Source organism: Myxocyprinus asiaticus, chromosome 33 (genome assembly GCF_019703515.2).
Source record: "Myxocyprinus asiaticus isolate MX2 ecotype Aquarium Trade chromosome 33, UBuf_Myxa_2, whole genome shotgun sequence".
Lineage (NCBI taxonomy): Eukaryota > Metazoa > Chordata > Actinopteri > Cypriniformes > Catostomidae > Myxocyprinus > Myxocyprinus asiaticus.
This window is the reverse complement of record NC_059376.1, coordinates 9,297,180-9,419,591: the sequence shown is the minus strand read 5'-3', so window position 1 is coordinate 9,419,591 and position 122,412 is coordinate 9,297,180. Positions and strand designations below refer to the sequence as shown.

Genomic DNA, 122,412 nt, shown 5'->3' with positions numbered 1-122,412 from the left:
AAAGGCTTTGCAATGGCGAAATAGGGGCAAGAACTTCCTGTTCAATATAGAACCAGGGAGGGGCTCTCTCAGGTGGGAGCAACCAATGGGCCAAATGTCTGAGACCGAATGCATAATAATAAAACAAAATCTTGGGTAGGCCTAGCCCACCTTTGTCAATCGGCCTATGTAACTTATTGAAATGTAACCTGGGATGCTTACCATTCCAAATGAAGGACTTCACTATGCTATCAAATTGTTTGAAATAAGAGAGGGGAACATCTACAGGGAGAGACTGCAGCAGGTAGTTACATTTTGGAATGCAGTTCATTTTAATATCATTAACCTTCCCAATCATCGATAAATTTAATGAAGCCCACCTGCCCACATCACTCGAAAACCTTTTTATTAAAGGCTCAAAATTAACTCTAACTAAATCACATAAATTTGCTGGGAATAAAATGCCCAAATACTTAATGCCCTATTTAGGCCACTGGAAGGCACCCGGCTGAAAAGCCGTTACCTGGCAGTAAGCAGTCAGAGATAAAGCTTCGGATTTAGACCAATTAACTCTGTATCCCGAAAATTTAGAAAAGGAATTGATAATTCTGTGGAGGCAAGGCATAGATCTAGTGGGGTCGGAGACGAATAATAAAATATCATCTGCGTAAAGCAAAAGCTTATGCGCCACTCCTCCCGCCATCACCCCTGGAAAATCATCCTCTTTGTACCGCCGCTACCGGGTGTCTATAAAGTAACTTAATCCATCCAATAAAAGTATTCCCAAACTCGTATATTTCCAAAATCTTAAAAAGATAATCCCATTCTACCATATCAAACGCCTTTTCGGTGTCAAGTGAGATGGCAGCGATCGGAGTCTCATCATTCGCCACTGACCACATGATATTGATTAGACACCTGATGTTATCAGAAGAGCTGTGGCCCTGAATAAACCCCACCTGATCTATATGTATATGAGATGTCATAACTTTACTTAATCAGTTAGCCAAAATTTTTACATCTAGCTGGATCAGGGAAATTGGACGGTAACTCTTACACTCGCTTGGATCTTTGTCCTTTTAAGAATCAGACTGACCTAATGTCATGGTTGGGGGAAGCTTTCTATTCTTTAATGATTCTGTATAAACTTCTAACAAAAGTGGAGCCAGTTCTGTAGCATAAGATTTCAAAAATTCAGCAGCAAAGCCGTCTGGCTCAGGAGCCTTGCCTTAATTACCTAGTCAAGCTCCTCCAAGGTTATCTCAGAATCAAGACAATTTTTTTGCTCAGTCGTCAATTTAGGGAGTTCTAATGGTTCCACAAAGTTTCTAATATCTTCATAAGTAGACGAAGACGTGGATCTATAGAGATCAAGATAGAATTCTTTAAAAGCATTATTAATATCAATGGCCGAGGTAAAAATTTCACCACCAGAAGGGTGGGAAGGGAGGGAATGGTAGAAAAAGACTCTCACTGCTTTATATATCTAGCCAAAAGCTTCCCTGCTTTGTCCCCAAAATATGTCTTGCCCTGAATAACCAAAACTCCACCTTCCGCGACAAAATTGTATTTATATATATCTATATTTCAGTCGGGTCAATTCTGACAACATTCAGGTCATCAGACAACATTTGGCACTTCAGCTCTGCTTCGGCACTTTTAATATTCCCCTCCAACTCCACAAGTTCTCGTGCTTTAGATTTTTTGATGAATGAGGCATACTGTATGATCCGACCCCTAAGAACAGCCTTAATTGCCTCCCAAGCCACACCCACAGAGGATACTGAGGACCAGTTTGTCTCCATATAAACATTGATTTCAGTCATTAACATTTGTTGGAAATCAGGATTTTGCAAAAGGGATACATTAAAGTGCCAACTATATGATTTATTTTTCTCTGTGTGTGACAACATCTCTAAACTCACCAGGGTGTGATCTGACACTAAAATGTTTCAGATTCAAAACAGATAAAATAAGTGACTTAGATATATATATATATATATATATATATATATAAAAAATCTATTCTAGAATAAATCTTATGGACTGATGAAAAAAATGTATAGTCCCTACCAGATGGGTTCAAAAGTCGCCAGATATCTACAAGATCAAGATTTTTACACATCCTGTGAAGCATCAGTGTTGCTCTAGGGGGCTTACACACTTTTGCTTCATTATGATCAAGGACTGAGTCCATCAATAAATTAAAGTCTCCTCCCAATATTATATCACGAGGGGTGCCAGCGGCTTGCAACATCCCTTCAAGATCTCTAAAAAAGCCCTGATCATCAGCGTTAGGTGCGTAAATATTACCCAAAATCAACCTTTGCCCCTGAATGTCTGCTAAAACAATAATGACTCTTCCTAATTTATCATTAATCTATTTGAGAAATTTGAATTGTAGATGTAATGACTCCCCTACTCCTACTCGAGCCAGCACTAAAGAAAACATGCCCACCCCATATCTTCCCAAATTTTTCAACTTCCTGCTGGGAAAGATGTATTTCTTGAAGAAAGACTATATCATATTTCTTACGCTTAAGAAAAGAGATAACCTTCCTTCTTTTTATGGGGTGCCCCAACCTATTCACATTCCATGTGGAGAGAGATAATCCATTCACATTAACATTTGACATATTGATATAATAAAAAAATATTGTGTGTCAAAAGCAAGATTATACAGACCACATTCCCCATTAATGCAACAATCAAACCCCGAACTTCCCCCTGAACAAAACAAACAGAAAAAGAAAAACGTGCGCATTAACCCCGCGCACGACAGCGCCAACCGGCGTCGAGCCCTCTAAACTCAGAAGGTCCATGCACGCATATGAGAACCCCCACGACAACTTTGCCATCGGATTGCTCAAGCCTGGTGTTTCTATACAAATTTTGTGAGGCAAAATTACATAACAGAAAATACATTGAAAAACAGGCCCCAGCCAACAGGCAGAATAAACACAAAGAAGGTGTAGATTCATTCACAGAACTGTCTTGAAGGTGTGTTCCTCCACAAAACAAATTTCAGCCGATATAAAGCCGTTCAGTTTACTTGGACAGGCAAGCAATTGTTCAGTGAGCCAGCTGTTATGAGTGCAGCAGATGAAGTAATCATTCTAATGTCCCTTAAAAATACTCCACAAAAACAAACTCCAGCCAACAGGAGGCATAAGCACAAAGAACGAACAGATTCATCCACAACACTGTCCTGAAGCAGTGTTATTCCACAAAACAAACTCCAGCCGCTAGGCAGAACAAGTATGAAAAGAAACAAAACAGGCATCCCGTTTCCTCGGATGATCAAGTGTGTATTGAGCGAGTCAAATTCACTCGGAGGCCGCGTAAAAAAAATACACCATTATTTACTCAGTCCGTCAACTTTATAAAAGACATCCTTTATGTGAGCATGTAGATATTTTTGCGGTCATCCATAGTGTCCATTCTCAATCTGTCCAGGAACTTCAGTGTAAAAATGATCTTCCATCAATGCAAAAGTTTCTTGGAATGTCATGCCACAAAAACAAACTCCAGCCGCTATGCAGAGCCAACGCAAAAAGAAACAAAAAATGGCACCCAGCTTCCTTAGACAGTTGAGTCACTGAACAGTGAGTCAGTCCACTCACATAAGAAACGGCAGATGGTTTACTCACCCATAGTTTGTATGAAGGCCAGTGCCTTTTTGGGGCATAAAAATACTTTGCTGTAATCCTTGGTGTCTATTCTCAGTTTGGCCAGAAACATCAGTGCAAAAGCGATCTTCCGTTGATGTAAGAGTTTTTTACATTCCTTGAACCGATCACGTTTCTCTCTTGTCGAATTCGCAAAATCCCGGAACAAGAAAATATTGTGATTCTTCCAAGAATGTTTTCCTTTGCTACTCGCCTGGCGCAACACGAAATCTTTATCTGATGATCTCAGAAATTTGGCCAGAATTGATCGGGGACTGTCTCCCTCAGCAGATCTGCTAGCCGGGACTCTGTGAGCTCGCTCGATTTCCAGTTTATGGCCTGTTATGTTGAGCAGACTCGGGAAGAGCTCGTCCAGGAATTTCACCATAACTCTGCCCTCTTCATGCTCAGGAATTCCAACAATCCGTATATTGTTCCTTCGGCTCATATTTTCAAGATATTCCAGTTTTTCCAAAATGCATTCCAAGTCTGTTTTGGACGTGGGCGGATTAGCGGATAATTCCCTTTCCGATGACTCCAAATAATTGATTCTTTTCTCAACATCTGTCACTCTTGTGACTAACTCAGAGAACTTTGCTTCCATCGCTGTAATCGATCGACGTATTACAGCGAGATCCTCCAAGTCAGCGACAACCTTCGTCAGCATCACCGAGATGTTGGACAGCTGACGCTGGATTTCTTCTCCCTACGCGCTTTCCAACTCGAGTCCCCGGCTCGCAGGCCCGTCAGAGGCCTCAGCTTGAACATGTAAGTGTCTTTTAATGTCTCCAGAGTCTGAGGATTTTGACTTCTTTGCCATGATTGCCTCAAAGAGCAAATATGTAACTGGGTGTATCGAATCTCACCGGTTATAACATGAAAATAATTAAAAAACTAGCAAAGTGCACAGAGCTCATGATTCAAACGTCTGCTTCTCGCATGGCGTCACGTGACCCCTCCCCAGCAGTGTTACATTTAATGTTGTCTGGGTAATTATTAATTTCATTAGAAAAATAGAACTGCATGTTAGACTGTTCTTGCAACACTGCTGTTACATATCCAACCTTACAATAAATGTACCTCTGAGCCATAACATATGTCTCTTTTTGTACTGAAGCAGTTTAGTAATGTGCTTTTAGATTTATAAAGTTGGCAGTTTTCCAGCTTTTTTTTCTTTTCTTAAAGTAGTCATACAAGGTGATCCATTGGTTGTTTATTCTATTGTAATTATTAACTAGTTAATTGTTTTGACCGCTGCTAAAGCTGTGCATAAATGGAGTTGTGACACGATACCTGTCACTTTTCTCAGCCCTGGTCTGGATGGATCATTTGTGATTACTGGATTAGGAGATTTCAATGATTATTTATAGAGGTTACAGGGACGGACTCCATTCGAATTTCAAGTACAAATCATTTTAATTCATATATTTCAACAGAAATATTGTCTAAGAGTACAATTGTCTTCAGCAACTTACAAACGTCCTTAGAAACAGCCAATGGAGGATTCCGCTTTTAAGGTCAGTAAGCATCCACTTGAGGAACACATCATTTAGCGTCAAATGAACGGAAGGCGGTTCAGATCAGCTTGCTCTTATTTGTGAATCATGTCCGCGGAACAAGAGTCTCCAAACAATCCACAAATGCCAAAGCACTTTCATGGACATCCTAGAGGCAGAATACCAATGGTAAAGGTCTCAGTATTTGTGTGTACATTTGAGGACTGTAAAGATGAGCAAAGACATCATTGTATAGCTTATATTTGTGCATTCTGATGCGTGCATTTGTGAATTGAGCCGATGTGCAGATCTGCTGTGTGCACTTGTAGATTGCCTTGTGCGTGTGCTGATCTGTTATGTGTATGTGTGGATAGCTGTGTGTGTGTGGACCAGTTGCTTGCATTTGTGGATTGCCTTGTGCCTCTGTGGATCTGTTACGTGTATTTGTTGATTGCCTCGTGCATGTATGAATCTGTTGCATGATTGTTGTGTGCATTTGTGAAATATTTTGACACTGTTTTATCTCCATACACATGGCGTAAGAGAAGCCAGGGTGTGAAAGTGTGAGCAAGAGGTGATCGTCTGTGTTCCAGGACTGCTAGTGGTCCTTCAATAACGTATAACGTACGAGTAAGGTGCCCCCTTATGGTAAGATGGTGCCCTCCTAGGGAGTTGGTGCCCTACGCACACTGCGTAATATGCATATAGGGAGCAGCGGTACGGCAAACGTCTTTATGCATTTTTAAGATACAGTATGAGCAATCAAATATAGTGGCCCTGTTTTTGTATCTCATCTGGACACTTTTGACAACTACCTTTTTATACCATAAAAGCACAAATTTAATCTTAAAGGCATAGCTATTCTATATCAAATATACTGTACATATACATATACATATAGATACATATACATACACTGCGTGCCCAATTATTAGGTAAATTGTATTCCTCAGGATTAATTTTATTGTTGAACAAACACAATGCTCTCAGTCAATCCAAAATGTCATTGAACCTCAAACCTGAATGTTTAACAAAGGAAAAGTGAGTTTTGTCTTTCTCAGGGGAATATATAAGTGTGCACAATTATTAGGCATCTAAATTACAAAAATAATTTCTTCCAACTCAATTGTTTATTCTCAATTTTTAGAGTAGGTGCAACAAATAAGTAACACAAAATGACAATTAAATAAACATTTTGGCCTTTCAAAAATATTCAATGACCAATAACCACCCTTCTTTTCAGTAACTGCCATGAGCCTTCCATCCATGGAGTCTGTCAGTTTCTTGATCTGTTCACGATCAGCTTTCGCTGAAGCAGCAACCACAGCCACCCAAATGCTGTTCAAAGAGGTGTATTGTCTTCCCTCACTGTAAATCTCATGTTTGAGAAGGGCCCACAAGTTCTCAGTAGGATTTAAGTCAGGTGAGGAAGGGGGCCAAGTCATATTTTGGGCATCTTTGAGGCCCTTGCTGGCTAGCCAAGCAGTGGTGTACTTGGATGCATGTGATGGAGCATTGTCCTGCATAAAGATCACTGCCTTCTTGAATGCTGAGGACTTCTTCCTGTACCACTGCTTGAAGAAAGTACTTTCCAGAAACTGGCAGTAGGTTTGAGAGTTGAGTTTCAGTCCATCTTCAACTTGAAAAGGTCCAACTACCTCATCCTTAATGATAGCAGCCCATACCAGTACCCCTCCTCCACCTTGCTGGCACCTGACTCGAAGTGGTGCCCTGTGTCCATTAGTGATCCAGCCACGGGCCCATCCATCTGGTCCATCAAGAGTTACTCTCATTTCATCTGTCCATAAAACCTTTGAAAAATCTGTCTTCATGTATTTCTTTGCCCAATCTTGATGCTACAACTTGTGAATATATTCAGTGGTGGTCGTGTTTCAGCCTTCTTGACCTTGGCCATGTCTCTGAGCACTTGGCACCTTGTACTTCTGGACACTCCAGGTAGGTTGCAGTTCTGGAATATGGTAGCATTGGAGGATAATGGGTTCCTGGTAGCTTCACGTTTAATTCTTCTCAAGTCTTTTGCAGTTAATTTGCACCTTTTCTTCTCCATGCATGTTTTGCACCCCAGTTGACTATTCGCAACAAAATGTTTGATTGTCCGGTGGTCACGCCTCAATCGTTTAGCTATTTCAATCTCTTTTTTGGCCCATTTTACTTGAGGTAATGAAGCTGCCTAATAACTATGCACACCTTGATATAAGGTGTTAGTCACTTTCGCCACACCCTCCCTCATTACATAAATACATACCACCTGAAAATGACTGACTCCAATAAGCATTCAAGTTTATATTGTTTGGAGTTGGAAAATGTGCATGGAAATAATGATAAGATCAGAATACTCACTTGCCTAATAATTGGGCATGCAGTGTATACTGTACATACATATACATGCATATACATACATATACTTATTGTACATAAACATACATATAAATGCATACTGTACATATATAAATATACATCATCATCCTTACTAAAATGTTTTGGTATTTAGTAATGTTTTACTAAAAAAAAAATTCTTCTGCACTAACTGGTAACTCATATTTAACTGATTACAGTGAATCTATTAGACTTTATTTTTATTACAACTGTAAAAGTTGTTTCTAAAAAGGTTTCTAAATGCACTCGAAAAATGTATTTTTGCAGGTTGTTCAGTTTACTTAATTAAAATGAAATAAAGTAACACAATTCTAGAACATTTTGTCTCAACTTGATTTCATTGCCATCAAATTCAATTTGTAAAATTTAAGTTTACTTAATCCAGGGGGCCTGGGTAGCTCAGCGAGTATCCAGGGTGTGCTGAGTGACTCTAGCCAGGTCTCCTAAGCAACCAAATTGGCCCGGTTGCTAGGGAGGGTAGAGTCACATGGGGTAACCTCCTCGTGGTCGCTATAATGTGTGGTTTTCGCTCTCGGTGGAGTGCGTGGTGAGTTGTGCATGGATGCTATGGAGAATAGCGTGAAGCCTCCACACGCGCTACATCTCCACGGTAACGCGCTCAACAAGCCACGTGATAAGATGCGTGGATTGATGGTCTCAGACTCGGAGGCAACTGAGATTTGTCCTCCACCACCCGGATTGAGGCGAGTCACTACACCACCACGAGGACTTAGAGCGCATTGGGAATTGGGCATTCCAAATTGGGGAGAAAAAAAAGAAAAAAGTTTACTTAATCCATTTGAGTTGGGACTACATGAATACTTGTTGTAGCATTAATGAAACTGGGCAGTAGATTTCCATTTCCCAGCATACTTCCCATGGACTGGATGGAGTGAACAAATGTTGACATTAAGTGTTATTTTATGCATGTTTGAGCAAGGTGAGAAAAGGAGGAGATTTGTTAATGTTTAAAGTTCTATTGGTATTTAAAAAAGATTTTCTGTTAGGCTGGAGTTTTGGGGGTTACCATTGTGGTGAAGATATCAAATTGGCAGTGCAACCATTTCACAGTCCTTACACTTGCTCACCTGGCATGTACTAATGATTAATAAAAAAAATTAAGTTGGACCAACATAAGAATTTTTTTTTTAATTATTAAATTGAGTTTGACAACCCTAACTTAGTTGAGTTAAAACTGCTAAAGAATTGACCTAATTTAACTTAATTTGAATTAACTAAATTAAACTGTGTGTAAAAACCTTCTCAAATTCAATTAAGTAAGGGTAATGGCTTAACTTTTTGAGTGTGTGTTTAGGCTATTAGTGTGTTTGAGTGGCTATTAGTGTTTTTTTTATATCAAATTCTATAGTTTATTTTTTTTAGAAAAGACTATCAACATTAACCTTACCACAGTACTGAGAAGCCATCCATGGTCTTACCTAATGGCCTTATCATTACAATTTCCACTGTTAAGCAAGGGTAGAACAATGGTAAACTTTTGTGTAGGCAAGTACAATTTAGATTGAAGGGATTCAAATTTCCAGGAATTATGGAGAAATTATTGACAGATTTTCCTCCTGTTCTAACTGTCCATGACATAGATATTCGAAAGGTGACTTAAATCATAGGCCTATTTCCTGCTAAACTAATATAATTCTCATTCAAATAATGTCCATACAAATGCATGCAGTTACAGTCTCCAGTTTACTTTATCACTTTTTGTGAGGCAGGGGATTTTGGATAGTGAAAATGTTGTGTGGCTATTGAGACCTTGGAAACCATTAGCCACAGTGGCTGGTGAGCCAGAAAGTTAATTTCAGTCCCTGTGTATATATATATATATATATATATATATATATATATATATATATATATATATATATATATATATATATATACACTTCCGGTCAAAAGTTTTGAAACACTTACTCATTCTTTATTATAACTTTTTTTCCTTCACATTTTAGAATAATAGTAAAGTCATCAAAACTATGGAATAACATAAATGGAACTATGGGAATTATGTTGTGACTAAACAAAATCCAAAATAAATCAAAACTGTGTTATATTTTAGCATCTTCAAAGTAGTCACCCTTTGCCTAGAATTTGCAGACATGTACTCTTGACATTTTCTCAACCAACTTCTTGAGGTATCACCCTGGGATGCTTTTAAACAGTATTGAAGGAGTTCCCATCTATGTTGGGCACTTATTGGCTGCTTTTCTTTATTATTTGGTCCATGTCATCAATTTCAAAAACTTTTTTTTTTTTCAATTAAATTTTTGTTTTATAATGAAATAAATTAATATGTTGGCACAATTATATTTTTGTCTACAAAATTAATTTCAAACATTTAAGCATACGCCTTCAAATCAAAAGATTTTTAAGAACATGAGAAACATTTCAGTCAAATGTTTCAAAACTTATGAAATATATATAATGTGTGTGTGTGTGTGTGCTTGTGTGTGTGTGTGTGTAGACATAGTTGCATGTTGCTGGCATGTTGGCCTTCTTAAACTGCACTCCATTGTCATAGCAATTCACTCTTTATGTGGCAAACACACTGGCTTTGTGCCAATTGTTAAAAATAGATCATCAACTAGTCAACTTTGGAAAGCTCAGAGGCCACAAAACAGGATCCCTTTAGCCTCAAGGGTCATACTCCTAATTTTTATTTATATAGTATCAGCAGAATAAGTCATAGAGAATAAATTAACTATTTTAAAGAAAATAATTGTGGAAACTGGCTACTCCTTTCATGTAGTTTTCAGTGTGTTCAGAACTGTCATTGAAATAGCAGGACTGGACTGATACCTGCGGCACAGAACAAAAATAAAATCTATTTTATTTCCATGCATATCTTTTTGTAAAATGATTAGTGTTAGAGTGGTTTGACCAATATTTTTTAAAGAAAATTCCTAAAAATCCCTAAAAATCAATTACTTGTTTATTTTGAATTAAAAAATGTAATTGTAATTTTGAATTCAAAATGAATTGAATTAGACAGCTGTAACAAACCAGACTGACATGGAGGCTGAGGATTATAAAAAAACAGTAAAGTCAAAAAAGTTTTTTGATTATCCTTGGGTAGTAAAAAAAAAATACTTTTGGAAATAAATTCATACTGTACACAGGCACAATTTATTTTTGTCTGCAAAACTACATTAAATACAGTATAGTACTGTGTATGCCCTACTTGGTAATGCTGCAGATATGTAGAGTAATAAAATATATTGACTATAGAATATTGTTAACCACTGAATTTACAATGGACTGACATAATACTGTACATATTACTTCAGTATTATTTTCATTTTAATTTCTATAGAATGTGGACTGTTAATTATACTCAAAAGTGCACAGCTGTATGTGTTTGATGATTGTCACCATCATTGTGATTTGCGTATAAAGTGTTAAGGCCCACGCATGTCTCCTTGACAAGATTTAGTCTGAAAATGATCAGATGTTGGTCATTGATCATCAACTAGCCATTTAGAATCAAATGGTAGCTTATTTTACCTGTGACAATGGAATATCCCTAACTACTTCTATGGTTAACAATAATACTAAATGATAATACAAGTATTTGAACTTCTATATTCAGTTTGACTGGAATTAGAATTAAGTTGATTAAAAAACAAAAAGTTTACCTAAATAGATATTAAGCTTATTTAGCAAGTTATATTGATTTAAGTCAGCTTAATGTTCTATTTAAACAACTTTCACTCTTTAATTTGACACATCTTAAAATTAAAAAAGGCAGCATGAACACTTTATTTTTTAAGTTGATACAACAAGATTTTTCTTTTTTATATTGGGTCTGTATGATAAAACTTAATAAAAATGTATGGTTATTGTGAGAAAACCTGAAGTTTACTTCATAGTTCGAATAGTTCGCCAAAAAATGAAAATTCTCTTTTCATTGCCATCCCAGATGTGTGTGAATTTCTTAGTTCTGTTGAACATAAATAAAGATTTTTAGAAGAATATCTCAGCTCTATAGGTCCATTCAGATCAAGTGAATGGTGACAAAAATGTTGAAACTGCAAAAGCACATAAAGGCAGCATAAAAGTAATCCAAACGACTCCAGTTGTTTAATCCATGTCTTCAGAAGCGATATGATAGGTGTGGGTGAGAAACAGATAAATATTTAAGTTCTGTTTTTACTATAAATCTCCACTTTTACTGCACATTCTTATTTAGTTTTTTGCGATTCACATTCTTGTGCATATCACCACCTACTGGGCAGGGAGGAGAATTTATAGTAAAAAAGGACTTATATTTGATCTGTTTCTCACCCACTTTTATCATATTGCATCTGAAGACATGGATTTAAACACTGGAGTCGTATGAATTAATTTTATGCTGCCTTTATGTGCTTAAAAGTTTTGGTACTCTTTCGCTTGCATTGTATGGACCTACAGAGCTGAGATATTCTTCTAAAAATCTTTGCGTTCAGCAGAAGAAAGTAAGTCATGCACATCTGGGATGGCATGAGGATGAGTAAATGATGAGAGAATTTTCATTTTTGGGTGAACTATCCCTTTAAGTAAGACTTAAGTTTTATCATGACATTTCTTTGACTCACGATGTCATACCCGAACTCATAATGGCAGGAATCTGCTGGTTAATATAGTTATTGTGACGCTACCAAGGAACACTTACATCTTCTACCACTAGATGGCAAAATAACAACCTTTATCACTGCCTTGAGTTTATTCTTTGCTTTAAAAAAAAAAGAAAAAAAAAAGAGGATGGAAAGTTGTTTTGGAGTCAAGGGTCTGAGAGAGACAACGACTCTGCACTGTCTGGCAAAGAAAGACACACACACACACACACACACACACATTCTCAAACCACACTCCCTCCCACTCTCCATCAATCTAACAGCAACTGGGGCAGTGTGGAGAAGTGTGTCATTCTTTTTGGGTGCATGTGCACATTTACATGTGTGCATTTTGTTCCTAGAAACTTCTTTCTGATCAGAAAAACAACTGGGAAATCTTTCTTAGACTAGATGAAAGACATTTTCATCTGTTTATCTAAAACATTCACTCTGCAGCCACAGGCATCAGGACACTAGAAGTTCATTTTGTTTTTTGTTTTTGGGAATGGTTTCTTCAAATCAACTCCAAAGGAACACTGTACAGATTACGGATTGTTAAGGAGGCCGTGCAACATTATTTTTCTTCTATGGTCACTTTTTTATTTTTATATTAGTCCTGATTTTTGCTTTATTCAAGCAGTGCTTTACAACATGTGCAGACTTTGGAGGATAGCAGTACTGCTCTGTGTCAAATTGGTGGACAGTGTGAATGGAAATACAGGACTTATGCCAGACAGAGGGGCAGCAGCTTCCTCTTGCTATGGAGGTTTTGACCTCTATTTTGTACTAGACAAGTAAGTTATCCTCTTGTAACTCTTTGCTTACCAATTTACAGTTATACATAGGATAAAAGGGAGGTTGGTTAGTACTATCAAAGACAGATGGTTGGCAAAAGTTACCAAGACTGAGAGCTTTAACCCATTAACCTGATTTAAAATGGGTTTGTAGTCATAGAAATGTATAATACACACAGAGTTAGGATTGATAACCATTTAAAAACAATACAACTTCATTTTGGTGGTATTTTGGGCAAGGTTCTGTTGAAAAAGTTAGAAAAGGTTTAGATTAAATGATACTTTGTGTATTAAATGTCTTCACCTTGAAGTTTTGGATAAAAAAAACTGACCCAGAGATTCACTTTTTTCCCTGATTGATACATTCAAGATCATTTATAAATAAATGTTGTCATTGCTTGCAACTGTACAGTGGCCACAAAATGATTTGGACACTTAAAAATGTCTAGATGGCATTAAATTAAATAACAAAATGTAAACAAAATGGCATGTGCAATCAAATATTGTCTCAGAACTAATTTCCCTAGTTTAGGCCAGTTTTAGCTAACGGGTATCAAGGTGATTTTTAGTAGATTTATTAAGTCAGTTTCTCTCAAATTCATACAGGTGTCCTAACAGCGTAAACACAGGTATAGTTCATCACATTAACATTTGATAACCAGAAAGTGTTTTCAGTTTTGTACAGTAAATATGTTTGTTTTATCACTTAAAAATGAACTAGCGTCTTTTTTGTACATTTCTTTCCTTGAAAAGTGTGCTTGTGCTATGATATATTAAAATTATATCATTTAGTTTGATATTTTTTTATCTAAGTGTGTTCAAAAGCTTTTTGGGTCCATTGTATGTGTGTGTGCAAAAGAGCAATAGAAGAAATCTTTCTTGTGTAACATATGTCCCATCCAACAATAATGCATGAGGGAGGAAAACTTCATGTGAGGGGTCAATGCGGACATGCTGGCTGGGGGTGAGTGGCGCCCTCTGAGGTTAGATGACAAATATGCAGCGCTGAGCCAAAGGATTGTAAGGGAAAGATATATGAAACAGCTGTTTTTTTGGAGACTGATTGTCATATTAGTCCCACACAGATAGTTTAAGAAGAAAGGAAATTATTTTTGACATTCTGACTACAAATTTATGTTGTTTAAGTCGTGCTTAGTTTGGTTGAAAACTCACAGGCTGATTTGCACAGTGGTGCCAAAGTTGAAAATGTAGACCAAGTACGCATGGAAAATCGATTAAACACACTTCTTTTGAACTCATCATTACACTGTGTTTACCTGGGCGCTGGAATCTTTGTACAGACAGTATGAATGCACAGACACACATTGGATGTGGGTCATAATTTCCGTTTAGTTTCTACCAGTCTGAACTTTGGTTTTACTTGGCAGCATTTCCTGAGAGTATAACCTTACAGGGTTATGTTCATGTTCAGTGAACATGTTTTCAAGAGATAGTTCACTCAAAAATGAAAATTCTGTCATCGTTTACTTAGTTGTTCCAAACCTGAATTTTCATTTTTGGGTGAACTATCCCTTTAAGTGAAACACACACACACACACACACACACACACACACACACACACACACACACACACACACACACAGACAGCTGTGTTTTCCAGTATGTGTAAATCATTCCTTATGGGTAACACGCAGTCCAGCTGTGATGTTATTGTTGGACAGATTCATACTGTTAAACTGTACAGTGAGATACATACTGCTACATCAATTCATTTCCCCTTTACACAATTTTTGTTAAAGCTTTGCATAGTGCAAGTACAGTATATCAAAAGCTATTGGTTCTGATCTTTAATATTTTCTTTGTCAATAAGAGCCTTTCCTGAATGAGACAATGCTGAATGTTGGTTGTTATTGCATAATTGTGCCACTACTGATACAACAATTTTTGGAAACTAGGGTTTTACAGAGCAGAGTTACAAGATGAGTCATCAATATTTTGGTTAGTTTTCACAGAAGTGAGAGGCTGTGCATTTGAAATGTATGTATATATCTTCTGAAAGTTAATATTGTTTTAGGAGTACAACAGCATACAGATGACCTCAAAGCTAATAAATATGGACTAAAAGACACAAAGATTCAAGTAGACGAAGCTCTGCCTGTTTGTCATTAACCTCATTATCAGCTACTTGTGTCTATTTTGCATTACATTTCTTTATGGTGTTCATTGAAATAAAAAAGCAGCTGGATTTATTTCTCAATCTCAGACAAAAGAATAAACTAAAATCTGACTAAACTTTACAATGATGATAGTGATACAGATGCATATGAATAGGGTTTCATAAATACACCTGAAATAATAATGTTACAGCATTGTGGGATAAGGTCATTATATTCAGATGTTGCATTTTCGCTCTAAAATGACATTTTTACTCTACTGATGGCAGGTTTAGTGTTGGGGTTTCGATTGGGGGTAGGGTTAATAAAATATCCATTGCTGTTGACTGTAATACATCATTTAAAACTCATATATCTTTTGGTGCCACTCTGTGGATATTTCACCCAAGAACTGGAACTCACATGTGCCCAAACGTTCAACAACACTTCCAGCTTCAGCCACTGGGGGACAGTAGTTTGAATTTCAGTAAGCACAGACTGATTTTAGTCACGGAACTTTCAACCTACTGTACAGTTTTACTGTACTGAATTACTGAATCAGTGTGCTCAGTCTGGCAAAAGCTTCATTACACTCATAATAAAAAAAAAAATGTGTGGGTTTCCTTTGGGGTTGTTATGCCTAAAGCCTGGTTTATACTGTACTTGATGTGTCTGCTTGTTTGCAAGGGTTAACATGTAGAAAGTGACGTCATCGCAGCTGTCACCTAACCTTCGCAAAGGCTCGATCGTGGATCACGGTCATGCACATGCCAGTTTTTGTAACTTTGTGCACTGTGTGCACAGTGCTTTAATACCACTTGACAAATTTGAGGAAAGGGGTGGGGCAGATGTGCCTGCACTTTTGAGCAATTGAAAATCTACTGCTAATTATGTTAAAAGGACAATGCTTCACTGTAAAATTACCTGTTTCACTTCCTCAGGTGTTCTTCTTCAGAAAGAAAAGTGAGCCTTTTTATCCACTCCCTTTTGTACCCTGAATAAAAAGATCTAAACAATACACTAAAGTTTGGTTCCATTAATATATACCATCAATCCTATATAGCCGCTTGTCCTATGCAGGGTCGTGGGTAGTGCTGGAGCCTATCCCAGCTGTCTCATGCCGAATGCAGGGAAACACCCTGGACAGGTGGCCAGTCCATCACAGGGTAACAAACACAGACACACACATTCTCTCTCACTCACACCTACAGGCAACTTAGGGTCTCCAATTAACTTAACCTGCATGTCTTGGAATGCAGGGGAAACCAGAGCACCCAGAGGAAACCCACGCAAACACGGGGAGAACATACAAACTCCACAGAGAAAGGTCCAGGACTTGAACCTGGGACCTTCTTGCTGTGAGGCGACAGTGCCACTGCCCTTAATAGATACCCAATATAATAAAATAGAACCCCAATTCTGAAAAAGTTGGGGACAGTATGGAACATGCTAATGAAAACAAAAAGGAGTGATTTGCTAATTCTTTTCACCCTGTGCTATATTGAAAGCACTAAAACAATGCATTATTAGATGTTTTACCTTTTGAATTTTTGAATTTTATATACACTATATTGCCAAAAGTATTCGCTCACCCATCCAAAAATTGAATTCAGGTGTTCCAATCACTTCCATGGCCACAGGTGTATAAAATGAAGCACCTAGGCATGCAGACTGCTTCTACAAACATTTGTGAAAGAATGGGCCGCTCTCAGGAGCTCAGTGAATTCCAGTGTGGTACTGTGATAGGATGCCACCTGTGCAACAAGTCCAGTCATGAAATTTCCTCGCTACTAAATATTCCACAGTCAACTGTCAGTGGTATTATAACAAAGTGGAAGCGATTGGGAATGACAGCAACTCAGCCACGAAGTGGTAGTCCACGTAAAATGACAGAGCGGGGTCAGCGGATGCTGAGGCGCATAGTGCGCAGAGGTCGCCAACTTTCTGCAGAGTCAATCGCTAAAGACCTCCAAAGTTCATGTGGCCTTCAGATTAGCTCAAGAACAGTGCGTAGAGAGCTTCATGGAATGGGTTTCCATGGCCGAGCAGCTGCATCCAAGCCATACATCACCAAGTGCAATGCAAAGCGTCGGATGCAGTGGTGTAAAGCACGCCGCCACTGGACTCTAGAGCAGTGGAGACGCGTTCTCTGGAGTGACGAATCACGCTTCTCCATCTGGCAATCTGATGGACGAGACTGGGTTTGGCGGTTGCCAGGAGCACGGTACTTGTCTGACTGCATTGTGCCAACTGTGAAATTTGGTGGAGGGGGATTATGGTGTGGGGTTGTTTTTCTGGAGCTGGGCTTGGCCCCTTAGTTCCAGTGAAAGGAACTCTGAATGCTTCAGCATACCAAGAGATTTTGGACAATTCCATGCTCCCAACTTTGTGGGAACAGTTTGGGGATGGCCCCTTCCTGTTCCAACATGACTGCGCACCAGTGCACAAAGCAAGGTCCATAAAGACATGGATGAGCGAGTTTGGTGTGGAAGAACTTGACTGGCCTGCACAGAGTCCTGACCTCAACCCGACAGAGCACCTTTGGGATGAATTAGAGCGAAGACTGCGAGCCAGGCCTTCTTGTCCAAAATCAGTGTCTGACCTCACAAATGCGCTTCTGGAAGAATGGTCAAAAATTCCCATAAACACACTCCTAAACCTTGTGGAAAGCCTTCCCAGAAGAGTTGAAGCTTTTATAGCTGCAAAGAGTGGGCCGATGTCATATTAAACCCTATGGATTAAGAATAGGATGTCACTTAAATTCATATGCGTCTAAAGGCAGATGAGCGAATACTTTTGGCAATATAGTGTATATACACACTCATTTCATATCGGATGATTTCAATACGCTCCAAAAAAGTTGGGACAGTCAAGTGTTTACCACTGTGTAACATCACTATTTCTTCTAATAACACATATTAAGTGTTTGGGCACTGAAGACACAAGTTTGTTAAGTTTAGATTGTGGAATTTTCCCCCATTCATCCATTATGCGGGTCTTCAGCTGCAGAATTGTATGGGTTCTTCGTTGCCTATTTTGCACTTTATAATGCACTACACATTCTTAATTGGAGACAGGGCAGGACTGCAGGCTTACGCAGCCATGCACTTGTATTCCGTGCAGTATGTGGTTTGGCGTTGTCTTGCTGGAAAATGCAGAGACATCCCTGGAAAAGATAGCATCTGGATGGCAGCATATGTTGCTCCAAAATTTTTACATATATTTCTGCATTAATGGTGCCCTCACATATGTGCAAGTTGCCCATGCCATGGGCACTGATACACCCCCATACCATGACAGACACTAACTTTTGGCCAAACCACATACTGCCCAGATTACAAGTGCATAGCTGGGTAAACAGAGTGTGGGTGCTAGATTGGCCTGCCTGCAGTCCTGATCTCAGAATCAGAATCAGAATTAGCTTTATTGCCAAGTATGCTTACACACACAAGGAATTTGTCTTGGTGACAGAAGCTTCCAGTGCATAAACAATACAACAACATGACAGAGATAATTATAAAAAAATATTTGAATAAAAATAAAAATTGAATAGAAAAAAACGTATTTATAGACTACACAATATATATATATATATATATATATATATATATATATATATATATATATATATATATATATATATATGTAAAATATACAAATACAAATACAAATCTGTTATATACAGAAGAGGTATGGTGTGTTGGATAAATATAATAGATTAATCTGTGTATTGCACATAAGTTTTGCTCAATGGGGCAGTTTTATCTGTTCATGAGATGAATAGCCTGAGGGAAAAAACTGTTCGTGTGCCTGATGGTTCTGGTGCTCAGTGCTCTGTAGCGCCTGCCAGAAGGCAATAGTTCAAAAGGGTAGTGGGCTGGGTCAGTGGGGTCCAAAGTGATTTTTCCAGCCCTTTTCCTCACTCTGGAAGTGTATAGTTCTTGAAGGGAGGGCAGGGGGCAACCAATAATCCTCTCAGCAATCCGAACTGTCCTTTGTAGTCTTCTGATATCCGATTTCATAGCTGCACCATACCAGAAAGTTACTGAAGTGCAAAGGACAGACTCAGTGACTGCTGACTATAACTGTATCAGCAGCACCTGTGGCAGGTTGAACTTCCTCAACTGGTGAAGGAAGTACAACCTCTGCTGGGCCTTTTTCACAATGGAGTCAATGTGGGTCTCCCACTTCAGGTCCTGTGAGATGGTAGTGCCCAGGAACCTGTATGACTCCACTGCTGCCACAGTGCTGTTTAGAATGATGAGGGGGGTCAGTGTTGGTGTGTTCCTCCTAAAGTCCACAATCATCTCCACCATTTTGAGCATGTTCAGCTCCAGTTTTTTTCTCCCCTTTTCTCCCCAATTTGGCATGCCCAATTCCCAATGCACTCTAGGTCCTCGTGGTGGCGTAGTGACTCACCTCAATCCGGGTGGCGAAGGACAAATCTCAGTTGCCTCCGCGTCTGAGACAGTCAGTATTATCATGTGGCTTGTTGAGCACATTACCGGGGAGACCTAGTGTGTGTAGAGGCTCATGCTATTCTCCATGGCATCCAGGCACAATTCACCACGCGCCCCACCGAGAGCGAGAACCACATTATAGCGACCACGAGGAGGTTAACCCAACATGACTCTACCCACCCTAGCAGCTGGGCCAATTGGTTGCTTAGGAAGCCTGACTGGAGTCACTCAGCATGCCCTGGATTCAAACTTGCGACTCCAGGTGTGGTAGTCAGCGTCTTTACTTGCTGAGCTATCCAGAACCCAGCTCCAGGTTGTTTTGACTACACCAGTGAGCCAGCCGTTCAACCTCCCTTCTGTATACAGACTCATCGTCATCTTGGATGAGGCCGATGACAGTAGTGTCGTCTGCAAACTTCAGTAGCTTGACAGAGGGATCCTTGGTGGTGCAGTCATTGGTATACAGGGAGAAGAGTAGTGGGGAGAGCACACATCCCTGGGGGGCACCAGTGCTGATTGTACATGTGCTGGAAGTCTCACTAGCTGTTGCCTGTCCGTCAGAAAGCTGGTGATCCACTGACAGATAGACGTGGGAACAGAGAGTTGGTGTAATTTAGTCGGGAGAATAGCTGGGATGATGGTGTTGAAAGCCAAACTGAAGTACACAAAAAGGATCCTTGCATATGTCCCTGGTCTGTCCAGATGTTGCAGGATATGATGCAGTCCCATGTTGACTGCATCATCCACAGACCTGTTTGCTCAATAAGCAAATTGAAGGGGATCTAGAAAGGGTCCAGTTATGTCCTTCAGGTGGGCCAACACCAGTCTCTCAAATGAATTCATAACCACAGATGTCAGAGTGACGGGTCTGTAGTCATTAAGTCCTTTTATTTTGGGTTTAATTTAGGACAGGAATGATGATTGAGCATTTTAAGCAGCATGGGACTTCACACTGCTCGAGTGGTCTATTGAAGATCAGTGTGAAGATGGGGGCCAGCTGGTTAGCACAGGATTTTAGACAAGTGGGTGAAACACCATCTGGGCCCTGTACTTTCATTGTCTTTTGTTTTCGGAAGACACGGCACACCTCCTCTTCACAGATCTTAAGTGCAGGTTGAGTAGAAGGAGGGGGAAGAGGGGGGTTGCAGGAGGTGTTGGTATTTGTGTGAAGTGAAGGTCAGAGTAGGTGTGGGGTGTGAGATTGGGCCTTTCAAATCTACAGGCGAAAACATTCAGGTCATCAGCCAGTTGTTGGTCCACTACAGTATTGGGGGTAGGAGTCCTGTAGTTAATAAATTGTTTCAGGCAAAATGTTTTTCAGCTTATCAGAATAGCTTCTTTTAGCCACTCTGATATCCGTATTCAGTGTGTTCCTGGCCTGATTGTCCAAGATTTTATCCCCACTTCTATAAGCATCCTCTTTTACCTGATGAAGCTGTCTGAATTCTGCTGTAAACCATGGTTTGCCATTGTTGTATGTTAAATAAGTACTAATAGAAATGCACATATCCTCACAGAAACTGATATATGATGTCACAATATCTGTGAGCTCATCCAGATTGGTGTCTGCAGCCTCAAAAACACTCCAATCAGTGCAATCAAAGCAGGCTTGTAGTTCCAGCTCTGCTTCATTGGTCCATCTCTTTACAGTCTTTGCTACAGATTTAGCTGATTTTAGTTTCTGCCTGTAGGTTGGAAAAAGATGAACCAGACAGATCAGAGAGTCCCAAAGCTGCTCTAGGGACAGAGCAATGTGCATCCTTTATTGTTGTGTAGCAATGATCCAGTATATTTCTGTCTCTGGTTGGGCATGTAATGTGCTGTTTGTATTTGGGCAGTTCACGTGTGAGGTTTGCTTTGTTAAAATCCCCAAGAATAATAATAACTGAGTCCGGGTATTGTTGTTCTGAATCTGTGATTTGATCAGCCAGCTGTTGCAGTGCTGCGTTCACGCACGCGTGTGGCGGGTTATAAGCACTCACCAGAATAAACGAGGAAAACTCCCGCGGCGAGTAGAAAGGCTTCTGGACAGCGCGTTACATCAGCCGGGCTTTCAGAGCAGATCGCATCGTGGAGTTAACGGGGAAAACAAGAGGCGGTGGAGCATGCTTTTACATCTATGAAAGTTGGTGTACAGATGTAACAACGTTAAAGGAGATGTGTTGTCCTACTTTGGAAGCGCTCTTTATTAATCTGTCTCCAATATACTGTATATATACAGTATATATATATATATATATATATATATATTATCATCATGATGGCGCCACGGATGGCAGCCTCGGTGTGGAGCGCTCCTATTGTTTTGTAGTTTTTGTTTGTTTGTCCTGTGTTTAGTAATCTTTTTCCAGTCAATTTTACCAGAGATGAACTGCCGAACATTCGACAGCTTATACCAGACAATCTTTTCCCGGTTTTTAAATATTCAGATGTTTTGTTAGACATTTTAGTTGGAGGCGCAGCTTTGTTGTTCAGGAGACGCAGGCGAGGAAGACGAGCCGTTGCGCTGGTCAAACTTCGTCGGCAGGGCTTTCAAACAATGCTGGAGAGCATTCTTCTTGTGAATCTCCGCTCTCTTCCTAACAAAACAAACGAACTACATCTCCTCACTCACACAAACAAGGACTTTTCAACCTATGCTGCCTTGTGCTTCACAGAAACCTGGCTGAGTGAAGCCATTCCGGACAGCACGTTACATCTGCCGGGCTTCCAGCTGTTCAGAGTGGATCGCATCACGGAGTTAATGGGGAAAACGAGAGGCGGTGGAACATGCTTTTACATCAATGAAAGTTGGTGTACAGATGTAACAACGTTAAAGAGGATGTGCTGTCCTAATTTGGAAGCGCTCTTTATTAACTGTAAGCCTTTCGCTGCGGAAGTTTTCCTTGTTTATTCTGGTGAGTGTGTATATCACAGCAAATACATGTTTTAATGCAGCGCTGCAACAGCTGGCTGATCAAATCACAGACACAGAACAACAATACCCAGACTCAGTTATTATTATTCATGGGGATTTTAACAAAGCAAATCTCACACGTGAACTGCCCAAATACAAACAGCACATTACATGCCCCACCAGAGACAGGAACATACTGGATCATTGCTACACAACAATAAAGGATGCATATCGCTCTGTCCCCAGAGCAGCTTTGGAACTCTCTGATCACTGTCTGGTTCATCTTCTTCCAACCTACAGGCAGAATTTAAAATCAGCCAAGCCAGTAGTAAGGACTGTAAAGAGATGGATTAGAGTTCTTTTGAGGCTGCAGCCACAGACCTGGACAAGCTCACAGATACTGTTACATCATATATCAGTTTCTGTGAGGATATGTGCATTCCTACAAGGACTTATTTAAAGTTCAACAATGACAAACCATGGTTTACAGCAGAGCTCAGGCAGCTTCGTCAGGCCAAAGAGGATGCTTACAGGAGTGGGGATAAAGTCTTGTATAATCAGGCCAGGGACACACTGAACAAGGAAATCAGAGTGGCTCAAGATGGCGCAGAGTATGGCTGCTGCGTTGCGAGCTCCGACACAACATAGTAATGTTTTGTTTGTTTTGTTCACAATTCTTATGTTTTTTGTCTTGGATGTTGTCTGCCTTATTGTCTACGACAGACAAACACTTTTGGACGTTGGTTCAGCAATCTCACACCGTAAACCGGACTTCACATTCCTCAATGCCGACCCGCTGTTTACAAACACGCAAGCGGAGCCCTTTGTCTGGGCGGCATGGCCGCGGAAACGCAAAAGGAAAAGGGGAAACAGAGCCAGCGTTCTCATCAGAGTAAGACGCCGCGCAAATCGACCCCCGCTACCCACTATTCTACTGGCAAATGTTCAGTCTCTGGATAACAAGCTCTGTGAGCTGAAAGCGTGGATCTCTTTCCAACGAGATACAAGGGACTGCTGCATTATCTGCCTTACAGAAACTTGGATGTCTGCGGAGATTCCAGACTCAGCCATTGAACCCGCGGGGTTCTCCGTGCACCGAGTGGACAGAACGAAAGACCTCTCTGGTAAAAGTAGAGGTGGTGGAGTATGTTTTATGATCAACAAATCCTGGTGTGATCAGAGGAACGTACATTCTATCAAGTCTTCCTGCTCTCCTGATCTGGAATTTCTCATGCTTCTGTGTCGACCATTCTGGCTACCGAGGGAATTCACAGCGGTCATTATCACAGCTGTGTACATTCCCCCACAAGCCGACACAGACCGGGCACTCAAGGAACTGTATGGGATTATAATTGAGCAGGAAACTGCGCACCCTGAGGCCGTGTTCATTGTGACCGGGGACTTTAATAAAGCCAGTTTAAAATCAGTCGCACCAAAATATCACCAGCACATTAGTTTCAACACACGAGGGGACCGGGTTTTGGACCATTGCTACTCTCCGTTCCGGGATGGCTACAAATCCCTCCCCCGCACACCATTTGGCAAATCAGACCGCTATTCCATTTTGCTTCTGCCCGCTTACAGGCAGAAATTGAAACAGGAAGCACCCACCCTCAGAACGATCCAGTGCTGGTCGGACCAATCAGACTCTACGCTACAAAACTGTTTTGATCACACGGACGGGGAGATGTTCCGGTCTGCCTCTGATGATGACATCGAGCTTTATGCTGATAGCATAATGTGTTTCATCAGAACGTGCGTAGAGGACGTGGTTCCGACCAGAACAATACGGATCTATCCGAATCAGAAGCCATGGATTAATAGCGATGTTCGCGCGGCACTTAATGTGCGGACCTCCGCTTTTAATTCCGGGAAAGCGGAGGAGCATAAACAAGCCAGTTATGCCCTCCGAAAAACTATCAGAACAGCAAAACGCCAGTACAGGAGCAAGGTTGAAGGACAGTTGAACACCACCAACTCTAGAAGCATGTGGCAGGGAATTAACATCATCACGGACTTCAAAGGGAATAAAAACTCCGCCATGAACACCGCTGCCTCTCTCCCGGATGAGCTAAATACTTTTTATGCTCGTTTCGAGGGAAATAACACCGCCCTTGCGGAGAGAGCTCTCGCGGCTGAAGCTACAGAGGTTAGTTCACTCTCCGTCTCTGTAGCGGATGTAACCCGATCCTTCCGACGGGTGAATATCCACAAAGCCGCGGGCCCAGATGGCATTCCGGGCTGCGTCATCAGAGCGTGCGCGAACCAGCTGGCTGGTGTTTTTACAGACATTTTCAACCTTTCCCTCTCTTTGTCTGTAGTCCCCACATGCTTTAAAACATCCACCATTGTGCCTGTTCCAAAACAATCAAAAATAACATGCTTAATTGACTGGCGTCCTGTTGCTCTGACCCCCATCATCAGCAAATGCTTTGAGAGACTAATGAGAGATTACATCTGCTCTGTATTGCCTCTCTCTCTTGACCCACTGCAGTTTGTTTACCGAAACAACCACTCCACTGATGATGCCATTGCATCTACAATACACACTGCTCTCTCCCACCTGGAAAAAAAGAACACTTATGTGAGAATACGTTTGTAGACTACAGCTCAGCATTCAACACCATAGTGTCCTCCAAGCTTGATGAGAAACTCCGGGCTCTGGGCTTAAACAGCTCGCTGTGCAGCTGGATCCTGGACTTCCTGTCAAGCAGACGCCAGGTGGTTAGAATAGGCAGCAACATCTCCTCCTCACTGACCCTCAACACTGGAGCCCCACAGGGCTGTGTTCTCAGCCCACTCCTGTATTCCCTGTACACTCATGACTGTGTGGCAACACATAGCTCCAATGCCATCATTAAGTTTGCTGATAACACGACGGTGGTAGGTCTGATCACTAACAATGATGAAACAGCCTACAGAGAGGAGGTGCACACTCTGACACACTGGTGTCAGGAGCACAACCTCTCCCTCAACGTCAGTAAGACAAAGGAGCTTGTGGTGGACTTCAGAAGAAAAGACAGAGAACACAGTCCCATCACCATCAATGGAGCACCAGTGGAGAGAGTCAGCAGCTTCAAGTTCCTGGGTGTCCACATCTCTGAGGAACTCACATGGTCCATCCATATTGAAGTCGTTGTGAAGAAGGCTCATCAGCGCCTCTTCTTCCTGAGACGGCTGAGGAAGTTTGGAATGAACCGCCACATCCTCACACGGTTCTACACCTGCACTGTGGAGAGCATCCTGACTGGCTGCATCTCCACCTGGTACGGCAATAGCACCGCCCACAACCGCAAAGCACTGCAAAGGGCGGTGCGAACTGTCAGACACATCATCGGAGGTGAGCTTCCCTCCCTCCAGGAAATATATACAAGGCGGTGTGTGAAAAAAGCTTGGAGGATCATCAGAGACTCCAGCCACCCGAGCCATGGGCTGTTCTCACTGCTACCATCAGGTAGGCGGTATCGCAGCATCAGGACCCGCACCAGCCGACTCCATGATAGCTTCTTCCCCCAAGCAATCAGACTTCTGAACTCTTGATCTCCCACGATCAAATACATCAGCAATGCACTTTATTACCTTTAATCTTATATCTCACACCGGACTGTCATAAATTATATTATTATTATATTATATTCTCTCTTAACAATTGACTATCAACCGACAGCCTGAATGTCAATACAGTACAATACTGTACATTCTACCTATATATATACTTTTTTTTATTTTTTTAATACATTTTTTATTTTTATTTTTCTTGAATAATGTGTATCTATATAGTGCGTATTGTATACTGTACAGTGTATGTTATTATTTGTATATTGTTGAGTGTAATTATGTGTATAACCTATATGTTTAATTGTGCTGTTAATTTGATGTTATTGTAAATTGGTATATGTCTCACCTATGTCTCATCACTGTCACGACTTCTATGTTGATCGGAACTGCACCCAAGAATTTCACACAACATTGCACTTGTGTATATGGCTGTGTGACAATAAAGTGATTTGATTTGATTTGATTTGATTTGAGAAGATACTCTGTTTTCAGCTAACGACCCTGCATCATTGTGGAGTGGCATGAAACAACTCACAAATTACAGGACTCCTACCCCCAATCCTGTGGTGGACCAACAACTGGCTGACGACCTGAATGTGTTCTACTGCAGATTTGAAAGGCCCAATCTCACACCCACTCTGACATTCACTTCACACAAATACCAACACCTCCTGCAATCCTTCTCCTCCCCCCTCCTGCTACTCAACCTGCACTTAAGATCTGTGAAGATGATGTGAGCCGCGTCTTTCAGAAGCAAAAGACGAGGAAAGCTTCAGGCCCAGATGGCGTCTCACTAGCGTGTCTTCAATCCTGTGCTAACCAGCTGGCCCCCATCTTCACACAGTTCTTCAATAGATCACTGGAGCAGTGTGAAGTCCCATGCTGCTTCAAATGCTCAGTCATTATTCCTGTCCCAAAGAGACCAAAAATCACAGGACTTAATGACTACAGACCTGTCGCCCTGATGTCTGTGGTCATGAAATCATTTGAGAGACTGGTGTTGAGACACCTGAGGAACATCACTGGACCCTTTCTAGATCCCCTTCAATTTGCTTATCGAGCAAACAGGTCTGTGGATGATGCAGTCAACATGGGATTGCATCATATCCTGCAACATCTGGACAGACCAGGGACATATGCAAGGATCCTTTTTGTGGACTTCAGTTCAGCTTTCAACACCATCATCCCAGCTATACTCCAGAATAAATTACACCAACTCTCTGTTCCCATGTCTATCTGTCAGTGGATTACCAGCTTTCTGACGGATAGGCAGCAGCTTGTGAGACAGGGGGAACTCACTTCCAGCACCTGTACAATCAGCACTGGTGTCCCCCAGGGATGTGTGCTCTCCCCACTACTCTTCTCCCTCTACACCAATGACTGCATTGCCAAGGACCCCTCTGTCAAGCTCCCGAAGTTTGCAGATGACACCATTGTCATCGGCCTCATCCGAGATGACGATGAGTCTGCATACAGAAGGGAGGTTGAACAGCTGGCTGTCTGGTGCAGTCAAAACAACCTTGAGCTGAATACGCTCAAAACGGTGGAGATGATTGTGGACTAGGAGGAACACCCCAGCACGGACCCCCCTCACCATTCTAAACAGCACTGTGGCAGCAGTGGGGTCATTCAGGTTCCTGGGCACTACCATCTTACAGGACCTGAAGTGGGAGACACACATTGACTCCATTGTGAAAAAGGCCCAGCAGAGGTTATACTTCCTTCGCCAGTTGAGGAAGTTCAACCTGCCACAGGCGCTGCTGATACAGTTCTACTCAGTGTTCATTGAGTCTGTCCTCTGCACTTCAATAACTGTCTTGTTTGGTTCAGCTACGAAATCAGACATCAGAAGACTACAAAGGACAATTCGGACTGCTGAGAGGATTATTGGTTGCCCCCTGCCCCCCTTCAAGAACTATACACTTCAAGAGTGAGGAAAAAGGCTGGAAAATTCACTCTGGACCCCACTCACCCTGCCCACTACCTTTTTGAACTGTTGCCTTCTGGCCGACGCTTCAGAGCTCTGAGCACCAGAACTGTCAGTCACAGGAACAGTTTTTTTCCCTCAGGCTATCCATCTCATCAACAGTTAAATTGCCCCATTGAGCAATAACTATGTGCAATACACAGTTTAGTCTTTCTTTATATTTAACCAACACATCCAGCCTCTTCTGCCATTTCATTCCTTTGGGGAAAAAAAACAAAAAACAAAAAACATTTGCACTGCACATAACAGATTTTTCTTTGCACTGTACATAACAGACAACAGATTTGTATTAGATTGCATTACGTATGTGTATTTGTGTATGTATGTATGTGTGTGTCTATGTGTGTGTGTGTGTGTATGTACGTATGTGTATAACTATTTTTTATTTTTTATTATTATCTATGTCTTGCTGCTGTTTTTGTATTGTTTTTGTATTGTTGTACACTGGAAGCTCCTGTCACCAAGACAAATTCCTTGTATGAGTAAGCATACTTGGCAATAAAGCTGATTCTGATTCTGATATGTAAACTGATGGCCAAAAGATTGGAATAATGTACATATTTTACTGTTTCAGAAGGAAATTGGTACTTTAATTCACCAAAGTGGCATTCAGCTCATCACAAAGTATAGTCAGGACATTACTGATGTAAAAAACAGCACCATCACTATTTGAAAAAAGTAATTTTTGATCAAATCTAGACAGGCCCCATTTTCAGCAGCCATCACTCCAACACCTTATCCTTGAGTAATCATGCTAAATTGCTAATTTGGTACTAGAAAATCACTTACCATTATAACAAACACAGCTGAAAGCTATTTGGTTCGTTAAATGAAGCTTAACATTGTCTTGGTGTTTGTTTTTGAGATGCCACAGTATGCAATAGACTGACATGTCTTAAGGTCAATATTAGGTCAAAAATGGCAAAAAAGAAACAGCTTTCTCTAGAAACTCGTCAGTCAATCATTGTTTTGAGCAGTGAAGGCTATACAGTGCTTGAAATTGCCAAAAAACTGAAGATTTCATACAAAGGTATACACTACAGTCTTCAAAGACAAAGGACAACCGGCTCTAACAAGGACAGAAAGAGATGTGGAAGGCCCAGATACAACTAAACAAGAGGATAAGTACATCAGAGTCTCTAGTTTGAGAAATAGACACCTCACATGTCCTCAGCTGACAGCTTCATTGAATTCTACCCGCTCAACACCAGTTTCATGTACAACAGTAAAGAGAAGACTCAGGTGTGCAGGCCTTATGGGAAGAATTGCAAAGAAAAAGCCACTTTTGAAACAGAAAAACAAAAAGAAAAGGTTAGAGTGGGCAAAGAAACACAGACATTGGACAACAGATAATTGGAAAAGAGTGTTATGGATCTTAAACCCATTGAGCTTTTGTGGGATCAGCCGGACTGTGTAAGGTGCATGAGAAGTGCCCAACAAAACAGCCACATCTATGGCAAGTGCTACAGGAAGCGCGGGGTGAAATGTCACCTGAGTATCTGGACAAACTGACAGCTAGAATGCCAAGGATCTGCAAAGCTGTCTTTGCTGCACGTGGAAGATTTTTTGATGAGAACACTTTGAAGTAGTTTTTTCTCAAATTGTAATAGTAATTTTTCATGTTATTAATGTCCTGTCTATACATTGTGATCAGTCGAATGCCACTTTGGTGAATAAAAGTACCAATTTCTTTCCATAAGAGCAAAATCTGGACATTATTCCAAACTTTTGGCCGTCAAATATATATATATATATATATATATATATATATATATATATATATATATATATATATATATATATATATATATATATATATTCACAAGGTAACACATCAAATAATGTGTTGTTGTAGTGCTTTCAAAACAGCACAGGGTGAATAGAATTTACAAATCACTCCTTTTTGTTTTTGTTAGCATTTCCCATTCTGTTCCAACTTTTTTGAAAATTAGGTTGCATGTTGTACTTCACCTAGTACAATACCGAAATACAATGGTTCTATGGGAAATTGATAATCCATGTTATTCCAGCATGATTTAAGAATGTTCCAAAGAGTATTTTCAATGGAAGCAAGGCAGTCTGATCTTTTGAAACATCTTAAATGTTTTACTTTTACTACACTTTATACTTTCTTAAATTTGTCAAAATTATAAAACTTTCTCTTTATTTCCAGGTTTATATAAAAATATCCCTGATTTTCTATGTGACCTTCGGAGCTCACTATTCAAGACAAAGTGCAAAAAAATAAAAAATAAATAAATTAAAAAATTCACATTTTGTTGATCTGATCTGTCTGATGCAATGCAATTTAAGCTCTAGAGTAGATATGAAAGCGGTTTATCTAGAATCCCTGGACATTACAATTGAATTCTTTTGCAAATGGGTAGCTAGTTCTGATCTAAAACATTCCATTTAACAAAAGCAATCATGGGGCAATGCCCACAATGAAGTTTGGGTGATATTTAACATGCACAGTTTGTGAACACAAATCAATCAAGAATGCCAGATCACTTGATTCTAAGTTGTGGGAAAGTCAGCGTTTGGTTGTTTTACTTACTGGCCATTTCAGTGGCTCCACTTTATAGCTGTGGGTTTGATGGTTTGGCTTTTGTGGTCAGAAGGGTCTGTGAAGGCCATCCACTGGTTCCCTCTGTTCATTCAACTCAAGCTCTTTTGCAGAGAGTGCAAAAAAAAAAAAAAAAAAAAAAAACAGTTAAGAAAATGTGAGTTAAAAAGGTGTGTTATGAAACTAATTATATAATTTACAACACTGTGTTGTTGTTTTTTTTGCCCATTTTACAATAGATTGTTGTTTTATTACTGTATTATAGATGTGCAATAACATGGTAATAATCCTCACCTATACAGAAACAAACTACTGCTTCAGGAATTTAGATTTTGTGATATATTGTGTGTTTTGGACTAAAAGAGCATTTATTTAATTTTATTGTTTATTGTGGATTATTGCACAGCTCTCTGGAATACTTAAGTGTGATTGGTTAATCTCAACAGTCTGCAGTCAGATATTTTACTGTAATTACTGATAAACTCATTTTGACCATTGTCTCAACTCATTGATGAAAGGTTGTCAGAGGTGATAAAAATAAGAAACTTTTAAAAATCTATTTCAAAACACATGAGTCTTGTTTATAGAAATGTAATCTTTGTGTCCGTGTTAGTTTCATACATTTCTGAAAAACATTTAATAAAGTTTCTACAAAACAATAATAATTAATAATAATTATAATAATAATAAATAATAATAATAAAAAGAATGACTTTAAAATGTAATGTGGTGTAACCATCAAGTAAAAGGTCTTAAAATGTTCATATAAATTTTTTTATAACATTTTGATAAAATTTTGATAATTATTTTTTTTAAATGTTCATAATTTTTTTTTTATTTTCATTAAAATGTCAAAATATTGATATTTAATGATATGACAAAATAACTTTTAACTAATGTTTTTTTTTAAGAAATACAAATAAAATATTATTCTGCACTACTTATGCCAACATTTCTTTTTATCAAAAATTTCAGCTTTTAATAAGACTTTAGAATTGTTTACATTTTAAAAATATCAAAATGACTTGGAACTAAACAATTGAAAGCATGTTAATCATAAAACTAATGTATTCAAGCAATTATTTGTGTGAATTGCATTTTTAATGTATTTTTTTAGTAATTTAATAGACCTGGACAAAAATTGAGCCAGTCACTCACCCTAATAGCTAATTGGTGCTATCTTGCAACTCAAAACGGTTAATCGACTGTGCTAAAAATGGGCTTGGATCATGACATCAGTATTAGTTTTAAAATATAGGGTGAGCATACAACTTTTGATAGATGTCTAGATCATAGGAGCACAGGAAATTATTGCCTGGAAAAAACATGGAACGGCTAGGAGACACAAAGAACTAGTTAAGAGAGAACTTCAAATAGAGCAAGACTTTAATACATTATTATGTAACACTATAGGTAAATAAGTTTGCTAATTATGGTCCATGGAAAATGTCACTTGGATTGCAGATAAAAAATAATAATATGTAAATTAATAGTGTAATGTTGTTTCTGTGTTCATCCGATTGTTTTCTATGTTGTAGTGACTTTTTAATTTTTTATTTAGTAGACACTTTAAGTCAATCTAGCACAATAACAAAATAGTTTAAAATCAAATCAACACATTAAGTCCACATATTAATTAATTTGGTAAGTAGCCATGTACATGGCACATTAAAAATATAAAACATTTCCCATCGGGGTCTTGAACACCCAGTCAAGGTTTATTTTGGAATGACTGGCTGACTGTTCATTATCCTCTACTTAATTGTACAGTAATGGTTTAAAAACGTCGACAGTTTATGATCAAGCCATTGTATAATGATATCCGTGTGTCAATACTGCCTTTAAAATAATGTTTGATTTTGTTAGTCATGGCTCTGAACACCAAACCATTCTTGAAGTTTAAATGTAATGTGTCATTTGCCAATCTACGAATGTTAGCAAACGCTAAGCTAACAATTGTTAGAGTCTAATGTCCTCGTTGAACTGTTCCAGTCCTGAAATAAAACCTTTACGATGTGGTTGGGGGTGAGTTTTGTGCTTCTCATCCATTCCCAAGAATTATCTAAACCTTTCTATTTGGTTGGAGGAACCTAATAATGTGATGATCCAGTCTAAATTTCAGTGAAAATTAATAGGCAACCCTCAGCAGCTATGCTAGTTCATTAAGAGTAGCTGCATAAATAAATCCTTCTCTTTTATACACTCTCAAACACACACATACCATTTGCCTCTTGTTAAACCATTTCACCATCAACTCCAGATGTTGCAAACACTCTGCTTTGCTTTGGCTGCAGCAGGATATGCAGAGAACCCTGGATCTCACTAACAATGCAAAAACAGTGTGTGGAAGTGAAAGACAGGGATGGTGGGAGAGGAGAGAGGAGGACAGAAACAGTGCCTTAGCAATGAAAATACTTTTGCCCATTAACTCTAAAATTATTTCATTGCAATTAATAATTCTGAAATCACAATGAGGTTGGAGTCGCACTTTCAATTGTCTTAGCTACAGTGGCTTCAAAAAGTATTTGGACACTTAAAGTCAAATGAAGAGTTATTTATAACGTTAAGCAAATGTTTTTAAGCAAACATTCCACAAAAAGATTTGTTAGGTTTTTGGTTTTAAATGATAAATCTAGAAACTGTTCAAAATTAAGACAAAATTACTTGGATAATTTTTGGATGTCAGACATTAGTGGAATACGTTATTATCATCATCATCTAAGATAGATTTTGTGCAACTTCATTTAATGTACAAGTCCACAAAAATATAGAGATCTGTACATCCCATCCATCTGTTAAGTCTGTTAGAAACAGCCTAAGCCATTGTTTGTTTGTTTTGTTTTGTTTTTTTCTCCCCTTTTTCTCCCCAATTTGGAATGCCCAATTCCCAGTGTGCTCTAAGTCCTCGTGGTGGCATAGTGACTTGCCTCAATCCGGGTGGTGGAGGACGAATCTCAGTTGCCTCTGCGTCTGAGACCATCAATCCGTGCATCTTATCACGTGGCTTGTTGAGCGCATTACCGCGGAGACATAGTGCGTGTGGAGGCTTCTCACTATTCTCGCAGCATCCACGCACAACTCACCACGTGCCCCACTGAGAGCGAACCACATTATAGCGACCATGAGGAGGTTACCCCATGTGACTCTACCCTCCCTAGCAACTGGGCCAATTTGGTTGCTTAGGAGACCTGGCTGGAGTCATTCAGCACGCCCTTATTTTTTGTTATTTTACGTTTATTTTAAATCAGTCAAATATGGGAACAATGACACTCCAGTCTCCTGATTTGATGCTGTCCACCAACTGGCAAGTAAGCAACATGATCACACAGAAAGTCAATTGTTCTGAGTCACTGACAAGCGCCATCTCTCATCAGACATCTTTGCATAAATTCAAATATGCTTAAGTTTTCCTGTGGCACGACTGATAGCGCATTGTGTTAGCAGCCTGCAACCCTTACAAAAATGTAGAGTTCTGGCACACTTGCTGCAAACTTGTTGCAAATTCGCCGCAAATTTACCACTCATTATTTTCACATGCAAATGAGCTTTGTGTCAAACTCTTCATTGTTGCCAAAAGTTTGCTGCAGGTTCACCACTACCATTGAAGAGCTGCAAACTTCTGTCAAACATTTGCAGCAAATCGCAAGATCATTTGAATGTGAAAATAATGAGTGGGAAGTTTGCGGCAAGTTTGCAGCAAAATTTCGGCAAGTTTGTCAAAACTTTTTTGTATGGGGAGACACGAGTTCTGCTCCCAAGTTGAACCCAAGAAGGAATCACGTTCACACAATCAATGACAAGCGTGATTTGGAGGTTCAGTTCTCCCTCTAAAATTACATTTTTACTCCACTGATGGTTAGGTTTAGGGTTGGGGTTTCAGTTAGGGGGTAAAGCTAATAAAGTATGCATTCCTGTTGACTGTATTACATCATTTACAACAAAAATACAACTCGCTTTGTGGACATTTCACCTGGAAAATGGAGCTTACAAGTTCCCTCAAATTCAACAAAACTTCCCACATCACTTCGGGAGTGGATTGAATTTCAGTAAGCACAGATCGATTTCAGCTGAAGAACTTTCAACCTACTTTCGCCAAATTCATAGTGAGATCAGTTTGAGTAGAACTTGTCTGATGTCTTATTGATTTGTTATATTATGTATAGATTACAGGTAAATGTTGCTTTTGATCATTGTGCACTAGAAAATAGCAATAAATGCTGGACTTTATCTTTATAACAATTAATTTAAAACACATTTATCAAATCAACTAGCACTTTAAGATGGTTTTTATGATGGTAATAACAGGGCATGGCTGTTTTACACTTTCAGACCCAGAGACAGAATCTTGATTAGATATTTATATTGTGATGAACTATATAAATCAAATTAAATTAAAATCTGCATGGGTTCGAATTCTTTAGGCTTGGGGTTTGTATAAAAGCTCTGTCAGTTCATTCTTTCAACTCAATCATTTTTGGTGAAAACAGGGCCCAACTTGGTTTGGTTGGTGAGCGTGTTATTTTTTCACACTGTAAATCGACATGTTGCTTCCAAATGTTCATGTACCCTGAAATCAACCCTATTCTACCGAATTGCTGACAAACGCCATCCCCCATCAAAAAATGTTGCACCAATTCGAATACCTTACCCTGTGGTGCTACTGATGTATTGAGAAAGCAACCTCTGAGACATGGTCTCATGGAAACCAGGAAGTAATTGAGTTCACATAATCAATGGTGAGCAAATTCAGAGGCTGCAATTTTTTACTCCAATAAAGGTTAGGTTTAGGGTTGAGGTTTGGGATATGAGGCCCTATTTGAAGAGAGTTAGCGTAATGCGCAAATGGGCTGGATCAAGTGCATTTTAATTATCTGGTTATTCCACTGTTTGCGTCCTATCGTATAGTCCATTCCCTCAAGCACCAACGATATAAACTAATACAGCACATTTATAAGAAGTTGGAAGTGTAAATGGACTTTATGCAATGAATAAAAATTTTGTGTATTAACTGTGTCCTTGATGATTGTCAAGCATATTTCTATGATAGTGACATGCTCCATTTATGCGCATGGAAAATGTAGTTCTCATCAGTAACTGAATGCACGCACCATTAAATTACAGAGAATGTAAGTATTATTAATCATTTTCATCTACTGACACACAAATCATGGCTTGTATTAACAGTAATTGTATTGGCATGCACTTCACTTCTATCGGTCGATTTTGCAGCAAAAATGTAATTTGTGTATTAAAACATGAAAAAAATGTAACCAAAACATTTTCTACATTGAAATTACACTTCAAACGAAGTGAAAATATAATCAAAATAACGAAGTAGTCAAATAATCATACCAATTCAAAAACATTTTACCCACTCCAACTTCTTCCACCGGCCCATTTCGTAGTGACTTAAAAATCACTCTATGAAAACAGGTGGAGAAATACCAATACAAATTAGATCATAAATACAATTGAAAATTTAAGCATAATAATAATAATAATAATAATAATAATAATAATAATTAATAATAATTGAAAAATAAACCATGACCTATAGATAGTTTAACACAAATCTCATACATTTTTGTTTCATATAAGATGGCTACAAATCATCAGGGACATGATTTCATGTATCACTATATTTTCAGAGTTTGGACATGAACTTCAAACTTTGTGCTGAGTTAAGAGGTGGTATTCAAACGTCTTACCGCAATGACATATTTCTCAGGAAAATAGCAAATTGCGCTTTGCTGCACTTCATTAACATACAATACACCCACAGTTTGCGTGCATACTCCCACAATCATACAAACAGTCCCACCCATGCTCACTTGTGCTTTGTGCTGGCACAAACATTGTGATTAGAATTCGAACTCTCACAAAAATTGGATAAGATATTGCGCATGGTCATAGCGTAGCCCATGGAGTAGGGTTAATAAAATAACACTTTCCCATTGGCTGTATTACTTCATTTACAAATAAACATAAAACTCACTTGCACCTCATCAACACTTCCAGATTCGGCCACTGGGAATAGTGATTTGAATTTCAGAATGCAAAATGAGAGGTGTGAAAAACAGTTGGTAGTTTCTCCCAGTGACTACTGTGCTTAAAAGGGTATTACCACGAAAAGGCATGATCATCTGGATGTAATTTTATTCAGAGTATAGTTGCATTGTAACAACTACGTAACAACATAATTTTAACCACATCATTTTGATTTCATGTTGTAGCTCTGCACTAGATATGGCATCATAGAAATAACATCTGGCACAGACATAACTAATCAGAATGGATTCATGAGGTAGTGATTAGTGGCACTAGAAATCATTAAACACCATAAGGGGATAATGATATCATGGCTGCTCATGTGTTTGATTTTCTCTGAAACTGAAACCTTACAAAATTCATGCAATGGATCAATAAACAGAGCTTATGGAGTTGTGGCTAAAAAGTAACCTTATAGTATAAGGGAATGTTGGTTATAAAATATGGGTAGAAAATACAAAATCAAGCCATCAGGAAAGTCTTCTGAGAGGATGGGGAGATTCATTCTCCCCTATTTGGAATGCCCAATTCCCAATGCGCTCTAAGTCCTTGTGGTGGCGTAGTGACTCGCCTCAATCCGGGTGGTGGAGGACGAATCTCAGTTGCCTCCATGTCTGAGACAGTCAATCCACGCATCTTATCAGATGGCTTGTTGAGCGCGTTACCACGGAGACATAGCGCACGTGGAGGCTTCACGCTATTCTCCGCGGCATCCACACACAACTTACCACGCACCCCACCGAGAGCGAACCACATTATAGCGACCATGAGGAGGTTACCCCATGTGACTCTACCCTCCCTAGCAACCGGGCCAATTTGGTTACTTAGGAGACCTGGCTGTAGTCACTCAGCATGCCCTGGATTCGAACTCATGACTTCAGGGGTGGTAGTCAGCATCTTTATTTGATGAGCTACCCAGGCCCCCCTGTATTGGTTCTTTTAATGATTTCGTCAAAGTGTCTGTAAATCACTTGAGTGTATTACAGCAGTAAGTAAAACTGCCAGGTGGGTGACATGTTGGAACGACAAACAACACAAAATGTTTTGTAATTATGTAATTAAAAAACTGTTGAGAACAGCTGCATCTATAACTTTATATATTGTTGTGGTGGTGGGGGCGTGGTTGAGCACCAGTTTGTGAATGGAGAGTGAGATCAGGAGATGAGAACAGTAAGGATCATCACCTGGCAATGATTGTCTCTAACAGCTGTTTGTCATTGCAGTGAGAGTGGAGATGGGTTTTAAGAGCGAGCCGGATGCCAGTGAGGAGAGAGAGTTGCACACACACACACCCAGAGACTGTTTTGTTTTGATTCTGCTGAAAAGCGGGTTTTTTGTGTTTGAGAAAATAAATGACCTTTTTGTGTTGGATCTCACCGTCTCCCGCTTCCTCCTTTCCATTAAAGTAGAGACTCATTACAATTGTTTAATCAATTTGTCCAAGTGACCTGTTAATTTGAATTGGACCTCCGAGTGTTAATTAACTAATAGATTCAAATGTGGTGTTTCAAATGTGTTACATAGAGGTACCACTGTAATATTTGCATAAAAAATTTTGACTTTTGGGAAATCAATGGGAAATTTACAGTTGGTATCACACACACAGACAGCTATTCTGGGGGATGCTGGATCCTTCAATTCCCCCTAAGGAGGATGAAAATGTGTCAAAGGTATAATTTTGGAACAGCTGCTTCTAGAAAAGAAAAACTTTTTCACACAGCTGTAATTCTTACTTCCTCTCAGCTTGTGAATGTTTATTGCCCCCTTGATGTGCGACTGTAAGTGTCTGTTACATGTCTCTTTCATCATACAGATCTGGAAGTGTGCAGCATCACTGGAATGAAATATATAACTTTGTGGAACATCTGGCTCATAAGTTCATAAGGTAAGAAAAGAAGAGTCCCCCTTATGGATTTCACACAAATGTGTGAGTGTGTGCAGATTTTTCTACTGTAAATGGGCATGAAAAATACTGAAAATTTCCTTTAAAGGCCCTATGAAATTGCTTGATAAATGTTTTTTATTTATTTAAGTTTAAGAATTTGACGTATTTGCTACTGAAACAGTAAGTTAGGGCAGGATATATCAAAGGGATGATTGGGATTGTAAATATTTTAAATAGCCAGTTATGTCACAGCTGTTTATCATGACAACTTGCTAATCATTTGCAGGTGGTATTAGGGGAAGGTACATTCTCATTCTAGAGTGCGTGATTGGACAAAATTCTGTCTAGTGTAAGATGAGTCATCAATATTTTTGGTCTGTTTTTCCAGAAGAGAAAGATTATGAACTGCTAAATGTTCATCTTATCAACTTTTAGGAGTGAACTAGCATATAGCTGTCACTGAAGCTATAACAGACATGGAAAAATCTATGCATTATGACATTATGGGGTCTTTAAAGGGGTCATGAAATGCTCTTTTTTTAAATAGTTTTATTATATTCCCTGAGGTCAACTGATAATGTTAATTTATTTATTTTTTTGCACCAAAACAATCATAATTTATTAACATATGATAATTTTCCACCCTGTCTCTGGCCCTCTGTCTGAAACGCTTGGTTTTGGCCTTAGCGTCTCCTTTAAACTTCAACGTAAACGCCCACTGTTATGATTGGCTAACATTGTGCAGCCCTTCCAATACAGCCATATCTGAAACCCAGTTGGAAGAAAATGAACAAGCTCCACAACATTATAAAAATAAATTTAAGGGTTTACACATAACGCACATCCAACACCAGTACCATTTCAGACCACTCTGGCACCCTAGGCGATATTCCTATCGGCGCCCCCATCAGGGGGTGGGGGGGGGGGGGTGTTGTGGTATGGCAGAGGCCTCCTCTTTGGCACCCTCCCAGCAGGCGGCACCCTAGGTGACCGCCTACTTCGCCTATGCCTAGAAATGGCCCTGTCCAACACATTGCATCTGAATATATTAAACTGTTCATCTCAAGCACAACTATAAACACCATAAACTATCAAACAATCTTGACATTTTAAATATTCATGAACAAACTGTTTACATATGGTTTTGTGATCGGGTCTAAGTGTTTTTAACTGCCCCATCTTTCAAAAACAGTTCCTTTGCAAAGCAATCTTATTATGACTGGTTCACAAGCAATTCACGCTGATATGAGCAACCCCCCGATGTCAAAGAGGTTTGTGTAGAGCATGTTTAAATACAAAAATAATTCTAAATAGTCCAGATAGGTCCCCTTTGGTGTTCAGAAATAGTTAGGCCACACTAGGCCAGTCTGTCCTGCTATCTCTCTGTATCTGAGTATGAACGGAGCAGCAGTGGGCAGGGCCAAGGATGCGATGATTTTAATTAGGCGTTGATGTTGTTGCTGTAGAGGCGGTAATGAATTAATGGTACCCCTAGTGACTGGCAGAGAACGAGCCGTTTTTGCAACTTGGTTTCAATAAATGCTTTTATTGGATTGGGGATTAAGTTTTGAGTTCTTAAATTTACATTATCTTTAGTAGAATGACCTCTTATTTGTCAAAATATCAAGGAAAATTTGATTCCTCATGACATGACCCCTTTAACAAATTAAAGTTTTAGTGTCCTTCTTTTAAAATAATAATACCAAATTTCAATCATTTCTAAAGTGCAATTCAATCTGAAATAACTTCACTGCATCTGACATGCAATGTGAAATAATAATTAATGTCAGTCTAATATACTGTACATGTTTGTAATTCTAGCCCTCAGTTGCGGATGTCCTTCATTGTATTCTCTGATCAGGGCAAGATTCTAATGCAGCTTACAGAGGACAGGTCAGTAAATTAATGTTATTTTCATTATTTTCTGATTTGTGTTTTAACATGCATATGGTGTAGCTCATTATTAAACTTGAAACTCAGTGAAACTCAATATTGTGAATATTGCGACACTGTTTAGATAGCAACAAGATCACACAGGATGTCAGCATGTAGTTTCCGAGAGATCTGGTTCCCTAGGATCGGCCAAATTATGCTGACTCACTGACAAGCGCCATCTCCAATCAGACCTTTTTTGCATCGGCTCCAGTATATTTACCTTCCCTTGTGGCTTGATTAGAAGCACATTGCATCAGCAGTGTGGGAGACCTGGGTTCAGATCTTGCACTGCAACCTGGAAGTAATTGCTTTTGCATAATCAGTGACGAGCGCAATTCAGAAGTTGCATTTTTACCCTAACATTAAATTTTTTACTCCACTGATGGTTAGGTTTACATTTAGGGTTTGGGTTTGGGGGTACAGTTTATAAAATATACATTCCTCCTTACTTTATTACTGCCTGTACAACTGAAAACAACTTGTTTTGGTGCCCCTTCTTGGATGTTACACCTGGAAAATGGAGCTCACACGTGCCCATACACCCAACAACACTTACCGCTTTGGCCACTGGGGGCAGTGTTTCTAATTTCTGTAAGCACAGACTGATTTCAGCTAAAGAAAAGTCAACCTACTGTTTCTGATTTCACTGTGTGATCAGTCTGGATATACAGTTGTGCTCAAAAGTTTGCATACCCTTGGAGAATTGGTAATATATGTACCATTTTTAAAGAAAACATGAGTGAGTAGGCAAAATACATTTCTTTTTTTTTTTCTTATGGGATTCATATTCAACTGTAGGTTACAACAGAATGGCACAATCATCAAACAAAACATGGCAACAAAGAAAAAAATGAAATTACCCCTGTTCAAAAGTCTGCATACCCTTAGTTCTTAATACTGTGTATTGCCCCCTTTTGCATCAATGACAGCATGCAGTCTTTTGTAATAGATGTCTATGAGGCCCCAAATTCTTGCAGGTGGTATAGCTGCCCATTCGTCTTGGCAAAATGCCTCCAGGTCATGCAAAGTCTTTGGCCGTCTTGCATGAACCGCACGTTTGAGATCTCCCCAGAGTGGCTCAATGATATTAAGGTCAGGAGACTGTGATGGCCACTCCAGAACCTTCACCTTTTTCTGCTGTAACCACTGGAGGGTCAACTTGGCCTTGTGCTTAGGGTTATTGTCATGCTGGAAAGTCCAAGTGCGCCCATGCACAGCTTTCGTGCAGAAGAATGCAAATTGTCTGCCAGTATTTTCTGATAACATGCTGCATTCATCTTGCCATAAATTTTCACAAGATTCCCTGTGCCTTTAGAGCTCACACACCCCCAAAACATCAGTGAGCCACCACCATGCTTCACAGTGGGGATGGTATTCTTTTCACTATAGGCCTTGTTGACCCCTCTCCAAACATAACGCTTATGGTTGTGACCATAAAGCTCTATTTTGGTCTCGTCACTCCAAATTACAGTGTGCCAGAAGCTGTGAGGCATGTCAATGTGTTGTCGGGCATATTGTAACCGGGCTTTTTTGTGGCATTGGCGCAGTAAAGGCTTCTTTCTGGCAACTCGACCATGCTCCTTGAAACAACCACACCGTCTTTTTCCAGAGCAGCCTGTATTTCTCCTGAGATTACCTGTGGGTTTTTCTTTGTATCCCAAACAATTCTTCTGGCAGTTGTGGCTGAAATCTTTCTTGGTCTACCTGACCTTGGCTTGGTATCAAGAGATCCCCGAATTTTCCACTTCTTAATAAGTGATTGAACAGTACTGACTGGCATTTTCAAGGCTTTGGATATCTTTTTATATCCTTTTCCATATTTATAAAGTTCCATTACCTTGTTACACAGGTCTTTTGACAGTTCTTTTCTGCTCCCCATGGCTCAGTAACTAGCCTGCTCAGTGCATCCACGTGAGAGCTAACAAACTCATTGACTATTTATACAAAGACACTACTTGCAATTTAAAAAGCCACAGGTGTGGGAAATTAACCTTTAATTGCCATTTAAATCTGTGTGTGTCACCTTGTGTGTCTGTAACAAGGCCAATCATTCAAGGGTATGTAAACTTTTGATCTGGGCCATTTCGGTGATTTCTGTTATCATTATGATTTAAAAAGGAGCCAAACAACTATGTGATAATAAATGGCTTCATATGATCACAATCCTTAAATAGACAGTTTTTTTGCATGATCAGTCATATTTTCAAAATCAATGCCAAAATTTCACAATTTCTGCCAGGGTATGCAAACTTTTGAGCACAACTGTACAAGGGAGCCTCGTATGCACTCTCTGTTGCTTTTTCTTGTGAAACTATGCGCCATTTGCTCCTTTTGCCTCCGAATTCCCTAGAAATAATACAGTTTCTCTAAAGATTAAATAATTGTCTCACAGCAGGTTTTATAAAAACTAACCTTCATCATGTAGAAAAGTGTACCAAAAGCGAGACTTGGCCTTGAAGACTTGAGACATGACTTGGAGTCATGACAAAAGACTTGAGACTTGCGAACATCTCTAGCTCAACCCATAAACCCAAATGACTGCATTGTGCTACTATCACAGTTACTATCTGGACGAGTTTTGACTCATATGGATTTGTGGCAACAAATTGTTGCAGGTTCACTCTTCTGTTACCTAACAAAGAGGGCCAAATCTGTAAGAACTGATTATGTGCACATCTGCCATGAGCATTCCCTTGTCTTCACAATCATCTTCAATCCCCCAAAAGAGAACTTCCAAGAGTTCAAAATCTGCTTAATAATTTGTTAAGAAATGTCACTTATGTGAGCTGCCTGTGCCAATAATCTGGAAGCCTTTTCCATGTGTCAGGTGTTTATTTCCTTCCTTCTATTTCAGTTTAACAAATGCATTATTTCCAGTGTTTCCTTTGCAAGTTTTAGTCTTTTCTAATAGCAAGAGGAATGCTTTGTTTGAATTAGTTTGAAGGGAATACTAATTGTGAAAAAGGGACCTAGTTAATATCCCTTGTTTTGGAAAGATCACTGCAACCTAGTCTCATAAATTGAACTGTACTTTAACTACATTTTTGCAAACTGACTTTTACTTGCCATGTTCTATGTTTCATGGTGAAATTAACACTTGAGGCGCAGTGTTGGGAGGGTTACTATTAAAATGTAATCAGTTACAAATACATATTACTTAGTAAAAAATGTATTCAGTAAATTAATCCAGTTACCTAAATAAGAAAGTAATATAATCAGGTTACTTTTAGTTTACTTTTTGATTACCTCAAGATCGCATATGTGAATAAAGTCGAGAAAAGCAATATTTTCTCAAAGTCTTTTAATCATGCCTTCTGAATGCAAACAAACTGTATTTGAATAATGTTATGAGTGATGTATCTATTATTATGAACAAAATAAAAAAATAAAAAAACAGGGACACTGCCTCCTTAATAGGAAAACAGGATATGTTTAAATGTAGAACAACTTTAACCAAATCAGGTGATCTGTTACAGAAAATAGTTTATTTTCTCATCAAGCAAATACAGTTAGAACAGATGCACTGAATTATGTCTTGGTTAACATTAAACAAAATATGACAGGATATACCTCAGATTCAAAAACACTACAAAGTTGAATTTTGTCATGTATTGCAGTTAGCATGTAGACTAATTGGCACTGACCATTCATTAACTTCCGGCTGCAATAGGTAGATCACAGGCTATTTTCTTTATCATAATCATCATTATTATTAATGCAGTGCCTCCAGTGCCTGTCCTCTGCTTGCTCATGATCCACAGTCAAACATCACCACCTAACATTCATGGGTGAGTCTATGTTTATGTTTAAGGAGGATTTTAATGTAAAATAATAAAATAAAATAAAAATAAAATATTTAAAAAGTTTTAAAGAATAGATCAAAATAGATGTAAAACCTTTTAGTGTGTCTTGCTTTACGTATTCCTAATTTCTATGAGTTTTCAAATGATACATTTACCAGTATTTCTCCCTCATCCATACTTTTGAACTTCTTAACAGTACATTTATAATAAGTATCAAAATCAGATAAATTATCCATTGCAATTTCCTCTAAGAACTTAATGACATTTTCAATTCATTTGGTATTCATGTGTCACATATTCCCTGTTTTTTGTATTGACTTTTATGTTGAAATTCTTGTTTAGGTCCCATGTTCCTGTTTCCTGTTAGTTTGTAGTCCTTTTGTAGTTTCATTTTATGATTGAGTTTCCCCTGATTGTTTCCACAGGTGTTCCTCGTTCCCTTGTTTGCCCTTGTGTATTTAAGCCCTTGTTTTCCCTGTTTCCTTTGTCAGTCTTCACATGTTTTGTCGTGTTCTGTACCTGGTTCCCTGTGTTTTGTTTTCATTTTTATTCTGAGTTATTTTGTTCATCTTTTGTTTCCATTAAAAGCTGCACTTAGATCCTCCATCCTCGCCTGCCTCGTTACAGAAAGACTGACCCTACTAAATGGATCTAGCAGCTATGTTCACTCTATTGAGCCGGGCGAATTTACCCATTAGGGAATACTCCCTTGGCTTCAGCGCCATTGCCAGCCTCACAGGTTTTGAGGACTTCCATCTCAAGGCAATATACCGAATAGGTTTATTACCGGTGGAGGGAATTGCCTGAGATGGGAGACTACACATGGAGGGAATATGTGAGGTTAAACCTGGACAATCTTGAATCAGAGGATCCTCCTCTCCCTACTCTGACCTCGGCTTCAGTGGTCTCAGAGATCCCTTCCACAGTGAACGCCCTTTGCTCGAAGCCTTCCACGGCCCCTGTCTCCAAGTTGTATGATCTGCCACTAATGTCGGTGCGTAGGTCCATGAAGACCCTACCTCAAAAATTGTCTGCGCCCCCGCCTGCCACGGCCAATGAGCCGACGCCAATGAGTCGACGCCCATACCTGCCATGGCCAATGAGCTGGAAGCCTCGTCCGTCCCAGAGCCAGCGTGTTGCCAGCCTCGTCCGTCCCAGAGCCAGCGTGTTGCCAGCCTCGTCCGTCCCAGAGCCAGCGCGTTGCCAGCCTCGTCCGTCCCAGAGCCAGCGCGTTGCCAGCCTCGTCCGTCCCAGAGCCAGCGCGTTGCCAGCCTCGTCCGTCCCAGAGCCAGCCACGGAGGTTGTTTCCAAGTCTCAGCCCATGTACACAACCACGGAGGTCGTTTCCAAGTCTTTGCCCATGCCCACGACTACAGAGGTTGTTCCCAAGTCCCTTCCCATGTTCGTGACCACGGAGGTCATTTCCCATTCATCCAGGACTCTTTGTCTCGAGCCTTCCACGGCTTCGCCCCTCAAGCCTGCCACGGCTCTGCCTTCCAGGGCTCTGCCCCCCAGAGTCTTCACCCTCAGCGGCTCTGCCCGCTCCCCCAGAGACACCTCCTACAGCGGCTCCGCCGTCTGACCCTGTCTCGGCCCTGCGGCCCCCTCCCAGGCCTCCTGACCCTGTCTCAGTCCTGCGGCTTCCTCCCAGGCCTCCTGACCCAGTCCCCACCTTGAGGTCATCTCCTTGGTCTCCTGGCCGTCCGCCTGATCTGCTCTGGTCTCCCTGGTCTCCTGGCCGTCCGCCTGATCTGCTCTGGTCTACTTGGTCCTCCGAGCCTGCAGCGTTGCCCTGGCTCTCCATCCCTCCGGCTCCGCCTTGGTTTCAAGCCTCCCTGACTTTGCCTTGTTCCTCTGCTCCCCTTGAACTGCCTGTTTACCCCTTGTGCCCCCCTGAACTACCTGTTTTTCCCCACCCCATGGAATTTATTTTATTTTTTTATTTTTTTTGGAACGTCTGGAATCCGCTCCTTAAAAAGGGACACCGTCACATATCCCCTGTTTTTTGTATTGACTTATGTTGAAGTTCTTGTTTAGTTCCTGTTTCCTGTTAGTTTGTAGTTTCATTTTATGATTGGTTTTCCCCTGATTGTTTCCACAGATGTTCCTCGTTCCCTTGTGTATTTAAGCCCTTGTTTTCCCTGTTTCCTTTGTCAGTCTTCACATGTTTTGTCATGTTCTGTACCTGGTTCCCTGTGTTTTGTTTTCATTTTTATTCTGAGTTACTTTGTACTTTGAAGTTACGATGGAAATGAGAAGTTACACTAAAGTTTCGACAATAGGTGTCCAGTGTACCAGAAATACTGGCCATTCGCTGTGGGGAGTGGTTATTTCTCCACTTCTATTCCTGCTCCCATGAAAACAATCGAAAGATGGTCTGATGGCGAAATTAGGGAACACTTATGACTAATTTTGCCTATCCTAGCTAACATGATTTTCTTATGGGTCTTACCTTTAAATGTTTCTTTAAATTATGTATCGGGGATGGGGGGGAGGTAACCCCCCCAATATTCAAAACAAGCAAGTACACACTGCTATATTATGCTTGTATTACAGACTCACCTACATTTACACACTTATTCTAACATGATCAGCTTGTGCAGTAGATCACCTGATAGAGTGTTGGGCTTTGGACTCGGAAGACCGTGGTTTAAGCCCAGCCAAACACTCAAGCATAATGACGTGATTGCTTCAGAAAATGCGCTTTTCATGTCGCATTTGTTTTTGGACACTATCAGTTAGGTTTTGGTGTTGGTTAAGGGTAAGGATGTCTGTTTTGTTTACCTCTCATTTGCTTTTAGGACACTATTAGTTAGGTTTAGGTTGAAGTTTTAGGTTAAGGAGGTATGTTTTACTCATTACAGTCTCCATCTAATGAAAAATAAAACTTAAAAATCTCTGATTACATCTGATTATTTCACTTGCTTTTGGCGCCCCCTGCTGGACATTTCACTAGGAAACTGCAGAGGAATGTGCAGTGAAGCGCGTAATTTCGTTTTGCAAAAATGTTGCCACGGTGATGTAAATTTCATGAAATCAGGCTGGAAACATCAGCCTGCCTTCAACCAAACAGATGGGTAACATAATTTTACAATACACATCAAAATGTTCTTTTTTCATAAACTGATTTAAGAAAAATAAATACAAGGCCCTCCACACTCTCATGGCATTCAGACATCATTGATGTCTGTAAATGGAGTTTCCAATTAAATAGTAGAAGTGAATATATTGTCAATATATTATCTTTCCATGTCTATTGGTTTATTCTTACACCGTTTCTGACCTTACACCGATTAAGGAACACCGTTTATTGCGTTTGCGTGACCACACGCTTTGTCAGCTTATTAAGTATAATCAGTGTTAGAATGTACATGTAAACATGCTCAATGTCTCAAACTGTTATTATCAGATTTGCCAAGATACCAAAATCTACAATTAAATTCTAACCTAAACTAGCTTTTTTTCCCCAGTAAATTCTTCCAAGGCCAAATTTTCAGATTTATGCCATCCACATCAATTTTACAACTCTGTACTCTTATTTACTGATATATGTATGACTTTGGACAATAATTTTTCATTATTTTCTCTCTGTTTGTATGCATTTGTCAGGGACCTAATTCGTAAAGGTCTGGAGGAACTCCAGAAAGTGCGGCCAGGTGGAGATACTTTCATGCATGAGGGCATTCAGAGGGTGAGTGAGCCAGAAGGAACCATTTTGGCACAGCAATACTGCCTACCCACATTAACATCCATGACTAAATAGCTTTTATAAAGTTCAGGTTGTGTTTGGCCAGTACTTGGACAAATGGTACTCAGAAATTAAACTGTTAAGCTTTCAAATGACTTTCCACAGCTGTGCTACTTTATTTTTTATCTGTCACTGAAATAACCAATCACTGTGATCTACAGGAGATATTTGGAGCACACTTTCAAAAGATTTCTTTTTTATTTCTTCTAGGCAAGCGAACAGATTTACTATGGTAACACTGAGGGTATGTAAATGTAATAAAATGTTTTACAATTTTCGGCCAGTTTGGATCAGCTTAAATTCCAAGATAGTCTTAACTGGTTTTTGGTGGGCAATGTGGTACTAGTCTTTTGTTGGTCCTGGGACGACATTCTTGTCAAATAAACATTGTCCTAACTCTAACCCCAACCCTAACCTAAACCATAATCTACCCTTTAAGGAATGTTCCGGGTTCAATACAGTTTAAGCTCAATCGACAGCATTTTGGCATAATGATGATTACCACAAAAATAAACTTAGTCTCATCCCTTTTTTTCTTAAAAAAAAATAAATAAAAAAAATTTAAAAAAAAAGGAAAAATCGAGGTTACAGTGAGGCACTTACACTGGAAGTGAATGGGGTCAATTTTTGAAGGATTTACATGCGGAAATGTGAAGCTTATAATTTTATAAAAACACTAACATTAACTTTTCTGTTAAAACTCATGAATTATTTGAGCTGTAAAGTTGATTAAACCATAATTTTTACAGTTGTTTTAGGGTTTTGTGATTGTTGTCATTGGCAACAAAGTTGTAACTTCACACAGAAAAGTTTAGTAAGTGATTTTATCACACTAAAATCATGTTTACACGCATATTGTTAATGTCTTGTGGTTAAACTTTTGAAATAGTGAGTATTTTAATGTTTACAGATTGGCCCCATTCACATGCATTGTAAGTGCCTCACTGTAACCAAGATTTGTGCTTTTATTTTTTTTTTTTAAGAAAAGGAGGGGCAAGTCACAAATAATTTTTGTGCATCAATATTATTCCACAACTGCTGTCGATTGATCTTAATTTGTATTGAACAAGGAATATTCCTTTTTAAAATCAGTGGAAAATGATAAGTTGATAAGAATGTAGAAGAGCTAACCCCATGATTAACTCTTTCTAGATGCCTATAATCTGATCGGGTGATAGGAATGTTCTTCAGTAACAATAATGACTTGACTTCAGATGATTTGCTTGCTAGCTTCATGTTGCATGTTTGTCTTGTAAAAAAGTTTTAAAATGTATAATTGCATGACATTAAAACTTTGCATGAAGTTTTATGACAGAAACTTTGTTTCTCTGTAAAGGATACCGCACAGCCAGTGTCATCATTGCTCTCACAGATGGTGAACTGCATGAAGATCTCTTCTATTATGCTGAAAGAGAGGTAAGAATGAAATGATAAAGTAAACTTCCACTCTCAGTGTGGATGGAGTTTCAAGGGGTCAAATCACAAGGAATCAAAATGTTCTTGATATTTTGAGATAAAAGATTCATACAGAATCACAGATTCTGGACTTTTGGTAGACTATTCTTTGCTGTGCTACTGACAAATAGTTGAAAATATTTTGTATTGTTAGGGATTACCCATTTAGTCACTTTCTAATGTGCCACATATGTTTTGTCTCTTTGTAATTAAAAATTTAAAAGACCATAAAACATATTTTTTTTTTGACTAGGTAACCTAAAAATGTGCTTAAATTGACTTGTTTAATTCAAATTAAAAATATTATATAAATAACACATATAAATCAACCTGACTACATTAGGTTACACAAACAAAATAGAATTTTAAGTAGAAATAAAGTAGAAACAGATCCTGAAGGTAGCAGTTACATGCTACAACTTTTTGCCATATAAGCTATGCTTTTTTAGTTTTTATTTTATTTTATTTATTTATTTAGTTAGTTAATTGGTAAAAAAAAAAAAACTTTTTCCCATCTGTTATGACCCAATTTTGCTTCAACCAAAAAAAAGAAGACATTTCTCGGCACCACTAATGATCAAAATGACCTTAGTTTCCTCTTAATACTGATGTTCACCTTTGCCAGCAAGTGCCAAAAACTTGAGGTGTGATGAAGAAGCAGTTAAGTAAGGGATAATGTTCAGTTTGACAAAATAAACCCCAACAGGGTGATCAGGAGGTCTTGTATTACCCTGAAGGAGTTTATTTTGTGATAACAACCAGCTGACTGTGCATTATCCCGCTTATTACACGGCTAGTAACCAGATAAATAAATACATGGACATTTTATATTGATTTGAGTTGAAATTATGTACTGTGATTATTTGAGAAGAAAGAAATCACTGAACGGCTGAAATCCACCTCCGGTTTTCTGTTGGTGTTTATTTTGTAATTAATGAATGTCTGTCTACTCATTATGCATTTAATTACAAAACCACTTACTAAATAAATAAATAAATGAACATGAAACATTGATTTGAGTTATTGAATATTTTATTAGCTTACTTGTAGAGATCGCACAGTGACCCGTGAAACAGGAATTATGTCTCCCAGTACCTGGATAAGTGGTCTGATATGAGATTGTGCGGTTGTTACTCAGAAATATCAGACCGCTAGATGGCGCCATTGACCAATCAGAATTGAGTATTCCAGAGATGTAATAATGGCTAATAGATTGCATGTGTAAATATTATTTGTTTGTATCCCTCAGGCCAATCGCTCCCGCAGTCTGGGCGCCTCTGTGTACTGTGTGGGGGTGAAGGACTTCAATGAAACTCAGGTGTGTGTGTGTTGTATTGCAGTCACACTTGTCTTTGTCAGCAAAAGACAAAACGTCTGTGCATGTGATTGTTTTGCAGCTGTTGCATATTTGTACAAATGTGAATGGAACACAAAAGTCTAGTCTAGTGACCACACCTTAAGAGTAGATCTTGGCACCTATGTCCAAAATGTTACAAGTTTTCTGTAAGTTATGCTTAGGAAAATACTTGAACATGCCACTTAAGGGATAGTTCACCCAAAAATAAAAATTCTCTCATCATTTACTCACCCTCATGCCATCCCAATGTGTATTCATTTTTTTATTTTTGTTTTGCAGAACACAAACGAAGATTTTTAAAAGAATATTTCAGCTCTGTAGGTTCTCACAATGCAAGTGAATGGTGACCAGAACCTTGAAGGTCCAAAAGGTATACAGTACATAAAGGCAAAATTAAAGTAATCCAGTGGTTAAATCAATGTCTTCTGAAGCAATATGATAGGGAGTGGGTGAGAAGCAGATCAATTTTTAAGCCTTTTTCTTTTTTTTTTTCTTTTTTTTACTGAAAATCTACACCTTCACTTTCACATTCTGGTGTGGAAATGACTTTCACTTTCAGCTACCTTACTGGCTGGGGTTGGTAAAAGGTGGAGATTGATAATACTCGTCGTATGGATTACTTTTGATGTGATATTTTGAACTTCAGAGTTCTGGTCACCATTCACTTGCATTGTATGGACCGAGCTGAAATATCCTTCTAAAAAATTTTCATTTGTGTTCTGCAGATGACAGAAAGTCATACACATCTAGCATGGTATGAGGGTGAGTAAATGATGAGAGAATTTTCATTTTTGGGTGAACTATTTAAGTTCATACTTTAGATAGATGTGTGCTGAAGAACAAAATCTACCAAAAACTATCAAAAAGTACCATGGTAATTATAGGACATTGTACCATACGTGTCCATAAAACATTGCATTATTTTGGGAAAATTGTATTCTTTGACATACTTTTGGGACCATGTAAATGCCATGGCACATGAATATGGTTATCAGTCAGCGCCAGTGTCAAAAATGTACTTTTGTAAGGGGCAATATTTTAAAAAACAAATGTTATACCATAAAATATATTACTTCAGTAAGACTATAATAGAAGACCTACATCAGATGAGCCCCTTTTAATTTCCAATTTATATTTTATATAATAGTAATGTAATAATATTACTACTAGTACCAAATAGGCTAGGACAATAGGGTAATATACTACCCTTCTGATGCCATTGTTGTGCCATGGTACCCCCACAGTATTTAATTGTACTGTGCAAATAATTTTGAAATCATATTCATGTTAATCATGTTATTTTTTGTGTTGATTTCTAACATTTGTCTTGTTTTCACCTTCCCCAGCTGGCCAAAATTGCTGACAGCAAAGATCATGTCTTCCCAGTAAATGATGGATTCGAAGCTCTCCAAGGTGTCATTGATTCGGTAAGATCCGATAAAGAGGCAGTTTAATACCATTTAGAGTTGTATTGTAATATCGGTTTCATTTAATATTTTATTGTAAATTAAATGCTGGATTGTATTCCTTATGAGAAAATGTTATTACTGTGTAAAGAATCATTATACATGATCATTAATCAAACACCTTGCTTATATTCCATTCATATTGTGGAAATCAGCCAATGCTCAAAGTTAATCTTGTGGAACTGTGGAACAGTGAATGTTTAGCCATTCAGAGGCTTCTTATTAGTCTCACTTGATTTAGGTAAGGACATCTTAATAATAAAAGAAATAAAGAAAAGAGTAAGTAAAGGAAAAACATGAAACCGAAGAAAAACAAACAAGAATATTAATTCAGTCCAGTCTGAAGACTTTGGACTCTTTCCAGTATCAGTATACTTAGCCCTGCCATGCCTTGACTCAATTGCTTTGATCATACAGATCGACTGGTGTCTGCCCAAACAGGATCAAAGCCTGCTCACTATATATCCTTTCTTTTTGCAATGAAAGGTATTGATTTTTATTTTTTTAGCTTCGAAGTTAATGTGGAAGAAGAGATATTTGGGTGAAGACTGGTGTTGTCCAGGGGTGGACTGTTTTATGAACTAAGACTGGGTTCTGTCCAGCTGGCCTCCATCTGTTGGCAATTAGCTGCATGCTGAAAGCTCTTGGCTGATACTCAGGAGAAGGCGGCAAATGGTTGTAAATCAGCAGGGTCCTTGGCATCTGAAAGCATACTTCCAGAGATGACAGGCGAAGGCGATAGACATGTAGATCAAAACAACCTCACCACACATAGGTGGTGGTATGGGCTGATGAAGGCTATTTCCAGGACAACAAGAGGAAAAGGATGAATTAAACAGATGTTGAAAATAAAAAAGCAACACTTTACATGAATGTTCTCTTTGTTAAGTGTTTATAAATATGTTAATTACTGACTAATAATTAATTTTCAAATGCATTTTAAATAATTGATATTTGGCTACAGTAACATGAATAAAAAGATGACTTTCATGCAATACTTGGCAAATAGTGAGCCATTTTACCTAACATGCTATAAATGCTTAATAACATGTATTAATCATTAGTAACCTATGAAAATGTACCTAGATGTAAAGTGGACATATTTGAAGCATTTATTGAGAAGTTGCCAACATTAGAAACCTATGTAGATAAGGTTCAGTATCTGGTTAAATGGGCTTTATTATATGATATATAATGTAAATGAGCATTAAGACCTGAAAAGTGTTTTTGCAAAATAACTAGGAATAGGGACACTTACTTGGGACACCACATTACAAGACATTACAAACAAGACAGTAATTAATGTAATCATAAAGCGGACTGTAACAAAATGATATAATCCCACCTTTTAATATCACTATAATAATCTAATTTTGCTGCATTGTGACATATCATAAATTATTTTATGTTTTTGATCAAGTGTGAATAAGCGTATTTATTAAGCATTTATAACATGTAAGTTAAAATGCTCACTATTTGGCAAGTATTGCATGAAAGTCGCCCTTCTTATTCATGTTGTATAACCACATAAAATGCACTATAATGCATTTGTAATTTACTTATTAGTCATAAATTAACCCCTTTATAAACACTTAACAAAGGAAACATTAATGAAATGTGTTTTATCAAAAATGTCAGTGGAACTACTTCTTCATTAATTGTTCCCAACCATACTGTGGTGAGACTATTTTATGAATGGGTAAGGGCTTTGGAAATATAGGACTTGTTGTTAGATGAAGCATGAAACTGAACAATCATCCACTGATTTTTACTTTCTGTGTCCTTCAGATCTTGAAAAAATCATGCATTGAGATCCTTGCTGCAGAACCTTCCAGTATCTGTGCTGGAGGTGAGTAAAACTTTATGGAGCTCTGAAGGATCTCATTAGATCAACCTTGGCTAGGCTCCACAGCTCCGCTTCAGACAAACTCTGTTCTAGCGGGGCAAAGAGCCAAGGAACTGGTGAGCTAGTTAATAACCAACAGTTACAAACAATCAGTTACAACATAATATGTATGTAAGGCTTTAACAATGGCTACAATAACAGAGGATAAAATTCGCCATCTGGACAATAGATCATATCAAGTGCTGAATTGAGTTTTCGAAATGAGCAAAGTGCGTTTAAACTTTGGCTCTTCAAGGATTCCGTCTTTTAAAGAGTGGCCCCTGAGATGTTGTTAGTTATCTCACAATCGATTGCCTTAACTCAGGGCATTATAAACAAATTGATAAGGTAAAATTTTGGCTCATTAAAAGTTTCTTCATGCCAGCCTATCAATGTTTCAATTAAAACCAGGCTTTTAAGCAAAAAAGGTTAACAAAAAGCACATTTGTACATCTTAAAAGGCACTTAAAATTTAATATAAAACTAAATGTGAGTTTTGACTTCAACCACTGACTGAAGAACTGTTTTGTCAGTACTGTGCAAGGCTCCTTTATGGCATGACCATTCAGTCTTATTGTAACTACAATGTTAGATATTTGTGATCTGTGGCTTTCAGCTGTTTATTCAGACAAATAAACTTCATTTATTCATCTTTAAATAAAGAAATTGATTTTGAATTGATCAGCGAAGCATTTCCCAAAAGCATTGTAAGCCTGAGAAGATAGTAGAAACCATTGGCACCAATGGTCTCTACGATCGACTTAAGCTTGCGATGCTTTTGGGAAAAGCAGCCCAGTTTGTTGCAATATTCAAAATATTCAATACTTTCAAAATTTCCCTCAGTTTAACATGGTTTTGCATTAACTTCCTGTCTTGTAGAGGCATTCCAAGTCGTTGTGAGGGGAAATGGATTCCATCATGCTAGAAACGTGGACAAGGTTCTTTGCAGCTTCAGAATTAACGACACCCTTACCAGAAGTAAGTACAATGAAACACTTACAATAATACACATTCAAAATAGGCAATTGTTACCAATTTTACAGTTTGCAATAGCTACACTAGCTCAGTTGCTATAGTTAAGTCAGGACCACTCTTGTTAGATTGGAATTTATTGTTCAAGCTCTTGACAATAGTTTGGCGGGAAGGCTTCGCTCTGGGGGTTCAGCTCCCATGCTGTACACATAGTGTACCTCGCTGAGGCTTGAACCTACAAAAAACATAACGACGTAGAACATTTGGTTCTAAGATTGGTTGGGGAGCGTGGCTCCCTGATGGAACAAGGCAAATGGAAGCGTGGCATGATACTCAAAGGGGCGCGGCTCCTTTAACCAAAGCAGAGGTAGCGTTCCTCTGTTACGACAGGCAGGGGAGTGCGGCTTCTGGATGAATGATATTGGGGCAGTAGCTTGCCTCAAGCAATCTGGCAAAGGAAGCAGTTTCTTTTAAAATGTCCTTGTTCCTGGGCAGATATAGCGCTGATAGGCAGAAGACGACCATTGCCCCATGGCCTTTAGCATGGAAGCAGGAATGGTTGAAGCTGCTGTGGTAGCGGCTCTGATGTGGAATTAGTTAGCTGTACAGAGCAGGGACTAAAAATGTTTCAAGGAACAAAAACGAAAACTGAAAACGACCAACATTTTTTGCAGAACGTAGCCGAAAACGGGAATGAAAACCCATTCAATTGTTCTGGAGTGAAAATTTTATTTATAAATGCTGTTAACCGGTTAATAACCAGTTAATTCCAGTTCCAATAATTTTTTAATAAAACCAAATACCAAGAGGTTTATAACAGTACATTTTTGGAACTATCGGAACTTTTGGAACATCTTTGTTGCCCGAAAAAATTAGGTTTTTTTATTAGCTTTTCTTTTTTTAGAAGAACATAAGCATGTGCTTTGATCCTGAAGGAAACCGCTGCATCACACATTTCTTTGCCTAATTGCACGTTGTGGATGTAGCCTTCCGTGACATGCTGAAAACCTTTATAACAACTTTATATAATTACTACATATACATGCACGGTTAAACCAGATACAAAGATCAGTATTATAGGTAAAAAGTAAATTTCTCTGTTATTTAATTGCCTTTTAAGATGTACAAATGTGCTTTTTGTTTACCTTTTTTGCTTAAAAACCTGGTTTTAATTGAAACTTTGATAGGCTGGCATGAAGAAACTTTTAATGAGCCAAAAATATTGCCTTTATTTGTTTATAATGCCCCGAGTTAAGGCAATCGATTGTGAGGTAACTATCAACATCTCAGGGGCAACTTTTTACAAGACAGAATCCTTCAAGAGCCAAACTTTAAACGCACTTTGCTAATTTTGGAAGCTCAGTTCAGCACTTGATATGATCTATTGTCCAGATGGCAACTTTTATGAAGTAAAAAGTAAATTTCTCAATGAAAAATCTTCAATGAATAATTGTGAGATATGATGCATTAACATAGATTTGATGATGCCGGGTTTTGATGGAAATGCAGATCTGTATTAAAATTATATTATCCATAGATTTCTTTTTTTTTTTTTATGTAGGCCTTACTTTGTGAAAATGTTAGGTTTTATGTGGCTTGTTACAGCTAAAGAACTAAGAACAATGAGAGTGTGCTCCCTTCTGTTGGTTATTGAATCAGTATTAAGTTGTTTCAGGACCTTATTAGCAATAGAAGAAAATGGTCTGTGCATGTGCTTTCTGTGGGTACACGAAGGTTTAAAAAAATAAATAATTCGGTCTGCACATGGTGACATTTTTTCCATACATGCCTTCACAGGGTATGTGAGCAGGAGACAGAGATTTTGGCTATTAATTGATTTTAGATCTATTAGAAATATTCTATATGTTTTTGGGGGTAAATTTAATATTAAGAACATGTTATTTTATATACTGTAGGCTTCTGTTTTGCTTGTTATGATTTCTATGCTGATAATTCCATTCCATATAATGCCAATATTCGTTTTTTATGTGTAGTGCACGTCATGGTTTTAAATTTGTAAACTAAGTATTAAGGGCCAGTGTTTAAACAACAAGATTTTGTACCAACTGTAGGATTAATGACTAGTGTCTTTGAAGTCCATCCTGGATTAACTGCAGAAGTTCACATATGCATTGTCCTTTGTTATTTGTCTGATATAGGCTTTTGTTGACAGTTAATTGATAGTCTATGTATTCCATTTTAAGAGTGTCGTCCATAATTAGACCAAGGTGATACAGGTCATTGTGGTGAGATTCGGTGAGGTTCATCCTAAATCCAAGGTTCAAGCAATGGTACATGAAGTATCCAATGTCTCACGGTTGGAATTGTCATCCTCTGTGAAGTCCATCGTTGTAGACTGAATTGATATCTGGCTGGCACAGGCTGCAGTTAGTTGTCATCACTCAGCGACACGTAGCAGTGGAGTCCGACACCAAGCAGGAATGGAGCTGGATCTGGCAGACTCTGGGAACCTCGGGATATGCATCCTGAGGTTGGGACAGGAAAACAAATAGAATAATATTAGCGTAGATGCCATTCAATTTATTGCAGAGTTATAGAATATGAGAAGTGTTTCCGGTTCCGGCAGACCTAACTAAAGCAGCATAACTCCAGAGCGAGGAAACGTGCTGGTAGAATCACTCTGGACCCCACACATCCTGCCCACTACCTCTTTGAACTGTTGCCCTCTGGCCGGCGCTACAGAGCACTGAGCGCCAGGACATCCAGGCACAAGAACATTTTTTACCCTCAGGACATTTTCCTCATGAACAATTAACTCCCCCATAGTGCAGTAATGTAAATACATATCTCATGTACATATGTAAATTCACATATTTAAATCAATAACTGTACATACCCCTACCTTGCACATACATTACCACTTTGTGACGAGGAGGAGTGTGGGGCCGGGCCATGAGTGCACACGGCTGACCCCCAATTGTGCTACTCAGCCTAGGAGAGTGATAAAACCAAGCTGGATGTGGCAGTTCGGGAGAGAGAGAGAGCCACACGCAGCTGCCGTGTGTGTTTATGTTTGTGTCTTTTTAAGTTTTCATTAAACATTATTTTGATGGTTCGTCTGGTTCCTGCCTCCTCCTTGCCCTTCCTAACCCTCTTACTTTGGTGCCAAAACCCAGGAAAGAGGAAGGATGCACTGTCGTGGAGTCCACGCCACTGCCGTTCCCCGAAAGGAGCAGCCGGCCGCCTGGACACGGACAAACGGCCGCTGTCCGCGAGGGGAGGCGGGGCTCACTTCCAGCCACCTGGATTGGTGGAGCTGCTTCCAGGGGCGGAGGGGCTCGTTACCAGCCGCCAGAACGTGGAGGGGCGTGCCATCTGTCCACCTGGGGAGGAGCGGCTGTCGTCCGCCAGAAGGTGGAGGAGTGGTCGAGGACTATGTCTATTAATACTCTTACCTTGTTTTATATTCTGTCTCACTGTAATGTTCTGTGTGCACTTGTTTCTCCTATCACCCAAAAAAAATTCCTTTTGGACATGAGAACACTTGGCAAAAAAATCTCATTCTGATAACTATGAGTTGATAGATAAATTAGGTGTATGCCTGGCTGAATAGATGAGTCTTTAGTCTAGACTTAAACTGAGAGAGTGTGAGTCCCGAACAGTGTTAGGAAAACTATTCCATAGTTTAGGAGCCAAACAGGAAAAGGTACTATTAACAGGCCAGAATTTTGCTATGGTAATGAATGTGACGGTATATAGCTTTCATAAAATAACAATCATTTTTACATTATACATGTACAGTATGTGTGCAAATGAAATACCAGACTTGACCCTTTAAATAGTTAATTTTTTAGAGAAAATTTGGAATTAGTTTCTCAGATACAACTGTGCTACACATATCACTGAATCTTTTAAAACTATTACAAAGGAGGTACATGTTCAATTGAAAGACAGCAGTGTTATGTAAAAAATGTCTGTTGTGACTTCTTTGAGCAATAACAAATGGTCGGCCTTATTCGAGTCGGAATCTATAAACTCTTCTGATTAACTATCATTGTTTCACCAAGCATCCCAGAGGACTAGTTTACACAGAAACGTTGGAACGACTGACCGTAATCAGACAAATGCCAGTCCCATTTATTATTTTCAGTGATTGTTTTAAAAGGTACATTTGGTATTATTCCTGTCTGATGACAGAGATATAGGGTAGAAACAGTGCCACACAAGAGGCTAACAGATTTGGCAAAGCCACTCAGGCTAATGTCAGTTCTACCCCTTGCGATTTTTACTGTATGTCTGATGTTTAAACAGGATCCATGTTTCTTTCTAGTACACTACATTATTGCAGAGCAGATGAGTCACAATTACTCACTCTCATGTCATTCCAAACCCGTATAACTTTCTTTCTTATGCAGAACACAAAAGGACAATTTTAATGAGTATCTGGGTTTGTCTTTTCAAGACAATGGCAGTTGATTGTGACTCACTTTGAAGCTTGGAAAAGGACCCAAACGTATCATAAAAGTAGAAAATACAGCTTGTGCATCATATTCCAAGTCTTCCAAGGCATACAAATTTGCCTTTTATTTTTAAGTAATTTTTCAATGAAAATCTTGACATCACTGGCACATTTAAGAGCGCCATGAGAGAGGCTCTTTCACAGTGGCACGAGTGTTCATGTTAGAATTTGTGTTGTGTTTAATGACTTTCAGCAAATCAGAGTGCCAGCATTCACATATGTCCCATGATGGCTCCAACAAATGAATTGTATTAATTTAACAAAAGAGTAATACTAATGAAATGCAAGTGAATCTGGGTTGTATTTCACATGCAGTGATACTGTAAGGGTATTCAGCCTTCAGGAAGGGTATCAAATGCTCTGAACAATAATAATTTCATTAAAATCGGAGCTAGTTTTAAGATCAAAGCCCAGTCATCTGCCTTTAATCCTATTTTTCAGTATCAGTAATAGGCACCAGCTTTTCGGCCGGCCAGCTTGGCGTTTCACAAATCGTTACTTCTCTTTGTCTTGATTAAAGTAGGTAATTTCAAACAAGGCACCATGCTAATTGTTTGTTGAGTGTAACAGGGCTGTGGCACGAAAGCAATTTGTAAAAAATTAGAAAAAATAAAAATGTTTGTCCACCCCTTAGCAAACCAGTCCCACATTCCTAGCCTCAAGACATATTTCCAGACCCACAGAAATGTAATCTGTCTTTGTGTAGGCCTGCAGTTTATTTACTCTTGACCCCTGTAAACACAAGAGAGGACATCCTGTAAATGAAAGATAATGACTATCATGCACAAACCGTGTGCTCCCTCTACTATGAGCCCAAGGTAACTTTGCTTGATTGAAATGCAGAGACTGCTCCGGTCGAAACACCCCTTCTGTTCTCAAGATTGTCGGCCATCAGAAAAACACCATGTGTTGTCAGCATAGCATGAATAGAAGCCTCTTGAAGTAGCCTAATTCGCATACTATCTATCTTAAATGGAATGCATTAGGATAAGTCCATCCAAAATCATAGTATTTAGGGGTCCATTGTATTTAGGGGTTTAAGTAAGGGGTCCGTGCAATGTCTGCACTACGGGGGGGCTCGACTTTGATCACAGTTCGATGTTTTAGCACAGTGGGTGTACTTTTTAGATGGTCCCTAATGCTCCAAAGGCAAATATAGAATCAAGTTTAAACCAAAAACTACAATCAAATTTAAACCAAAAACTACCCCGCTTAGAATTAACGGTCTGCCCATAAAAACGTATATTTAATAGAGGCCAAAAAAGGAGAATGTATGGTAATAGTGCTGTACAGTACAGGTCAAGATAATAATTTTCACAATTCACAAAATGTTGCCACCTCAGAAATTCAAATGTATTTTATACTGTTACCGACTCTGAGTCCGTCATTTCAAGACACTGACGTTGTAGTATGTCTCCATACTGTCTTATCACATAGTAGAAGGCAAAATATGGCACACCACTATCCCTCTGTGAATGCATATTCATCAGAATATAGCTGCTAATGATTCTGTTATTATAAATGGCATGTCATACTAATGATACAACCTTATTTGAATGATTCTATGCTGATCCCAAGTTTTGAAGAGTCAGACTTTTGACATTCAGAGTAGGCTGGTCAACTCTGCAGCTTCCTTAGGTGAAGAACTACCCACTTTGATAGGAAAAGACCCCCTGAATGGCATGTTAAGTGACCACAGTTTGTTTGTTTTTACGTGTCATTTAGCAGCAGATAAATATGAAATACATGCCACTACAATAATAAGCCAGCAGATAATGCCGCAAACAATTGTTGAGAACATTAAACTTTATAATAGCAGAAAATGTGAGTAGTCTTTTTTCTTTTTTTTTCGCTTTGCAAAAGTAATAAGTACAGATTATTTCTTAGAAAAACAAAAACAAAACAGAATACACAAGCTGTGTCCCAAATGACGCACTATACACTATGAACTCGGCCATCTTGTGTACACATTTTCAAAGTGTATAATCGCAAATGGAACACTAACGGTTTTTATGTTTGACATTTCATATACATGTATTGCTGCTAGCTTTAGCATGTTAGCCAAACTGAGTTCAACACATAAATCTCAAATAATGTACATATTCACACAGTGTGGGGTGATGGTAAAACATTCAACTCACATTTTCAAGGTGCTGTCTTTACAGAAGTTTCGCTAGTTGCCACATTCCTTATTAATAAGGATCGTTTTTTCAGGTCAGCATCACGGATTCACGGCCGGGTAAACCCGCCCCTTCTGCTACGCAGGGCGAGCCGCAAACGCTGATTGCATGAAGTGTTCAACATTCCAAACTCAGTTAGAAGTACATCATCTGGTAACCCACTGTACTCTTCTTTTCCTTGCATTTTCAGTGTGAACACACTACTTACACTACTTGAATGGCGAAGAATAGTGCAGAATTATATGATTTGGGACGCACCTACAGTCTGCTTCTTGGATTTTCAAGTTGCTCCTGAATATCTGGTTTACTTGCTTCTAAGTGCCAAACTTGAACGTCATTCCATGGTTTGATTCCACATATCTTGCAAACCTTGCCAAATCCAGTGACTTCCTAAAAAGCACTCATGTCTTGCAAGTTAGATAATAGCTTCCACTTTTCACAAGAGCTTGCCAGTTTTATTTTCAAAAGAGTATGTATCAGACGGTCAGTAAATGTACTGTGGGTGGTCTTTGATGTCTAGGCCTTTACTTTAACAGATCCCTTCAGCAATTATATTGCATAATAAACACAAGGACTGATAGTTGCATTTATCCTTCTGCTTTGGCCCACTGCAGTGTCTCCCTCTTGAAAGGCTCAGATGTAATTTGGCATGGAGTGCAATTCTCATTGATTTATCACGCAAGTCCAAACCATGTGCACACCTTTACTTAGTATTAAAACATGACCTGCCCTCATGCGCTTTGGGTAAACAGCCCAATAAAACACAGTGACAACTGGTCCTTCTGTCAGAATTCTAATTTTTTGGGATTTTAGCCAACAGCCTACACAAACAAACAGCTTTAAATGGGATGAGGCTGAAGCGTCATTTTTTGTAGAATGGCTTCTGGGAATTTAATTGCTTATATTCCTCTTAACCCTTCTAGTTAACATCCCCCAGTGTCAGGTGCTGATGAACCAATATGTCTGAGTACTGTAAATGACATTACAATCCTCGATTTTTGCTTCTTTTTTAAAAAATAAAAAGGTGGGACAAGTCGAAACACATTTTTGTGGTCATCAGTATAATGCCACAAATGCTGTCAATTGAGTTTAACTTGTACTGAACCCAGAATATTCCTTTAATGGATATGTTTTTCAACAAGTAAAAGATCTCTTCAAGTCTTTTTAAAAACTGCAACTGTTTTTAGTTCAACTAGGTGTTTATACAACATGGCATAAATCCAAAAGGATATAACATAATTTCACCCAAAGGTTTTCAACCATCTTGAACTCTTGGGTGCAGTATGTTCCAGATTTGGAGTTTGAACTGAAATCATACAACCTTTTTTTGTCTTTTAGTGGTGAAGCCATTAATAGTAGAGGACACATACCTGCTATGTCCAGCTCCTGTTCTTCGAGAGGAGGGAACGTAAGTCTGCTTGAAACCTAGTGATGATCAGGAGATATTCATTGTGGTTGAACTCAGTAAGGCACTTCAAGTAATGTTTTTTCATCATGTGTATTGTAGGGCTGCCTCTCTTTATGTCAGCATGAATGAAGGCCTGAGTTTTATCTCCAGTTCTGTTACCATCACCACCGTGAGCTGTGTAAGCAATATTTTAAGTAATCTTTCATTCTTTGTTCCTTGTGTTTTGGCATATGACATGTTTGATTAAAAGACCAGTTTAGACCAACATTCAAGATGATTTTTGCTGGTTAATACTGGTTAAGTGCCAGTTTACCAGCATGGCCATGCTGTTCACTAACAAAACTTAATTGGTGAGGCTGTTCGACAAGCATGATCTTCCTGGTGAAGCCAGCTTACACAACATTTACATCAACTTACAGTATAGAACATTAACTTGCATTACATATACATTAATTACATTACTTAAACACAATATTTTATTTATTTATTTATTTATTTATTTTTGTGGAGTTTCTCCCCTTTTCTCCCCAATTTGTCAAGCCCAATTCCAAATGTGCTCTAGGTCCTTGTGGTGGCGTAGTGACCTCAATCCATGTGGCGGAGGACGAATCTCAGTTGCCTCCGCATCTGAGACTGTCAATCCGCGCATCTTATCACATGGCTTGTTTACCGCGGAGACCTAGTGTGTGTGGAGGCTCACGCTATTCTCCGTGGCATCCACGCACAACTCACCACGTGCCACACCGAGAGCGAGAACCACATTATAGCGAGCACGAGGAGGTTAACCCAATGTGACCCTACCCACCCTAGCAACCAGGCCAATCGGTACCCTTTAAATACCAGTTTGTTTACATAATGCCACTGTTGTTTTTTAACCACACACACACACACACACACACACACACACAAATTTCTCAATACACACATACAAAACACACTCTGACATCCATACCAACACACCCACACAATTCTAGCTGCATAATTTATTCAATTGGCCTGCAGTGTTCTATAATACAGCAAACAGAAAATAGGAAAAAAGCATGTATATGCTCCATAGGCTAAACTTGAGAAAAATGGTGCCATATGGTGGAAAATATTAAAAAATAAATTTTGAAGCCAGGGCTCCGGATTGAAAGCATAATATCATAGAATTCATGATTTTATGCTTTAGTGGCACTGGGATCAAATATTGCAATTTTATTGGGTTTCAATTGGGACATTTTTGTCCTGAAGGTCCTGAGTGTAACTATTTTGTGTACACAGTGTATTATAGATGTATTTTAGGAACTGAGGTTGAAATATAAAAATTCCACCAAAAATACACACCTTTGGCAAAATTTAAGCCATTGGCATTAACACACAATTGATCGAAAAAGATGATGAAAAAGACAAAAATGTCCCGAAGGTCGCACAAGGGTTAAGGGTTGGTGTAGTGTGTCTGTGGGACTCTAAATAAAAACAATAAACACATTGTAGTGAGGCCACTTTACTGTGTGTTTGTATTTAATTAGTGGTGCAAATAGCATCTCTTACACTATTTGCAGTTAGTGCAAAGAAGATGCTTTTTGTTGCTATTTACACTTAGAGTTCATAGCATCTATCGCTATTTTAACTTAAGGAAAATAGCCTCTGCCATATTTTATCGGTGTGTGTGTCCCCTGGGAATTAAATCCATGACCGTGGCATTATTTGCACCATGCTTTACCAGTTGATCTACAAGAACAAATACTGTACGCAGTTGACCAGTCAGTTCAGTAGGGATATACAGTATACCTGTATATAACATGTAAACATTATACTTGGAGCAGAACATTGCCAAAATGTAAGAAACTAATGCTTTTGCTAATAGCCAATGCCGTTATGCTTTGTGTTATGCAGCCAATTTACTCAAAAACAACAGGTTCCAACTAAAGGCTGCTGCCTGGGGACCTTCTATAAACAATTACATTTTCTCTAAATGGATTGCTGAAATTTCTAATGGCTGTACATTTTTGCCAGTAGCTCTTTAGATGAGCATACTAAGTTTCCCACTAACCAAATCCAAATGTCCCTCAAAAGCCAATGGCTTATAAGATCTCCCTGTGAGATTGCTTGTAACTCAGATTGCCCCCTCATTTAATAACCATCCCCAACAGCATGCATCATCTGTTGTTTTCAAAGCTTGCACCCTAACCCAATGGACCATTTTTTGATCTGGAGATTAAAGGACTGACATCATTGAATTGTTTCATTACATTTTCCACGTAATTGTTCTGTATGTCACTCGCATCTGAACTGTGATGTCTAAAAAACAAATGGTAGTGAGTAGTGTTCTTTTGCTCCTCCCTGCAGTCTGATGGTACGATCCTGGCCATAGCACTACTTATTGTGCTGTTACTACTGATTCTGGTCCTCATGTGGTGGTTCTGGCCTCTCTGCTGCACTGTGGTGAGTCTACTGTGCTAGTGCACTTCATTTTATAAACTGAATGAAAGTGCTGCTACAATATTGTTTGTACGCAGACATGAACTCAATCTTCCTGTGCAGAATTCCATAGAAAACTGAATTACCCAACCTGATCACATCAGAAAAATGTAATTCTACATATAATGTATTTCTGCGAAACCTAAAAATACATCACCACAGGTACAATTCACTGTAATTTTCAGGTTAAATGACAATTTGTGGTCAGTTATGTCAGGTTTTCCCAACGAATTGAGGTTGAAATTTCACACAACAATTCCACAAATCCCTGTCCTTTGCTTGTGCTGTTATTAAATAGTTTGGCTAGGGCTGTCAATCGATTAAAATATTTAATCAAATTAATTACATGAAATACTGATCAGTTAATCAAATTAATTACATATATAAATATTTGCTGTGAAAGGCCCTCAAATAACATTAATTCAATTTCTAATGATTTCATAATTATAAATATAAGACCATTCAAAAAGCGGATATACAGTAGAATGCAATACAAAGTTTATTTCCATTTAACTGAACATAAGCTTACCATTGGCCTGCAGTCCACATCAATCCATTTTGCAATTGAATTCGTAAATCTGTCCAAGACAGATTTATTATAAGGGCTTTTCTAAGGATGCGTCAGTGAACACATGCATTAGACAGATGCTTTTGGAACGTCTCACTTTGGTTGTATCGTGTTATAAACACAGCATTTTTAGATCACTGTATCAAGTTAAACATAGTTTGAAACTTAGTAAAACATGTCTTGAGATCCCTGCATTTGGAGTTGTGCTCCGTCCAGCTGTGTTTGAATGAAAGAGCATGTTCTCATCTTGTGCTATCAATCTAGGCTGCGTTCCACTTCAAATTTTTGTGCCCTACCCTCGCTAACCTCCCTCCATTTCGTGGACTCGGATGTACTTCATTGCTTATGTTGCGCAAGTGCCCCTGCTGGCTGAACATGTGCAGTGGGTTTAACTGGAACACCCTAACCCTTGATCACTTGGAGCACGTTGAGGGCTGATGTAAATTTGTGGAATTGATTTTTGCACATGAGAAAACATTTTCAGAGATTGATGCAACCACAGATTCATGTCAAGTTTAGTTGTAATTTCAGAGGCTTATGTATAAATGTATTGTTTTAAAAAAAAATGTCATTACAATTAATTGTCAGAAAGGATTAATCAAGCTTTACATAAACGAAAATGGTCATATAATGAACACATACATAGGCTTTAACTGTGTGACAAACAGTTAGTTTAAGCTGTTAAATTTCAATATAACTTGTTTTAAACTGCTTAATTGACCTAACTTCACTTTCATCTTACATTAGAGTTGTGTGAGGGTGGGGTTGATGAAGCACGATCTGCTGTCACGTCACAATCGAGTTGCATTGTGGGATATAGAGCTGCCTGAAGCGTACATCAGAGTAGGCTCAATCGAGGGGTTGAGGGTCTGTCAACAAAAACTTCCCTCGCTCACTTAACGAAGTAGAATGGACTTCTAAAATAGCAGCGGGGATTCCCCCGAGAGGAAGTGCTTAGGGGAGTTAGCAAGTGGATGTTAAAAGTGAAGTGGAACGCAGCCCTAGTTTCAAGCAAGCCTGAGTGTGGTTTGTTGTCTATACAGCTATGCATTGCCTGTAGATTTCGCTTACTGCCCACTGCTGAAAACAGGTGATACTTCAATCTTGAATTGCTTAGATGGTAGGAATATTCCTTATTACAATGCGGGAACATGATTAACTGCGTTCATTTTGTTAACGCTTTATTTTTTATATAATTAATCTCAAAGAATTAACGCATTAAATTTACAGCCTTGATTTTGGCTGATTTGGTCGTGCCTTCAGTTTAGTAAAATCCATTTCTCAGAATGCTAAAGATTTTTCCCCTCAATCAGCACAGAAAATAGAAAAAGAAAAAAGTGTGCAGGTTCCATATGGACCAACTTAAAACACTTTTTAATGAAAGCATTATGATTATCGTTGTTATTGCACTATCATGTTATCAAATACAGCAGTCTTTGTCTTGCTAACTGGGTATATAAAAAGCACAGTACATGGGCAAAAAGATTTAGGGAGAGTAGGTCATGTGTGAATACTAATAGTGAATACTTTCTAATAAACATCACAAATATGCATTCTTTTAATGGTCTTTTGAATTCTCAACAGTACTATTACAGCAGTCAGATCAAAATGAATCCAGTTTTTCTTGATCTTTTGAGATAAAAGAGTTCAATGTTCTATAAAAAGATATTCAACCCCCCAATACACAGTATGGACTACAGCCATGGTGCTGAGATCACGGGTTATGATCAAGAGTAGTCATCAGGATGACTGAATGTAACATTGGAGACATTTTTTTTTTAATGAAATAATAAAGGTTCTCTTTCAAACATTCGTTCGGAATCTCACTATGGGAAAAACGCCTCGTGCGTGAAATCATGGAAGCAATTTTATAGCACCACGTCTGTCCAATGACAGTTAAGTCACAGCAGTGACCAGGAAGCCCCGCCTTCCTGATATAAACCCCTGACACCTGCTTTTATGTCATTCTCATTCTCTTCCCCATGAAGATCGAGTTGAAATCTATCCTTCGGCAGAATTTTGGGGGTTATTGCCATATAACTGTTTTCGCTAAATGGAGTTATATATTTTTTTTTAAACTGTAAATTGTCAGTGAATTTACCAGAATGTTACAGTGGGCAATCTCTCTATCATCTCTCTCCATATTACCGATGGTCATAGTTGGTATTGTTGCTGCACCGTTGAGGTGTTATTTATCGCATTAAGTTATGATAAATAAGAGAGAGGAAATTATTTTCTGCCTCGAACTAACACATTGTGATGAGTTGGGAGGATAATCACTGGACCATGGCCACCGCATAACCAAGCGGATCAAAAGAGAAGGAACCTTCTCGCATGTGTGCGTGCAGGGCCATGATTTCGGCCAAGGATTTGCACCCCCTGTGCATCGCTTGCCTGGGGGTAAAACATGTGCTGGCAGCCTTGGCTAATCCTGAGTGCTGCCCGCACTGCGTTAGATTCCAGTTAAGGGTTCATGAAAGGCGAGTGCGTGTCTCGGCTGCAGGAAAAGAAGACCCGTATCTTTCTCCACTGGGGGGACATTATGGAGGAGGTCTTGCCAAACCTTCCTCCTCTTTTCGATATCTCCATCAAGGAGAGACGAGAAGAGGAGGATGACGATATGAGCGATCGCCTTCTCGAGGATGATGAGGAGGACGAACAGGATGCGATCTTTCCACCTCAGCTGTCCAGGCCACCAAGCAGGCAGAGTGGGAGCTCCCCTTCCCCGACACCAGGGGATCTTGATCTGATTGAGATGTGCCTTTGGGCGGCGGCCAAGCTGTCTATTGACTGGCCATCTCAACAGATGGAACAGGGCACGGAAAGGGACTTGTATGATGGGAAGAGGCTGCTGTCACATCTTGTTTCGGAAAAACAGTTCATTCCTGGCTTTCCGGAGTGCATGGCAAAGATGAAAAGGTTTTGGGATAAACCCTTTTCACACAGGGTGCCCGTAAAAGGTTTCTCACGCCTTGACATACATAATATACACGAGATGGGTATGTTGGAGCCCCCCTCGGTGGAATCATTGGTGGCAATCCACCTCCATCTGATGCGCCGAATGGCTTTCTCCTCCGCAAGTGGTTCTCTGCCAGTGAAAACGGATTGCCAGAAAATGTACAGGTCCTCAGCTCTTTCAGTGAGCACTCTGAATGCCACATCCCTCCTGACTGCATACTAAGTTGAACTGCTGGAAGAAATGGGGAAACAGATTGACACAGGGACCCCAAATCCAGCAGTGTGGGAGGAAATCTGCGTTATATCAGATTTGAATTTACGCACCTCCCAAGGGGCAGTTCAGAGCTGCGGCCGCAACATGGGCCTCTCGTGGTGGGAGAGAGGGCATTATGGCTGGAACTGTCAGATCTCTCTGACAAAGAGAAACTTGACTTTTCTTGATGCCCCGGTGTTTTATTTGGGGCATCAGTCATGGCCATGAAGCAGCACTGCGATCTCTGGAAAAAAGTAGAAGCATTTGAGACATGCCTCCCGTACAAGTTCATTGCACGCCCTTTTCAATCGGCTCGCGCAAGCTTCCCAGCACCTCAAAAAGGGGGACAGGTTTTTCCCCAGGCCCTCCCTCGCGCAGCAGCTGCCAGCCATAAACACGTAGCCGAGATCGGCTCATGGAAAGAAGCCGTCATTCATGGCAGCAGCTGCAAAACATCGCCCCGCTAATCCCCAGGCAGGAAAGAAGAGGCGGGCGACCTAGCTGCAGGTGGGAAAGAGGGGACAGTGAACAGCACCCAGGGTTTTCTGTACACCTCCCCTCCTCACGAAGTGAGCAAATTATTCTCCCCCCCAAACAAGAAGAGAAGGGGGATGAAGCAGTTACTCTGTTTGAGGAAGAACTGTTCAGTGGCAAGTTCGGTTCATCCACTTCACAGTTTAAATTTTGTGGAGGCACAAGTTCAAGTAGTGCCCCCTGTGTTAAACCTCCCCCTTCACCCACGGGGTTCAGTCTGAGGGGCAGAGAGTTCACAAGCACGAGTGTGTTGAATGCAAAAATAAATGTGTTCCCTGTGCATCCAGGCAGTGGGCAGAGGGCACAGAACATTATGAAAATAAACACAAAAGAATCAGATCTGCAATTTCCAGCTCTGCCACTGGAGGGTGCCATCAGTGAGCAAGAGCTTGAGCAGCCAGCTCGCTGTTCGGGCGGAGAGCTGGCACGCATGTGCAGTCCACCCCTGGGTCCTGTCCACAATAATAAGGGGTTATTGACTGCAATTTGCAGTGAAACCACCAAATTTCAACAGAGTGTTAATGTCAAAAGCAGAAGAGGAATCAGCTCAGAGTAAATAGCCTCTTTATTGAGCAAAAGAGCAATACGAGTAGTACTGGTGGAGGAGAGCCGTCAGGGGTTTTATTCCCGGTATTTTGTCATCCCCCCAAAAAGGGGAGGTCTCCGCCCCATTCTGGATTTGCGAAACCTGAACAAGCATCTCGGAAAATACAGATTCAAAATGCTCATGCTCAAAGCGCTGACTCGATTCGTCCCAGAGATTTCACATCAGGTTCACATCAGTGAATCTCAAGGATGCATATTTCCATATAGACATTTATACTGCTCAGAGGAATTTCCTGAGGTTTGCATATCAGGGCATAGCCTACAAATGTTTTAAAATTCCATTTGGACTTTCATTAGCTCCAAGAATTTTCAGCAAATATGTGGAGGTGGCTCTGACTCTGTGGAGGAGAGCGGGTCTCAAAATGTCCACATATTTGGACGATCTGCTCCGCTGTGCACCATCACAGCAACAAGCAGAGACAGACACAAACATGTTAGTGTCTCATATGGAAAACTTGGGTTTCGAGATAAACCTTGCAAAGAGCTGTCTGGTGCCATCTTTAGAAATAAATGATCTGGGTCTCAGACTAAACTCCGATCTGTATCTAGTGTTTTTTTTCAGAGGAACGCATCAGATTGTTTTGCAGTTGTCTATCCCTTTTTCAGAGGGGAAGAACTGTCCCTTTCAGGACATGTCTGCATCTGTTGGGGTTAATGGCCTCAACAGTTTCAGTCATTCCTTTGGGACTTTTGCGAATGAGAGAGTTTCAGTACTGGATAGCGATACAGCATTTGTGTCCGCAGTGACATTCCAATGAATGTTTGAAAGAGAACATAAGGTTTTATATGTAACCCCGGTTCTCTTATAACAGGAGTGAGGTATCTCACCACACTACCCTCCTTGCAGCAGCACTGGGAAGAAATATGCTGAGAATTATGTAAAGGCAGGTGACAGAGGCTTATATTAGGAAGACAGGGCTTCCAGGTCACTGTTGTGACTTGTCTGTCATTGGACAGATGTGGTGCTATAAAATTGTTTCCATGATTTCACACACGAGGCGTTTTTCCCATAGTGAGATACCTCACTCCTGTTATCAGAAAACCAGGGTTACATATGTAACCTTACGTTTTATTACATTTTATTGAAAAATGGTCATTTCAATAAATATGGGAAGGAGGACTCATCTTTCAGATAAATGGAGTGGGAGTATTTTTCCTGAAACTCTACATTTTTTTCCACTTACCGTCAAAATATAACTATAACTATCAAATGTTGTTGCCCGTCTCTTCATATCTAAATTATGTCTATATAAGAAGATGAATTACATAGCAAGTTCTCCAACTACACAAACCAATTAATGCTTGGAACATCTACCCCCTGTGTCAGATTTACAATTTTGGTAGATCCTTTGCTTACACTGAGTTCAAATTACATCCCATTAAGCTTGTATATAGATCAATATAAATGTTTTTATTTAGGAATTCATATCTCACAAACTTTATCTTTTTCCAAGAGCTTGTCCCAGAAACCTTTACTGCCTAAACTACATTACCTAAAGCAAAGTTAAATATAAATGGTTATTTTAAAGGGTAGCTGTCCTTGAGCACTCCCATGGGCTAGTTTAATGTGTAGGCTACACCTTGAATCTGAACCACCTCCAGTTGTTGCTATAACTGTTCTCCAGGTTTACTTTTTGAACCATGTAATGAACATTTTCTCTAAGCGATATTCTAATGTTGTCCAAGCAGTTTGGGCAGGTTGTATCAGATTAGGTTTCATGCCCTATTTGTTCTGTAATTACTTGTTAAGCCCTGACTGATATTAGACTCACACAGGGTCAAGGCCACATGGAATTTGTGGATAGATTGGCCTAGCATCTCTTGGATCCTGGATCAATTTGAAATCTCATGGTCCTCAAAGTCATAAGAAAACTGGGATTTATCCTCATTGCTTTTCCATCAGAAGTGCAGCTGGCAGTTGCAAAGATTAAAAAAAAAACAAAAAAAAGTTTCAACATAACTGCTGAGAAATTATCAGAGAAAAGGTTATTTTAAATAATGAGAACCATAAAAGAATCCTACTGGTAAAAACATCTTAAACTAAAATGTACCAGCTTAAATTCCAAGATTGCATTATTTAGTTTTTATATGGTCAATATTGTTCTGTTGCTGGCACAAACTGGTTAACATGGTTATTGTTGCAGATAGACCAGCTTGGCCAGTGCAGCCGGTCAAAAAATCAGCAAAAATCAGCATGTAATTGCCAAAAACATATCTTATGATAAAAATTTAAGGGATAATGTACAGTCAGCAGGTCATTATCACAAAATAAACCTCAACTGGGTGATAAGAATTGTATCACCCCAAAGGGGTTTATTTTGTGATAATGATTGGCTGTCTGTACATTATCCCAATTATTACATGGCTACTTACCAAATAAATAAATACATGGACATGACATTTTTATTAGAGTTGATAATATTTTATTACATATTACATATTTCAGCATACATGGTTCCATGAGAAACCTTTAACATGCATGCAACCTTCCCATTGATAAGAGGTTCTTTGAAGTGAAAAAAGGTTCTTAAAAATGGTTCTTTTAAGAACCTTTCACGGAAGGGTTCTTTGGAAAAATGGTTCTTCTATGGCATTGCTGCGAAACACTCTTTTTGGAACCTTTATATTTAAGAGTGTATGTACAAAGAAACCGACTGTGGGGTTTTATAAGAGACATAAAACTGGGAAATTGGTTTACCTGGCACAACGGCCTATTATGCAGTTTGATGGTCATTATAAAAAACACTGGACTGCTAGTGGATTGTATTGCAAGAGGTCCTGGGTTCAAATCCCTGATGAGCCCCCAACTACGACCTTTAAGACCTTTCCCAGTCTACAGTAGAAACAGCTACAGCAGAATGCCATGATAGACCAATCAGAATGAAGTATTCCAGAAATCTGTGTAATAGTTTTAACTGGCCATTTACTGAATTTATCATTTGCCACAGGACATTGTATCTGCTTACATTGCTTGAGACCCAAACCTGTACTTTCTCCTGATTTCTGAGGGACATCTAAAAACTCAAGCTGTCAGTGAGGTTAGACTGAAGAATCCCAAAGGAACTGGACCAGTCTGGAATTTGTCTGGAACGGCAAAACAGGAAACTAGAAGAAATTAGTAATTCTCATGTTAGAGGAGCCTAGCTCTGGAGTGAAGTTCATATAAGGCTAGATGAAACCATGTGCCAATAATTTCCATAGAGACTAGCTGATCGCCATCATAAATTAGCATTAGCTTGATTCTATATCGTATTATCTTGGATTTATTTATTAACATAAGGTGTTTAAGACTTTAAAAATTATAAATTTTGGTATCAAAATGAATATTTTTAAAAGTCTTAATTTTTTGAAAAAAGACTTGTCTGGTTTTACAAGCTAATTCTGTCTATATGCCACTTGAACTCTTTTGGTTATCTTCATGGCAGCACAGCTCTGTTTATGAAAGCTATCCTGTTATTACCATGGGGGAAAAAAACTATTGTGATTTGACCTTTGAAATAACGGAGGAATAGGGTGCTACTTTTTTATGAATGTCCTCTGATTGCCAAGTAGCCTAATGCTAATGTTTAAAATAGCCTAATGCTAATGTTTTACACAAGGCACATAGACATATTTGTAACACAGTGTTTACTCTTCAAGTGAGTGATGTGAGGATATGCTTCATTCATTATAAAGAATGAAGCTGTCTTCACTGCAAGCCAAGATTAGAATATCATTTGTTGACATATAGATGAAACACTAGCTTACGCAAGTGCTGATGCTAACTTAAGTCATCTTGGGATGCTTCTACTTTAGATTGGAAACTTTAATTATTATGTAATGTCGTTCAAGTGATTTTGGAAGGAATAAAATAGATGCATTGTGCAATTGCATAATTTTTTATCTCTATTTTTCATTTCTCAACAAAGAAGCCTTTTAGAGCTAGTGCAACTAAATGTAGAGCAAAAGATGCACGCCTTATGCCACCCTTAATAAGTTATTCCTCATCTTGACTTGTTTGGGAAATATCCCCCTCTTTATTTTAGTATTACTCCATGTCACACATTATATACCGTCCTTCTGCCCTGTTATAACAGCACATAAAATGCATACAAACTAAACTGTAGAGTCACAATGTATTATTATCAATACCAATTAATACCACCATGATTTCTTAATTTCCAATTCGGAAAGTCAGGGCTGAAAGAAAATTGGGAGTTTCCCAATGGTAATTACGACATTGTGGTGGCGTTCATGAGCACTTATTTCGTAAATGTGATCATTAATGACTTGAAGGCAGAACAAGACCACAGAAAAGTACAAATGTGTGGAAAAAACTCAATTAATCAAACAATATTCCCTTCAATCCAATCCCAAACAGAGGGATTACATGAGAGCTGGCATGATTACTACACTCTGAAGTTTTTAAAATCTCTATCCTTACAAGGCTTTTTGCATGATTCCCAGAATTCCAGATGAGTTTCAAAACAAAAACAAATCAGATAGACCACATGTGCTCTTTCACAATTGTTTTGCATGTGGATGAGCACAGACCCTCCTTCTACGTCTTTTTACACACTCTTTGCCATCCAACCTTTCAGCTTTACGGATCTGGCCTCCAGATTTTTAGGTTATTGCTTGTAAACACACTAGAAAAGGACAAGGGAGGGTGTGCAATTCTTAAGCCATGTGTTTTTGTGTAACCTGATTTTCTGGCACACACTGAAAACATTATTCTGGTCCTTTGACATGTCAGTTTTTTTAACTTTGGAGAGCATGTGGTCTGACATGCCAGCATGAGTGGGCTCATGTTTTATCTTTTCATCATCTCTCTCTCTCTCCTCTCTCTCCTCTCTCTCTCTCTCTCTCTCTCTCTCTCTCTCTCTGTAGATTATCCATGAACCACCACCACCAATTGTGGAAGAGAGTACGGTAAGCGATTTCGTGACCTTTGATTTTGATTGGTCTGCTAAGGCCAGGGTTGGGGAGTAACGGGATTATGTATTTAAAATACAAAATATAAGTAACTGTATTCCACTACAGTTACAATTTATATCATTGGTATTTAGTATACAGTTACATTCAAAAAGTATTTTGATTACTGAAGAGATTACTTTGCATTTTATTGTCATTTGTTTCATTTAATATTTAGTCCTTTCAGATGGAAAACATTTATACATATAAATGATGCGATCTAAAGTGCATTTGAACAGTGGTGAAACACTTTCTTATGATGTGTTACATTCATACGAGCAGACAGAGAAGTAAGTTTGAAGTAAGTTTGGAGAAGAAATAGAAATAAACCTTGTGTAAATTGTCAGTTTTACACTAAGCTAAAATGCTATTTCTAGCCATTTTACATGCACGTTACCTGGCATGATCGTACTTTTTTATCAAGAAAATTCACGTTGGATCATAATTTCTTTTTTTCTAGTAAGACCTTTGATATTAGGGCAAAAATTGTATTCTTGATAATAATTTTTGTATTGTTTTCCTGTAAAAATATCTAAAAATCAATCAATTTGATTTATCTTGTTTTAGAAACAACACTGCATTAGATATTTAGGTTTTTCAGAGAATGTATTTTTAACATGTGTATTTTGTCTTACTGTACTTATACTTATACTGTTTTTATAGACAAAACAAGTGAAAAAAATCTACCAAAGCTGAAGAAGTAATCCAAAGTATTTAGAATACATTATTGACCTTGAGTAATCTAAAGGAATACGTTACAAATGACATTTTACAGCATGTATTCTGTAATCTGTAGTGGAATAAAATTCAAAGTAACCCTCCCAACCCTGGCTAAGGCACACATCAGAATCTAATCATAAAAGTAAAGTTCTTCAAGGCAAACTTTAAATGTTGGCCTGAAAGTTTAAAAAGGCTTTTAAAAGACTTGACATATAAAAGGTACTGTATTTAGGCCTTATGTAGTTTGAATGTATTGGCAATTGGAAAAGACAATTGAAAATAGATGGATGGATTATTTTATATTAGACTTAATCCATGTTCATTAAACACTCCCTGAAACCACAATGTTCCAGTCCTTACATAAAAATTAGAAGGTGAACATTCACAGCAACAATGACAGAGTTCCTGAAATTCAGCCTTTCCACAAGTACACTGTCCAGTTTTGCTGTTGCTAGACCACACAACCAGAAACTGCAAATATTTTCCATATAACACAGTTCCATAAATGTGGGAGAGATGGTTACACATTAATACATATTAAATTCAGTGAGACTATCCCGTGTCAAAGAAACTCATTGTCAAACTCAAGTTTAAGTTTCAAATGCCATCTGGCTATGCACCTCTATTGGAATAGTTTTGCACTAGGGTTCAAATGGTTATGAAGAAGAAAGAAATCACAAAAATGTTGCTCTTACAGTACAGGACCGGAATACCAGCTTCAGTTCATTTCTCTGTCAAATATTCTACCTGTGACATTGAATCTGTTTGGAAAAGCTTAGCAAGTTCATCCGAAATAGGTCCTAAATACTAATGAAAATGTAGTATTTATTGGATTTCGACCAATTTTTGAAATCCCCTAAACTTGTTTCACTAATAACATTAAACATCAACGAGGGAATATACAGAGCACCTCTGGGTTTCAGACTTGGGTGTGGAAATGTCACTGAATGCCATTTTCAGATATTATGATATATAAAAAAAATTATGTCACAGTATTTGGACATGTATCTTGCAAAACCAAACATTTACGAGGTCATCTGTTTTTTAAAGTCCATTTGTTTCATCCAAAGCTTTTAAGGGGTTATCAATTAACCATTTAGTATATCCATATATTTTTAAGTGGTTTGAATATTTTATGTGTTTGTAAAGTATCAACTTATCAGTTTATCAGTAAACAGGATAACCAAACACAATGAATGTGTGTTACAATATTGCTAATTTATATAATTTTTAACCACTATTATTTACAGTATGTACCATACACATTCAAGGTGTGTGTATAAGAATTTGCAATCTGTCAACATAGAGAAGGATATACTGCAAGGGAAAGAGACCAATCAGTGACATTGTATACAGGAGACATGTCATACAGGTCAAAGAGATGGGCATCAGAGAGAGGGAGGAAAAGGGCAGGGAAATGTTTTAGCCAATGAGATCTGGGCCATCATTGTCCACTATTTGATACTATAAACAGAAGCCTAATTAAAACTGTCAAAATGCAGTACTATGCCAAATGTGTAAGTCTGTCTCATTTGTAAGTCGCTCTGGTTTTTGGTTAATGCATCTGCTAAATGACTAAATGTAAATGTAATTACATTTCAGAAACACAAGATTAGACATTTTTAGATGTTTAGATATTTTTACTAGAATAACATGCACTGATGAATCGTTCACAATACGATCAGGAATGTGCGTGAAGAAAATGAATAGGGTCCATTTTAATTTCATGTTTTCTTAAAACTCCAGAAGGTCAGAATGGTAATAGGAGCTTTGGGTGAGACTTTGGACTCTCATGAAACTATCCAGATCTTGGTAGGCTTTGTCAGCCTGTTGTTAAACTGTCCTGGCTCTGTTGTACTAAAATGAATGAGTTCAGTCTGGCCTTATTAGAGATCTGTAATATGATAGCATATTTGTAAAAATCTGTCATTTGTGATGTCACTTGTCTAAGACCTTAGGAATGGCTGTGGATAGGAGAAATTTTCCTAAAGGTTTTGGCTGGATTAAACCTCCACTTTAATCAAGTTATTACACTTAAAATGACCTGATATAAAAAAATATGATGAAGAATCAAGTGGGTGGTCAAATTGAAGTTTGAAAGGAGGGGACATATTTAAACCTCCCTGATTAAATATGAATGTTTTGATAAAAGATCACGAAAGGTTTGAATTCCATCACCTAGACTGATTGCTAAAGAGCGTTAAATTTCCTCAGAGCTGGAAAAAATGATATCATAACCTGTGTGAGCCAAGTTGGACATATATACTGGATCAGAAGAAGCGAGGGAGGGTGTAAGCATGGCTAGTTCCTTTCTGAAGCCAATAAATGAAAAAGTCATGTTTTAAAAGAGTAAGTCACACCTCATTTAAGAAAACGCTGTGCCATTCGAATATGACACCAAAAATATATTCTTGGAACTAAACAAAAAGCATCTTCACAATACTGTTCTTGTTTCATTAAACAAGATTTTATAACAGTGGTTCTCAACTGGTTTTGCTTCAAGATGCAGATTTTATATTTGAGATCAAGTGGCAACACAGCACAATACTAAACCCATGCCCTGTATTCACTGCAAAAGTTAAATAAATAAATACGTTTTTTTTTTTTAAATAAATTATATATATATATACACTATATTGCCAAAAGTATTCGCTCATCTGCCTTTAGACGCATATGAACTTAAGTGACATCCCATTCTTAATCCATAGGGTTTAATATGATGTCGGCCCACCCTTTGCAGCTATAACAGCTTCAACTCTTCTGGGAAGGCTTTCCACAAGGTTTAGGAGTGTGTTTATGGGAATTTTTGACCATTCTTCCAGAAGCGCATTTGTGAGGTCAGACACTGATGTTGGACGAGAAGGCCTGGCTCGCAGTCTTCGCTCTAATTCATCCCAAAGGTGCTCTATCGGGTTGAGGTCAGGACTCTGTGCAGGCCAGTCAAGTTCTTCCACACCAAACTCACTCATCCATGTCTTTATGGACCTTGCTTTGTGCACTGGTGCGCAGTCATGTTGGAACAGGAAGGGGCCATCCCCAAACTGTTCCCACAAAGTTGGGAGCATGGAATTGTCCAAAATCTCTTGGTATGCTGAAGCATTCAGAGTTCCTTTCACTGGAACTAAGGGGCCAAGCCCAGCTCCTGAAAAACAACCCCACACCATAATCCCCCTCCACCAAACTTCACAGTTGGCACAGTGCAGTCAGACAAGTACCGTTCTCCTGGCAACCGCCAAACCCAGACTCATCCATCAGATTGCCAGATGGAGAAGCGTGATTCGTCACTCCAGAGAACGCGTCTCCACTGCTCTAGAGTCCAGTGGCGGTGTGCTTTACACCACTGCATCCGACGCTTTGCATTGCACTTGGTGATGTATGGCTTGGATGCAGCTGCTCGGCCATGGAAACCCATTCCATGAAGCTCTCTACGCACTGTTCTTGAGCTAATCTGAAGGCCACATGAACTTTGGAGGTCTGTAGCGATTGACTCTGCAGAAAGTTGGCGACCTCTGTGCATTATGCGCCTCAGCATCCGCTGACCCCACTCTGTCATTTTACGTGGCCTACCACTTCGTGGTTGAGTTGCTGTCATTCCCAATCGCTTCCACTTTGTTATAATACCACTGACAGTTGACTGTGGAATATTTAATAGCGAGGACATTTCACGACTGGACTTGTTGCACAGGTGGCATCCTATCACAGTACCACGCTGGAATTCACTGAGCTCCTGAGAGCGGCCCATTCTTTCACGAATGTTTGTAGAAGCAGTCTGCATGCCTAGGTGCTTCATTTTATACACCTGTGGCCATGGAAGTGATTGGAACACCTGAATTCAATTATTTGGATGGGTGAGCGAATACTTTTGGCAATATAGTGTATATAAAGATATATTCTCTGAGAACAAGTCATAATATCTAATGCAATTGTGTTTCTCCAGTACATTTTTCATGTTTTGAGGGTGTTCCGATATTTTTACTGGGCAACCAGACAGAAATACTGATTAAGAAAATAGCACAAAAAATGTTTATTCTCATTGCAAATTAACATATATTTAATGTAGTCTGGGGCATATTTGCTTACATAGTTTTGTTTACAACAAGTACTAAGTGACAGCTGGATTTGCTGAAACTACCGTAATGTGTGATTGGACATACAGCATTTGACATTAACAAAAGATGTTGAAAAGTGTATAAGTCCACTTATTTTTCTATGCTACGATTAAATGGTTTGTTGCATTAAGCATTGTTTTTTTCCCATCCCATCCACAACCCTATTAGAACAGACCTGCAACCAGTTTTTGGGTCGTGACCCACCAGTAGAGAGTCACTGGTCTACATCTTGGTCACACTTTCATTGCCTTACATCTGTTGTTTGTTCTATAAGGATGATGAAGAGGATGGAGCTCCCAAAAAGAAGTGGCCTACAGTTGATGCCTCCTACTATGGGGGTAGAGGAGTCGGGGGCATTAAAAGAATGGAGGTAAACAACAGTTTTATCACTCACCAAAGGATGAACATCAGTCACTCAATTAGCACACCCTCAGTCACTCAACAGATGCTTTTTATCCAGAGGAAGAGGTTTATATCCCTAGGGGAACCGTGGGGTTAAGTGTCTTGCTAAAGGGCAACAGATTCTTCAGTAAATCTACTGTTTCTTGGAATCAGAACACTGTCGATTATATTACCAGCCAAAAGACTTCACCACCGGCTACCAGTACTTCAGAGTGATGAAAACTCATGATGTAATTAAAGTCAGCATTGTTGCCGAAAGTGATTAAAAAGGACACAACAGTGAAGAAAAACAGCAAATACCGAAAATTGCACTGATTCACAGATGGGTTCAGAGAAGTATGTTTAAAATAAACAGTCCACACTACGTAATGCAAAAAAGGTTGTTTCTCGTTTCACTGCCCAGTTGCCTATGAAGTGAAGTCATTTAAATGATATAAAGGAACACAAATTCAGGTACTAGCAATGGCCTTTGTTATTATCGTTCACGAAAACTAATGAAATACAATAAAAATAAAAACTAACATTACACTGGAAAAACTTTAGACCTAAATCCCCGAATGAAAGATAAGTATAAACAAAATCTCTTTCAAAGACGAAACAAGGCTTTGTCTACATGCATTTATACAGACGCTTGTCCTCTGACGAATGACTTTTTTACGGAAAGTGAACAGTGAGCAGCCGATGCGCACTGGTTTTCAAAGTGCATTCTGGGAATTCCAAGAAAAAGTTTTAGTATATTCATGAAACTTTCGTTAATATACGAGTTCATTGGAAGTAATTAGCACATAAAATTGACCTACTGGAAAACTTTCTTCTTGATTCACAAACGCCGCGTACACCTCTGATTTGATAGTTAAACGTATGTTAGTGAATTCTAAGTATTCATAAATATGGCATGTGTACACACTCATTTACAATTATCATAATCTGCGCCAATAAAAACGTCAATAAGGAAGACATCAGAATCTCTATAAAATGCGAACAGTAAATGTGATCTATGCGGAAATTTAATAAAGGGGTTTTTCAAGTGCATTTAGATCGTAACATTTTTATTTAGGAAACACACTGGTGTGTCCGGTCTCAAATAAAGTGAGGAACTTATGGTCATCGCATGTTCTTGCTCTCATCTAAGGTTCTTTTTTAAATCTAACAGTCCAATGGTTAAATGGTTTGACATAAATCTCGAGTGTAAAAAATGAACCAGTTCACGCCTGCAGGAGAAAGTCCACCACCATTAACACTATGTGGTTAAACTGTGCACATCGCCAGCAGCATTGGTGAAACCTCTTAGGTAAATCTTGATGGAAACAACGATATACATCTCTTGCAACAGGAACAATCTTTAGAGAAATGAACAGAATGCATGAAGAGGGTCTTTGACCTAAACATTTTTGTCTAATAAAGATTTGCAAGCTATGACAGTGTGCAGGGCTTTTTCCAATTTTTTCCATTATTTTGTGTTCACACCTGCCCAGGACATGTTTATATAGGTTTAATTGCATCAATATAGACCATGCGTCATCAACTGAATGCAATTTATCGATGTGTACACTGGATTAATGACACCTAAATTATAGAGCTCAAATCAAATAAAGAAACTGTCAAACCAGTCTTGTTAGAGAGTATTCCTATTCCTTTTTTTTTTCTTCTAGAAAATCAAGATACAATTTATAAAGCAGAGTTGGGAATTACAATACTTTGAAGAAATAAATGCAAGTATAAAAGAAACTTGAACAAGCTTTTATGTGTAAACAGGAAAACAACAACAATTAGAAAAAAATTTTACTGGCTAATTATTTCATTTCACTTCTATCAAAAAGTAATCATGGCAGTCTGCCTGAAAGGACACAACACGTTTGATTGTCTTATATGCATAATTTACACATGGTCAGGCCATTCTGTTAGATCATTTTAAAAATATGAAAAACTTTCATGAATCTGAGAATTTATGTCAGAATGGCTTTACAAACGATTTACACAAAAATTTGTTCTGCTCGTGATCAGGGCCGGTCCAGGCTCTGTTGGTGCCCTAGGCAAGATTTTAGATTGGCGCCCCAAAACCCCAACAAGGAAATCTGCTTGCCAATTTACAGTATTAGTCTTACATATTCAATTGAGCAGAGGTTTGCAATTGTTTTGGTACAGGGGCCACATCAGCCATTACCTTTGTATCTTTTAAGCCCAGAAGTAGTATTGCACTCATGCACTCAATGAATGATGCACAGTTTTGTGAAGTGTATACAGACTGATGGAACCATTCTGTGATTGCTTGAAGTTTTGCTGCTACTTTTCTATCATGTGTTAGTAAAACTGAATAAAGGCTGAATAAAATTATTAATTGTATATTTTATCATACTTCAATGCAGTGGTAGTATAGTATTCAATTTAACACTCTACATCAGGAGTCTGGTTTAATAGTAAAATAAAATATTCGGAAATTATAGATTCTAAAAGCTTATTTTAAAGGTGCTATATATATGTAAGATTGACAACAAGCGTTTAAAATGGGTACTGCAGTCCAAATTCAAAATATTGGAGAGTTGGCTGTCCCACCCCAGACTCGAAGCTCATATGGGTTGCCAGAATGTTGACACACAAATTAGCCAACTCAGCATCCGTTTTAAAGGATTTCTGGGCTTTAAGCTGTCTCCATCTTCCAAAGGCATCTCCGATATTTATCCTTGTTTTACTACGCCTCTGATCATGGTGGTTATTAGACGGATAGCGAGGCTTTTTAGGTCGGGTGGAATCTATTATCTCTGATCTAGTTCGTTTGCTGGCTTCCATGGCTGCAGCACGCTTCGATGTTTGCCTGCAAACTTGTTCAAATCTGGCAACCCGAGTCTAAATACTATTGGCGAGTGGGCAGTGGGCGGGATCACACAGGCCAAAACATAAACAGAAATTCCGTCCCGGAATGGAAACTTCAAGTAGAATATACTGGCTGTAGCACTGTTATCGGAGAAGCCAGTATTTCAGCTTAGCATGTTTCCTAATTCTCTAATGACATATTATGGTCATTTTATGATTTAGTACAGTAAAAATATTACATATAGCACCTTTAATGTTGGCTGCAAAGTGGACCCGTTTACTTGTTTTATTCTCAAAACATTATCAACCTGTTTACACACTCATGGGTCATGATGTGAGTCTCGTCAATGGTTTGTTTGGCACCCCATTCAGCACACAACTGAATAAAACAGGCTGCATGACACTGATAAATGATTACTGTCAGAGTAACATTCACATACAGGTGAAAACCAAACTCTCGCTTGGTTTTGCTCCCATGTCCCCTCCATGTGTGAAAGATGCGAAGATCTATTGGGATTTTACTAAAGTTCATCACTGCAAAGGTTTGCTTGCAGACTTGGCACTAAACAGCACACGCATCCTCACGAATGGACATGGAGTGGCTACATAACTCTTTTCTTTGAGCGCAATATTGCATTATTGAGCACTAAGTATTTTATTTTATATTTTTCGAAGTGGAGAGAGAAAGCGTGCCCTCGCATGCATGGTTACCAGATTGCATAAATGAAGTATGACATAAGGCGAAATATTTCCAATTTTTGCGAGTATAAATCTCTGATTGGGGTGTTGCATCTATTATCTGGCAACCCTGAGCATATTAAAAGCTTGTTAGGTCCCAAAACCAGATAAATGAAAGATCTAATAAAAAAACGTTCCTGATAAATCGACCCGCGGGCGGTAGTTTGCCCTGGTCTGCAATTGAGGGTGCTCTAAGGTTCGTTTGAGGGTGCTTAGCATGAATGCTTTAGACTACAGTATAGCTCATCTGTTCTTTGAAACCTGGAAAAGAATTAGGAAATTTGTCTCTTTTAAAAGAAGACACAGGAATTTTTTGGTGAAGTGAAAGCAAGCAGCAATATAACTGAAATTAAAACAACATTATAGAAGCTTAAGTTTATTTGAAAGAAAATACACTGCACTTAACTTGCACTAAACTTAAATAAAACAAACATAAATGGCCCACAGTGTCCGTACCAGTTAAGAGGTTCTAAATAAGCTATTTCAAAGTTGTAAATAAACATCAATGGCTGACATGAACAGTCGTTACCTTTATATTGCTCTTTTTTTCTGATCCTCTTCTTTGTGCCGCTTCCTGCCTTGTGCACCTGATAATGTGGTTCTTTTTTCACTCATTTTTTCCACAAATGAAAAGGATCCGTTTATAATATAATCGCATAGTGCTAGTGCTCAATATACAGGTAGAGGGGCGCACAGTCATCACGAGAGGGTGCACTTCCGGAACCCCACCCCACCCCCAAAAAAAATATTCTGGTGCAGCACCTCTCTGTCATTTTGCACCCTAGGCAACCGCCTATGTCGCCTATGCCACAGCCGGCCCTGCTGGTGATTCATTAATGAGGCCAAATGATTACAATGGGGCAGCCCTTGAAATGAGCAACTCCCTAGGCAGTGCATTTTCTATTGCTAGAGGACTGAGAAACACACCCAAAACAAACAATACCAGAACCATGTTTTGAATCTCAATAAACCAGATCTTCTGTTGTAATGTATACGACCATTCTCTCCCTGATGGACGATCAACGGCTGCCAGTAAAATACCAGAGTTTACAGTCACGGCAAGAACAGTGTTTACAATCGTGGAAAACGACCAAGTGTGCGTGCAGCTCATCTGTTCTTTGCAATCCTTCCTTCCATAGAACATTCTGCCTCAACTAGCAGCATTGCAGTGTTAGCATTTTAATTATATCAGAAAATAAAATGGCAACACGTGCTTCTATTTGGGGAAAACAACATAAAATATGCAAAAATCTTTGCATATCTTTCTTTTTCTTTCTTTTTTCTGCCAAATACACAGTGGTGTCCAGAAGTCTGGGATTTATTTGCATGTAAACCTGGAAAAGAATTAGGACATTTTTAAACAGAACAGTTATGATGTAAAATGAAGAAAAAATTATATAAAATATTCTTCTCTTTTTCTAGGTCAATAATCAAATGTTAGCAAATCTTTAACATTTACTATGTTAACTCCTTTGTACAAAAAGTCAGATTTCCTTGCTTCTATTAAAGGAATAGTTCACCGAAATATGAAAATTCTCTCATTATTTACTCACAATCATGTCATCCCAGATGTGTGTGACTTTCTTTCTTCTGCAGAACACAAATGATGAATTTTAGAAGAATATCTCAGTTCTGTTGGGCCATACAATGTAAGTGAATGTTGGCCAGAACTTTGAAGCTTCAAAAAGCACAGAAATGCAGCATAAAAGTAATCCATATAACTCCAGTGGTTAAATCCAGATCTTGGATTTCACTCTAATTGTAAAGCTGTGAAAAATGTAATAAAAATGTGTTAAATTAGAAATCAATGCAAATAGATTTTCATAGCATTTTCATTGAAGTGTCAGAGTTGGACGCACTGCATTAAACATGTTTATCATGCTTTATCTCTGTCTGCAATCCTCATTTCAGGTTCGCTGGGGTGAGAAAGGTTCGACCGAGGAGGGTGCTAAACTGGAAAAGGCGAAGAACGCAAGGGTAAAGATGCCCGAACAAGAGTTTGAAGCTCCTCCAGCTCGAATCTTAAATAATGGCATGCGGAAACCTCCAGGCCCTCGTAAATGGTACTCACCAATTAAGGTGAGAAGAACTATAAACTCTCTGGGCAGTGCACATACTGAAACTCAAATTTCGTGTTCAAGATCTTGTTGAGAAAAGGTAAATGTTGAAATCTTAATGGGCTATATTAACACTTTAGAGGCATTTAATTTTCTCCAGTAATATTTCCATTTATATTTTTTTTAGTCCACTAGTAATATTAGTAAAGATTTCTTCCACTAAAAATTTTGTAATTTAGTTTGATTTTTTATAATTTTTATAATTCATTTTCCACCCTCTCTCTGAGATCCTTAGAATTAAACAGGCTGATTTTGCTACCGTACCTTTAAGACTCATTTATGTACAGTGCCGGTCCTACCCCATTTGGGTATCAACATATATAGAAATAAATGTAATGTAAACTGCACGTAAACCAAACCAAGTGGTCTAAGATGTTAAAAGAAAGAAAGAAAGAAGCAATCACGGATCCACCGGACTCCCTCTCTCACTCCATACTCCACGCTCTCTCCCTCACTGCCGACACAGCGCTCCTCTCCCCTGAGTTTTGATCACATGCATGCACATCATGAGTGAATAATCAAGGACTGCATTTATACCCAGCTTTCACACACACTCTTGGTCTGTTCTCAACGGTGTTTGCTCAGAAACTACGGACTTCCTAGTATTGACTAACTTACCTGTTAGTACTTACCCGGTGTTATAGTCTGTGGTTATTTACCTCATTGTTGTTCTCCTCGTCTGGGTTTGTGTTTTGGTTCCTCCTCTGGTTATCGTCCAGTGTTGTGACTCTCCTGCTTCTTCAAAGTTACCTGCAAGGATCAAAGGATTGTTGTGAGTTATGTATTCACCTGTACATCGCATTATTTCCCTGTCTAGAAATTACTTACCTGCTGTTTGCAACATTACTCTATCTGGATTTACTCGCCTGTTGTTTACATCGCTTTTCAATCACCTGTTCAATAAGACACTGCTGTTGAGTCTATATCCCTGCCTCCGTGAGTTTCACTCTGACAGAAGAACAGACCACCAAAAAGGACTCAGTGGGGGCTTCCAGTATTCCACCAACACCAAGCACAAGCATTAGGATCATGGAGCTGACTGGTTTATTTCTGGAGCTGTTGAGACAAGATCTTCCTCTTCTGGAATATACAACAAAGTTGTTAACTCATTACCCCAACCACAATATCTGACTCCTACCTCAGATCCATTTATGGAATGTGAATAAACTTCCACTGACGTACAGCTCTTCTGGAGGTGGGGAACCTTTCTTTTGTGGAATACATCCGAGCCACGCTGGCCATCCATTACCCCTCGCCATTATCAACACGCTGGACCGAGGAGGTCACTCCCATCACCATGACCCCAAGGGTAACTCCTCTCCCAACATTCCTCCTAAATTTTTAGGGGGGCTAACCCTATCCAAGCTCCAGTGGTCGGGGGGGGGGGGGGGGGGTTGTCTTTTTTTAACCGCATTGAACGACCACGGAGGTCACATTCTCCCCTTGCGCTATGGGTTATGGCGGGAACTCCGGGCCGACGGCCATGCCTGCCACGGTAAACGAGCCAGCACCCATGCCTGCCACGGTAAACGAGCCAGAGCCAATGCCTGTAGCCTCGACCGTTCCCGCAACAGCGCTCCCAGCTGTCTGGAAGAGAAGAAAAAGGATTCCTGCTCCCCAGTCGATGCTAGCACTTACATCCATGGAGGTCAGTTCCCATGGCTCCGCCCCTCGAGTCTCTCCTGGCCCCGCCTTCCACGGCCCCACCCTTCAAGCCTCTCTTGGCTCCACTTGCCTTCGAGCCTTCTACGGCTCAGCCCGCTTCACCACAGTCTCCACCTCCTGAATCTCCAATCCCTACTCCTGTTGCTCCGCCTGCCTTCGTCAAGCCTCCCTCGGCTCCGCCCTCAACCCCAGAAACTCCACCTCCTATGACTCAGCCTGCACCTACTCCTGTTGCTCTGCTTCCGGATTCACCTATGGCCCTTTCTCCTCTGCTGGCTCTACCCAGGACATTTACATTTATGCATTTGGAAGAAGCTTTATCCAAAGCGACTTACAGTGTACTTATTACAGGAACAATACCCCCGGAGCAACCTGGAGTTAAGTGCCTTGCTCAAGGACACAATGGTGTTGGCTGTGGGGATTGAACAAGCAACCTTCTGATTACCAGTTATGTGCTTTAGCCCACTACGCCACCACCACATTAGATCCTCCTCCTGATCAGCCGGTTCCCGCCAAGTCACCGGCTCGACCATCTTGGACAAGGAGAACTTCCGACCCTCCGACTCCTCCCAGGACCCTGTCCCTGCCCTGTGGTCGTCTTCCAAGCCTCCTGACCCAGTCCCTGCCCAGTGGTCACCTCCCTGGCCACCTGATCATCTGCCAATTCCTCCTTAAACCTCCTGGATCCTTCCCTGTCATCTGTTTCTTCCTGCCCTCATTCATTTTTGGGCACCAGCAGTCGCCCTTTGGGGGGGCAGTGGGGGATGGGGATTCTGTCACGGATCCACCGGACTCTCTCACTCCACACTCCGCTCTCTCCCTCACTGCCAACACATCGCTCACTCTCCCCTGAGTTTTGATCACATGCACCTGCACATCATAAGTGAATAATCAAGGACTGCATTTATATCCAGCTTTCACACACACTCTTGGTCTGTTCTCGTTGACGTTTGCTCAAACTATGAACTTCTTAGTATTGACTAACTTACCTATTAGTACTTACCTGGTATTATATTCTGTGGTTATTTACCTCATTGTTCTCCTCATCTGGGTTTGTGTGTTGGTTCCTCCGGTTATTGTCCAGTGTTGTGACTCTCCTGCTTCAAAGTTACCTGCAAGGATCAAAGGACTGTTGGGAGTTATCTATTCATCTGTACAGTGCATTATTTCCCTGTCTGGAAATTACTTACCTGCTGTTTGCAACACTATCTGGATTTACTCACCTGTTTACATCACTTTTTAATTCACCTGTTCAATAAAACCCCGCTGTTGGGTCCATATCCCTGCCTCTGAGTTTCTCTGTGAACGACGCGCTGCCCTAAAGATGTATGCACACTGTACAGGGGCATTTGTAGGATTTCATCATTACTGAGTCTGGGGCCCTTCAACTATACAATCTATTGTACCATGCCATTGTAGGGGGGTCATGGGGCATGCTCCCCTAGGAGATTTTATTTATTTGCAAAAACCGCACCAAAGCATTAATTTCTGGTGATTTTAGGACATTTTCATTTGAACATTTTGACAAATTTTCACATAAGCACAAGATTAAGTTTATCAAAGCTACCTTTCTCAAAAGCCTGTGGCAGTATCATGGTAAATTATTGTAAAACCTTGGTATTTTTATAATCTATCATGGTATTTATATGGTAGTCTACTCCAAGGAACATGTCCCATCAACATGGTATTGGCTTAGTAATTTTTGGTACATGTAACAATCATATCTATTATGCATATCATGTAACTTCTTTTTTTTTTTAAATATGCAGCCACACATAAGCCAATCCTCCTTGGTCCTAAATTCATCTGTGACTCTGTCTAAATTCCGAATGTTCAGTAAGAACTTTCTTTCTGACTCTCTCGTATAATTTGTGTATATATAACAATCCAGGAGCAAAAAGTGTCGTATTTTAGCTTTGGACATCACCATAAGCACAACTAATAACGTACATATACAGGTGCATCTCAATAAATTAGAATGTCGTGGAAAAGTTCATTTATTTCAGTAATTCAACTCAAATTGTGAAACTCGTGTATTAAATAAATTCAATGCACACAGACTGAAGTAGTTTAAGTCTTTGGTTCTTTTAATTGTGATGATTTTGGCTCACATTTAACAAAAACCCACCAATTCACTATCTCAAAAAATTAGAATATGGTGACATGCCAATCAGCTAATCAACTCAAAACACCTGCAAAGGTTTCCTGAGCCTTCAAAATGGTCTCTCAGTTTGGTTCACTAGGCTACACAATCATGGGGAAGACTGCTGATCTGACAGTTGTCCAGAAGACAATCATTGACACCCTTCACAAGGAGGGTAAGCCACAAACATTCATTGCCAAAGAAGCTGGCTGTTCACAGAGTGCTGTATCCAAGCATGTAAACAGAAAGTTGAGTGGAAGGAAAAAGTGTGGAAGAAAAAGATGCACAACCAACCGAGAGAACCGCAGTCTTATGAGGATTGTCAAGCAAAATCGATTCAAGAATTTGGGTGAACTTCATAAGGAATGGACTGAGGCTGGGGTTAAGGCATCAACCACACACAGACATGTCAAGGAATTTGGCTACAGTTGTCGTATTCCTCTTGTTAAGCCACTCCTGAACCACAGACAACATCAGAGGCGTCTTACCTGGGCTATGGAGAAGAAGAACTGGACTGTTGCCGAGTGTTCCAAAGTCCTCTTTTCAGATGAGAGCAAGTTTTGTATTTCATTTGGAAACCAAGGTCCTAGAGTCTGGAGGAAGGGTGGAGAAGCTCATAGCCCAAGTTGCTTGAAGTCCAGTGTTAAGTTTCCACAGTCTGTGATGATTTGGGGTGCAATGTCATCTGCTGGTGTTGGTCCATTGTGTTTTTTGAAAACCAAAGTCACTGCACCCGTTTACCAAGAAATTTTGGAGCACTTCATGCTTCCTTCTGCTGACCAGCTTTTTAAAGATGCTGATTTCATTTTCCAGCAGGATTTGGCACCTGCCCACACTGCCAAAAGCACCAAAAGTTGGTTAAATGACCATGGTGTTGGTGTGCTTGACTGGCCAGCAAACTCACCAGACCTGAACCCCATAGAGAATCTATGGGGTATTGTCAAGAGGAAAATGAGAAACAAGAGACCAAAAAATTCAGATGAGCTGAAGGCCACTGTCAAAGAAACCTGGGCTTCCATACCACCTCAGCAGTGCCACAAACTGATCACCTCCATGCCATGCCGAATTGAGGCAGTAATTAAAGCAAAAGGAGCCCCTACCAAGTATTGAGTACATATACAGTAAATGAACATACTTTCCAGAAGGCCAACAATTCACTAAAAATGTTATGATGTATTCTAATTTTTTGAGATAGTGAATTGGTGGGTTTTTGTTAAATGTGAGCAAAATCATCACAATTAAAAGAACCAAAGACTTAAACTACTTCAGTCTGTGTGCATTGAATTTATTTAATACACGAGTTTCACAATTTGAGTTGAATTACTGAAATAAATGAACTTTTCCATGACATTCTAATTTATTGAGATGCACCTGTATATGTACCAACAAGTAAAGAATGTAAGAAATGCGCATGGCTGTAAAGTTTTCACATGCTTTTTGTGACTATTGTGGGTCTCGCTGTAGCTGACTTCTTCAACCCCCTATCATGTACTTTCGCGTAAAGGTCAACCAGAAAACATCTTTGTCACTTTCTAGCTGACGTCCTTTCTACACCTATTCGATTGCACATGGTGTCATGTATACTTGGACAGAGAGATGAAGACTGTAGCTCGATAATCAAAAACTCGTGGTATTTCGATTATAACTGCCCATGTAAATGTACTCACTGGCATGAAAATAATATGATTGTGTAACATTTTTATGGCTATTGGATGAGATTTCATGTGGCACAAGTAACCCCCACAAAGCACTTCTCCTCCAGAATTAATTTGTCTATACATATGACTTGAGATATCAGTTAATGCCTGTATTCAAGGTTCTATGAGACATAGCTGGAGTACAGTATATGTGGCCTTTGTGGTCTTTCTGAAAATCATCTTATTAGTTCATGTGGGGCATCTACAAATGGAAATTGGTATTTATGCAGAAACCTACAATGGTGACCTCCAAAAGACTGGGACTGCAGAGCCAGCACTTTTGTTACACAGAAAAACAGGTTTCCCTCATTTCACCCCATCTCTGATCACCCACTCTCATAGCTCTCCCCTCCCTGCTGTCCAAGAGCTCAGAGCACTGCCAAATCTTTCTTTTGTGTGTGTGTGTGTGTGTGTGTGTATGTGCTTTTGTTCTAAGATCCTTTCTTTTGGTCTGTTATTCCCACTTTTATTTGTTCATCTCTCTATGTCTTGTGCCTGCCTGTTTTATTTTTATTTGGAGAGAGGCCATGAGACCAGTATGAGAGATGTTCCAGACAGTTTGTGACCCACCTTCACATTTATAACATCCAGGGACATTCCCTCAACAATTGTCAGAGGTTCACAATAGGTGGGTCACGAGCTGAAAATGGCTGAAGGTCTGTCAGCGAGTCACATGGAAAATCAACATGTTGCTTCTGAATGTTTATGTACCCTGAAATCAACCCCATTCTGCTTAATTACTGACAAACGACAGTCCCCATCAGACATTATTGCATAAATTTGGTCTTGTTTACCTTTCCTTCTGGCACTAAGATCCCCAGAGACACAAGTTCTGGTCACATAGAAACCAGGAAGTACTTGCGTTCACATAAACAATGATGAGCTTGACTTGGAGCTTGCATCTTCGCTTTAAAATAAAAATTTTACTCCACTGATGGTTCGGTTCGGGGTTGGGGTTTGGGTTTGAGTTTGCCCAAAAGAAGGTATCTTAGAACCTTTGTTTATGAATCATGCCTATGATGCCTTAAAATGGGTTTTAGATTGGGTTTTCATTAGGTTTTGTATTTAGTGTGATAAACAATTTTGGTATTGTGTTGGGTTGTCTTTTGATGTCTAATGTAAAATCTGGGTCCTAAAGCAAATTTGTTGAGAACCACTGATATAAGTTTTTTTTTTTTTTTTTTTTCGTTTTTTTACCCTTTACTCTTTCTTTATTCCTTTGTGTATGTGTCTTTCTCTCTCTCTGTCTTGTTTTACAAAGAGAGTAAATCTTGTGCAATGAGGGTCAGCTGTTTTTCTTAGGAAGTTGGATCAGGGTTGAGTAACACACTGAAGAACATTGGAATGTTGTTGCATAGTAATAACTGCAGAACAGATTTGAAAACACTGATTCACTCTAAACTGTGGCTTTGAGTTTTATCCATCTCACTTGATAAAGGGAATATGAGCCAGAGAGGCCGCATGTGGGGTGTTGAGTTCAGCTGACAAATACAGGAAAACTCTTTGTTATTAAAACCCATTTTCCCAGTGTTCGGTGAATGATCAATGCGGGGAACAAACTTTTAAAGACCTGATGAGAAGACCTGGATTGCAGAGCAAATGGGCTGTTCATATACACATACACACATAGTGGCCCCAAAAAGTATTTGTACCTACAACAAAATATCAAAACAAAACTGCTGTTTTTGTATTGTTGTACACTGGAAGCTCCTGTCACCAAGACAAATTCCTTGTATGTGTAAGCATACTTGGCAATAAAGCTCATTCTGATTCTGATTCTGAAATAATGCAAGAGTTTTGAAACTACTGTTACACAACAGGTGTCAAGGTGATTTTTTTTGTGGATGTTTGAAGTCAGTTAATCTCAAGTTTACACAGGTGTCCTAGCAAAGTAGTTCAGCACATTAACTATGTACATGTTCCACTAACATTTGACAACCAGAAAGTGTCCAGATATGTTTTGTCTGTGCGTATTTTGTACAGTAGGCTGTATCTATATTTTTTATCAGTTTTAAAAGCCAACAAACAAACTTTTTGTGAAATTTTGCTTTTTTAAGTATGGCTTAAGTGTCCAAATACTTTTTTGGGCCATTGTAAACTTGCATTTTCTGTCTTAATTTTATGTATTTTGCTGATCAACAGGGAAAACTGGATGCATTGTGGGTACTTATGAAGAAAGGCTACGACAGAGTGTCCATCATGCGACCACAACCAGGGGACAAGGTAAGAATGTAAAATCTCATCTTTAATGTTTAAAGGTATTGTCAGCAATAATGGTCATTTTCCAAAACTCAGCCCCCTTTAACATCTCTAGCACAAGCTCAAGGACATCTCCATTCATTGATTCTTCTCTGTCCATTTTTCACAGTCCAATACAGCAATCTGCTAAATGACTCTTATAAACTGTCAGTCACGTCAATACCAATCGGCTTTACTAAAGTTCAGTCATGACAACTCTCAGAAATATTTAGCATGTAAATGTGGGTTTGACATATTGGTTTTGGTGGACTAGATCTTCTAGGCTGCTTCTGCTGCAGAGCAAGTACGGAGACTTGCTACTGTTAGAACATACAAAAGACATTTTGAGTTAGCATGTGGACATGCTGTAGCTGCTGCACAATTTGACAAAAGGCAAGACATGCTGCAGCGAGCATGTATAACATGCTGCTGCCAAATAGACATTACAAACAGTCCCACCATAGCAAATGTAGACAGGTGGAGGTGGGTTTAAAAGAAAAACCTCTCAGTGCACTGCAGTGAAACCGGCTTGTTTGCAAAACTGAGCAATTTAAATGTTAGGCAAAGAGAGAGACGCCAGTTGATTGGCTACCCGATTACATGTCAAAGGACCAATCAGCTTACACCATGCGAGCCTACTGGCTGAACATGTCACATGTGAGCGAGCCAATTGGCTAACAGATAAGTTCAAAGATCCTATCAGCTTGCGCCACAGAGAGCTGCGTGACTGAACTTTGGTCATTGTGAGAAAGCGGAAATGAAAAGATGAATTTACCAGCCTCACACTGATGGAGAAATACACAAAATAGATTCAGACAAAATAGACCTAAAGCATTATATTTTGGTTGGCCAAAAAGAATGTTAATTTCTGTGGTGAACTTTCCTTCTAAGTGTGCATCTTTATGCTAGGTAATGTTTATTCAAACAATATCAACATTACTTACAAATAATTGAATAAATGTCAACAATAAATGTTGAAGTTCAACACAGGGACACATGAATAGACTTGGCTTCCTCTGAGCAAGTCGTACTTGCTTGCACTCCCTGCTTATTTCATACATTTCTCAATCCTCAAATGAACTGAGTATAACAACAGACCAAGACTAAAATCCCACCTGTTGCGGGCTGGTCTCTTGGACCAAGCAAATACACAAAGGAAATGCATATCATATATCCCAAATGGCAATGAGATGTGCATTAATTATAATAGAAAATTCTTTAGCATGGATAGGGTGGTATTTCTTACTTAGGCAAAAGATGATTTGACTCTTTTGAGGTTGATGGACAGTGAGGACAAGACCTCATCTAAGGACAGTAGGGGATGCCCTGACTACTCCTTTAGTCATTTAGTTCTGCCACTAGTCAGTGCGTTGGGTCTATGTCAACTAGACGTGGATCACGTGACTTCAGTTGTGCTTGTTCTATTTGTTGACTAATATGATCATGACAGGAAATCTTTGTGTTGGTTCCAAATATTTTCCACTCAAATTCGGACCCGATGTGTCAAATTCTGGACAAGCGCCACCATGCAGCCAATGCCAAGATAATAACGTCTTCCCCCACTGATCTCCAGCTAGATGCTACATTTGCAAAGTAGAAAGTGAACGAAAGCTGTTTTGTAGGGTTTGGGTTAGGAGAATATTAATGTATTTACTAATCAGATATCGAACGTGTTGTGCCTTTCATGTCACTTACTTTCAAAGAAGTAAAAGAGTGCACATGCAAGGATGCGCATTCACATGTGAATGCAGTTCAAGTTTCAGCCACTTGGGGGAAATCTGTAAATTCGGAAAGCAAAGACCGATTTTAGCAGACAAAATACCTACTTCCTGTCGCTAATTTTCCCATGAGATTCAAAGGAGAACAGTCACATCTTGTTGTCTAGATATCATACCATCCTCTGGTAACAAAAGCCCAAATTATTTTTGTCATATTAGAGAAAAATGTCAACAAATGTTGTGCATGAAACTCCAATTAGCATGCATCCAATCTAGACTGTAAAATGCAATGCAATTTGTTCTTAAAGTAGCCAACACTAAAAGTAAATAAACAGCTCCTGCAAGCCTGTGCTAAAACAGTCGGCCGTTTTCTTCACCCACAAAATTTGTGCAGCTTTGTTAAACCAAAGTAAAGAGAAGGACTCCAATGTCAACAGCACCATTGTGACTTAACAACACATGCAGAGGGTGTTGTCAGTTGATGTCTGAGAAACACCCTGTAGAACTGTAGAACACCCACACCCTCATTGTCTCTGAGGAGCTAGTTTAGTAGCTCTAAATTTCATAGCTCATTGCTTGATTGTGAGAAGTGGAGTCACTTTTGGCTTTAGCTTTGCCAGGACCTAATCCTCTTAAAGGGAAATAACCCAGTTTCATCAATATCACCAGAAACCACTTCACTGCAGTCAAGAGCTATGAGAATCACCCAGGTCACTGTAATACAACTTGTAAATTTACTTAAAAGGACATCAGGGCTCAGAAATAAGGATGGTCAAATGGGCCATTGTGAGAGTATGCCTTGAGAACTTAAACATTTGAATTTTGATTACAGATGAGGATTTGTTGAAATTGCAAGTATATGATAGTGTTTTAAGTATCAGTTAGAATGGGATGAAAAGTATAAATTACTTTGAAATGGTATACAATGCATGCCATTGTTTTCCAGGTCAAGTGTGTTTATAGATGAATGTCATGAAGTTACATTATAGGTTTTATGGTTAAGATTATTATTATTTTTTTTTTTTTTTCGGGCAGTCCACAAATTTGTCAATCAGCTGTGCATGAGAATATACACTCAGGGGTCCTCCCTGCAGTGCGGGGGTTGTGGGGGTATTTTGTACAGCAGTGATTATGACATCTAAATTTAAGATTAAAACCTTCATTTTTCTTGAACCTATGATGCAACTTGGATCTTCGCTAAATGGGAAAACACCTCTAGATGTTTCAGAATAAATTAAACAAGACATTCAATGATATCCTCTGACTGACGATTTAAACAGTCCTTACAAATGGTACTGTGGTATCAGATGACAACAACATGACATATAACAGGGAACTGATTACCATATTAATGTAACGTGTATTTACATGTCACTCCAAAGTACTTCAAAGAATACCATGGTACTGCCATAGAACGTCGAAAAAAAAAATGGTTTTATCATGTCACCATGACCGCCCCACACAACAATATATAGTACTTTTATTGTTAATGAAATGCACTGAAAAGGAGTGACATGAGGGGCCCCATGAAATAAAAATTGGAGTTTTGTGGCTTTTAGTTAATATCCATTAGCTTTGAGGCCATCTATGTGCTAGTGTAAAAGTTGACAAAATTAGCTGTAGCATGCACAGTATGTGCATTTAAAATGTGCAGTTTCCCTCTTCCATGAAAATAGGCCAAAAACATTCTGATGTTTGCGCTACAAAGATTGTTGTCCAATCAAATGCGCTCTACAATGAGTATGTCCCTCCCCTTAACACCATCTCCAACTCATTCCCTCATTCTCTTCAAGGACTCTTATTTTGAAGTTTTCCCCTGGACATCATTTCCCAGAATTCTCTGACCTAATCACTTCCACCTGTTCCTTATTTTCTCACCTGTATTCCATTCCTTCATTTAGTGCTTTGTGTATAAATACCCTCTAGTTTTGTTAATTCATTTGTCAGTCCTTGAAGTGCTATGTTGTGAAGTGTCATGTTTGTGTATTGTTAGCCTGTTAGCCTTGTAGTTTGTTTTCCACTCCAACGTTTATAATTAAAGGATTTAAAAGATTCTACTCCTGCGTCTCCTTTCTTCCACTCCATGACACCCACGTTACAGATCGATAACTGTGCTTATCAAGTAATTTCATTTAACTGCATACCAAATATAAATAGTGGCTTATTACTAAACTAAAGTCAATAAAATTGAAACAATCAGAATGTGGTCAGAATCGCAATTATAGCATATGCGGCAAAAGAATAATGCCTAGGTTTCTGACATTTGGTGCAGTATTGGTTAAATCTATAACAGGGGTGCATATGCAGTACATAACACAAGGCAAACAGCTGTGCACCATAGAGCAAACACAGACAGATATGCTGCCAAATAGGGATGTTGTTGTCTGGAAAAACCATCTGAAGTTTCCAGCACCTGAAGCTTTAAAAAATGCTGCTTATAAAATGGGTATAGGAGACCAAGGGTGTCCTGAGCAAACCTTTTGGGGGCTTTGTTTAAAGCTACGGTAATTTTTCCTGTTAAGGACATTCACCCAGCCCACCCCACCAAAGCACCAGTGTGTTGTGGCCTAAAAATTGGTTTGGTATGTCATAATAGGGTCATGCATCCATCATATAAATAGGCAGATCAACTTTTAAAAGAAAGGAGAAAATGCTTCCCATAGCATTTGTTGTTGACATTAATGTCCAATCATGAAATTAAACTCTGCTGTTATAAGACATAAATACACTTGGTAAAATGGCTAATGTTAATTTTTAAATGAGTACTAGTTCCATATGTTAGACTGGTAAATCACACTTTTGCTGTTGTTTATGCATTGACAAAATTGCCAATTTCTTATTTAGCCTGTCATGATATCGATATAACGTGGATCATTGACAAATGTTATCCAAGGCAGACTGATCTTACAGTTGAGGTGGAAAGACCCACCCATCCCTCTCACCATCGTTCTCTCGCCTTTAAGGGTGTCCTTCTGCCAGGCCCAAGTTGGGAGTTGGACAGGAGAAGAGAAGAGACGCATAATTAATAAGCCTCATTGGGGCATCGTTGATGAGGCACACCTGAATTGGATGGAGCCTCATTGGCGCTGCCATAAAAATGCAGAGAGTGCCTCTTCTCCAGGTGCTGGCTCCTATCTCCACACTCTGGCATCCTCACAGATCCAAGAGCAGAGCAGGGAGGGTCCGGCCGATTTAGATGTGCACCAGATCCCTGGCATGAATTGGATGCAACATCGGGGGATTAGAGCACGTGTAGCAGCCGACAGGCATGGATGCCAGGCCACCTTCCCCTCACACTTGCCACGGCTCCAGGGAAGACAGGCCTCCAACGGAGCCACTGGACCCTGCCCATGTCCTGGATCATCCTCTGGACACTCTTTATCCTACATGACACCCCCTTTCACTGCGAGGATGCCAGATTCCCCTTTATTTTGGTCACTTTCCCCCTTGGACACTATTTTACCAATTTTTGAAAATTTTTATGTTTATTATTATTTTCTCAAAGGCTTGACGCCACACCCACTGTGTCTGTCTCTTGCTCACCCTGCCACACAGTGAAATCAGAAACAGTAGGTTGACTTTTCTTTATATAAAATCGGTCTGTGCTTACCGAAATTCGAAATACTGCCTCCAGTGGCCAAAGCGGTTAGTGTTGTTGAGTGTATGGACACATGTGAGCTTCATTTTCCGGGTGTAACATCCACAGACAGGCGCCAAAAGTGAGTTGTGAATCAAGTTACTTTTCAGCTGTGAAGAGGTGAATTGGAATGCATATTTTATAAACTAAATCCTTCAACCCAAACCCCAAACCTAAACCTAACCACCAGTGGAGTAAAAATGTAATGTTAGAGGGGAAAATACAACCTCTGAATCACAGCCATCTCTAATTATGTTAACATGATTACTTTCTGGTTTCAACACGGGATCCAAACCCAGGTCTCCCACACTGCAGATATGATGTGCTTCCACAAAGGTAGATTAACACTCAGGAGCCGATGCAAAAATGTCTGATGGGTGATTTAAGGAAAAACATTTACTGCATTTTCTACAAATATATACAATGCTGGCCAAAAGTTTGGAATAATGTACAGATTTTGTTGTTTCGGAAGGAAATTGTTACTTGAATTCATCAAAGTGGCATTCAGCTGATCACAAAGTATAGTCAGGACATTACTGATGTAAAAAACAGCACCATCACTATTTGAAAAATGTAACTTTTGATCAAATCTAGACAGGCCCCATTTCCAGCAGCCATCACTCCAAAACCTTATCCTTGAGTAATCATGCTAAATTGCTAATTTGGTACTAGAAAATCACTTGCCATTATATCAAACACAGCTGAAAGCTATTTGGTTCATTAAATGAAGCTTAACATTTTCTTTGTGTTTGTTTTTGAGTTGCCACAGTATGTGATAGACTGGCATGTCTTAAGGTCAATATTAGGTAAAAAATGGCAAAAAAGAAACAGCTTTCTCTAGAAACTCATCAGTCAATCATTGTTTTGAGGAATGAAGGCTATACAGTGCTTGAAATTGCCAAAAAACTGAAGATTTCATACAAATGTGTACACTACAGTCTTCAAAGACAAAGGACAACTGGCTCTAACAAGGACAGAAAGAGATGTGGAAGGCCAGATGTACAACTGAACAAGAGGATAAGTACATCAGAGTCTCTAGTTTGAGAAATAGACACCTCACATGTCCTCAGCTGACAGCTTCATTGAATTCTACCCACTCAACACCAGTTTCATGTACAATAGTAAAGAGAAGACTCAGGGTTGTAGGCCTTATGGCAGTGGTTCTCAAATTTATTTGGTCACGCCCCCCATTGATACAACAAAAACGTAAAAGTACCAATTTCTTTCCATAAGAGAAAAATCTGTACATTATTCCAAACTTATGGCCACCAGTGTATATACTAATGACTTTAAAAAAAAAAAATTGTGGTGTAACATCAAGTAACAGATTATTAACCCTAAAACAGGCAATGTAAACTACAAGATACATACTCTTTAGTTTCTTATGGGTGTATGAGAGAGTTTCTCACCCAATCTTGTATCATTTATCATAGTTGGGTCTGTTTTGAGTATGTGGGTCACATGATTTGGTTAGAATTTTCTGTGATCGTTAAGTCAGACTGACCTAAACCAACATCGCCACCGATGGTGCAAGGCATGCTGACTTTGTGATAATTAATTATATATGAATCATAATTTTCTTCAGGGAAAAAAAAACAATAAAACTGCTAATATTAATTGTGAACATTGTCTTAGGATGCGGAAGAAGAAAATGACGTCATATATTGTTCATGCTGTTATTTAGCACATTTTGAAGTGTGTGGATTCTCTGAGATACATTGCCAGATTGAGGAAAGAAAAAGGGTTAATCCACAACATCACACACACACACACACACACACACACACACACACACACACACACACACACACACATGTTGGTGCAGCTATCATTATGAGGACTTTCCATAGACATAATGATTTGTATACTGTATGAACTATAGATTATATCCCCTACCCCTAAACCTAACCCTCACAAACTTTCTGCACTTTTACATTTTCCAAAAAACATTGTTTAGTAGTTTTTTTTGTTTTGTTTTTTTTAAGCAATTTGAATTATGGAGACACTAGAAATGTCCTCATAAACCACATTTATAGCATAATACCCTTGTAATTACCAGTTTGTAACCTAAAAACATTTCCTGGTAAACCACTCAAACCTGTACGCTCTCTCTCTCTCTCTCGCTCTCTCTCTCGCTCTCTCTCTCTCGCTCTCTCTCTCTCTCTCACACACACACACACACACACACACACACACACACACGTATGATATGTTTTAAAAGAGGGAAGTCAGAAACTCATAATTTTTGCATTAAATAAAACAGAAATATTGGTGACTTTGAATTTTTTTTTTACCTTAATAGGGCAAGGTATCCTGGGAGATGCAACTCATTTAATCCAAAATATATAAAATATTTAAAAAATGTCTTTGGAAATCTGTTACTTAAGTCCAAATGAAATAAAAAGTGACATGAAATTTTTTGCTAATCATTTTCCACTCTTGTCTGTTTTAGGGTTACATAGAGAGTACATCACTTAATCATTTATTTCAAAAAGTTATTTCACATTTTTTTATTGTTCATTTAAAAATATATATTTTTAAAAGATTATTTTTGACGTGATGCCATGCGAGAAGCAGACGTGTGAATGACGAGCTCTGCACACTTTGCTAAATTGTTTATTATTCTCATGTTATAATTTGGTGAAATTCGATACACCCAGTTACACATTTGCTCTGAGGCAAAACATGGCAAAGAAGTCAAAATCATCGGGCTCTGGAGACATTAAAAGACACTTACGTGTTCAGGATGAAAGCCCCGACAGACCTACGGACCAGGGACTCAATTTGGATGGCGCGGCGGGAGAGGAGATCCAGCGTCAGTTGTTCAACATGTCGGTGATGTTGAAGAAGGTTCTTGCTGACTTGGAGGATCTCGCTGAAATACGTTGATCGATTACGGCGATGGAAATAAAATTCTCTGAGTTAGTTACAAGAGTGTCGGATGCTGAGAAACGAATCGATTATTTGGAGTCTTCGGAGAGGGAATTAACCGCTAATCCGCCCACGACTAAAGTTGATCTGGAACATCTCCTTGAAAAGCTTGAAGATCTTGAGAATAGAAACCGCAGGAATAACGTCAGAATTGTTGGAATTCCTGAGCATGAGGAGGGCAGAGATATGGTGAAATTCCTAGACCAGCTCTTCACGAGTCTGCTCGACATAACAGGCCACAAGTTGGAAATCGAGCAAGCTCACAGAGTCCCAGCTCACAGATTTGCTGAGGGAGACAGGCCCCGATCGATTCTGGCCATATTTCTGAGGTCATCTGATAAAGATCTCGTGTTGCATCAGGCGAGGAGCAAAGGGAAGCTTTCTTGGAGGAATCATAATATTTTATTGTTCCCGGACTTTGCGAGTTCGACGAGAGAAACGTGATCAGTTCAAGGAATGCAAGAAACTCTTACATCGGCAAAAGATCACTTTTGAATAGAAACAAAGAACGGTCGCAAAGTATTTACATGCCCCAATCAGGCAATGTCTTTTATTGAATCAATGGGTGAGTAAACCATTGGATGTTTCTCATATGAGTGGGTCTGACTCGCTGTACTTACTCTGGCTTTTGAGAAAGCTGGGCGTCATTTTGGTTTCTTTTTGTGTTGGCTCTGCCTAGCGGCTGGAGTTTGTTTTGTGAATAACACTTTTCCTTAAAGAAGTTTTTGCATTGATGAAAGATTACTTTTGCATTGAAGTCCAGTTTGAGAGTGGACACTACGAATGACCGCAAAATATCTACATGCTCACACAAAGGATGTCTTTTATAAAGTTGACGGATTGAGTAAGTCATGGTATATACTTTTATGCGGCCTCCGAGTGAATTGACTTGACCATCCGGGGAACCGGGATGTCCGTTTTGTTTCTTTTTGTGTTGGCTCCGCCTAGCGTCTGGAACTTGTGCCGTTTAAGGACACTGGAATGATTAAGTCATCCGCTGAACTCATAACAGCTGGCTCACTGAACATTTGTTCGTCTATCTGTGAAACTGAATGGTTTTATATTAGTTGAAATTTGTTTTGTGGAGGATCACACCTTTAAAACAGTTCTGTGAATTAATCTACATGTTCTGTGTTCATTCTTCCTTTTGGTTGGGGGTTATTTTACAAAGTATTTTCTGTTATGTAATTTTGCTTCACAAATTTGTGAGGCAAAATTGAGCAATCCGATGGCAAATTTGTCGTGGGGGCTCGTGGGTGTTCATGGACCTTTTTTTTAGAGGGATTGTCGCCGGTTGGCGCTTTCGTGCGTGGAATTAATGCACACATTTTTCTTTTTTCTGTTTGTTTTGTTCGGGGGGATGTTCAGTGTTTGATTGTTTCACTAATGGGTAATGTGGTCTGTATAATTATGTTTTTGACACACAGTTTATTTATTTTTTTATTATATCAATATGTCAGTTGTTAATATGAGTGTACTATCTCTCTCCACATGGAATGTGAATGGGTTGGGGCACCCCATAAAAAGAAGGAAGGTTATTACTTTTCTTAAGCGTAAGAAATATGATATAGTGTTTCTTCAAGAAACGCATCTTTCCCCGCAGGAAGCTGAAAAATTTGGGAAGATATGGGGTGGACATGTTTTCTTTAGTGTTGGCTCAAGTAAGAGCAAGGGAGTCATTATATTGGTAAATAAACATTTGCAGATTAAAGATAAATTAGGAATAGTCATTATTGTTTTAGCTGAAATTCAAGGGCAAAGGTTGATTTTGGCTCATATTTATGCGCCTAACACTTATGATCAGGGCTTTTTTATAGATCTTGAAAGGATGTTGCAAACCACTGGCACCCCTCATGATATAATATTGGGAGGAGACTTTAATCTTTTGATGGACTCAGTCCTTGATCACAGTGAAGCAAAAGTGTGTAAGCCCCCTAGAGCAACACTGACGCTTCACAGGATGTGTAAAAATCTTGGTCTTACAGATATTTGGAGACTTTTGAACCCATCTGGTAGGGACTATTCATTTTTTCATCAGTCCATAAAATTTATTCTAGAATAGATTTTTTTTAATATATCCAAGTCCCTCATTTCATCTGTTGTTGATTGCTCAATTGGAAACATCTTAGTCTCAGATCACGCCCTGGTGAGTTTAGAGGTGGTGCCACATACGGAGAAAAAGAAATCATATAGTTGGCGCCTTAATGTGTCCCTTTTGCAAAATCCTGATTTCCAACAAATGCTAAAGGCTGAAATCAGTGTTTATATGGAGACCAATTGGTCCTCAGTATCCACTGTGGGCGTGGCTTGGGAGGCACTTAAGGCGGTTCTTAGGGGTCGGATCATACAGTATGCCTCATTCATCAAAAAATCCAAAGCACAAGAACTTGTGGAGTTGGAAGGAAATATTAAAAATGCCAAAGCAGAGCTGAAGCGCCGTTTGTCATCCGTTGGCCTCAGAGAATTGACTCGATTGAAATACAGATATAATACTATTTTGTCGCAGAAAGTGGAGTTTTGGTTATTCAGGGCAAGACAGTCATACTTTCAGTCGGGGGACAAAGCAGGAAAACTTTTGGCTAGATATATAAAGCAGAGAGAGTCTTTTTCTACCATTCCCTCAGTGAAATCTGCTGGTGGTGAAATATTTACCTCGGCCATTGATATTAATAATGCTTTTAAAGAATTCTACTTTGATCTCTATAGTTCCACGTCTTCGTCTACTGACAAAGATATTAGAAACTTTGTGGAACCATTAGATCTCCCTAAACTGACAACTGAGCAAAAAAATTCTCTTGATTCTGAGATAAACTTGGAGGAGCTTGGCGAGGTTATTAAGGCCTTACCTACAGGCAAGGCTCCGGGGCCTGACGGCTTTGCTGCTGAGTTTTTCAAATCTTATGCTACAGAACTGGCTCCACTTTTGTTAGAAGTTTATACTGAATCATTAAAGAATGGAAAGCTTCTGCCAACCATGACACAAGCCCGGATCAGTCTGATTCCCTGATCCAGTTAGATGTAAAATTTTGTCAAAAATTCTGGCTAATCAATTAAGTAAAGTTATGACATCACTTATACATATAGATCAGGTGGGGTTTATTTGGGGCCGTAGCTCTTCTGATAACATTAGGCATCTCATCAATATCATGTGGTCAGTAGCGAATGAACAATCTCCGGTCGCTGCCATCTCACTTGACGCCGAAAAGGCATTTGATATGGTAGAATGGGATTATCTTTTTAAGGTTTTGGAAATATACGGGTTTGGGAGTACGTTTATTGGATGGATTAAGTTACTTTATAGACACCCAGTAGCGGCGGTACAAACAAATGGAGTAATTTCAGATTATTTTACTTTGGATAGAGGCACCCGGCAGGGTTGCCCTCTTTCCCCATTATTGTTCTGTCTTGCCCTGGAAACATTAGCAACCGCAATAAGAAAGGAGGATGATTTTCCAGGGGTGGTGGTGGGTGGTATGGCGCATAAACTCTTGCTTTACGCAGATGATATTTTATTATTTGTCTCTGACCCCAGTAGATCTATGCCTTGCTTCCACAGAATTATTAATTCCTTTTCTAAGTTTTCAGGATATAGAGTCAATTGGTCTAAATCTGAAGCTTTGGCTATGACAGCGTACTGCCCAGAAACAGCTTTCCAGCCGGGTGCTTTCCAGTGGCCCAAACAGAGCATTAAGTATTTGGGTATTTTATTTCCAGCAAATTTGTGTGATTTTAGTTAGTTAATTTTGATCCCTTAATAAAACGGTTTTCGAGTGATGTGGGCAGGTGGGCTTCATTACATTTATCTATGATTGGGAAGGTTTATGTTATTAAAATGAATTGTATTCCAAAATTCATTTACTTACTGCAATCTCTCCCTGTAGATGTCCCCCTCTCTTATTTCAAGCAATTTGATAGCATAGCAAAGTCTTGTATTTGGAATGGTAAACGTCCCAGATTACATTTCAATAAGTTACATAAGCCGATTGACAAAGGTGGGCTAGGCCTACCCAAGATTTTAATTTATTATTATGCATTCGGTCTCAGACATTTGACTCATTGGTCACTTCCACCTGAGAGAGCCCCTCCCTGGTTCTGTGTAGAACAGGAAGTTCTTGCCTCTATTTCGCCACTGCAGAGCCTTTCTATCAAATGAATCAGAGAAGCTAAGTTACATCCCGTTATCTCGCACTTGAACTCGGTATGGACTAAAGTGTCCAGACTGTTTAATTCTGAATTTTTTTTAAATGTTGCCTCAAACATATGGCTGAACCCGCATCAACAAGTCCCCTTTTTGCTGGTCAGAGTGGATTGGGAGGGGGTTACTACACTCTGTGACTGTATGAGAATGGAGTGTTGAGATCCTTTCAAAATTTGGTTAAACTTTTTGGGATTCCTAGATCTCAGTTCTATAAGTATTTACAGCTGTGCCACCTGCTCTGTACTGTTTTTGGGAGTGGTTTACACCCTCCTAAAGCGGCAGACACTCTGGGAGAGGTGATTACTGCTTTTGGAAAAGGTCATGAGGCATTGGTGTATTACTCCCTGCTAATTCAGAGTCTGGGAGACAGAACTTCAACTTCTCTTAAGAGATTATGGGAGAAAGATCTAAATTTGGTATTGGAGGAGGGAGAGTGGGCTGGTATTCAAAAAAATGTCAAATCTGCATCCAGAGACACAAGGGTTCGCCTCATGCAATTTAAGATTTTACATAGTCTATTGGACCCCCTCTAGATTGCATAGGCTTGGTCTTAAAGACACACCCACCTGCTGGCGATGTCAGTTAGAAGATGGAGACACAACCCATGTCTTTTGGGGATGTGTTAAGATGCAGGAATTTTGGATGAGGATTCAGAGTTTTATGTGCGAGGTTTTGGCCTCTCAAATTTTATTTTGCCCCAGACTCTGTATCTTGGGAGATGGGGCAGTCATTAATTTGGAGAATAAGCACATGAAAAACTGGGTCCTCTCTAGTGTTATGATCGCCAGACAGATCACTTTGAGGAGTTGGAAGTCGGCTGTAGCGTCCCCTTTTCAGTAGTGGTGTTCAGAGATGGCCAGAGTGGCAGCTCTTGAGGAGGGGGTATCCAGAAGACTGGGGAGTCTGGACATGTTTGCAAGTGGGGCAGATATCTGTCTTTTTTGGACGGCTCTCGGGGAGGGACAGTGGAGAGAGAGGTGTAGGGGTTTTATGTGTGTGATTGTTTTATTTATTTTATTTTTATTTTTTTATTAATTAATGTATTTATTTTTGTTGTGTGTCTATGGTCGTGTGACCACTGGGGTGTTGTTGGGGGTCGGGTGTGGGGGGTAGTGGGGGTTGTATATTGATTCTGTATATGTGTGTTCTGCTATGTATATATTTAATGGTTGAATCAATAAAAAAAAAAAAAAAAAAAAAAACGTTAATCGGAGAAAAAAAAAAAGATTATTTTGAACTACTCATGCCAACATTTCTTTATCATGTGGATGTTTATACCACATGACATATTTACTTTAAGCCTCAGAAAACAAATATCCAAATTACTTTGAAATAAGAAATTAAAAACATGTTCATCATAGAAGAGGGGTGTATTCAAGTAATTTTGTCTTGAATTATATTTTTTATTTTTTATTTATATAATTTAATAGACCTGGACAGAAAAATGAGCATCATTGACCCACATATTATTGGGGCCTATGCAGTTCATGGTAATATTAAAGGAATAATTTTCTCATCACTTACACATACTCATGCTGTCTAAAACTCATACGTCTTTCTTTCCTCTGCAGAACACAAAGATATTTTCAATGGGGTCCAAAACTTTCAAGATCCAAAAAGCACATAATGGCAGCATAAAAGTGATCCATAATACTTGAGTGGTTTTACCCTTGTTTTCTAAAGTGATACAATCAGTTTAGAGTATGAAACAAACCAAAATTAAGTCCTCATACAAGTTATATCATGCCATCGGCAGTCCATCTTTGTTTGTGTTCCACAGAATAAAAAAATAAAAAAGCCATACACATCTGGGATGGTATAAGGGTGAGTAAATGATGAGAGAATGATCATTTTTGGGTGAACTATCATTTTATGGACATTTTTATTACATTTATTTATAAAAATTTTATGATATATATATATATATATATATATATATATATATATATATATATATATATATATATATTATGTAAGTTTGAAATTCTGTGCCCTAAAGTAAAACCTCTTGAGAACTGTGCTTTATTATATATGTACATTCAAATTTTCAGCCACTGCAAAAACATATTCAGCAGCACTCTAGTAAATGCGTGTCTTTTGTTGGATAAGTATCGGACATCCAAGAATTGTGGGGTCTGACCCAGATTCTTCACATTAGAATGACGTGAGATCAGTGGTTGTGTATCGTGGTTTACATGGCAACTGTCATCATACATGTCTGTGAGGGTTTGATTGGATCCAGTCATTATTCATTTAAAAAAAAAAGAAAGAAAGAAAAAAAGATGAAAACAAAACCAGGCTTTACTACAAGCTGCTGCCAAATGCATCTGTCCAACTATGCACTGTGGTCAAGCTATCTGAAGCTAGTGTATAATATACACAAGAATTATACTGCAACATTGAATTACATGGATCTATTTGCTAAATTACTGTACACTAAAGAACAAATTATATTTTAATCAAGTGAATAGTAACACATAACTTCCATAACAACAGCACACATTCTGTATGTTTTAGAACATTTAGATTTAGGACCCCTGTGCATATTCTTTTCAGTAAAATACTTACAATCATGTTTTCGATTTGTAGCATGATCATTTTTTATCCATCCCTCTGCTGTCAAGCTGCACCAGTGGTTACAATAGGGACAGTTTAAGCAGAGCAGAGCAATGTATCATAAAATACAGATGACAAACGTTTGGGAATGAAAAATGGACATTAACTATCTGTCAAAACAGAGGGACAGGAACGTCAGAAGCTGTGTTACAGGACATGGTATGAGTGTAAGCATGTTTATGCTTAGTAGAGAAAGCTGTATGGCTTGATGATTGGAAAATTAAATGGAAGCTACAGCTGGCTGCTGTTCCGGCTGCTCTTGAGAGAGAGAGAGAGAGAGAGAATGTGGAGACAGACAAAGAGAAGCTTGCATGAGTGTGCTGTGTTAAATCAATAAAGATGCAACCAAAACAACAGCATTAAGCATCATCTCACCTGAGGAGATGTTTATGCTGCTCTTTTCTCTATGAAAGCCAACAATGACCAGGAGCTGTCAAGCTCCAAACAGAATAAAAAAGAGCCATAAAGGAAGTCCCTATGACTTGTGTGCTATATTCCATGTCTTCAATAGCCATACGATAACTTTTGTGTGAAAAACAGACAGAAATTAAGTTTTTCACTGATAATTTTTGGCAGCTGTAACTGTCAAATCTCATTCCCATTGTCATTTAAACTGTGGTTGCTCCAGGATTGTCCCTGTACTGTAAGAAGCTAAGAGACTACTTGCATACTTGGTGGCACTTTCCATGAAAACAATACACTGTGGTTTGCCTGTATTTTATAAAGTATTAGAGGCACAAAACTATTCATAAAATCTCTCACAAAACTATTGCGTACCATAAAATGAACTAGGGATGTCCCGATACCTGTATCGGAATCAGGTCCGATACTGCACTCACATACTTTTACACATACTTGATCCCCAAAATCAATGTCATAGCGTAATCACTCAACGCACAGATTAAATTTGTGATATATCCTAGTGTGTATATTATACAGCAAAGGCTGCGATTTAATGAACTAAATATATAGTTTGCATGTGAATTGTGAAGCCGGCCGCTCATACACTGAAAACACCCAATCATAACCATCACGTGTGTTCTGTCTGTAGTAGATGACAGAAAGCAGAGCTCTCGTTCACCTTAAAGAGCGCAGCACATACAGACTACATATTTATTTAATTAAATTGCAGCCTTTTGCAGTTTAATAATCACACTGGGTTATATTTAATTATAGTAACTATACTGTATATTATAATGATGAACATGCTCATGGAGTGTTTTATACATGCGGGTTAGTTTAGGAGCGTTGGCTGTTCAGACCAGCATCTGAGATGGGCTGCATTTGTAATGACATGTGAATAACCTTACAAAGTTTTTTGGATTTGAGCAGAAAATTTGGGCCACATTCAGCTGCAGTGTGAACATAGCCTTTAAGTGTTTGTATATGTGTGTATGTGTGTGTCCTTGGGGCAGAAGGGGGTTAGTTCTTCATACGTTAACAGGAAACTGAGACAGAGAGCTCTCTAATTTTCTAAGTGTTTCTGGTAAACAACCAACAGCTTACCTTTTCCTCTGTATCATTAAATCCTGTCTGGCTTTTATAGCTTCCTACAGCTACAGGAGATAGAACCCCCTAAACCTGCACATCACCCCCACCATGCCAAATCTACCTTCAGGGTTATTCTAGTTTTGAACATTTCACTAGTTTTTAATTAATTATTTATATTTTAAATTTTTTTATTTTCATTTTGTATTTTGATTTTCAACTTCAGATTAGTTTTGGTTTTGGTAGTTTTTAATTTTGTTTTGCAGACAGCTGCTTCCTGTCTAATTGGGTTGGGTAGACTTGGACGATTAATTAAATCAGACCATCAAGCATTGATTGAAGATGTGAAAACTGAAGTCATTTTCTCTGCAATCCTAATTGAAATTTTGTATGTATTATAGTGTATACATTTATAGTTTTATTTTGGTTTTGGTTCTTTTGCAAACTCCCGTTTTATTTATATTTTAGTTAGTACAATTGTTAAGTTTTATAAATAAGTTTTTGTCTTTTGTCAGTACTTTGTTGTTTATGTTGGGCTGGTCATTATGGCAGTTATCTTGGACTTACACTGACACATAGAACATGGATGCAGCATCACTGAGCGAGTAGTATTCGGCTAATCAAGTGACCCTAACATGGCAGCCTCCATGAGGGTACCCTCTACATCAGTGGTTCTCAACCCTGTTCCTGGAGGCCCCCTAACACTACACATTTTGGATAACTACCTAATCAAACATACCTGATTCAACTCAGCTCATTAGTAGAGACTCTACGACTTGAATTGGGTGTGTCAGATAAGGGAGATATGCAAAATGTGCAGTGTTGGGGGGCCTCCAGGAACAGGGTTTGGAACCACTGCTCTACATGTAGAATAATAAAAAAAAAAATACTATTAATTTCTGCACCTTTAATGATAGTAAACAAGCGTTGAGTTTGGGGGTGTTTGACATGTTATTTCTTGACGGTAAATTCTTGATTGCTGCCCAACCACATGTAATTGGAATCATTTTAATGTTCTTGACTAATTCAAACTGTAACTAATATAATACAGATGTCTCATCTTCCACGTTGTCTCACTGTAGGTGATGAAATGGCAACAAAACAAACTTTTTACAATTTTGTGCTGCAAGGCTAATTTCCTTTTAAACTCAAGAGGCAGTTTTTTCATAAAAAATGTCAAATTCCATGTGAATGTTTGAGTCAAATTTATGGTTATTCTGAAAACTCTGAAAACAAAATTTCAGCTCAGTTGGCCCAGAAAGTTCCATCAGATTGGTGGGCTGACATGCTTTTCTTCAGGATGTCTTGGGTAATAACTGTAACCTATAGCTTAAGAGTTTCAGTTAGAAGTTGTGAACCACTGCAGCTTTGCCAGTTTTTATCACTTATTCCACACTTTGCAGTTAAATCTGAAATAATTAGCCAATTTGCTAATTCCTTGAAGTGAAATCAGAATTGCCTATATTGCAACCTGGTCTCATAGTGAACCTGCAGCCAAACATGGTATACAGCACGTACATTTTGAATTACAAAAATGTTGTCATGTTCACGTAAATTTCATGAAAAGCTATTTTTACTTTCTTCGTACAAACATTCCTGGTCTTACTGAGCATGATTCATAAGTGCATGTTATTCCAAACCAAAAAAATAAATAAATGTCTTTGTAATATTTCATCGAAATGAAATAACTTTTCCACCTCTAAAATTACTTTCCTTTTTGTTTCTTTCAACAACGTCACATTATGTAATGCAAGTGTGATATGCCGGCCGATTAATTGCACAGATCTCACAGACACAAAATCGCCAGTCCCGTTCATAGTCAGTGGTTGCAGGGTTTACTAATATCATCTGGTTCGGCCGCCTACTGCTTGCTCATAACCAGATGATAGTTTTATTTAGTCACGTTTCATACAACTTGCTAAGACAGTGATAAGCAGTGACTGGTAGTCTTACGTGGTTTTCTCCTATTCATAAGCTCCAGTAATGATCATTATCCTGGACATAAATGTGCGGTAACAAAAAGTGTCCCTCGAATCTACTGGTGATAAATGATTTCGGAGGAATACAGAATAAATCAAAAAGTAAAAATATATTTGCCAGGTAGGATTTAAAACATAAGTTACAAAATAAATCAAAGCCAATTTCACACATGATCAGAATAAACAAACATTCCTAAAAATAAAAGACAAGTCAAAGAAACATACCTGGCAATGGAAAACTACACACAGCAATTGTATGGGATATCTGACTACAGACTCCCCGAGCTCCTTGCCAACCCTCCTTAAATATCCAGACAGAAAACATTGTGTACCAAATGGTATTATCCTTTGAACAATGAGAATTTGGGGGTGAATGGGTTCTTGGCATCCTGGGGTTCAACCTTATTAACATAGAGGAGATCATTTAAATTGTAGGTCAAGGAGGGGGATAGACCTCCAGAATTATGCAGTGTTTGGCAAAGATCTTATGACTTCGTCACCATTATTTTTACCAACATGGGAAAGAGACCATTATACCAGTCACACAGAGACCTCTTAAATGATATCAAACACATACAGTTGCATTCTTTTTTCTGATGGTATTTGTTATATTTTTACATATAAATCTTGTGTCTTTGTATCGGTCCTGAGGTGTTGAAGGGGAGAAGGGGGAGAGAGAGAAGAGGGGCCAGCAAGGTGATTTGCAATTTATCACACTGTGGTGATATTCAGGTGTAGATTTCAGCTTCTGTGAGAGAGTTCTATGATGTTGGTTCTCGCAGAGTTCTTTTGACTTTTACCAGAAATGGTGCCTTTTGGGCGTAGACATCCTGGTGCCAGCCTTACAGTGATTTTTAAGAACAAGAGGCAAAATTAGTTTAAATGAAAATCAATAAACAATAAACAGAATGGATAAAATAAACATTATTTGCACATGAAAATAGATTTCCTTAACTAAAATGAGTGGCCCTCACAGGTGCACGCTTCCTTAGGTTACACACTCTCTAGTAAAACCAGGAAATCAAAGCAAACACCAAATAAATGAAAAATTGTGAATAAAATAATAAATAATCATTTGAACACATTCAAATCCCATGATGGGAGACTGACCCACAGACTCACAGTTAGTAAATGCGTTGCAGATGCCGTTTTATGTTTACTTTAAATACTTATCTGTGGTGCATGCTAAGGAATCCTCATTATTCTTCATACAAAATATTTAACTTAAGCACATAACTCGTTCCTCATCGTTTGTGCTACAGACAGGAATGATGACTCATATGATAAGACTCAGTGACCAGAATTGTTTTATTACTTTTCAAAGTGATTATACTTACTTTTTTCATCTGGTGGATAATGCAACAGGTGAAGAAACCCATAGACTTACATTAAAAGAGGGACCAGAGCAATGGTGATTGCTTTAAGGCTACACAGGAAGATGTGCTTCAATGGAAGTGTATGGCAGATACCTGTACTAAAAGATCATTGTTCATTGGACGAGTGGCTAAAAGCACCATTGGTACCACCCAGATGACATGCTTCTCTGGGAATCTACAGGAGCTTCAAGAGCACTATTTGCATAGGATCTGCATCTGATTGCCGACTGGACATTCGGCTTTCAATCATTAGGTGTGTTCAACTTCATGTGGCGCTGTGCAGGCCGATAGGCACCGGACTTGAAGCAGTGCATTCCAGCAAGAAATTTTGTCCGACTTAAGACGATGCAACCGCCACATCAGCCTGACTTCTCTATATGATGATTGGTTGAGCTCTAAAATGGGCAGGACTTTGCAACAAGCAGGCAATAATTAAAAAGCTGATATAAGTGACTGATATTGTATGAAATGTAAAAACACTGCGGTCAGGCACATAGTTCTCATGTAAAAATTCTATGTTTAAATTCTAAAATAGCCTTTTCATTCTCATTTTTTTTTTTTTCAGGGCCGCTGTATGAACTTCACTCGCATCAAGTCCAGTCCTCCTCCCCGGTATCCATCCTACAACCACTCTTCACCCATCTACACCCCACAACAAACCCTCAACCCACCCCCTCCTCAGGGCCAGCTGCCCCCTCCTCCTTGCAGTCCACCCGCCTCCCTCTCCTCCAGTTTACCTCCCCTACCTTCCACCCCACCTCCCCATGGCATCACTCCATCCCCACCCATTACCCCTCCACCATCCTATTCTCCACCCCCCGTCTGGGCTTCATCTCCTACCACCCTCTTCTTTTCTCCACCCACATCTCCGCCCTCTCATTCACCATTGCCTATTTCCTCCTTGCCTCTACCCCCAGAAGCCCCGCCTCCATGCAGAGCTCCACCTCCAGACCGCCCACCTCCACGGCCCTGTCTGTAATGCGGCTAATCTGAGTGGACTACTTCGAGGAAGTAAAGAGGAAACAGGAAATATACATTTCCCAGATCCTCCTAACAGATTGCCATAAATGCAATAAAATTTCAAAGACTGACTTGTGGAATAAATAGCATTTGCTTCCTTGCAAGGACAATGAAATGGACAAATAAATGGAATACAAGTCACCATGCAACTCTAAAACTAAATGGTGCAAAACTCTGAATCACAAACCACACAAATTGCAATACGCTTAACTTTAAAGGGACAGAAAATTCACGTAAGAAGCTTTTGTTTCTTCAAATGTTGAGCAGCATTTGCTTGTTTGTGAAATGAACTGAGCTTTGAGAGCAAAAGTGGTTGGTTCCATCATTGGATCCATGGATGTTTCACAATTGCTGGCACATGCGGCAGTCTTATAAATATAGGAAATACACTATATGGCCAGATGTACGTGGACACCTAAACACCACCCATAACCATCGGTATTAATAGGAAGTTGGTCAACCCCAAGAGCTTCCACTCTTCTGGTTCAGCTTTCCATTAGATGTTAAAACATGGCTATGGGGATTTGCTCATTCAGAAACAAGAGCATCTGTGAGGTCAGGCACTGATATTTGGTGATGGGGCCTGGCAGTTCATCCCAAAAGTGTTCAGTGTTGTTCAGGTCTGGGCTTTGTGCCAGTCAAGTTCTTCCATACTAGACTCAGTAAAGCATTTCCATATGGACCTCGCTTTGTCCACAGGGGCATTATCATGCTGGAACTGAAAAAAGCCCTCCCCAAATTATAGCCACAATGACACTGTATGGCGTAGCATTAAGATTTGTCTTCACTGGAATAGTCAAACCTGTTAATTAGAAGGGGCTGTCCACATAGTCTACGTTTGGCCATGCAGTGCATGTCTACATATTTGACTAGCATGGATTGAGGGTATGAAGTAGATTTAACAGTAGCCATTTCCATCCAAGTTGCAAATTTAATTTATGCAAAAACAATTATAGCAAAATCTATTCATGAATAAAGCAACATTTCCATCCCTTGTGTTTAAGAGAACAAAATCATTCCATCTGGGAAAATTGTAATGTCAAGTAATTTGTATTTGTATAGCGCTTTTATTCAAATTATCTACCTCCGTTTGTGGATTTTGATACTCTAGGTACTGTCAACACATTGGAATTTTACAACCATAGTGAACGTGATAGAAGTTTGCTTAAGTGCTTTGGAGCTAGAGCATTCAAAGCTTTGTAAGTTATTAGCAACAATTTAAAAATTGATATGAATCCTAACGTGTAGCCAAAGTGGTGACGATAAAATTGGGACGATATGATCACTCTAGCTGCTGCATTTTGAACCAACTGAAGCTTATTTACTGAATCTACAGGACATCCTCCAAGTACTGCATTATAATAATCTAGTTGAGGTCATGAAAGTATGAATTAGCTTTTCGGAATAAGAAACAGAGAGCATTTGTCGTAACTTAGCAATACTTCTAAGGTGGAAGAATGCTGTTCTACAAATATTGGAAATGTGATTTTCAAAGGACAGATTGCTACAGTATCAAACATAACACCCAGGTTATTAACTGTAGAAGACGATTTAACAATACATCCATAGAGAGCCAAATTATATTCTGGCTTCTTATTTTTAGAGGTTTTTGGTCCGATAAGTGATACCTCTTTTTTGTCAGAATTGAGTAGAAGTACATTTCTAGCCATCCCGTCTTTAATATCATTAATACACTGTGCTAACTTGGAGAATTGGGAAATTTCTCCATGTCTCGAGGAAATATAAAGTGGAGTATCATTAGCATAACAGTGAAAACTAATTCCATGGTCCCTGATAATGTCTTCCATGGGAAAAATTTACAAGGAGAAAAGCAGAGGACCTAATACTGAGCCCTGCAACACTCCATACATACTGTACACTCCATTGTGCTTAATTTGACAATTCCAAAATTGGCACAAAATAGTAATGAAAATGGAAGTTGAAGCCACTGTGGCTCTTTATTTAGTTAATGTAATAAATTACTTGCTGTTTAGAACATGCAGCCTAAATATTCTTTTTGTTTGCTAGCGTTTGGCAGCAGTTGCCATATGTCTGAGAGCGAAAGTGTGTCACACAGTTCTAGGAGGTTTATAGTAGCCCATCATTTTGATGACAGGCTTTGGCATTTCAGAATTATCAGAGCAACATTTCAGATGTTATGTAAGGATATTCATCATTCTCTGAGCAAATTATGTTACATGTTTCACATGGCTTGTTGAGGCAAAGTCACAGTCACATTTTCATGTGTTCTTCTTGATTAAAACGTGTATGCATCTCAATTGAGCGTAAAAGATTTTCATGCGCATTTTGGAAGCTTTATTCTCATCTTGGTGTTTCCATCCAGCATTTATTATGTGATATCCCAAAATTCACGTAACATACAATATGTGGATGGAAACTTAGCTGCTGTTACCATTTATAACACCATGTCAACTTAAATCCTTGAATGGCCATGCAAAACTAAATAATGTGTTCAACGTGTTCTTAATGTGCATGATTTCAATGATGGCCTATAATGTTTTGACATGAATGCCCCTGATTTGCTTTCATGAAAGAACTGAAATAGCAGAAATCAACCACTTTTGCAAACTTTTTTGGTGAAAAGCAAAGCATATTGCCAGAAGAAGGCAAAAGGTATTTGGTCTTTCAGGTAATTGTCATTTTATTTGTGCAATAGTGATTTTAGTGGCTTTGATTTTGGGTAGCATGTTGCTTTTTGGTCTTTGAATGTCAGGAAAATTATCATCTGATAATTAAGATGATGTACAGTGGGGTCCAATAGTCTTAGACCACTTGTGAAAATGCATTAAATTTAATTAGAACAGCATTCTTTTCTAATTAAATCAGCCTGGGCTGGGTTTCCCAAAAGCATTGCAAGCTTAAGTTGATCATAGAGACCATTGACGCCAATGGTTTCTACAATTTACTTAGGCTTACAATGCTTTTGGGAAACACAGCACTGGTCTCCTAAAACTTAGTAGTAAAAGTGTAGTAAAACTTGTTTTGATGTCATAAGATAGCATTGTGAAAGGAATAGGGCAAAATTTACATGTTTATGAACAGATAATCTAACATTTTACTCGTGCTTTGTGTGAAAGGGACTGAAAGTTATTGTTTACAATAGAATTTCTTATTATTTAGTATGCCTTCTTTTTGCTTTAATGACATCATGCACTCGAGCTGGCATGGACTCCACAAGTTTGTGCAAAACCTGATGATAATGTTATCTAGCATGATCTGAGAATTTTGCAAAGAGCAGCTTTAAATAAGAAAATCCTAAATTATTAATGTGGTCTCAGCTTTTTGGACACCACTGTACGTTAAAGACACCAGCCAAACTAGGATAATTATGTTAAAACATCGGGAAAAGAGAAAAAATTACCTAGCCTAAGCAACATCACCTTACTTTGCACATCTCACATTTGTAATGGTGTATGGGTGTATTATTAAAAGATTTAGTACAAATAATATACCTTTACATATGCTGTATATACAAGTCTACATTTGTATCACTTTGTATAGTTTCCTTTTGATATAAGGTTTCCTTCTTTTTTTGTGTTTTAATATTATCATGGCATGATTGAGTTTTTAAATAATGTAGAAGCAAGAGATGACAAACAAATATGAATTCCCAGAAATAGTTTTATCCTCCAGTAATAACCACAGCAGAAGATTACAAGTGGCTTTACCCATTAGAAACTATTTACAACCCAGAGTCCAATGCATTTGATATACTGTATGTGTTTATTATTGTTCATAGATTACATGTTGTATATATTATTGTCATAATATATCACAGTGGCTAGATTCAAATTCCTTTCGAAACTTTTGTGATTTTTCATTATACTCTGACTCTAAGTTATTGCAGTCCTATGCTAATGCCTGCACTGTTATATGACTCCCGTACCTGGTTTTGATGATGGTTTTATCAGAATCAGAATCAGAACGAATCAGAATGAGCTTTAGCGCCAAGTATGCTTACACATACAAGGAATTTGTCTTGGTGACAGAAGCTTCCAGTGCACAAACAATACAACAAGACAGAGATAATACAAAAATAGAATAAAAATAAAAAGTGAACAGAAAATATAAGTATATATAGAAATACACACTAAGACATATATATATATATATATATATATATATATATATATATATATATATATATATATATATATACAAATCTGTTATATACAGATGCAAGGGAATGCAATGCAGAAGAGGTAGGATATGTTGGATAAATATAAAAAGACTAAGCTGTGAATTGCACATAATTATTGCTCAATAGGGCAGTTTTAACTGTTCATGAGATAGATAGCCTGAGTTAAAAAACTGTTCCTGTGGTTCTGGTGCTCAATGCTCTGTAGCGCCGTCCAGAAGGCAACAGTTCAAAAAGGTAGTGGGCTGGGTGGGTGGGGTCCAAAGTGATTTGAAAATGAGCCCTTTTCCTCACTCTGGAAGTGTACAGTTCTTGAAGGAAGGGCAGGGAGCAACCAATAATCCTCTCAGCAGTCTGAACTGTCCTTTGTAGTCTTCTGATGTCCGATTTTGTAGCTGAACCAAACCAGACAGTTATTGAAGTGCAGAGGACAGACTCAATGACTGCTGAGCAGAACTGTATCAGCAGCACCTGTGGCAGGTTGAACTTCCTCAGCTAGCGAAAGAACTACAACCTCTGCTGGGCCTTTTTCACAATGGAGTCAATGTGGGTCTCCCACTTCAGGTCCTGTGAGATGGTAGTGCCCAGGAACCTGAATGACTCCACTGCTGCCACAGTGCTGTTCAGAATGGTGAGCGGGGTCAATGTTGGGGTGTTCCTCCTAAAGTCCACTATCATCTCCACTGTTTTGTGCACATTCAGCTCCAGGTTGTTTTGATTGCACCAGACAGCCAGCTGTTCAAGCTCCCTTCTGTATACAGACTCATCGTCATCTTGGATGAGGCCGATGACAGTAGTGTCATCTGCAATGTGTCGGTGCAGTCACTGGTATACAGGGAGAAGAGTAGTGGGGAGAGCACACATCCCTGGGGGAAACCAGTGCTGATCGTACAGGTGTTGGAAGTGAATTTCCCCTGTCTCACTAGCTGCTGTCTGTCTGTCAGAAAGCTGGTGATCCACTGACAGATAGACGTGGGAACAGAGAGTTGGTGTAATTTATTCTGGAGTATAGCTGGGATGATGGTGTTGAAAGCCGAACTGAAGTCCACAAAAAGGATCCTTGCAAATGTCCTTGGTCTGTCCAGATGTTGCAGGATATGATGCAATCCCATGTCGACTGCATTATCCACAGACCTGTTTGCTCGATTAGCAAATTGAAAGGGATCTAGAAAGGGTCCAGTGATGTCCTTCAAGTTGGCCAACACCAGTCTCTCAAATGATTTCATGACCACAGACATCAGAGTGACGGGTCTGTAATCATTAAGTCCTGTGATTTTGAGTTTCTTTGTGACAGGAATTATGGTGGAGCATTTGAAGTGTTATGGTGGAGCGTGATGGGTTTGCAACAAAGAAATCATATACATTAAGCTTTTCAAAGGAATCATGTAAGTGAATCATTCTCTAAATTACTCTGATCATGGAAACGTTATTTTCATTTTTTCGCGATCGTTCTTTGGTTTTGAAATAAAATGTTGTCATAAAAGCCGAATTGGTCCTTCTGATTGTATGTGTTTTGTGTGTTTGTATGGGCCTGTAGTTTACTGTTGATTGAGCTTTACTTGTATCGAACCCAGAATATTTTATGCATCTCCTTTCACTGACCATTTGTTGGAAAAGAAAAAATATATATATTTTATACCCTTTTCATGGAAAGTTTCTATTTGTGCACAGAAAAAATTTCTAATACATGCACATAAGGCCCGCATCTCACGAGACTTAGACCATAAAGTGCTCTTGCCGTCATGGATGTGTCAGATTTCAAAGGAAGTTAAAAAGCAGTTTTCTTCTGTGTGTCATTAGCATCAGCCCAGCAAGGTTTGGCATGAAATGCTTCAAGTGCAGCCAAAGATAATCAAATTAAAGTGTGCTGGAGAAATATATGGGGATTAGTATATGTAACCTTTTCTCCAGCAGTGCAGTGGTACCCATGAGACATATGTAATCTGTTTTTTGTTAGGATCTATTTAAAAAATAAATAGATGTCTCTAAAAAAAAAAAATGTCTCTCTCTCTCTCTCAACTTTCTGTCTTTGACCCTAATATTTCTCTTTTATATCAATATTTACACAGAGATTTCAGAGTTTGAATGAATGCTTTTATATTATTATTATTATTATTATTATTATTGTTGTTGTTGTTGTTGTTGTTGTGTACAATTGTGCTCAAAAGTTTGCATATCCTTGGAGAATTGGTAATATATGTACCATTTTTAAAGAAAACATGAGTGAGCAGGAAAAACACATTTATTTTATTTCTTATGGGATTCATATTCAACTGTAGGTTATAACAGAATGGCACAATCATAAAACAAAACATGGCAACAAAGAAAAAACTGAAATGACCCCTGTTCAAAAGTCTGCATACCCTTAGTTCTTAATATTGTGTATTGCCCCCTTTAGCATCAATGACAGCGTGCAGTCTTTTGTAATAGATGTCTATGAGGCCCCAAATTCTTGTAGGTGGTATAGCTGCCCATTCGTCTTGGCAAAATGCCTCCAGGTCATGCAAAGTCTTTGGTCGTCTTGCATGAACCACACATTTGAGATCTCCCCAGAGTGGCTCGATGATATTAAGGTCAGGAGACTGTGATGGCCACTCCAGAACCTTCACCTTTTTCTGTTGTAACCACTGGAGGGTCAATTTGGCCTTGTGCTTAGGGTCATTGTCGTGCTGGAAAGTCCAAGAGCACCCCATGCGCAGCTTTCGTGCAGAAGAATGCAAATTGTCTGCCAGTATTTTCTGATAACATGCTGCATTCATCTTGCCATCAATTTTCACAAGATTTCCCGTGACTTTAGAGCTCACATACCCCTAAAACATCAGTGAGCCACCACCATGCTTCACAGTGGGGATGGTATTCTTTTCACTATAGGCCTTTTTGACCCCTCTCCAAACATAGCGCTTATGGTTGTGACCATAAAGCCTATTTTGGTCTCGTCACTCCAAGGTCAAGGTCAAGGTGTTGTCGGGCATATTGTAACCGGGCTTTTTTGTGGCATTGGCGCAGTAAAGGCTTCTTTCTGGCAACTCGACCATGCAGCTCATTTTTGTTCAAGTATCATCGTATTGTGCTCCTTGAAACAACCACACTGTCTTTTTCAGCCTGTATTTCTCCTGAGGTTACCTGTGGGTTTTTCTTTGTATCCCGAACAATTCTTCTGGCAGTTTTGG

General features: G+C 39.0%; 1 protein-coding gene across 3 annotated transcripts; it reads left to right on the top strand.

Moving 5' to 3' along the window:
* The first annotated feature begins 12,480 nt into the window (after positions 1–12,480).
* LOC127424681 (anthrax toxin receptor 1-like) lies at positions 12,481–118,551 on the top strand. Of its 3 annotated transcripts, XM_051670067.1 has the most exons (18): positions 12,481–12,941; positions 38,385–38,456; positions 40,278–40,349; positions 47,804–47,885; positions 48,153–48,186; positions 49,279–49,358; positions 50,647–50,715; positions 52,101–52,181; positions 54,009–54,069; positions 54,985–55,083; positions 63,076–63,145; positions 63,245–63,323; positions 65,477–65,572; positions 75,397–75,438; positions 80,584–80,679; positions 86,172–86,339; positions 94,025–94,105; positions 114,629–118,551. In XM_051670067.1, exons 1-18 carry the CDS (start codon positions 12,799–12,801, stop codon positions 115,040–115,042), a joined length of 1,839 nt encoding a protein of 612 aa, XP_051526027.1. In that variant the 5' UTR covers positions 12,481–12,798; the 3' UTR covers positions 115,043–118,551. The 3 variants fall into 3 exon arrangements, with proteins under 3 accessions (XP_051526027.1, XP_051526028.1, XP_051526029.1); XM_051670068.1 differs by lacking the exon at positions 65,477–65,572; XM_051670069.1 differs by lacking the exons at positions 86,172–86,339; positions 94,025–94,105; positions 114,629–118,551 and adding an exon at positions 85,857–85,911.
* Positions 118,552–122,412: the final 3,861 nt, after the last annotated feature.

What these genes read in the sequence shown, in the direction of transcription:
- LOC127424681 (XM_051670067.1), top strand. Translation starts at nt 12,799, where the DNA reads ATGTGCAGACTTTGGAGGATAGCAGTACTGCTCTGTGTCAAATTGGTG. An exon ending in TTACTATGGTAACACTGAGG is followed by an intron (nt 48,187 to 49,278) that starts GTATGTAAATGT and finishes TTCTCTGTAAAG; the next exon opens with GATACCGCACAGCCAGTGTC. An exon ending in GGGGCATTAAAAGAATGGAG is followed by an intron (nt 80,680 to 86,171) that starts GTAAACAACAGT and finishes TCCTCATTTCAG; the next exon opens with GTTCGCTGGGGTGAGAAAGG.